The sequence below is a fragment of the Trachypithecus francoisi genome, unplaced genomic scaffold (assembly GCF_009764315.1).
Source record: "Trachypithecus francoisi isolate TF-2019V2 unplaced genomic scaffold, Tfra_2.0 Lachesis_group1, whole genome shotgun sequence".
NCBI lineage: Eukaryota > Metazoa > Chordata > Mammalia > Primates > Cercopithecidae > Trachypithecus > Trachypithecus francoisi.
In genome coordinates, this window is record NW_022681454.1 from 16627451 (window position 1) to 16745515 (window position 118065).

At 44.4% G+C, this 118065-nt stretch overlaps 3 protein-coding genes, 1 non-coding gene and 1 pseudogene across 4 annotated transcripts; 4 read left to right on the forward strand and 1 right to left on the reverse strand.

Annotated features, from left to right (window-relative positions):
* The first annotated feature begins 2341 nt into the window (after positions 1-2341).
* CLRN2 (clarin 2) lies at positions 2342-15785 on the forward strand. Its single transcript, XM_033213841.1, has 3 exons — positions 2342-2717; positions 10604-10783; positions 14585-15785. The coding sequence occupies exons 1-3, from the start codon at positions 2465-2467 to the stop codon at positions 14848-14850; spliced, it is 699 nt and encodes a 232-aa protein (XP_033069732.1). The 5' UTR covers positions 2342-2464; the 3' UTR covers positions 14851-15785.
* Positions 15786-16650: 865 nt separating this feature from the next.
* Positions 16651-16754, forward strand: LOC117086538. Its single transcript, XR_004438433.1, has one exon. It is a non-coding gene; the product is annotated as a small nucleolar RNA U13 (small nucleolar RNA).
* A 22792-nt stretch (positions 16755-39546) lies between these two features.
* On the reverse strand, positions 39547-40181 carry LOC117086298 (annotated as a pseudogene).
* A 16089-nt stretch (positions 40182-56270) lies between these two features.
* LAP3 (leucine aminopeptidase 3) lies at positions 56271-88072 on the forward strand. Its single transcript, XM_033213842.1, has 13 exons — positions 56271-56621; positions 58889-59004; positions 60796-60850; positions 61325-61430; positions 62838-62997; positions 64321-64485; positions 68272-68430; positions 75660-75784; positions 77293-77381; positions 78702-78804; positions 84684-84763; positions 86919-87028; positions 87501-88072. The coding sequence occupies exons 1-13, from the start codon at positions 56520-56522 to the stop codon at positions 87688-87690; spliced, it is 1560 nt and encodes a 519-aa protein (XP_033069733.1). The 5' UTR covers positions 56271-56519; the 3' UTR covers positions 87691-88072.
* Positions 88073-94781: 6709 nt separating this feature from the next.
* On the forward strand, positions 94782-106125 carry MED28 (mediator complex subunit 28). The gene is made up of 4 exons (XM_033213843.1): positions 94782-94976; positions 100346-100412; positions 102037-102149; positions 104041-106125. Exons 1-4 carry the CDS (start codon positions 94818-94820, stop codon positions 104236-104238), a joined length of 537 nt encoding a protein of 178 aa, XP_033069734.1. The 5' UTR covers positions 94782-94817; the 3' UTR covers positions 104239-106125.
* The last annotated feature ends 11940 nt before the right edge of the window (positions 106126-118065 follow it).

Genomic DNA, 118065 nt, shown 5'->3' on the forward strand with positions numbered 1-118065 from the left:
GATATTTACAGCATCCCTGGCCTGCATACACTAGAAGTCAATAGCTAGCCCCTACCCCTCACTCATGACAATCAAAAATATCTCCACATTTTACCAGTTGCCTCCTAGGGGCAAATTCATCACTGATAGAGAACCAGAGCTCTAACACTCTCATAACCTTCTTGATAGCAGAACCCTGTATTATATACATCTTTGTGCCGCTTCCCACACACAGAGCCTTGTACACAGCAGACACAGATGTTTGTTCAGTAAACTTGTGCCAGGTAAAGCACACAGAAATATGTCACTAGAGAAGAGGATGCAGCCAGCAGCACATTTTGTTGTCAGAAGCTTCATTATCAGAAATAGAACTGCTAGGAGGCTGGGTGGAGAGGAGAGCACCATCGATTTAGTGCCCGTTATATCCAAGGCACTGTGCTAAGTGATCTGCCTGTGCTATTTCATTTTACTCCACACGATAATCCTATGCAGATGAGAAAGCTGAGGCATGACAGTCTCAGACACTTGTCCAGAAGAGTGGGAATTTGAACCCAGGTCTTCAATGGCTAGAGTTCCACTTAACCGCACCTTTGTTCAGCAAGGCAAAGGCTTGTTGGGAATCAAGTATTTCCCTTAGAGTTTTTCTGAAAACAGTTGCTTAACCCTCAAAACACCAAAAGTTGGCACAGGTCCATCACTGACGGCAGAAATATGACTCAATATTTACGGATGACTTGTCAAAGTATGCTTAATGTTAAAATAAGAACGTGAACTAACATTATTGATCACTTATTAATGTGCCAAGCAGTCTTCTGAGCCTTTTATATGTATTCTGTTATTTTTTACCGGAAAAACATTTGCTGTTTCAAAGTCACTGGGATGAAGTTGAGCTGTAGTAATTCAAAGACCTGAATTTCAGCCCCAGCACCGACATCCAGTTTTCCGTGAGAAAAATGGCTGAAATCGTACATCTCCTGTTTACCATTAAGGGTTGCTGAAGCATCAGAGGTGAGCAAGCATACGGTCAAAGCATTTTGTACATGGTAAAGTGCCACTCATCTTTCTATAGAGAGATAGAGAGACAGGATCTCGCTCTGTTACTCAGAGTGGCATGATCATAGCTCACTACAGCCTTGAGCTCCTGGGCTCAAGCAATCCTCCAGCCTCAGCCTCCCGTAGCTGGGACTACAGATACACGCCATCAGGCCCAACTAATATTTTTTTATTTTTTGTAGAGATAAGGTCTCACTACATTGCCCAGGCTCAGAAATTCTCATCTTTATTTTCATTGTGGAGAGGCCACTGAAGTGAGCCCCAATATGAGGAAGGAAACTGACATGTCCATTAATATGTCCCTCTGCTTCCTTGACACTCTCCAAGTGAGATTCCTGGGACCCCATTGGTTAACAGTGCAACTTCCTGAACCCCCCCTTCAGGCTTCTGTGACCAAGTAAAAAATTTTACTGCTCCACTTCTGCCCAACTTTGCTCCCCAGAGATATGGATAGAGTGGCTGTTGCCAGTCTCACATGATGTTAAGTTGATATTCAGGAATAAGGTAAAAGTCAAAATGTCAAAATCCACAGTATAAGATAGAGAGGAAAGAATATTTCATTCCTAGTGTCTACAGATTAAAAGGAAAACCTAGATCTTCCACTATTAGAAGAGATCAATACTCCAGCAGTGTGGCTACTATTTGCTAATACACTAGGAAAACACTTTTCTGTCCCATTTTAGATAACGTAGAAGGAAGGGCAAGGGAGAGGAATGTTAAGTGTTGGATTCCAGGCTGTCCCAACAGCCACAAATTAATTCTAGTCACAATTTACCCCCAGCAGATTCACACAGTGAGAAATTCATAAGACCCTATTTACATATTTTAGTATTAAAGCCCCAAGAACCAGGGTCATTTGATGGTATTAATAACAGTCCTAAAGATTCTGACAGCAGTGACATTTCAGAGAAAGAAATGCCAGGACACCCACGCATCAGAGAGATGGACATTTGACACTGCACATTGTTGGCGATATTCAAGTGCTAATCATTCCATTTTTGTTTTCCTTCTACCATATGCATTTTTTGAGATTGGTTTGCATCTCTTTATCAGAGCTACTTGGTTTTGCTTATTACTAACTCCTTTATCATTATGAGGTCCACACCAGGACTAGTTAAATACTTGAAAGAGGAACAATTAAACCCTCTGCTGAAACATTAGTCTAGGAGGAGATATAAGGTTACTTCCTTCAGTAACACACTCCGCTGCATAGTCAGGTGAAGATTGTCTCTGTAGAGGCTTCTGGATGTGGTTATAGTAAACACGGACTGTGCAAGCTTGCGCTGAAGGAGGACGAGAGGATGGACTTAAAATCTTGAAATAGAGTGTTTGGAAGAGCTGACCTTGGAGCAGAGCATTGCTGAGTATCTGAAAGATGTCAACGACCCTCGCTGCTGCTCGGAGACCTTGGGGATGACCTGCACCCACTAGCATGCCTGGATGGTTCAAAAAGGCGTGGTATGGGCTGGCGTCTTTACTCAGCTTCTCCTCCTTCATCCTGATCATCGTTGCCCTGGTAGTGCCCCACTGGCTGAGTGGGAAAATCCTTTGTCAGACTGGAGTGGATCTGGTCAACGCCACAGACAGAGAGCTGGTCAAATTCATTGGGGACATTTACTACGGGCTCTTCCGAGGGTGTAAGGTGCGGCAGTGTGGGCTTGGGAGCCGCCAGTCCCAATTCACGAGTAAGTAAATTGGGGGTATGAAAGCTGTTTCTAGGTACTTATTTTTGTTACTGTGTGAGAGTGCTTTTGTCTCATTGTGGAATTTGGCTGCTGCCTCAATCTCAGGCATGATGTCAAAGTCCACAGTGAACCAAGGGTTCTGGACCCACATCAAAAAGATCTTTCCTTCCTTCCTTCTTTTCTTTTTCTGTAGAGGTGTATAGAAACATTAGATAGAAATAAGGATTTGGGCATTTTTGCAGTTTACCTCTATTAATAATGACTATTGAAACATGAGAGGTTTACATGTGTCAGACATTCTACTAAGCACCTCACACCACTTGTCTCCTTAAAGACATACAACAAACTTATATAGAAGGAATTGTTACTGTTCCCATTTTCCAGAGGAGTACACTGAGGCTTGGAGAGGTTACATAACTTACCTGAGGTCACCCAGCCAGGAAACAGTAGAGCCGGACTCCAGACCAATGCCACGTGACCACAACAAGTAGATGGAGGCTGCCTGCAGAACTGAACCTTTGGGAAGCATGATGAACACTTCCACGTCTACTTTTGTAAAAACTGCATAGTCTGAGAAAATACAAAGGGGCACTGTGCTTGGGTTCTGGAATCAGACTACCCCGGCTGGAACCCCTACTGGAAAGTTTCCCAGCGGGGAGACCTCAAGCAAGGCCCTTGCCTGCTCTCTGTGAACGTGAGCAGGCATGGACTTTGGCTGGTGTTCAGTGTGGCATCAGAGCTGCCCAGGATGTAAGCAGAGCAGTCTGCACAAACAGGAATCCAAGCTAGGCTTAGGAATGGGCTTCTGGGAAGGAAAAAACAAAACAGGCAATATTCTGCAAGCCTTTTGAATCGATGAGATCGCTGGTGAAAACAGTGTCCACACAAAACCGTAATTAATCAATACCATGCCAATGCAAGGTGATACAGAATTGTATTCATTCCTTGATTTCTATATTTCAGAATTGTAGTAGTTTATAGATATCTGGCCAAGGTAAATGTCATATTAAATTTATAAGGACAAAAAGCTGGAACCGTTGGCAAATATAATACAAATTGTCATCATTTAAATACACAAAAAATTTGTATTTGTTATGTATATTCAAGAACAATATCTCTGGGCATATTTATATTTACCTAGCAATTAGATTAAACCCTGGATATTGAAAAAATAGCTCCATCAAAATTATAACATAAAACTTGAAAATACACACCCATAAAGAAATAAAAAAAAGAAATGCTAAAAGCTAACCATGACAACTATAGGGACTACTTGATTCTGAACTAGATACTATTGCTATAAAGGATGTCATCAGGACTGTAGGGGCCAAGGGAAAACTTCTCGTTTGCGCTCTGAAGCTTCTCTTAACCAATCTACTGACAAAAGGCAGATTAATAGGGAAAATGGCATACACATTTATTAGCATGCATGGGGAAAATCACAGAGTGATTGTCCACTATCTCAATGGGGTACAGATGGTTATATCCTCTTCATCTTAGGGGAAAGGGAGATGGGGAAGTGTGGATGATTTTAGGGGACTAGTAAATTGTTTTTAGGGAAATTCAATGGGCTTGCAGAACATACAATGAGCTGGAACAAAGTCTGTTGGGCCCACAGGGCAGACATTGGCTTGTGACAAAAGTCTGTCCAGCTGTGTTAACAGACTTCAGTCTTTCTTCCTGTGATATGGGTACAATTAATGAACACTCAGGAAAGGGACCAGAGGTGTTTTTCTTTGGGGGGTCTGGACGTAGGCAGGTAAGGGAACGTCAGAGAACTACCTCATCCTGTGCTTTAGACAGACAAAGAATGGAGAGACAGGAGGGAGAGGGGAGGCCAGAGAGACCTTGAGGTTTCTTCACAAAGCTTCATATTTTGGGGGTATTGGATTCTGAACCCCAACAGGACAATTGTTGAAACTTGAATAGGGTGAGAAGATTAAACAGCAGTCACATGCCAGCATTAACCTAATGACTAGACACCTGCCATTCCCAGCTCACAGAAATGTAAACTGCTTTGAGTGGGAAGCTGCAAACAAATATGTATTTTGTTTGAGCCTTGGAAGAATTCAGTAAGTACTTCTTGCCTTCCTCCTCCTTCCTTCTTAGGACATCCATGGGAAACGTTTTCGGTTCGTCTAACATGTTCTGGTCTGGAAAGCATCAGAACCCTGTGAGAAGCATAAAGGACATTTTATTCTTGTCCCTGAGTAGGAGAGTATTTGAGAAGGTTTTGTTTTCTGCTGCCCTGGGGTTGTCTCAGAGGAGGGTCTATAAACATCCATTCACAGTACCTTGGATGTGATTCTCTTTCAAAGCATTCACGAGGAGCCTGGGGCTGGGTTCCTCCTGTGCTTGGCTGGCTTTACCCCGATACAGCTCGGGGACACAGATATTATAAGGTTCTCTAGTGCCAGTCTAGTCTCCTTTAGATTTACAGCTTTTAATTCTAGCACAATGTAACCTCGAGGCAGCTACGGGGTATATCAGAGCCTCCCACAACCTGGAGTCTGTTTCTCCTGGAGTCTCTTTCTGCCATTCACTATCCATCTGTAGGAAAAAAAAAAAAAATTCCCTGAAGTTGCAGACCAGTGTAGATGGGGACAAAAGTGAAAGTGCTTTGTAAACTGTGGGGTGGGGAGGTTTTACTGGGTCTCGTTCACAAACAGCCACTGCTCCCATCACAGAGGTCTCCCCAAAAAATCACCCAGGGGAATCAATTCCCACACCAATCATGGAGAAACCAAAGACCTATTCATCACAAAGATTTAGGCCCTTTTTTAATACCCAGGCCCTATGAAATAAAAACAAGTCAACATGGCTGTTTGGGTGGCTAGAGAAAGAGACAAACATTACTTTAGCACTGTCCACACATTCCGTTGTACTATGGAGTATTTACAGACCAGACTCTTAGGAAAACAGGGATGAACAAAACAAACAAGTATCTGCCCTAGAAAAGTTTACCATCTGGTCAGGTACAGTGACTCACTCCTGTAATCCCAGCACTTTGGGAGGCCAAGGCAGCTGGACCACCTGAAGTCAGGAGTTTGAGACCAGCCTGGCTGACATGGTGAAACCACGTCTCTACTAAAAATACAAAAATTAGCTAGGAGTGGTGGCAGGTGCCTGTAATCCCAGCTACTCAGGAGGCTGAGGCAGGAGAATCACTTGAACCCAGGAGGTGGAGGTTGCAGTGAGCAAAGATTGTGCCATTGCACTCCGGCCTGGGTGAAAAGCGTGAAAATCCATCTCAAAAAAAAAAAAAGAAAGAAAGAAAAAAGAAAAATTTACCACCTGATAAAGGAGAGGCAGATAAATATGTACTAGGCACAGAACACAGTATCTGAAGCCACTGCGTTATAGTTCATTTCCTTCCATTTTTACTATGCTAGAGAAGAGATTTGATTACGCCCATTTTACTGATGAGGAAATTAAAGATCAGAGAAATCAATACATAAAATAATTTCTTTAAAAGCACCTAATGTAATAGATTGCTTTGCAGCTTTTAGTTCTGTGGTTCCTCTCTACTTCCTACCCCACAGGTATTCCACTAGTGGCCAGGACCTGGGTTTGATTTCAGATGTCCTGCCTTTCTTATTTGCCCTGCTGGGGCAAAAAGGGCTGCCAGACCTCTCTGGGATTCGGAGCAAACAAATTATCTAATAGTCTTAGATGCTGATAGAATGATTAATCAATTCTGGTATTCAAGTGAGTTACCTCTAATGCGTAGGAAACAACTCTATCTATTCAAATTCAAAATAAGATTCAGAATTTAAGACTCTATATTTAGAATTTTAATCCTCTAATTATCTGTGCTTTCTGATTTTTCTGCTCTAGCCCTGTAATAGAGTAGTTAAGCTGACACTTTCTTGCTATGGGAGCGAGGCTAAGCTATTTCACTTCTCCGAGCCTCAGTTTCCTCATTTGTAAGTGTGAGAGAGGGTGTCCATGAGCAACAAAACAAAGAATATGTATAAAGCCACCGGCACATAGTCTGCACCCCATATAGGTGGCTGTTGTCATTTATCACCATGAATCATGTGTTGTCACTTATCACCATGAATAGTGTGTAGGGTCATGGATTTCAAGCAGGAAACTTAAATGTAATTCCTAGTGGGAGACACCTAAAACTCTTGGAGTCTGGGTTTCAAATATGAAAGGCAAGTGAACAACAGCTTTCCTAGGGCAGCACTGAGTGTCAGGCTAAGGCAGAGTCACCCCTCAGAAAGAAAGTAGAAAGAACTGGTGCATTAACACTCCTGAGACATGATTCGAATTTCTATTTTTTTTCTTCTTTTTTTAAAATAATTTAAGTTAGAGACCGAATCTTGCTATGTTGGCCGAGACTTATCTCCAACCCCTGGCCTCAAGTAATCCCCCCATCTCGGCCCCTAGAAGTGCTGGGATTACAGGCATGAGCCACTGCCCCAGCCTCAAATTTCTAAATAATGACATATATTAAAAAATAATAAAATCTCAATTAACTATGAGGTCTCAGCCCTGAGTTATGGCACAAGAATGTGGGGGTTGAGTGAGATTTGCCCTTTGCCAATAAGCATTTTTAAAATATAGTTAATGCACTTCCTACTATGAAGACCGAGGACTGGGCACTCTTTACCACCCTCTCCACGTCACTCCATATGCCCCAAATTCCCTCTCCCCCATCATCCTAATATGGTTATTACTCAGTTTTTAAAAATCAAATCTGGATAGGGGTTCAATCATTATGCGGATATGATTCTTTCTTTTTAAAGGGTGAATTGTGTACATGATGGACATTATGGATACCTTAATTTATTTATTTTTATTTTTTATTTTTTATTTTTTTTAGGCAGAGTCTCGCTCTGTCACCCAGGTTGGAGTGCAGTGGCACGATCTCGGCTCACTGCAAGCTCCGCCTCCCGGGTTCACGCCATTCTCCTGCCTCAGCCTCCCGAGTAGCTGGGACTACAGGCGCCCGCTACCACGCCCGGCTAATTTTGTGTATTTTTAGTAGAGACGGGGTTTCACCATGTTAGCCAGGATGGTCTTGATCTCCTGACCTTGTGATCCGCCCGTCTCGGCCTCCCAAAGTGCTGGGATTACAGGCGTGAGCCACCGCGCCCGGCCACCTTCATTTATTAAATGGATCTATTCACATACTGTTTTTTCTCCAATCTTTCGCTATTGTAATGAATATCCAATATTTGATCCACGCTTTGAGCACATGTAAGAGTGCTTCTGAAAAATAAATTCCTAGAAGTGAATTTGCTTTAGTAGATGTTGCCACATTGCCCTCTAACAAGGTTACATGAATTAGTATTTCTACGAGACTTGAGAGTGCCTCTTCCTTACACCATTGTCAACACAGTGTGTTAGCAAACATTTTGATCTTTGCCATTCACATAGGTGACTGTTTTCTTTTTTTTTTTTTTTTTTTTTTTTGAGACGGAGTCTGGCTCTGTCGCCCAGGCTGGAGTGCGGTGGCCGGATCTCAGCTCACTGCAAGCTCCGCCTCCCAGGTTTACGCCATTCTCCTGCCTCCGCCTCCCAAGTAGCTGGGACTACAGGCGCCCGCCTCGTCGCCCGGCTAGTTTTTTTTTTTTTTGTATTCTTTAGTAGAGATGGGGTTTCACCGTATTAGCCAGGATGGTCTCGATCTCCTGACCTTTTGATCCGCCCGTCTCGGGTGAGCATTACTGTTAGTCATGTGTCCTAAGGATTGCCTGGTCAGGAAAGGGGATAATGAAACAATTTAAAAATCAGGCACAAGCGGCCGGGTCTAGTGGCTCATGCCTGTAATCCCAGCACTTTGGGAGGCCAACGCGGGCAGATCACATGAGGCTAGGAGTTCGAGACCAGCCTGGCCAACATGGTGAAACCCCCCCCCCCCCCCCACTGAAAATGCAAAAATTAGCCAGGCATGGTGGTGGGTGCCTGTAATCCCAGCTATTGGAAAGGCTGAGGCACGAGAATTGCTTGAATCATGAATCAGAGAGGAGGAGGTTGCACCAAGCTGAGATGGTGCCACTGCACTCTAGCCTGGGCAACAGAATGAGATTCTGTCTCAAAAATAAAAATAAATAAAAATCAGGCACAAGCTACTGTGTCTGAAACAAAAAGGGGCTGAGAGTTTGAAAAGAGAAAAAAAAATCTAAGGGACATTAAGATGGGATAGAGGCACAGGGAAGAAAGATGCTTTACAAAGACAAACTCACTGGAAAGGAGCTCATCTTCCAGGGTAAAGTTTCCAATGCCAATTAGATAACCATAGGGAGATAACAATAAATGGAAATTCAGAACTGGAAAGAAACATCAGAACTTACAGTGTAAAAGTGGAGTGCCTGAAAACATGTGAGTGGAAAGGACACCTAATGGGAAAAATAAAAACTCTACTTCTCAGGATTGGGAGACGCCAACCTTCAGTGACTGAGAGATGCAGGTGAACCAGCAAAGGAACTAGTTCCATCAGGGTGGGTATTCAGCAGGAACCTTGGAGCAATTGCAGAGGAATGAGTATGCTCAGAAGTTCTGTAGCTTTCATAATGTTCAATTCTTCATTTATAACTACTAAAGATCATGACTTGACACTGTTAAAACACACAGTTGTGAACAACAGTTCTCAGAAAAGGAATTTTGAGGAAAGACTTTATTCCAGTTAACAGTTTGCAAACCAGGGAAACACAGCCTCTGGTGTAAAAGGAAGGCGTATTCCGGAGAAGAAAGGGAAGGCTCAGGTTTTACAGCAAACGTTCCCACCCAGGTTTCCAATCAGGTCTTTTTATGTAAATAAAGGATTCACTTAGTTCTGATTGGTCGATACAGCTGAACCCTGATTAGCTGATACGGCTGAGCCCTGATTGGTCATTACAGCTGAGCCCTGATTGGCTGAGGCAGATCTCAAAGATAAAAAGGTGTGGGTTTTCAAGGAACTCAGAGGATGTGTGTGACCCCCTAGTCAGTAAATGGCCGCTTGGCCCTATTTTAAATTTAGACCCAGTTAACCACTCAGGACCCATCTTGAAGGACTGGCTCTTTCAGGGTCACATTTGTTCTCATAGTATATTGAATTATAAATCTTATATAGAGTATAGAGTTGCCTTGACCAAACACAAGCAATTTAATGTCTCCAAGCCTGTGGGTAAAGGGAGCTTATAAAATCTACCTCATGTCTTTGTCGTGTGCATTGAACAAGATGACCATGTAAAATGTTTGGCCCATGACTGCACTTAGTAAATGTTGATTATCCTCAATTCATCTGCACGGATTACTATCCCCATTGTACTGATGAAGAAACTGAGGCTTGAGAAGTCACACGACTTTCCCAAGACCGTCAAAATGTAACAGCAATAACCACAGCTGCCATTTTTGAGAACTGACTTAACCAGGCAATATTTGAGCTACTCTATTACGCTACACCATTTCATCTTCACAGCTGGTACTGGTGGCAAACATAGAGAAAACAAATATAAATTAAGATTTCACTAACTTATTTTGCCATATTCATAACGCAAAGTAATATTTTAATAAAGTGTTGTGCAATGTGAGAATTATGTGTCCTTCATACATGGCGGTAAGCAAGGGTCTACCTTGCTGAGTCACTGGGGCCTGTGGGCATCAGTTCACATCAGACCCCAGAGCTTCAAGCTCAGTGCAGCTTAAACTGACAGCCAGGACACATTTTGATTTTGTGTCCACTCCAAGGAAGAGAGGCTTGTTGATCAACTGACAAGCATGAATCTGGGGGCCATGAGTTCATCTCAGAAAATCTGCCGCTGTTTGAAAACCCCACGCTTGCTGTCTTGCCTTCACCCCTGTCTGTTGAAGCCTTCATGGTAAGCAAGCTTGGGCTTTATGAAAATGACTAACTCTGGTATTGAAATAGCGGCTGTGTCTTGTCTCCCTAGTCTTCCCACACCTGGTGAAGGAGCTCAACGCAGGCCTTCATGTGATGATTCTGCTGCTCCTCTTCCTGGCCTTGGCCCTGGCTCTGGTCAGCATGGGCTTTGCCATTCTCAACATGATCCAGGTCCCATACCGGGCAGTCAACGGTCCTGGGGGTATCTGCCTATGGAATGTCCTGGCAGGTAAGAAGTCCCTTAGAGAGAGAAAATTGTGTCCACACCATCACAGGGCTGGGGTCCAAGTAGTTGGGCAGAAGGTGTGAAGGAACTAAAATGCCCCACTGGAGCTTTGACTTTCCTGGGTCTAAGACCTTCTTGATGGGCATGGAATGAATGTCCTCTTTTTCTTTTTCTTTTTTGAGACAGGGTCTCACTTGGTCACCCACACTGGAGTGCAGTGGTGCGATCTCAGTTCACTGCAGCCTTGACCTCCTGGGCTCAAGTGATCTTCCCACCTCAGGCCCCCAAGTAGCTGGGAGTACAGGCATGCACCACCATGCCCAGCTAATTTTTTGTAGTTTTTGTAGAGACGGGGTTTTACCATGTTGCCCAGGCTAGTCTCAATCTTCTGAGCTCAAGGGATCTGCCTTCCTTGGCCTCCCAAAGTGCTCATGAATTTCCTCTTTAAGTTACAGAGTCTGTCACAATAAAGAACCATCTTATTAGAGTACCTGAATGGCTGAGGACTTAGAGCAGTGAAGAGAGATCGAGGTGAAAGGAGAAGCCAGAAAACAGAGCTGAAAGTAGGGAGAGGTGGGGGCCCTGGGACGGGGAAAGAGATGGAGCTGGTGCTACAGTTGAGGCTGGGAGGAACTCCACAAACGACAGAAGAGAAGTGTATTGTGAGCAAGAGGCCATTTGTGAAAGGCTCCTCCATTCAGGCTCTGGGTTAAGAAGGTGAAGTGAGTGCCATCTAGCTGCCAAGGTCTTTAGTGTTCCCCCCACACACGCCTGGGCATATTAATGCAGACAGCACTCACTGGCTGTCTCAACTCTCCCTCCTCTCACCTCCCCAGCACCTTCACTGCACCATGCCCTTAAACTAGATGCAACTTACTGAGCAGCCACTAAGGGTTAGGCATGGACCTGGGGATTCTGCATGCATTACTTTGTTTACATCTCACCACATCTCTATAGGAGGTATTATTAGACCCACGTTTACAGATGAAGAGCCTGAGGCTCAGAGAAGTTAAACAGTCACACAGCAATGAGTGGCAGAGGTGGTGTTCCAATCTAGGCATAACTGATTCTAAGCTCTTTATTTTTCCACAGATCCATGCTCTCGTTTATGACCATCATGACCTATTTTCTAAGCCAAAAACTAAAAGATATGTGTGTGTGTGTGTGCGCGCACGTGCATGCATGCATGTTGATTTAGGAGTATATTGATGCACAGAAATTAATTCACATTTAATTATGCACTTAACACGTCATCTGTAATGAAAATAAGAGAATCTTGTGAAATGAGGGCTGTCTCTGAAAACTCAGGTCAAATATTCAAGGTACCATTCGGACAATAACCCCTCACTATGATCACCTTATACAAGAATATCATAAAATATAAAAACAGGTAATGTTATTTTATTATGTATTATAATGTATATCAAGAAATCAATTATTATGTGTTTGCCTTTGTTTGCAGATGGTAGCCACCCTGTAGAATTGTTTAGATACATGGCTCACCCTCATCAAGACTACAGGTGTCTTTCTTATCTGCATGCATCCTCACAGAGGCTGGCATGTAAAAAGTGCTCAATCCTGCTTTAAATAAATGCTTATTTCTGTCCATTTCTTTCCTCAGAGAGATAGCACTCTCCAACTCTACTGATGAGAGATTAGCAACAGGCAAAATAGCCTGGGCAACATAGCAAGATCCCATTTCTACAAAAATAAAAATTAAAAAAATTAGCTGTGCGTGGTGTCAGGCGCCTGTAGTCTCAGCTACTTGGGAACTGTAATCCCAACACTTAGGGAGGCTGAGGTGGGAGAATTGCTTGAGCCTGTGAGGTCCAGGCTGCGGCGAACCGTGATCATGCCACTGCACTCCAGCCTCAGCCAACAGAGCAAAACCTTGTTTCAAAAAAAAAAAATTAAAAACAGATAAAACTTTATGTCTTTTGACAAAACTTTATTTCTTGCCACTGAGCTTTAAAAAAAAACAAAAACACTGCAGTGTCAAAAGGCAGAAAAACGTGAATAGCCTTTGCATATCTTTGGACTAAACAATTCCATGTTTGGATTTATGCTAAGGAAATACTCGACAAGAGAACAAGGATGTACATAAAATGGTATTTGCTGTAGCACTTTATGATATCAAAAAATTAGAAGTAATATAGACACCCAGAAATAAAGTCATACTTACATAAATTATAGTGTGTGACCGTGTATCTATAATTTAGTAGAGACTGTTTAGTCTCTACTAAAAATACTCACATAAATTATAGTGTGTAGTGCATAAAATACTATGCACTCATTTACAGTCATGCTGTAAGCCTGGCATGGTGATGGATGCCTGTAATCCCAGCACTTGGGGATGCTGAGGCTGGAGGGGTGCTTGACCCCAGGAGTTCAAGACCAGCCTGGGCAACATAGTGAGACCCCATCTCCACAAACAAACAAAAACCAAAAATTAGCCAAGCATGGTGGCACGCACCCATGATCCCAGCTACTCAGGAGACTGAGGCGAAAGGATTGCTTGAACCCAGGAGGTCGAGGCTGCAATGAGCCATGATCACGCCACTGCTCTCGAGCCTGGATGACAGGGCAAGACCCTGTCTCAAAAACAAAAATAAAAACAAACAATAAAGTCATGCTGTAACAGAATATTTAACAACACGTAAAAATGTCCAAGTGAGGGGAAAAAATCAAATTTAAAATCCAAGTAAGAACACCATAATACTAATTTTGTTAAAGAGAAAGAAACATAAAGAAAAACACTCAAATGTTGAAAGTGTTCATGCTGGCTTTTAGGATAAAAGTAAACTTGTTTATGATTTTCTCTAGTGTCCAAATTTTTCTTCGATGAAGATAATAATCTTTTAAGAAGCATCATAAATGTGTTATTAAAAATACTAATTAAAATTGAAACCAGAGGAAGAGGGGAGAGAGAGAGAGAGAGAGAGAGAGAGAAAGAAAGAGAGAGATTCCTCCTAGAAGGTCAACGTTTCAAGCAAAACATAGGGAAGTAGTTTGGAATTCTTCCAGTTTTTGCCTCCCTCCTTTCCTCCTTCTATGAATGGTCACCCTTGTCCTTAAGCATGGAAGGAGGATAATTAAAGAGGAGAGCAACAGTTTTTCTTACATCTTGCCACATAGCCTTCATGGTCTTCACAGAAATCCTGAGATATTTCAGATAATTAACTTCTCCAAATGTGGATCCCTGGGAAGCATGGTACTGGGTAAGGGGAAAATTGGAAGAGTGGGCCGGGCGCAGTGGCTCAAACGCCTGTAATTCCAGCACTTTGGGATGCCAAGGCGAATGGATCACTTGAGGTCAGGAGTTCGAGACCAGCCTGGGCAACATGATGAAACCCTGTCTCTACTAAAAATACAAAAATTAGCCAGGTGTGGTGACAGGCACCTGTAGTCCCAGCTACTCGGGAGGCTGAGGCAGGAAAATCACTTGAACCCGGGTGGTGGAGGTTGCAGCCAGCCGAGATGGTGCCACTGCACTCCAGCCTGGGCAATAGAGCAAGACTCCATCTCAAAAAATAAATAAATAAATAAATAAAAATTGGAGGGGTGGAAATTCAAAGTTGATCTGATATAAAGCAGTTTCTCTCTTTCCCTGCACAATCCTGCCTTTCTCCTTCATACTGTGTGGGTTAGCTCCTACTTTTAAAAGCAAATTAGAACTTATGTCTTCTTCATAACTTTTCTAACCCAAAGCAAGTTTGTCACACGTGGCACAGAAATGCCACCTCTCATAGAGTTGTCATAATCGCAAAGCAGAGCTGTGAGTGAAGGTGACTTTTTGGGTTTCAGGTGGAGTCGTGGCGTTAGCCATAGCCAGCTTCATGGCTGCGGTGAAATTTCATGACCTGACAGAACGAATCGCCAACTTTCAGGAGAAGCTCTTCCAGTTTGTGGTGCTGGAAGAACAGTACGAAGAGTCGTTTTGGATCTGCGTGGCCAGCGCGTCGGCCCACGCTGCAAACTTGGTCGTGGTGGCGATCAGTCATATTCCTCTGCCTGAGATTAAGACCAAGATCGAAGAGGCCACTGTCACGGCTGAGGATATCTTGTATTAATAGCCTTCCCCTGTTCACACCCTGGCCTAAGTCAGTTCTGTGTGTGAATGGAGTCCTTGTGTTTTTGCAGCCTTCCCACTCTGTCATGGCCGTGTTCTCAGCAGTAAGAAAAAGGATGCGAAGGACCAAGGCTGTTTCCTGGGCCAGAAAAGAAAAACTTGCCCGGGATCCCCAGCGTTCTTGCATTCCTCTCTCATGATGTTGGAGTTCCAGTTGCAGCTGGAGACTCTGCCACTTGCCAGCTTAAGCATAGGAACAACTTTGCAAGGCTGTTGTGAAGTTTCAATGGGTGATGATATTGCCAGATTCTGCATTCTGTGGAGCACTTGGCAAATATAAGATACTACAGACTCCAGTAAGTGTCTGTAGATCCCTGGTCGATTCCATACAATATTGGGCTGGTGAGTGGGGAAGAATTCTCAGAGGAATATGATACTGTTCCTGTTCCTGCCCTCCAGAAACACCTAATCTTTCCACATGACATAGCACTTAGCAACAGTAACACTAAGAATGAAAAATAACTGCCATTTTTTGAGTGGTTACTATGTGCGAGACACTGTTCTCACTCATTTATTAACTCATCAGGTCCTAATGGCAAAAACAGCAATTACTTTTGCACCAACCTGATAATACAACAGCCATAAGGGACCGAGGAGGGAATTAAATCTTGGGGATGGGATGTGGTATTAAAGAAAGTATCACAGTGTGAACATTTGATCTGAGCTTTGAAAGATGAGTAGATTTTTCCAGTGGTGAAGGAAGCAAGGTTGGAAAAGGGCATTCCAGGATGCATCAGTAAGGAGGCTGGGCATAGGGTGTGAAATTACAAGGAGGGGCTGGGCACAGTGGCTCACGCCTGTAATCCCAGCACTTTGGGAGGCGGAGGCAGGCAGATCGTGAGGTCAGGAGTTCAAGACCAGCCTGGCCAATATGGTGAAACCCCATCTCTACTAAAAATACAAAAATTAGCCAGTCGTGGCGATGCGCACCTGTAGTCCCAGCTACTCAAGAGGCTGAGGCAGAAGAATTGCTTGAACCTGGGAGGCAGAGGTTGCAGTGAGCCAAGATCATGCCACTGCACTCCAGCCTGGGCGACAGAGTGAGACTCCATCTCAAAAAAAAAAAAAAACGGAAAAAGAAAAAGAAATTTCAACGAGGGCTTAGAAGTGTGTGAGTACTCAATGGGACTAGAATGTTGCTTTAATCACCTGTTGGAGATATTCAGCTGTTTTGTGTTGAGTTTTCCTAAGTGCCACTGAAATGGTTAATTTTATGTGTCACCTTGGCTGGAGCACAGTAACCAGATATTTGGTCAAACACTTCTAGATGTTTTTTCAAAGGTATTTTTTGAGGAGATTAACATTTAAATTTGTGTATTTTGAGTAAAACAGATTACCATCTGTAATTGGATGGCAAGTCCCTCATCCAATCAGTTGAAGGCCCTAATAGAAAAAAGGCCTAGCTCCCCCGAGGGAGAGAGAAGTCTGCCAGTAGACTTCTTGGACTCAAACTGCAGCTGTCACTGGATCTCCAGCCTGCCCACCTACCCTCAAGATTCTGGAATTGCTGGCCTCCTGAGTCATGTGAGACAATTCCTTAAAATACCCCCCTCTTTCTCTCTATCACTACACACACACACACACACACACACACACACACACACAGCCTGTTGGCTCTGTTCCTCTGGAGAACCCTAACAGAGGTACACAACTATATGAGCTAATTTTCCCATAATGCTAGCTGGGATGAATCCTTTCCCAGGTCTCCTATCTTCATGTCATGCAAATGTTATCTAATGTGATCCTTTTGTAGTTCATGAGGAGGATGATTGAGTTTTCATGCACATGTGTGAGATATGCCACCCTGGAACCTTGTTATGACATCCGCACATTACCCATCTGACCCGAAGGGGAAAAAAAGGAAAATGAATTTTTTTTTTTTTAAACAGAGCTTTGTTCTTGTTGTCCAGGCCGGAGTGCAATGGCACAATCTCGGCTCACTGCAGCCTCCGCCTCTCGGGTTCAAGCAATTATCCTGCTACAGCCTCCCAAGGAGCTGAGATTATAGGTGTGTGCTACCACTCCCAGCTAATTTTGTATTTTTAGTAGAGATGGGTTTTCACCATGTTGGTCGGGCTGGTCTCAAACTTCTGACCTCAAGTGATCCACCCACCTCGGCCTCCCAAAGTGCTGGGATTACAGGCATGAGCCACCGTGCCCAACCTGGGACTTTTTTTTTTAAGTTATCTAATCCCCCAAATTAGCTCCATCTAAAATGACACCTGATTTGCTGACTTCATGAAGTGCTCATGTCATCTCTTCTTTATAATTCCTTGCTGGGCTCACCTGCCCCTTTCAGCCCTTTTTCCACATCCCAGGCATAGTTTCAGCACTGTTTAGTGGACTCATGTCACTCACCAAAGATGCAGATGGCATATGGCTAGAAGAGACAGTTATGTTATAGGAGACAGATTCAAAAGACACAGTTAATGTGATAGGAGATGGATCCAAAAGATAGTGAGAGACTGCCAAGCTGTCTTGAAAACAAGAGGAAATGTCAATATCATATCAAGTTTGAACACAAAGTCCTGCTGATGGGTTTTTTAAAAATCAACATAAATACAGAAAATCTGACAACAGTTTATATTACAAGTGTCTGAGGATCTTGGTACATTTATTCACTCAACAGTATTGATATTGATGTAGTGCTGGGACTAAAGCAGTGAGCTGACAAAAATCCCTGCCCTCCAGACATTTCATTCTCCCAGCAGCTGAGGATGAAACATACTGAGCAGGCTTGTGATGGAGCTATTTGAAAAGTTAGCACGGTGGCCAGGCGTGGTGGCTCATGCCTGTAATCACAGCACTTTGGGAAGCCAAGGAGGGAGGACTGCTTGAGTCTAGGAGTTCAGCCTGAACAACATAGTGAGACCCTCTCTATTTCCAAAAATAAAAATAGAAAGTCATCAGGGCCATAGCCTTTGAACTGATCACTGCCTTCAGTCATATGCAGACCATCATGCCAAGAAGGGGGCAGAGTGTGCCGAGCTCAGTGGCTGATGCCTGTAATCCCAGTATTTTGGGAGGCTAAAGTGGGTGGATCACCTGAGGTCAGGAGTTCAAGACCAGCCTAGCCAATGTGGTGAAACCCCGTCTCTACTAAAACCACAAAAATTAGCTGGGCATGGTGGTGAGTGCCTGTAATCCCAGCTACTCAGGAGGCTGAGGCAGGAGAATTGCTTGAACCCAGGCGAAGGTTGCAGTGAGCCGAGATCACGCCTTTGAACCCTAGCCTGGATGCGAAGAGTGAAATTCTGTTTAAAAAAAAAAAAAGAAGAAGAAGAAGGGGCAGGGTGAATTCAGTTTTGCTTCTAAGTGTAGATTAGGATTGACTTTAATCAAGACAGATGTGTTTCTTCTTTTTTTTTTTTTTTGAGACAGAGTCTTGCTCTGTCACCCAGGCTGGAATGCAATGGCGGGATCTTGGCTTACTACAACCTCCACCTCCTGGGTTCAAGCGATTCTCCAGCCTCAGCCTCCCGAGTAGCTGGGATTACAGGTGCCCGCCACCACGCCCAGCTAATTTTTTGTATTTTTAGTAGAGATGGGGTTTCACTATGTTGGCCAGGCTGGTCTCGAACTCAGGCAGTCCACCCACCTCAGTCTCCCAAAGTGCTGGGATTACAGGCACGAGCCACTGCGCCCAGCCAGATGTGTTTCAAGAAGTCAAAGTGCAGGCTTTTGTACGCATCTGCATTTTTTCTGTGACAGAGTCCATAGCTTTTGAAAGTGTTTCAGAAGTATCTATAATGTCTTTAAACCATGATCTATCAGGTGGCAACCATAATGTTACTGACAATAATCAGGCTTAGTCTGAAAGACCATCTCTCAGGAATACTGTAAATGAGATTCCTATATGGAATTTAGCAGGTTGAGAGTGGGGGTGGGAAGAAGGGAGATTAAGTATCTGGGTCACAAAATTCACTTGCATTATTTTCAAATGCACAGAGGAAAATATAGCTCCTTTATCTTGACTATAATTAATGTGGTCATTTTATGAGTAAATAAATAGTAGCTTCAGGAAGGGGGCTGGTCACAGGAAAAGACCAAGGCAGAATTAGTGGGTTGGGACTTCCAGCCCCACCCACACCCATGACTTCTGGGAGGAAAGAGGGGCTGAAGGTTAAGTTAATCACCAATGGCCAATGCTTAATCAATCATGCCTACATAATGAAGCCTCGGTAGAAACCCAAAAGAACTGGGTTTGGAGAGCTCCCAGATGGCTGAGTATGTGGAGGTTCCTGGAGGGAGGTGCACCCAGGGACAGCATGCAAGCTCCGTGCTCCTTCTCCCATGCCTTGCTCCATGCATCTCTTCATCTGTATCTTTTGTGATATCCTTTGTAATAAACCAGTAAATAGAAGTGTTTCCCTGTGAGCTGCCCCAGCAAATTAACCAAACCCAAAGTTGTGGGTTTGGCTAATTTGAGGCCAATCAGTCAGAAGTTCCAGAAACCCGGACTTGCGACTAGTGTCTGAGGGCGGAGGGACAGCTTTGGGGACTGAGCTCTCAGCCTATGGGACCTGATGCTATCACCAGGTGGATAGTGTCAGAACTGACTTAGAGCATACCCAGCCGGTGTCTGCTGCAGAGCTGACTGCTTATTGGTTGATGGAGGGAAATTCCCCACATTTGGTCATCGAAGTCTGCTGTATTAATTGTTGTTGAGAGTAGTTTGAGAGCTGAGAAAAACACTGAGTTCTTTCCTCTCAGAGGTCATTCATTATCTTATGTGGGCCAGGCACTGTACACTTTCTCCTTAATTCTGACAACAATTATTCAAGATAAATATTAGTATCTTTTTTTTAACAGATGGGTAACTTTAGGTTTGGAAAATTTAAGGAACTTGCTCAGCCCCATTGCTAATAAGTAAAGGAGAAAGACTTCAGCCCTGATTTATATGATGTCAAGGCCACCACTTTTCCAATACAGCAAGATTATTGCCTTGAATCACCCTTGAGGCTCCTTCTCAGGGTTTCTGCAAGTGGCTGTGCAGGTCGCACCCTGCCCAAGGGAGGTGCAAGTATAGGGGCGAGGGACTAGCCCAAGTGTCCCTGGCTTCTCCTGGCCTCATCCACAAGGGTGCTTTCTCCTAAAGGGGGCGCCTTTTCCCAAGGCTCACAAAGGTGTCCAATGGCCTGCAGTGCACTATCCCTTCCAGCCCACCAGTCCATGCAAAGTCAAAATGTTGGTCATAACATTATTGTATGACATTGATTAGAGTGTGATGATGATTGATTTTCATATGCCCTTTAAAAATAATTATCATATGCATACATTTGTATGATTGCTAATGATATGATATTACTAATACTAACTACAGGGATCAAAGCCAATAAAATTTAGCTGCAATTAAGAAAAGTAATTTGTTATTGGTGAAAAGAAGTTCTACTCTATGTTCACAGCATAAAAAATGAGTAATTGCCAGGGCCAGTGGCTCAAGCCTGTAATCCCAGCACTTTGGGAGGCTGAGTTGGGTGGATCACCTGAGGTCAGGAGTTCAAGACTAGCCTGGCCAACATGGTGAAACCCTGCCTCTACTAAAACTACAGAAAATATTCAGGCATGGTGGTGTGTGCCTGTAGTTGCAGCTACTGGAGAGGCTGAGTCAGCAGAATCGCTTGAACCTGGGAGGCAGAGGTTGCAGTGAGCCCAAATCATGCCATGGCGCTTCAGCCTGGGCAACGAGAGCAAAGCTCCATCCAAAAAAAAAAATGAGTGATACATGGTTTTCACTAATGAAAATATAACTAATAACATATACAATTAATCAAGACTTTTGGATAGCAAGGATCTTTCCATGTCAAATCAGAGCAGAGTTATACGTTACAAATATACTTCTCTCTCTTTCAAGAAAAATGTGAAACTATGAAGAGCAAATTAAACAACTCCTCACACTTCCAAAAGCATATAATAAAAATGCTAACTCCTGCTAAGTATTAATTATTAATTATTACTAATAGATTAGCATCACAATTTAGAAAATACTTGCTGGGGTCGGGCGCAGTGGCTCATGCCTGTAATCCCAGCACTTTGGGAGGCCGAGGCAGGTGCATCATGAGGACAAGAGATCGAGACCATCCTGGCCAACATAGTGAAACTCCGTCTCTACTAAAAATACAAAAATTAACTTGGCATGGTGGCGCATACCTGTAGTCCCAGCTACTTGGGAGGTTGAGACAGGAGAATTGCTTGAACCCAGGAGGCAGAGGTTGCAGTGAGCTGAGATTGCGCCACTGCACTCCAGCCTGGCAACAGAGCAAGATTCTGTCAAAAAAAAAAAAAAAAAAAAAAAAACAAGAAAAAAGAAAATACTTGCTGGGAATGGGGTGCTAACCTACTTAAAATACTTAAATATTAAGCCAGGTTCATCACTGGAAGTCATAGAGGGGAAGGAGGCTATGCAGGGCACAGGGAATCTCAAAGGTGAAATGTGAAATATGATTTCAGGATGTGATACTAGAAAGGGACACAGCAACTCAGAGAAGTTCCTGAACCCATTTTATTTATTTATTTACTTATTTATTTATTTTATTTTTTCTTTTTGAGATGGAGTCTCACTCTGTCACCCAGGCTGGTGTGCAGTGGCATAATCTTGGTTCACTGCAACCTCCATCTCCCGGGTTCAAGCAATTCTCTTGCCTCAGCCTCCCAAGTAGCTGAGACTACAGGCATAAACCACCATGCCCAGCTAATTTTTTTTTCTGTATTTTTTTTGTAGAGATGGGGTTTCACCATGTTGGCCAGGCTGGTCTTGAACTCCTGACCTCAAATGATCCGCCCGCCTCAGCCTCCCAAATTGCTGGGATTACAGGCGTAAGCTACCATGCCCGATTTCCTGAGCTGATTTTAGATGAATTTCTACAGGTGAAATATTTCTCCTTTTCATTTCCTCATGATCCTTTGTTTCCTTTTAGTTTTGGTAGTTTGGGTTGTGAAACCAAGAGTAGAGCTTCTTAACCAATCTATGCAACTAGGACACATGTGAAAGCCTTGCCAAATAAATTAGGTTGTATGCTCTCTGTTTCTTACTTTCTTTTCTACGGCAATGTCAACTATGAGTCAGCAATAGTCACAGCTTGACAAAAATAAGGCCAATGAATAACAGAGCGTTTGCCATATGCTAGGCTTTCTGCTAAGTACTCCACATGCATTGTTTCATTTTCATTCTCATAAAAATTCTGAGACGTAGTTGCTCTTATTACCAGTTTTTGGGTTTTTGAACAAAAGTTCTCTGAAACGAAATGTGGAGGAAAGATACTTTATTCCAATGAGCAGTTTGAAAACCAGAGAGATGCAGCCTCCTTCTACCCCTCTGTGATTTTCGAGGATGTACCCAGCTTAATATATATGTATTTGAAGTAGGTGCACACCCCATTCCTGGTCTTGCAAACCAAGGAGACACAGTTTGCAAACTGAGGAGACGCAGCCTTCAGTTTGTGCACAAAAGTTCTCTGAAAAGGAATTTGGAGGAAAGAAACTTTATTCCAGTGAACAGTTTGCAAACTGGGGAAGTAGCTTCAGTGTAAAACAAAAGTGCATTCCAGAGAACAAAGAAAGGGTTCAGATTTTATAGCAAAACATCCCCCTCAACAGTTTCCCAGTCAGGTCTGTTTATGAAAATAAAGGATGCAAACGTTCTTAGCGCTGATTGACCAACATAGCTGAGTTCTCATTGTTTGGTAGAGCTGCACCCTGATTAGTTTATATAGCTGAGTCCTGATTGGCCAAGGCAGGTGAGCTCTGATTGGTTGCTTCAGATGAGACCTGAAAGTCTCAAAAAAGCGTGGGTTTTGGAGGAATGCAGAGTATATGTTTCACCTCTAATAAGCAAGTGGCTCCTTGGCTCTATTCAAAACTTTCCCAGTTCGCCACTCAGGATCCATGTTGAAGGATTGACTCTTTCAGATTAACATTTATTCATTACATTTATTCACAAGTTAAAGAATTAGAAACACAACTTTCTCATTTGTAATATAACCAAGTTGCGTAAGATAATCTCTAATTTTCTTTCCTTCTCTAAAATGTTATGACTTTTAATGCTATATAATATATCCAGATTTATAGTGAATAGAGCACCTAACTATATGCCGGGCAATTAAGCTAGGCATTTTCATGAATGCTTTTTGGTAATAGTTGACTACCAGTGTGATTGGAGATGCTGTTACATATACTGACAATTCAGTATTGTGAGGATTTCAACCACCAAGTCAACTATATTCTGAATATACTGCATATGCATTTCTCTGATGTTCACGGCTGAGTTCTTGGTTAAATAAAACAAATGTAAAAACATGGCATGTAATTGTTTGCTTTATTGCTTTTTGTTTTGGAAAAAATAATAAGCAACACTAACAAATGACTTTGGAACCACAGTGATTTTTCTTTTGTCATTGACCTCTTGCGGAACAATAAATTGGATGTAATACGTTTTTTTCTTCTAATGTAGCAATTCTTTCAACCTTACAGATTTCAATGGAGTAGGAGGCAGGAGGTGGTGAATAGGGCAAAAAGAATTCTTTCTATTGAAAAGGCGATGTGGCCAGGCTCACACACCTATAATCCTAGCACTTTGGGAGGCTGAGGCTCAGGAGTTCGAGACCAGCCTAGCCAACATGGTGAAAGCCCGTCTCTACTAAAAATAAAAAAATTAGCTGGGCGTGGTAGTTCGTGCCTGTAATCTCAGCTACCCGGAAGGCTGAGGCAAGAGAATCACTGGAACCTGGGAGGCAGAGGTTTCAGTGAGTCGAGATCGCGCCACTGCACTCCAGCCTGGGCAACAGAGTGAGACTATAGAAAAAAAAAAAGAGAGAGAGATGTTTGTAAGAGGCCAACAGAAGTTCTCAGCACCAGACCAGGTGTGGTGGCTTACGCCACCTTGGGGTAGGAGGCAGGAGGGAGTGAATAGGACAAAAGAATTCTTTCAATTGAAAAGGAGATGTTTGTCTATTAATATAATCCCAGCACTTTGGGAGGCTGAGGCAGGAGGATCAGTTAAGCCCAGGAGTTCGGGACCAGCCTGGGCAACATAGGGAGACTCCATCTCTATAAAAATATATTTGAAAAAAGAAAAGAAAGAAAAAAAGAAGTTCTCAGCACGGTTGAAGAGAGGAATGAGCCATCCTCTAGTCATCCTGTCTACTTTTGTTGAAGCTTCCCCGGGTGCCACAGCTCGAGTGGCCCACCTGAGAAGCAGCTCCTGATATACCTGCTGTTTATTAACTATGTCATTAAGGGTGATTTCTGTCTCCAAAACAAATTTCTCAAAGTTTTACTTTAGTTTTGAAAAGTAGTGTTCCTATGGTGAGTAGTCAACTGAACCATTTTTAAAGCCCACCTTTCAGCCGGGCGCGGTGGCTCAAGCCTGTAATCCCAGCACTTTGGGAGGCCGAGGCGGGTGGATCACGAGGTCAGGAGATCGAGACCCTCCTGGCTAACACGGTGAAACCCCGTCTCTACTAAAAAAATACAAAAAACTAGCCGGGCGACGTGGCGGGCGCCTGTAGTCCCAGCTACTCGGAGGCTGAGGCGGGAGAATGGCGGGAACCCGGGAGGCGGAGCTTGCAGTGAGCCGAGATCGCGCCACTGCACTCCAGCCTGGGCGACACAGCGAGACTCCGTCTCAAAAAAAAATAAAAAATAAAAAATAAATAAATAAATAAATAAATAAAGCCCACCTTTCATGGTTTCGTTGTAGTAGGTTATTCCTTGTAATGAAAAAAAAATTTCTTGAAAATTAATGAATCATTATTTTTTAAATTTTGGTTTGTAAGTATGCCTTTGTTTCTTTAAAGCTCTCATCATGAAGGCCTCATCTCTTTTCTCAGTCATCACTATGGCAAACTTTAACAAGTTAGTTAGAATTTACAAAACTGTGGCAAAACCACTGTTATGTACTTCAGAAAGTAAATAGTGGGAATGTATGATTTTTTCAAGTTCCATTCACATAGCAGGTTGTATGCCTTTCAGCAAAAATGAAAATAATAATAATAATACATTGAAATAGGTAATATTCCATTTATTAAAGTTATACATTCACAAAATTTATACCTCCTTAAATTGAAGTTCAGCTTATAAATCTTACTGTTCTGTTTTTAAGGTTAGCAAATTTTAATGATCTCTTTTTAAAAGCTTTGGTTTACTATTTGGTCCCCTTTATGAATGTACTAAATAAACATCTCCAAACAGCCTATATAACTTAATTTATTTTCCATGCACTTCAATTAACTGGCAAAATTTGATAATTCTTCTAAGTCTAATGAATTAAAGTTAAAATGCTGTGAACCTTAAGTTATCTTAAAAATTCTGGCCAGGTGCAGTAGCTCACGCCTGTAATCCCAGCACTTCGGGAGGCCGAGGAGGGCGGATCACGAGGTCAGGAGTTTGAGACCAGTGTAGCCAACATGGTGAAACTCCATCTCTTCTAAAAATACAAACAAAAAACTGAGTGTGGTGGCAGGCACCTGTAATTCCAGCTACTCAGGAGGCTGAGGCAGGAGAATTGTTTGAACCTGGGAGGTGGAGGTTGCAGTGAACAGAGATCACGCCATTGCACTCTAGCATGGGGGACAGGGCGAGACTCTGTCTCAAAAAAAAAAAAAAAAAAATTCCAACCCTGTATATAAGCAAAACATGATTCCAAATCATTGCAGATGCAAGGCTGTCCTGTTTTGCCAGCAGACCAGCTTCTCTTTCATCACCAATACATAAAATAATAAGGAAGGACAAATTTTAAAATCAAAAATATCAATACCTTGATTTTGCTTCTTTTAAATATTTTTGTACTTAATTCTAAGCTTTGTCAGGGCAAAAAGAGGCTTACTCACCAAGTAAATGATTACGTCATCTCTCACAACTTCAGGAATTGCCTTCCCATCTATTTTGGGAATTGACTTCTCAGGAGGTTTGAGATTGCATTGTGACCTTGAGTCTTGCCTCAAATGTCATCTCCTGAATGACGACCCAGTTTAATACTGAAGCCTGCCTTATACCTTATCACTATTGTTCATCTTTACTACCCTGTTCGACAGTCGACGTTTTCTTTTTCTTGTCTTTAACATGCTAAATAATTGATATTTGTGTTATACTTATTGATTATTGCCTGTCTTTCTCCATGAGAATTTCATCTCTATGAGGACAGGATTTTTTTTTTTTTAAGATAGAGTTTCACTTTTTTTTTTTTTTTTTTTTTTGAGACGGAGTCTCGCTCTGTCGCCCAGGCTGGAGTGCAGTGGCGCGATCTCGGCTCACTGTAAGCTCCGCCTCCCGGGTTCAGGCCATTCTCCTGCCTCAGCCTCCCGAGTAGCTGGGACTACCAAGCGCCCGCCACCGCGCCTGGCTAATTTTTTGTATTTTTAGTAGAGACGGGGTTTCACCGTGGTCTCGATCTCCTGACCTTGTGTCCGCCCACCTCGGCCTCCCAAAGTGCTGGGATTACAGGCGTGAGCCACTGCGCCCGGCCAGAGTTTCACTCTTGTTGCCCAGGCTGTAGTGCAATGGCACGATCTCCCCTCACTGCAACCTCCACCACCTGGGTTCAAGCGATTCTCCTGCTTCAGCCTCCTGAGTAGCTGGGATTACAGGCATGTGCCACCATAGCCTGGCTAATTTTGTATTTTTAGTAGTGACAGGGTTTCTCTATGTTTGTCAGGCTGGTCTTGAACTCCCAACCTCAGGTGCTCCACCCGCCTCAGCCTCCCAAAGTGCTGGGATTACAGGTGTGAGCCACCATGCCCAGACAGGACAGGAATCTTTCTAGGGCTTTTGCTCTTTGACAGATGTTAAGCACCCAGAATTGTTCCTAAATTATTTAGAAAATAGGCCAGGTGTGGTGGTTCACGCCTGTAATATGCCAGTTGGAATCACGCAATATATACACATATGTAGGTACAGTATGTATGTATATACATATATATGTATACATTATGTAGCCTTTTCAGGCTGGCTTCCTTCATTTAGTAATATGTATTTACATTTCTTCCATGTCTTAGTGCCTTGATAGCTCATTTCTTTTTAGCACTGAATAATATTCCATTGTGTGTACCAAAGTTTATTTATCTATTTATCTACTGAAGAACATATCGGTGGCCTCTAAGCTTTAGTAATTATGAATAAAGCTGCTATAAATATCCTTGTGCAGCTTTTTTTGTGGTCATAAGTTTTCAACTTCTTTGGGTAAATGCCAAGAAATGTGATTGCTTAGGCAGGACGAGGTGGCTCACACCTGTAATCCCAGCACTTTGGGAGGCTGAGGTGGGTGGATCACTTGAGGTCAGGAGTTTGAGAACAGCCTGGCCAACATGGTGAAACCCTGTCTCTACTAAAAATACAATAAGCTGGGCATGGTGGCACATGCCTGTAATCCCAGCTACTCGGGAGGCTGAAGCAGGAGAATCGCTTGAACCTGGGAGGCAGAGGTTGCAGTGAGCTGAAATCATGCCACTGCACTCCAGGCTGGGTGACACAGACTCCACCTCAAAAAAAACAAACAAACAAAAAAAAAACAGTGTGATTGCTAGATGATATGGTAAAAGGATCTTAGTTTTATAAGAAACTGCCGGCCGGGCGCGGTGGCTCAAGCCTGTAATCCCAGCACTTTGGGAGGCCGAGACGGGCGGATCACGAGGTCAGGAGATCGAAACCATCCTGGCTAACACGGTGAAACCCCGTCTCCACTAAAAAAATACAAAAAACTAGCCGGGCGAGGTGGTGGGCGCCTGTAGTCCCAGCTACTCTGGAGGCTGAGGCAAGAGAATGGCGGGAACCCAGGAGGCGGAGCTTACAGTGAGCTGAGATCCGGCCACTGCACTCCAGCCCGGGTAACAGAGCCAGACTCCGTCTCAAAAAAAAAAAAAAGAAACTGCCAAACTGTCTTTCAAAGTGGCTATATCATTTGGCATTCCAACCAGCATTGAATGAGAGTTCCTGTTGCTCCACATCCTCACCAGCATTTGGTGTCATCCATGCTCTGGATTTCGGCCATTCTAATGGGTGTGTATGGTATTTCACCATTTTCTTCTTAAAAGAAAAAAAATCACCTATGACAGATAATAAGCCAATGCTAACTTTTTAGATCAGTAATTGGATTTACAGAAGTTCAGCAAAGAAAGACGTGGGTAGAGGGAGAAGTGAATAAAGTTTCTTGGGAAAGGAACCAGAGCTCAACTAAAAATGTTTCATGCTGGCCAGGAGGGTTACAGGGTGCACGCAGGCAAAGGCAGAAACGCAGGCAAGCACAGTGTGGAAGAAGAGACGAAATCCGTGTGTTCTTCAGACCAGCAGTCCCCAGCCTTTTTGGCACCAGGGACCGGTTTCGTGGAAGACAATTTTTCAACGATTGGAAAAATTGTGTGTTGGGGGGCGGGGGATAGATGGTTTCAGGATGAAACTGTTCCACTTCAGATCAGGCATTACTTAGATTCTCAAAAAGAGTGTGCAACCTAGGTCCCTCGCATGCGCAATTCACAATAGGGTTGGCGCTCCTGCGAGAATCTAACGTCACCGCTGATCTGACAGGAGGTGGAGTTCAGGCAGAAATGTTCACTGGCCCACAGCTCAGCTCCTGTGGTGCAGTCCAGTTGGTTCCTAACAGGCCATGGAGCAGTACCGGTCTGTGTGGCCAGGGGTTTGGGGGCGCCTGCTATTGACAATGTACAGATGTACTGAAAACAGTAGAAGGTTGTATATTGGTATTTTGTAGATAAATTTTGTAGTACCAGCTATCTTGCAGAAAGTGTTTCCCATGTGCCAGCTACTGTGCTAAACACTTTATCTGCTTTACCTGTGTATTATCACGTTTAATTCCCACGGCAATTTTTTAACTTTTTACTTTTACATAGCTTTAGATTTAGAGGAAGTTGCAAAAAAAGTACAAAAACTTCCTATATATCCTTCAGCTAGATTCTCCAAATGTTAAAATTATATCACGTTTGGGCCAGGTTCAGTGACTCATGCCTGTAATCCCAGCACTTTGGGAGGCTGAGGCGGGAGGATCACTTGAGTCCAGGAGTTCGAGACCAGCCTGGGCAACAAAGTGAGACCCTGTCTCCACAAAAAAATGGAGAATTTTAAACTTTTTTAGTTGAAATTTTTATCACATATGCTTTATCATAGTCTCCCTCCTTTTTCTTTCTCTATGTGTGCATGTGCAAACATCTGTGTGCACAAATTTTTGCTGAACCACTTGACAGTAAGTAGCCAAGGACATCTTACCACTTTACCCCTAAATATGTCCATGTATATTTTCTAAAACTCAACGTACAGCAACCATTATTAGAGTGATGAAAACCGAGAAATCAACACCGGCATAGTTCTGTTATCTAATCTACAGATTTTACTCCAGTTTTGTCAGCGGCTCCTTATGTCCTTTATAGTTCTTGTTGTTTTCGTATTTTCTACTGGTGCAAGGTCCAGGTTGCACTTGGTCTTTATTTCTGTTTGGCCTCCTCTAAATCAGTACAATCGCTCAGTGCTTGTCATTTATGACATTGACATTTTTGAATGACACCGGACATTCTTTTATGGATGTCCCTTAATTTGAGTTTGCCTGATGCTTCTTTATGATTAGATTCAGGCATGTGCTTTCTTGGCAAGAATACCTGCAAGATGACACTGTGCCCGTCTCAGCGCATCTCAACAGAAAGCATGTGTATCTTTCTCTCCCATTGATGATGGTGTTGACTTTAATCATCTAAGAAGTAGTATTGAGAGATTTCTCCACTGTAGTTTCTACTTTTCCCATTTTAATTAGTGTCTTGCTGAAAGATATTTTGAGTTTGTAAATATCTTATTTCTCATCAAATTCTCACCATTCAAACCATGCTTTTAGCATCCATTGGTGATTTTCTGCCTGAATCAGTTGTTACTGTGGTGATTGCCAAATGGTTCCTTTTCTAATCCCATTATTTCTTCTAAGTGTTTATTGGTTGGCATTCTACTATAGGGAAGAGCTTTCCTTTCTCTCCCACTGATTCATACATTTATATCACTATAGACTCATGAATTCCTATTTTGTTCTATGGTTTACTCTCCATTTCCATCATTATTTATTTTGATACTCAAGTTGTCCCAGATTTGGCTGGTGAGAGTTCTTTCCAGCTAGCTCCTGTTCCTTTTGACATGCCCACATCATTATCTGAGCACTTCCTCACCTACGGCATGGAAAGATTCTAGGTTAATTTAATACTTTCCCCCATCCCAGCCTTGGAATCAACATGGTAGAGCTGTTGTTTTGTTGTTGTTGTTGTTGTTTTTTAACATGGTAGAATTTTAAGGTAGGTACTGTCACCATTCCTATTTTATAAATGAAAAAGAGAAGCTCAGGAAATTGGATATGTGGTTAGAGATAACAGAAGAATGAAAGCAACTCAATAATATTTTGCTACCATGCCACACAAAACCATGAAGAAAACACCGTTAAAATAAAAATTGGGCCGTTGTAGTGATTTGGGAAGACCAAGGTAACTCCCATTTGGGATTAGGGACCACTGCTCCCTCACCCTGGAGCACTGGCTAGCATGCGAACTCTTGCCACCTTCATCCTTGACAAAGAAACAGAGAAAAAAGAGAAGAGGTCATCAGCAGCTGCTGCAGTACCTGCTGGAAAACCAACTGCACTCCACGCAGGTGTTTGTCAAACACGCAGTGGAAACTTGATTGCACTGAATTTTGAACATCTTCAATTTTAAGATTTATTAGAAACACACTGTCCGGGTTTTCAAAAATAAATATTTATTATTATTAATGTGATGTATCCTTGCTGGATTTTTACTATGTGACAATACATTTTGTATTGTTTATTGAAAACGTAATAAATTACACCATGATGCAGTAAGACAATTTTTTTTTTTTTGAGATGGAGTCTTGCTCTGTTGCCCAGACCAGAGTGCAGTGGCACAATCTCAGCTCACTGCAAGCTCCGCCTCCTGGGTTCACGCCATTCTCCTGCCTCAGCCTCCTGAGTAGCTGGGACCACAGGCGCCCGCCACCACGCCCTGCTAATTTTTTGTATTTCTGGTAGAGACGGGATTTCACCATGTTACCAGGATGGTCTCGATCTCCTGACCTCGTGATCCACCTGCCTCGGCCTCCCAAAGTGCTAGGATTACAGGCGTGAGCCACCGCGCCCGGCAGTAAGACAATTTTTAAAAAAGAATCCTCTTATCCCAATACCCCAGCATTTTTGACAGGTTTATTGAGCTAGAATTTTTACAGCATAATTTCAGCCATTTAAAATGTACAACTCAAGTGGTTTTCGGTATTTTTACAGAATTGTGCAACATCACCACATTTTTAGAACATTTTTAGAACATTTTTTTTACCCAAAAAAGAAACCTTATGCCCATTGGTAGTCATTCTTCATTCTCTTCCCCATGCAGCCCTAGGCAACCACTAATCTACTTTTGTCTCTATGAATTTGCCTGTGCTAGACATTTCATATAAATGAAATTATACCATATATGGTTATTGTATAACCAATGACTGGTTTCTTTCACTTAGCCTAGTGTTTTCAAGGTTCATCCATGTTGTGGCATAATATCTCAACATTTTAACTTTTTTATGCCGTCATAATGTCATAATGTCCCTCTTCCCATGCAGTACACAACGGACTTATTTTCATTCTGCTTTCTTCAAATAAATATGTTAAGCATGTTTTTGTTTCTACAAAATTTTCTTCTTTCTAAGTTTTAATGGCTGTACCAGTACTGAATCCCATGACAGTGGAAATTTCCAGGCTTGTCATTTCAGACAATGCCATTGTTCCAGTAATCCCTACTCATGCCATCATTCAAGATGAATCTGTTTACAAAATCTGAGCCAAAGGATGACCGGTCACAATAATCACTTTACTACTCAACTGTTCCCTCTTGCAGCTAAATGAAGGTTTTGTCCTCGGGAGACTGTGACATCACCTCAAGGACTGACAGGCCACAGCAACTGACCTCCTCATCTGGGCTTCTCCCTGGACGAGGTGGAAGTCATTGTCATTGTTCCTCACAAAGGACCACTGTGCCGGAATGAAAAGTAAACAAGCAGAAATGACAGCCTGCTTCATTATAGTACTAGCACTTCTTTCTCACACTGGTTTCTTAGTAAACAGACATGGGTTTGTTTTGGCTTTTTACTTTTTATTGGAGAATATGTATTTAATATGCCTAATTTATATATATATATATATATATATGCATAAAAACTACAGTATTGCAGTTCTAGGTACCTATTATCCAGCTTCAATAAGTATCAGCCCATGGCTAATTTTGTTTCACCTGGACATTTACCTCCACTCTCCACCTCCATTAACAAAAGCTTCTTACTGAAAATTATTCCAAATAGTTACTTCATTGTCCCTGCCGTCATCCCATAGATCCAATTATTTTCATTTTATTTTCAACAGATTATTTTGGGAACATTACTATGGGTTTGGCACAATGCCAGGTCCCGGGGATACAAAGATGAAGATGACATTGTTTGGGCAGTTTGCAGACCAGGAACTGGAAACACAAACATTGCATTTTACGATAACATGAGGCTGGAGGATGGACAGAGCTGATCCTGACACAGCCTGGGTCAGGAAGCGGTGGGGTTTACAAATAAAACTATTAATAGTAATTACATGGCCGGGCGCGGTGGCTCATGCCTGTGATCCCAGCACTTTGGGAGGCCAAGGTGGGTGGATAACTTGAGGTGAGGAATTCGAGATCAGCCTGACCAACATGGAGAAACCCTGTTCCTACTAAAAATACAAAATTAGCCAGGCATGGTGGCGCATATCTATAATCCTGGCTACTCAGCAGGCTGAGGCAGGAGAATAGCTTGAACCTGGGAGGAGGAGGTTGTGGTGAGCCAAGATCATGCCATTGCACTCCAGCCTAGGCAACAAGAGCAAAACTCCATCTCAAAAAAAAAAACAATAGTAATTACATGCCGGGGTGAGGGTAAGTTTACAGTAAAGTTGCTAGTAGGGAAGTGCTTATGTGCTATCATTTTAAAGTTTAGCCAGGGTTAAAGTAGCTACAACAATGAGGTTGGAGTTGGCTAACCTGTGAAAGCAAGTTCAATGGAACCGTGGGTCCACTGTACTGGGCATGAATCACAATCTAGAAAACCCAGAGTACTTACTGCAAAGCCACAGTGATAGCTCTTCTGTTTTCCACGTGACCACAAGTTTCCCCTAAGGTGAGGCCTGCAACTAGCTTGAATGGGGAAAGTCAGGGCATAGGTATAAATTACTATCTTTGTAAATTAATATCAGCCTCACAGGTATGAATCTAAGTTAAATGTATACAGACATATAAAATATATATGTATCTATATATAGCCAGCCAAAAATGGGAAGAAATTGAATTGTCTGTATATTAAGAGACATAATAAAACCAGGAAGAAGCTTTGCCTGCCTGATAGGAAGGAGGTGGCTCCTATAGGCCACCTGGTCTAGACAGGTGAAACCCCCGGGGTACAGGGACAGTTCTTTGGTGCAGTGATCAGCATGTCCTTAACAGACTGTTCCCCAGGTAATGCCTACTGCCATCTGCCCATCTGCGATCTGTCCACAGCCATCCGCCTACCCTGAGATCTGTACATGCACGCAGGTCTCTCTGGTCCGGAAGCCAGAGCTGGGATGGAATTGAAGGGACCACGAAAGTCTCCCTCTCACTATCAATTCTGAAGAATGAAGAAGAGATAGGCAGGCAAAGACAAAAGCCTCAGGGTGAGGGCATAGATACAAGCAGAGATATTGAGGCAGGAAACAGCACAGCTAGTTCACAGCAGTTCAGCACCCACGGGGGCAAGTGCTAGACAAGAAGTATGGAAGGAACACAGGCAGGCCAGAAAGTTAGGGCCAGGTTCGAGAGGGATTCCTGTGTCCTGTGAAGGAACTGGGCTTCACTGAAGGCTGAGAAGCAGGATAGGTGGCGCATTAGAAGGAGCCCACGAGCAGCATGTGGACAGTACATGGGAGCAGAGGATCCGGGCAGGAAGGTGGTGCAGCGTCAAGGGCAGAGGGAGGCAGCCTTCAACCAGTTCAGAAATGAACCAGGGCTGTCATGGGCAGGGTTATGCCCTGTGCTGCCCCCCCAACTCATGTTGAAGTCTTGACCCCCAGTACCTCACAATGTGACATATTTGGAGACAGGGCTTTTGTTTATTTTATGAGGCGGAGTCTCGCTCTGTTGCCCAGGCTGGAGCACAGTGGCATGATCTCAGCTCACTGCAACCTCTGCCTCCTGGGTTCAAGAGATTCTCATGCCTCAGCCTCCCCAGCAGCTGGGATTACAGGCTCACTACCACAGGGCAGATCCCTCATGGGAGTAGACCCCTCAAGAATATCTTGGGCCATCCCCGTGTTAACAAGTGAATTATTGCTCTATCAGTTCACGGGAGAGCTGGTTGTTTAAAAGAGCCCGGCAGCTCCTCCTCCCTCCTTGCTCTCTCTCTCACCATTTGACAGGCCTGTTTCCACTTTGCCTTCCACCGTAAGTAAAAACTTCCAGGCCGGGCACGGTGGCTCAAGCCTGTAATCCCAGCACTTTGGGAGGCCGAGGTGGGCGGATCACGAGATCAGGAGATCGAGACCATTTTAGCTAACATGGTGAAACCCTGTCTCTACTAAAATACAAAAAATTAGCCAGGTGTAGTAACGTGTGTCTGTAATCCCAGCTACTTGGGAGGCTGAGGCAAGGGAACCACTCGAACTCGGGAGGCGGAGGTTGCAGTGAGCTGAGATCATGCCACTGTACTCCAGCCTGGCAAAAGAGCAAGACTGTGTCTCCAAACAAACAAACAAACAAACAAAACTTCCTGAGGCCTCACCTGAAGCAGAGGCTAGCACTATGCTTTTTTGAGATGGAGTCTCACTCTGTTGCCCAGGCGGGAATGCAGTGGCACAATCTCAGGTAACTGCAGCCTCCACCTCCAAGGTTCAAGCAATTCTCCTGCCTCAGCCTCCTGAGTAGCTGGGATCACAAGTGTGTGCCACCACACTCAGCTAATTTTTGTATTTTTGGTAGAGATGAAGTTTCCCCACATTGCCCAGGCTGGTTTCGAACTCTGGACCTCAAGCGATCCACCCATCTTGGCCTCCCAAAGTGCTGGGATTACAGGCATGAGCCACTGTGCCCTGGTCTACTATGCTTCTTACACAGAAGCATAGTATAAGATTCTGCAGCATTCTGTCTGCAGAATTGCGAGCTAAAATAAACCTCTTTTCTTTATAAATTACCCAACCTCAGGTATTCTTTTATAGCAACGTAAAATAGACTACCACAACAGCCATCTATAAGCCAAGAAGAGAGTCCTCAGAAGAAACCAACCTTTCTGACATCTTGATCTTGGACTTCTTCAAGAATTGTGACGAAATAAATTTCTGTTGTTGAAGCCACCCAGTCTGTGGCAGACCTAGCACACTAATACAAGGGTACAATAGGAAGTGGAGGAGGGTCAGGAAAATCAGCAAGACATCAGTTGCACGAGAGGATAGAGGAGAAAGGATCAGGGAGACCTCCCAGAGTTCTTGTTTGATGATTGAGTAGAAGGCAGTGTCACTCCCTATAACAGGATCCAGGGATGAGTTGGAGCTCAGAGCCTGTGGATGAGACATCCCAGTAAAAATGCATAGCAGACAGTTGGATGTAAAAGTCTGAAGCATTTCAAGAAGAGTGAAACAGCTATGATTTTTGTCCCGTTTCTGGGACCCTATTGCTGTGTGATATCTCTGAGCCTCAGTTTCTTCAACCATAAAAAAGGTATATATACTGGCCGGGCATGGTGGCTCACGCTTGTAATACCAACACTTTGGGAGGCTGAGATGGGCAGATTACTTGAGGGCAGGAGTTTGAGGCCAGCCTGGTTAACATGGCGAAACCCTGTCTCCACTAAAAATAAAAAATTAGCCAGGGGTGGTGGTGCATGTCTGTAATCCCAGCTACTGGGGAAGCTGAGGCAGGAGAGTCGTGTGAACCCAGGACGCAGAGGTTGCAGTGAGCCAAGATTGTGCGACAGCACTCCATCTCAACAAAAAGAAAAAAAAAGTACACTAATACCTTTCCTGTTTACCAAGGAGAGTAGCTGAAGGGGCAAATGATAATAATACCGTGTATGTAAAAATTCCCTGAAAACTGAATAGGGGAGCATTTTTAAAAAAATAAATTATAATTATATATAAGCTTCTCTGGGACACCAAAAGATGATTTTAAAGCTTTGCTGAGTTCAGTTGAGGTTTTAAGAACAATTTGCCTCAAAATGAGAGACTTCGTTCTGGGCTTGATCATTTTATCAAATCCTGGATCTGGTAGTTAAAAGGGCCAGTTGTTTTCTTTTTTGTTTTGTTCTGTTTGTTACCAAAGGCTATAACTATTTGGTGGCAATTTGCCATTTCTGGAATCTTAATCATACAGGCTTATAATGCTGTCTGCTCTGAAAAGAGCTTATTTATAACTACACAATTACATTCATTTCTTTAAGACTTAGGAGGAATATTATAAATCAGGGATAAATTGTTTCATAAGTAAATCAGAAAGAAATTAGAGAAGTAATGAGCTTTGACCGCCTTAGGTATTGTTGCTGTGATTGTTAAATGCATTAGCTAATAGTTTTACCATGGATACTATATAACAGTATCACACGGTATATGTTTTAATAATCATATCAAAGCAAACCATGGTGCAAAATAATTTCTAAACCGTGATTCTAAGGTTAAACACGTCTAAAAATGGAAGTGGCATGACCACCTTTTGCCACTAGGGGGAAGCAATCTATTGACCATAAACTCATATCCTAGCGGGTGTGGGGCTGCTGATCGGGTCAAGGAATCTTGAATGATTCTTTCAGCTCAGAGTCACTCTGTGATTCCACTATGCTTGCAGTTTCAAGTTCCAATTGAATAAGGAAATACCTTTCAATATCTTAGATAACGTTGCTAAGTATAACGAGGGCTATTTCTCATGGGGGTGTTGCAGGACCCTAGGAAACAGAAACTGTTAGAACTTTAGACGTCTTGACCGGGTGCGGTGGCTCACGCCTATAATCCCAGCACTTTGGGAGGCCAAGGCGGGCGGATCACGAGTTCAGAAGATCGAGACCATCCTGGCTAACACAGTGAAACCTCGTCTCTACCAAATATACAAAAAATTAGCCGGGCGTGGTGGCGGGCACCTGCAGTCCCAGCTACTCAGGAGGCTGAGGCAGGAGAATGGCATGAACCCAGGAGGTGGAGCTTGCAGTGAGCCGAGATCGCGCCACTGCACTCCAGCCTGGGCGACAGAGCGAGACTCCATCAAAACAAACAAACAAACAAACAAACAAACTTTAGAGATCTTACATCCTACCAGTAACCTATAAGGTCAGAGCCATAAAGGTTTTCTCTCTGGTCCTCTGTGGCAACGCAGGGTTGTAAAAATCAAATTACCATATTTGATTAATAACTCATGAAGTATAAAATAGTATAATACACAGGCCCAGCAACTCTGACAAGTGACTGGACTTATTTATTCATTTATTTTTGAGGCAGGGTCTCACTTCTCACCCCAGGTGGAATGCGGTGGAGTGCAGTGGCACGATCTCAGTTCACTGCAACCTCCACTTCCGGGGCTCGAGCAATCCTACCACCTCAGTCTCTCGAGTCGCTGGGACCACAGGCATGCACCACTACACCTGACTGATTTTTGTATTTTTTGTAGAGATGGGGTTTTGCCACGTTGGCCAGGCTGATCTTGAGCTCCTGAGCTAAAATGATCCGCCTGCTTTGGCCTCTCAGAGTGCTGGGATTAGAAGCGGAAGCCACCACACCCTGCCCAAACTCAATTTTATATTTATAAAGTTTCACACTTTTTAAAAATTATCGTTGTAATAATATATTTTAAAAACTTGGAAAAAATACAGAATTATGAGAAAGAAGATAAAGATTAAACCCACTGTTGATATTTTATTTTCTTAAATGGTTTCCCAAATTACTGTATTTAATTAAGTCAACACCTTAAATCTCTTCTGGAATAAGGAAAGCAGGATGGGTAGATAAGACAGACACAGATATGAAGAATTATCTCAATAGTTTCCAAACCTGGCTGATGATCAGAATTACCTGGTGAGCTTTTTAAAAGTGAATCAGAATCTCTTGGGGGAGGAAGGAGAGGAAGGAAGGAAGGTAGACTCCAGAAAGAGAGAGAAAGAGAGAGCGAGAGAGGAGTGTGTGTGTGTGCTATGTGTGTTTGGAGTTCCCCAGTTGATGGTTTAGAGTTGGCATTTGCGAGCAGCCGAGGTAGATAAGTTTGAGGGTGTTGCCACAGAAAATATACAGAGCTTCCTTGGTGTTCATGGGGATGAAAAAAAAAGAAAGAGAGAGAGAGAGAAAGAAAGAAAGAAAGAACGAAAGAAAGAAAGAAAGAGAAAGGAAGGAAGGAAGGAAGAAAATATACGGCACCAGAATGGTTAAGAACTTAACTGTAACCCCAATAGTGAGGACCAAATTAGAATTAAATAATTTTACCAAAAAAGAAAAATCACTTTGTCATAAGAAAAATCATGGCAAGCATACATTTGACATACTGGTAACTGTAATGATACATTTGGGTTTTTTTTTTCTCGGTCAGTGATCTTTTATTGGAGAAAGGAGTTTATTCTAATCCTCAATACTGAGAACAGTTTGTCTCTGAAAGTATATATCGATGAGCAAACTGCTAAATAAGAAAACAAGAGTTCCCATTTACAAAGGATCTTGGCAGTTAAAAAAAAAAAAGGCACCAGCATTTCTCAGGACAGTCACTTACGTCACTTACATTTCAGGGACAGCAGATTATTCTTTTTGAGACAAAATCTCGTTCTGTCACCCAGGCTGGAGTACAGTGGTGCCATCGCCGCTCACCTTAACTATGGGCTTGCGCCACCACACTTAGCTAATTTTTGTATTTTTTGTGTAGACAGGAGTCTCACTATGTTGTCCAGGCTGGTCTCCAAGTCCTGGGCTCAAGTGATACTACTGCCTCTGGTTCCCAAAATGCTGGGATTACAGGCGTGAGCCACTGCTCTTGGCCCAGGGTAGTATTAAAGGAAGATCCCAGACCTGATAGAGGTGAGAATAAGAGAAAAGATTATTAGTCTCCTTTATTCTGGAAGCAGAAGAATACCAAGAAATTCTTCTTTTTTTTTTGAGTAGGAATCTCACTCTGTCGCCCAGGCTGGAGTGCAGTGGCGCGATCTTGGCTCACTGCAAGCTCCGCCTCCCAGGTTCATGCCATTCTCCTGCCTCAGTCTCCTGAGTAGCTGGGACTACAGGCCCCCGCCACCACGCCCGGCTAATTTTTTGTATCTTTAGTAGAGACGGGGTTTCACTGTGTTACCCAGGATAGTCTCGATCTCCTGACCTCGTGATCTGCCCGCTCCGACCTCCCAAAGTGCTGGGATTACAGGCGTGAGCCACCGCACCCGGCCAATGAAATTCTTTAAAAAGCAAGTGGTTAGCCATTAATAATCGCCTGGGCTGGGAGTGCAGTGATTGTGGGACTTTGCATAATTTGAATGTTTATTTTATTCTAATATTTTTCCAACAAGAAGCCGTAATTTTACTTAGGATAGAAACAGGTACAAATTTCAAACCAAGTTGCAGTTATTCTCTTGAAACACAGAAAAAAAAGTCATTTTCAGGCGATCACATTGTTAATTCCATAATAGCTGTTACAATATCATTACTGTTGTTCTTCAGGGCTCCCACTGCCTTTGCTCTCAACACATTTGCTTGTGACATGACCAATACTACGTCCTTAACTTCCACACCTGTGTCATCAACCTGTTCCTCTCCAGTCTCCTCTTGTACAGTTGGAGTCTATGTGTTTTCTTGAATGTTTGAGACAGCTCACGCTGTGTCTCGGCAGGTGCTAACCATGCTTGTTAAGATAAATCCTTGATCTTGGTTTCCCCCAAAACTACGTAGGTATCTGAAGCAGGGTTCTTGTAGACATCTGGTTTTGTGATGACAAAGAAGATATTCTTAGATTTCCAGTAGTGACTGGAGTAACCCCTGTAATCTATGGAAGACCGAGTTTGGACATAGCCTTACATGCCTTCTTTTCACTGTAACTCTGTTTTGCTTTACTGATTGACACTCATTGATTTCAGCTACTGCTGCCAGTTGGGCTGTTTGTGTGGTATCTCTGTGGAATCCCATTCCTCGAGCTCTGGTACTGATTTATCACTGTCAGGTTCTGTTCCAGACCTGGTCTCCACCTGGGGCTGTGGCAACTCCTGCTCTGTAGTAGGAATGGTTTCTGTGGCTTCACCAGGCATTTAGTGCAGGGAACATGAGACCAGGATGGTGGCAGAAAGACAGCCAGCAAGAAGGCAACAGTTTATTTTTCAAAAACTAAATGGGGCTGGGTGCGGTGGCTCACACCAGTAATCTCAGCACCTTGGGAGGCCCAGGCGGGCAGATCACTTCAGGCCAGAAGTTCAAGACCAGCCTGGCCAACATGGTGAAATTCCGTGTCTCCTAAAAATATAAAAACTAGCCCGGAGTGGTGGCATGCACCTGTAATCCCAGTTACTCAGGAGGCTGAGGCAGGATAATTGCTTGAGGCTAGGAGGCGGATGTTGCAGTAAGCCGAGATTGAGCTACTACACTCCAGCCCGGGCGACAGAGCAAGACTCTATCTCGAAAGAAGGAAAGAAAGAAAAGGAAGGAAGGAAGGAAGGAAGGAACTAAATGTACAAATATACATCATATGACCCAGCATTTATACTCCTGGGCATTTATCCCAGAAAAATGAAAACTTATTTCCACATGAAAGCTTGTACACAAATGTTCATAGCAGCTTTATTGGGAATTACCAAAAACTGGAAGCAACCAAAATGTCCTTCAATAAGTGAATGACAGAAAAATAAAACAAAACAAAACTGTGATACATCCATTCAATGGAATAATACTCTGCAATAAAAAGGAATGAACTACTGGTATACATGACAGCTTGAATGGATCTCAAGAGCAAATGCTGGGTGAAAAAGTCAACCTCAAAAGTTCACTACATCCCAGCTACTTGGGAGGCTGAGGCAGGAGAATCAATTGAACCTGGGAGACGGAGGTTGCAGTGAGTAGAGATCACACCACTGCACTCCAGCCTGGGCAATAGTGCAAGATTCAAACAAGTTCACATACGTTATGATTCCACTTATATAGCATTCTAGAGATAATACAATTATAGAGCTAGAGAACAAATTCGAGGTTGCCAAGGGTTAGGGATGTGAGGCAGTAAGTGTGACTACAAAGGGGTGGTTCAAGAAGGATCTTTGTGGTAATGGAATAGGTTGGTATCTTGACGCCAGTGGTGATTACAAAAATCTACACAAATGATAAAAGAACATTTAACTGTATGAACACCTTAGACCAGTGCACCTTCCCTAGTTTTGGTATTACACTAATTAGCTAGATGTAGAAGTAACCACTGGGGAAAACCAGTGAAGAGTAAGTGGAATCTCTCTGTACTTTCTTTCCAATCTTCTGTAAATCAGTAGTTTTTTTTTTTTTTGAGACGGAGTCTTGCTCTGTTGCCCAGGCTGGAATGCAGTGGCGTGATCTTGGCTCACTGCAACCTCCACCTCCCTGCAACCTCTGCCTCCTGGGTTCAAGAGATTCTCCTGCCTCAGCCTCCTGAGTAGCTGAGCAGGCGCACACCACCACACCCGGCTAAGTTTTGTATTTTTAGTAGAGACGGGGTTTCGCCATGTTGGTTAGGCTGGTCTTGAACTACTGACCTCGTGATCCTCCCACCGCACCCAGCCACCAATAATTTTTTGGAAATTAAAAAAAAAAGTTTTAAAAAGTAAGCATATCGCTGTGCACCAAACAAAAATGCATCACCTGGTCGGGCACAGAGGCTCATGCCTGTAATCCCAGCACTTTGGGAAGTCGAGACGAGTGGATTATTTGAGGTCAGGAGTTCGAGGCCAGCTGGGCCAACGTGGTGAAACCTTGTCTCTACTGAAAAAAAAAAATTAGCTGGGTATGGTGGCACATGCCTGTAATCCCAGCTACTCAGGAGCCTGAGGAGAATTGCTTGAACCCAGGAGACAGAGGTTGCTGTGAGCTGAGGTCGTGCAACTGCATTGCCGCCTGGGCAATAGAGTGAGACCCTGTCTCAAAACAAAAACCAAAGCAAAACAGTAACAAAACACATCACCTTCCCTAGACTTCACATTCTACTCTAGCTTTATGCTAATGCTTCCAAAATTGGCATCACTAGCCAGCATGACTCGCCTGCTCTCCAGACCCATATACCCAGTTGCCTATTGCATCTTTTCACTTGGATATCCCTGGGTTCCTCAAACTCAATTTGTGTAAAATGGAGCTGTTTTCCTTGCTGCCTCCTTCATTACCCTCACTACAGTTGCTTCTCCTCCTGGGTCTTCAATCTCAGTTGAAAGCAGGATATCCACCTTGTTGCTTAAACTAGAAGTTTAGGAGTCATCTCTAAATTTCCCCTTTCCCTCACTTCAGATCCAGTCCATCACGAAGTCATTTTGATCCTACCCTCCAAGCAGCATGGCAATTTTCCACCTCTCTCTCTGCTTCAGCCCCATATAGGACAAGCCACCATCAGCTCTATCCTGTGGCCCACAAAAGCATTCAACCACTGGACCCTGCTTACCTGTCCACCTCCATCTTCCCTTCACTATCTGTACTGCAGCCACAGCCACCTTCTTCCAGTTCCGTGAAAGACCGGCCACATTCTTCTGCCTTTCCTCAAGCCCTTCACTCACCTTCTCTCCTCACCTGTATCAGTCTTGCTTGTCGTTCAGGTCGCAGCTTTAGTGTTAATTTTTATGGGAGAACTTTCCTGACTCATTAGGTAAGAAGCCTTCTGCTCTGTGCTCTTAGAGCCCCGCGAACTCCTGTCTCACAAGCTGTGCTCAGGTCACGCTGCTGAATTGTCTTTCTTCCTTGCTGCACGATGTGCTGAGTAAAGGCGGAGATTGTGAGATTGTGTCCCTTGTTTATCTTATACCCCTATGTGCCTATTTCATTACCTGCCATATAGTAGGTCCTCAATGTATTTACTGTGAAGGAGTGAAGCAAATAGATCAATGCTGAGGCTCATGAGTAAGTGAAGGAATTAAGCAAATAGATAAAATGCTGGACTCAGGAGTAAGTGAAGGAATGAAGTGAATAGATCAATGCTGGGGCCCTTGTACCTCAGGACACTCTTGCTCGTCTTGCTCACCTGCGGTATCCCCAAGTGTCTAGAGCACTGCCTGAAACAAAGCAGGCATTCAATAAATATTTGCTGAATAAATGAACGGACACACATGCCGAAATTCCATCCCAGTAATCTGAGGAGGAATACATTATGCAGTCCGTGATACAGTTACACTGAGAACATCCTCTTAATTCTTAATTGACAAAGCAATCCTGAGACCAGGTTACACAGGAAGGAAGAAAATATAAACAGAAACACGAAATAATATCTCAGGCCTTTACCCATGTTTTATTTACCTTCCCCCAGGTAAATGCATTTTTTCACAACTTATTAGAAGACTAGATTTTCTTTCTAAAGGGGTTGAATCAGAGATACTCCAGATTTGGGGGTCCCAGACCCAGGTCAGGGAGGGGGAGACACCTACCAGAAAATAGGGAAATTAAGTGAAAAGCTACAGACTGGATTATATGACCCCAAATATATTTCTCCTAATTTGCTCCCAAAAAACTAGCAGTCAGGCTATGAAGACAGACGGGCAATGGAAGGATCCCCTTTAGGGGAAAGTGGAAGCCCAAGAGAAAAGGCGGGTAGAGTTTGACATTTGGTGATGTCCCAGTGAAATGATGGAGTCCCACCTAATCACGCCAAGGTAATACCTAAAGAAACCCCAGTTATCAGGTCCTTCCCATGAGCACGAAGAGGTTTCATTTGGCCTTTTAGTCCTCACTTTTTGTTTGCGTTTTTTGTTGTTGTTTTTTGATACTTTCAATTTTTATTTTAGATTTGGGGACACAGGCGCAGGTTTTTACCTGGGTATATTGAATGACGCTGAGGTTTGGGGTACAATTGATCCCATCACCTGGAAAGCTATTAAGTGAACATAGTACTAACATAGTTACTTTTTCAACCCTTTCCCCCTCCCCACCCCCAGTCCCCCACTTATTCAACAACCAAGATCACCAGGCATTGGAAGAAATCCTGCTAACATCAAAGTGAGAGACCAAAACAAACAAAGAAGAAATCAGAAGTCAGAACAAACAGGGCCAATTCAGAGAGCAGTAAAAAAAAACTTCAGATAAAGTGTAATTAATATCCACGGAAAGACAATAGCAAGTATTGCATCGATGAGAAAAGAAAGCTCTGGGGAATTAAAATATCTGGTACCAGAAATAAGAAATTCATAAACAAAAAGACAAAGAGATGAGAAATAGATCAATATTTTTGAAAAAACATATCTTAAACAGATGTTCACGGCTCACACCTGTAATCCCAGCACTTTAGGAGACCGAGGCAGGTGGATCAATTAAGGTCAGGAGTTCTAGACCAGCCTGACCAACATGGTGAAACACCGTTTCTACTAAAATACAAAATTTAGCTGGGCATGGTGGTGGGTGCCTGTAATCTCAGCTACTCAGGGGGCTGAGGCAGGAGAATCACTTGAACCCAGGAGGTAGAGGTTGCAGTGAGCCGAGATGATGCCACTACACTCCAGCCTGGGCAACAGAGCGAGACTCCCTCTTAAAAAAAATAATAAATGGATACAAATAACAACAACAACAAAAGATGTTCAGCCTTTATTTGTGCTTAGTAGATGCCTAATATATAATAGTAGCTGTTATCATCTCACTCAGGAGATAAATTTGCCAATGATCTTTGCACATGAGATTCCTTCCTTTTTCTTTTCTTTTCTTTCTTTTTCTTTTTTCTTTTGAGAGACAGGGTCTCACTCTGTCACCCAAGCTGGAGTGCAGTAGTATGGTCATGGCTCAGTGTAGCCTAGATCTCCTGGGCTCAACGGATCCTCCCATCTCAACCTCCTGAGTAGCCGGATCTATAGGCACACACCACCATATCTGGATAATTTTTTTGTTTTTATTTTTGTAGAGACGGGGGCCTCACGATGTTGCCCAGGCTGGTCTCAAACTCCTAGATTCAAGCAACCCTCCTTCCTGGGCCTCCCAACGTGCTGGAATTACAGGTGTGAGCCACCACACTCGGCCAGAGATTCCTTCTAATTGAAATACATCTACGAGGACTGTTTTATTAAAACAAATTTCAAAGTTTCACATATATTATTTTAAAACATTAAACTTCGATGTGTACATAACCATGAGTTTATTCAGCATTTGTAATATACAGTGCAATTGTATTGACTTAAACAACATTAACAAATGCTGGTATTTGTTACTGGCAACAAATTAGACTAGGAAGTGGCATTAAAACAAGGATGAGGGGAAAATATGCAATAGATGCTCCTTGGCCAGTGATGATGAGGGGATGTTCAACAGGTTAGCCTCCGATGCTTGTAAGTAAGAAGGTTGACTACTAAAATTCAAAATACACATTGACTCAGCATTGGCTCAGATTTCAACCCCTACTGAAAAGTCTTAAAGGGGTATTAAGATAAGCTAGTGTAAAAAAGAACACATGGGTACTAGAAGGCCAAAAACACACTGGGGCCTACTTGAGGATGAAGGATGGGAGGAGGGAGAGGATCAGAAAAAATACATATGCTTATTCCCCAGGTGACAAAAATTACCTGTACACCAAACCCATGTCTCACACAGTTTACCTATGTAACAAACCTGCACATGTACCCCGAACCTGAAAGTTTAAAAAAAAAAAAAAGCTAGTTTTAACATCTAAATATTGTACCAGGTACAGGTCATATTTAGGAGTTAAGTTTCTAAAAAGTCCAGAATATTTCTTTCCAGCTCTATACTTATCTAAAAACACCAAATACACTAAACCAAAGATGAAACTCAATTTTTTTAAAAAACTGATTTTCCTCATATGGAATAGGAACAATTGCAAAGTTAAATAATTATTGAGTTTCTTTTCACTTACAAGTCCATTCTACTGATAGTAAAATAATAAAATTAATCCTCACATTTCACTTAAAAAATTCACAAAACTGAATTCATCAAACAGGAAATCAGGCACCTGTGCTTCACAGATAGTTTAACTGTCCAGGAATTGAAGTGTCCTCTACTTCCTCCACAGATAGTTCTATTACCTGATCACTGCTCTGCTGGAGAACAAATCAGTTGCCTTCATAGCCCCCCAAATTGATCCAAATTCTAACACTCAACTTGCTTTGGATAGAGTTTAGAATTTCTCCCCCTGGGGAAAAGAACTAATATTCTAGTGCAAGACTGAAATTCAAAATATAGGCAGTTATTAGAAAACAAACATGATTAGGTCATTGCATTTGCTTATGTTGCTTTTCCATTGACTAATGGGATAGAGCTAAAGAAACCCTCCATCTGTTTCAGTGAAATCTACCATTCACTGATTAAACACACACTGAAGCAGACACTGTGCTTGGCTCTACAATGGATCTTAGCTAAAAGGCCGAGAAGCAATTGTATTTGGCTCTAATAATAACATGATGAAAAGAGAGTAAGACCATCAAGTAGTTGACGGTCAAGCCACTTTAATGTAGACATAGGCAGAGCCTCATGTTGTTCAATAGCTTCATTTAAATAAAAAAGATAAAAAAGAATGTGAACAATAGTTCTTTCTCAGCCTTGCTATAAAGCGGTGTGGAAAAGTCCAGTGAGTAATCCTACTACTCATGAGAAGTGCAAAGTTCTATTTGCTGCTTTAATGTCAACACAATTTTTTCCGAGATTTCTGGAAGTTCTGTAACTTAAGGGTTAAAGGTACAGACCCTAGGGCTCAACAGGCCAAGGTCCAAATCCCTGCTCTGAGAACCGTAGCTTGGCCTTGGGGAAGATACTTTGTACCTCTGAACCTCACTGATTTATAAAGGTTAGAGTTGGCAACATGTGAGAGCCAGCCCAAATCAACAGTGACTGAAATGCACCATGACTTACACATTCGCATTAAAGAAGCGTGGGCTTGCTGTCCAGGACTTGTATAGAATGTCCATGAAGACACTATGGACCCAGGCTCCCTCCCCGGTCTACTCCACCATCCCTAGGGTGTGGCTTTGTCTTCACAGGGAAAGATAGCTCCGGAAGCTCCATTCACAGCATCTATATTCTACTACATCTGCATTCTACAGGTGGCAGGATGATGGAAAGGCCTGAAACATTGGTTTCTGACCCCTTCCTTATAGTAAAATGCCAGGTACTAAATGCAAACCCTTTCAGTCATTCATTCAACAAATATTTGTTGAGCACCTACTATGTGCCAGTGGCAATAGCAGGCACTAGAAATACAACAGTGAATAAGATAGACAGGGTTCCTGTCCTCATGGGCCACAGGGTATTGGAAGAGCCATAAGAATGATTTAATTGGCATGGCAATAAGCCCTGTGAAAGAAAAAAGAGTGTGAGAGGTTAAAAATCATAGACACAGAGGACCTGATCTAGGTGCAGGCATCAAGAAAATGTTTCTTTGGGGAACTAAATCTGTGCTTGGACCTGTGAGATGACTAGTAATTACTACATGGGCAGAAATTGCTTGTTGCCTAGACAATATCCACATATACTCTCTCTCTCTCTCTCCTCCCACCACTCTCCCCGACATCCCAAAGTCTTACTCTTGCTGCCCATGCTGGAGTGCAGTGGTACAATCATAGCTCACTGCATCCTTGAACTCCTGGGCTCAAGCGATCCTCCCACCTCGGCCTCCCAATGTGCTGGGATTACAGGCATGAGCCACTGCACCTAGCTGAGACTTTCTTTCTTTTCTAGTTTTAGAACCCAGATTTTATTCAGGATAGCAGCCCTCCTTCCAGACAGGGATGGCCAGTGGAGTGTGGGCGGAAGTTGTTGAAAAGTGTTCTCGAAAGGACGTGACTCAACTAGGTGGGTGCCATTGGCCTTTCCCTTCCTCCTGCCTAGCTGACACTGCAGCAACCACAGACCTTGAGGATGGAAACTATGTACCGAACGTTGGGAAAGGCAGCCTCATTCACACAGCCCTTTGACCCCCTCCTTAGCCACATAAAAACGAGCCCGGGACCAGCAGAGTGGCTCACGCCTGTAATCCTAGCACTGTGGGAAGTCGAGGCGGGCAGATCACCTGCGGTCAGGGGTTTGGGACCAGCTTGGCCAACATGGCAAAGTCCCATCTCTACTAAAAATATAAAAATTAGCCAAGTATGGTGGCGCATGCCTGTAATCGCAGCTACTCAGGAGGCTGAGGCCGGAGAATGACTTGAACTTAGGAGGTGGAGGTTTCAGTGAGCCAAGATTGTGCCACTGTGCTCCCGTCTGGGTGACAGAGTGAGACTCCATGTCTCAAAAAAAAAGTTCCTGGAACATTTCCTAAGAGATAAAAGAGAAGACAAAGAGCCTGGCCCGCACGGTGGCTCATGCCTGTAATCCCAGCACTTTGGGAGGCCAAGGCAGGCGTATCATCTGAGGTCAGCCATCCAAGACCAGCCTGCCCAACATGGAGAAACGCCATCTCTACTAAAAATACAAAATAAGCCAGGTGTGGTGGTGCATGCCTGTAATCACAGGAACTTGGGAGGCTGCGGCAGGAGAATTGCTGGAACCTGGGAGGTGGAGGTTGCCGTGAGCCAAGATCGCGCCATTTCACTCCAGCCTGTGCAAGAAGAGCAAAACTCATCTCAACAAAAAAAGAGATAAAGAGCCCACACAGCCTGGGTCCAGCTTATCACCTTGCGTGGGAATGTCTTTCCCTGTTTCAGGCCCAATGTGTGCTCCTTTGTCCTGTTTAAGCAGGTGTGTTAATGGCCCTCAGGTATGCCTCTGGCTATCAGTATTTTAGACCCCACAGGGGCAGGGAGGAGACAGGGTCCTTCTGCTGCTGCATGAAACAGGTGCAGGGGGGTTGTGTCTGCTGCAAGGGGACTCACTGGTCATGGGGGACCAGCATCCACTACTGAAGCTAATTTTGCTGTGTCTTCTCTGTGTGAGCAAAACACTGTTCCATTCAGGGTTCAACTGTGTTGTATTTCCGTTGGTGACTCAGACACCAGAATGCAGTGGGCAGAAGGGCTAGGTCTTCTGTTCCTGATAATAGGCAACAGATGCTACTTGCTTGACAGTTTGGCTCAGTGAGCAAGTCTCTATGAGACGCATCATGATGGGGTAGAAATGCAAGGGCTTGTCAGCCACATTGCCCCAGGGTGTTGCAGACTCTCTAGGGTGTACAGGGGCAGGGGAGGCTGGCCTCCCTCTGATCACAGGGTGATATTCCCATGGTGTCCCAGGGGCCACAGACAATGTTAGAGGGAAATGGGAGGAGCCCCTAGTGCAGAGAGTTTTACCTATCCCAGTCACTTGCTGGCCTCAAATAAGATCTGTTTGCACTCAACACAGAAACACCAATGGCATTGCTGAAAACAGAACTGTGGAAATGAGGTCCTTCTCTGAGAATGAAACACAAAAATGGAAGGACAAATATGGACGAATGCCAGGGAAGTCTCACGCAGCCTGGCTGGCACATCTGTTCGATAAAGGGACAATATAGATGCAAATGTCTCAGGCCAAATGGCACAGTTAAGGATAAGGCCAGTTGAAACAGGGTCCTTTGCAGCAGTAGCCTTGGACGTTGTTTAATAAACCATGGACCAGACACTGCCTTTGCAGCCTTTGGAGCCTCCTGGCCCCATAGAACTGCTGGTGACCCCAAAATCCACACATGCCAATTGGAGTCTGTGGCAGCAGGAAACTGCCACTAGAGGACACCAGCCTCTCCAATCTTGGACACATAAATTGCCTGAGGCAGCCACCAGATACACCCCTTTCAAACAGCAGCTTCTTGCTTGCTATTGGGCACTGGTGGAGACTGAGCATCTTATAGCCAGAGTGCTGCGTATGATGTTATGACCTAAACTGCCCATTCTCACTCTCGTGTTTATGAATCCTATCAATAAAATTGGATAGGTTCAATAGAGCTTAATCAGCAAACGGAAACGGAACATCCAGTATCAGGCCCAGCCAGGACCACACGAACTAAAATCCTCCATAAACAAACAGCCAGCTTAGCAAAAGGCATGAAGAGACCCACTGTTAATGCTTTGCCCCTCCAGTGGTGACCTGGGATCCAAGATTCAAAGATGTACCTGCCAATGGTATGACATGGTTTACTGATGAGTCTTCGAAACAAAGCAAATGGGGTGCCCTGGCTTGTGGCTACCATCTGGCCAGCAGATGGTCATCCTTTGACTTGACTGGATGTGAATGTTCTCCCCAATGGGCCAAACTGTGTGCAGTGGTGATGACCACGCAGGCCACACCTACCACTATACCTTGCTACTTTTCACTGACTCACGGGCTGTTGCCAAGAGTCTAATCATGTGATTGCGGAATGGCACCTGAATGACTGGACTATTGAGAGATCCCCCATGTGGGGACAAGAACTATGGGAGCAGCTTGCTGACTGGGAAGGATGAATATATGTCACTCATGTGGATGCTCACAGAAAACGGCCTTTTGAGATGGATCATGAATGAAACTCTCGCCGATCAAGCTTATGCCCTATGAGTGACAACCGCCTGCTTGATACATCAACCCACTAGACATGGAAGTCCACCACAGATACAAGAAGGGGCCATGATCCTGAAAGATGAGACTAAGGATGCAGTACAATCTTGTGATTCTTGCCAATGGGCCTAAATTGTTTCAAGAGGAAAATTAGGGCACATAAACTGAGGACTAGGACACACCTAAGTCTGGTAGGTTGACCTCACTGGACCCTTGACCCCTAGCCATGGGCCCCATTGGTGCCTCACTGCCACTGACACCTCCTCAGGCTATGGTGTTGCCATTCCAGTCTGTCCTATGGATGCCATAGCTACCATAGGGGCCCTTGAAAAGAACTTATGTTTTTGGATACCCCAAGAGACTTCACTCTGACCAAGGAACCTCTTTCATTGTCCAAGCAATACAACAATGGGTGGATTCTTCTTTTTTTTTTTTTTTTTTTTGAAACAGAGTTTCGCTCTTGTTGCCCAGGCTGGAGTGCAACAGCACTATATTGGCTCACTACAACCTCCACCTCCTGGGTTAAAGCAATTCTCCTGCCTCAGCCTTCCAAGTAGCTGGGATTACAGGCACGCACCACTGACTTCCATGGAATATGATGGACTTTCCATGCACCCTGTCATCCACAGGGACATGGAGCCATTGAACAATGGAACATCTCACTCACACAGTCACTGATGAAAGGACACATGGCCTGCGAATGATGTGGCACCCCTGTCTCACCAGGGCAATGTAGACCGTGAACACTCCATTTTAGCACAACAGAAACATGACACTGCAGCACGTACTGGAAAATACTGAGCTTGGCGGGAATTGAGGTGGACCAGGGAGCTGCCTGTTTAGGCTGTGCCTGTGATATCCCGATCTCAGCATATCCAACAGTTTGTTTGTTTGTTTAGAGCACACATCTTGGGGGTGGTTTGCAGTTTGGGCCACCATAGTACTCACACAGGGCTCCTGACTCTACTCTGGAGCTGATGCTTCCCTGGGTGCCTTCCTTTTATGGGAATCCCACAGAAGTACAGGATGAGACTAAGCAGTACACATAGGCATTAGTGCCACTTGCTAAACACTAAATACGGTAGAGCGAAAGAAGCCTGAGCCTCTGATAACTCTGTGGAGCCACAGTATTAGCTTTGGCTGTGTCTTCCAGCCAATATGCATAAGCCTCTGTTTAAGAATTTCTTCTTCTTTTCTTTTCTTTCTTTCTTTTTTTTTTTTAAGAGACTCCCTGTCACCCAGGTTGGAATGCAGTGGCATGATCTCGGCTCACTGCAACCTCTACCTCCTGGGTTCAAGTGATTCTCCTACTTTAGCTTACTGAGTAGCTGCGATTACGGGCACCTGCCACTATGCCTGGCTAATTTTTTGCATTTTTAGTAGAGACGGGGTTTCACCATGTTGGCCAGGCTGGTCTCGAACTCCTGACCTCAGGTGATCCACCCAACTTGGCTTCCCAACATGTTGGGATTACATGCTTGAGCCACCTCGCCTGGCCTTGTTTAAGAAATTCTTAAACAGTGTGCAAAAAGCTATACAACAGTAAAAAATTAATGCATTGGACCATAAGAACTTCTAGCTGGGCATGGTGGCTCATGCCTGCAATCTCAGCACTTTGGGAGGCTGAGGTGGGTGAACTGCTCGAACTCAGGAGTCCCAAGATCACACTGGGCAACATGCTGAGACACCCTCTCTCAAAAAAAAAAAAAAAAAATACAAAAATTAGCCAGGTGTGCTGGTGCACGCTTGCAGTCCCAGCTACTCGGGAGGCTGAGGTGGGAAGATTGCTTGAGTCTGGGAGGTCAATGCTGCAGTAGAGCCATGATCATGCCAGTGCACTCCAGCCTAAGTGACTGCGCATTGAGTAACTGGGATTACAGGGGCATACCACCACACCCAGCTAATTTTTTGTATTTTTAGTAGAGACGGGGTTTCTCCATGTTGGTCAGGCTGGCCTCGAATTCCTGACCTCAGGTGATCCAACCACATCAGCCTCCCAAAGTGCTGGGATCACAGGTGTGTGCGACCACACCTGGCCCCAATCTCCTGACTGTTGAACTCTCCCAGTGAATGTTGGTATCTTCATCTCAAGCTCCTGCTGGACTTTTTTTTTTCATCTGCTTGTCCCCTGTTACTTCCAAGTCAACATTTATCATTAAACTCCCCATCTTCCCCCAAATAGCTTGCCTTCACAGTTTCTCTCTTCCTAAGCAGGAAGGGAGCATTTAGGGCCCCAAACAAGGCACTGGTTTATGTTCTCTCATACTCATAAGCCTGTATCCAGCTGATTCTGCATTTCACTTCCCAAATGGGGTCATCTAGCAAGTTCCATCAGAAATTCATGCCTTCAGCTAGCTTATCTGCTGTTCAAAGATAAGTTTCAAAAAAAAGGTAAAACCATGACTCTCAAAGAGATATAAAAATGGGTCCAGGCATGGTGGCTCACACCTGAAATCCCAGCACTTTGCCAGGCCACGGCGGGAGGATCACTTGAGCCCAGGAGTTCAAGACCAGCCTGGCCAACATGGTGAAACACCGTCTCTACTGAAAATACAAAAATTAGCCAGGCATGGTGGCAGGCACCTGTAATTCCAGCTACTCAGGCAGCTAAGGCAGGAGAACCACTTGAACCCAGGAGGTGAACTTTGCAGTGAGCCGATATCACGCCACTGCACTCCAGCCTGGGTGACAGAGTGAGATTCTATCTAAAAAAAAAAAAAAAAAAAAGAAGGAGCGATATAAATATGAACACATATTAAAGATTTTATGTAACTCATGAAGAAACCAGATAATTGTCATATCCGGCTCAAAACAGAATTTTAAGATTGGATATGTGTGCTGGGTGTGGTGGCTCAAGCCTGTAATCCCAACACTTTGGGAGGCAGAGGTAGGAAGTTTGCTTGAGCTCAGGAATTTGAGACCAGCCTGGGCAATATGGTTGATATGACTCTGATGACTAGACGGACACCAGGGTTCTTGGTCTCGCGCGTATAGGATTAACAACACAGACACACGTGGAGTGGTTTTAAGGAGCGAAAAGGCAAGAAAGAGGGAAGGAAGAAGAAAACAGCTCCCCCGAACAGAGACAGAGGGAGGGGGTATTCAAAGAGAAAACCCCGTGTGCTGCGGAGAAGTTGCTGCTTTTATTGGGATGCTGGAGGAGGCAGTGTCTGGTTTAAATAGGGCCCAGGAGATTGGTTTGACCAGGTGTGTCATCACATAGTTGGCAGAAAAACTGGCCCTCCCATCCTAGCCTTCTAATATGCAAATATGGCACGCCATGATGTTCTACACACGGGAATATGTGGGGGCGGCCATGTTGTCAGGCACATGTGCGCACAAGGGCAAGAAAAAGATGGCGGGATTCGCCAAGTTTGGGTGGACCCAGTTTCTAATGGCCTTCCTTTGCATATCAAAGCTTGCCAGCTGGCTGTAAGAACCAGGGCTTTCCTGCTAGAAAAGAAATATTTCTGGAGCTGCTTTAAAAGAAACAAAAACTTCCCAAGGACCCCTTTTCCTCTTTATCTGCAGAAAATAATTTCTTAATAACTCCTATAACATGGTGGAATCCCATTTCTACAAAAACATACAGAAATTAGCTGGGCACAGCAGCATGTGCCTGTAGTCCTAGCTACTCAGGAGGCTGAGGTGAGACGATTGCTTGACCTGGGGAGGTCAAGGATGCAGTGAGCTGAGATCATGCCACTGCACTCCAGCCTGGGCAAAGGGCAAGATCCCGTCTCAAAAAAAAAAAAAAAGTATATATTTATAGATCAGGAATATTGAAATGAATGTGCAAATGGAGATAAAACTGGTTTTTTTACATGGGAAGATGGGCTGTCAACTGAATGCATATCAACTGGACAGGAGAGCACTTACATATCTATAGACAAGAGTTGACTGCATCTCATAACTGTTTGCAATTTACAGAGTTGTGAAAAAGCTTCCATAGAATCTGAGTAAGATAACCCAAAGGAATTTCCTCAACTGTTTCTCTGGGCCGGGCATGGTGGCGTGCACTTGTAATCCCAGTGCTTTGGAAGGCTGTTGTGGGAGGATCACTTCAGCCCAGGAGTTCGAGACCAGCCTGAGCAACAGCGAGACCCTATCTCTACTAAAAGCTACCAACCAACCAAACAAAAGCCAGGCCTAGTGGCACAAGCCTGTAGTCTCAGCTACTCGGGAGGCTCAGGTGCGAGGATCACTTGAGCCCAAGACTTCAAGTTTACAGTGAGCTACGATCGTGCCACTGCACTCCAGCCTGGGCGATAGAGCCAGACCCTGTCTCTAAGAAAAGGGTTTCACTGGATGATGCATTGGTTATCACTAAGGCACCACTCTTCCCAGCACTGTTCAGTCTTTCTCCACCCTTGACTCCAGTGTCTATCAATCATAAATAGCTTTCACCACCCCACCAGCTTCTACAAAGACTGTCTATTGACTCCCACATCCACAATAAACGTCTCTTCCTGCCTTTCAAGATTTCCTTTAATCCAGCATCACTCTCTTTGTATAACCACCTCTTACTCCAGGCAGGCCTGATCTCTCCACCCCCAAGCCAAGGGAGCACCCTCCCACACATTCTCCTGACCCAGATCTTCACCTCAGTCATCTATAGCATTCTCATTCTGCTGGCTCCTTTCAAGCTTTCTCTTTGTTTTTGCTTCTATTTTCTGAAAGCCACACAGCACCCATCCTGTTCTTTAATTATAGATGCTACCTGCACTAGACCTTGATCATGAATTCATTCAAACACATTATGAGCACCCTGTATTGGTTCCAGGGACAGTCTAAATGCTAGATCTAGGCACTCGCTATGCAGAGATGAAAAAGGCATGGCTCCCTAGATGACTGGGGGGAAACAGACAATGAGAATGAAACCACCTTTGCAAATATTATAACTAAGAATATTATGACAGCAGGCCGGGAGCGGTGGCTCACGCCTATAATCCCAGCACTTTGGGAGGCCAAGGCAAGCGGATCACGAGGTCAGATTTCGAGATCAGCCTGGCCAACATGGTGAAACCTCGCCTCTACTAAAAACACAAAAATTTGCCGGGCACAGTGGCTCACGTCTGTAATCCCAGCACTCTGGGAGGCTGAGGCGGATGGATCACCGGATGTCAAGAGTTCAAGATCAGCCTGGCCAAGATGGCCAAACACTGTCTCTACTAAAATACAGAAATTAGCCGGGCGTGGTGTTGGGCACCTGTAGTCCCAGCTACTCGGGAGGCTGAGGCAGGAGAATCTCTTGAACCCGGGAGGCGGAGGTTGCAGTGAGTCAAGATCGCGCCATTGCACTCCAGCCAGGGATACAGGAGGGAGACTCCGCCTCAAAAAAAAAAAAAAAAAAGATTAGCTGGGCGTGGTGGCAGGCGCCGGTAATCCCAGCTACTCCGGAGGATGAGGCAGGAGAATCGTTTGAACTAGGGAGGCGGAGGCTGCGGTGAGCCGAGATCGCTCCATTGCACTCCAACCTGGGCGACAGAGTGAGACTCCGACTCAAAAAAACAAAACAAACAAACGAAAACTCAGTGGGAGTGTCTCACTATTCAGCAACTTTGAGAACAAGGTCTGGCACTCAGTTCCCATTTCCCGGGAGTTGCCCAGCGCTCCTCCCACGCCCGCTCGCAGAGCTCGCCTCGCCTCCGTCCCACCCATCGTGTGACGTCACCCTCTCGGTCCCGCCCCTCTACTGCGCGTTCGTCCCGGGACCATAAACCGCGTCCGGAAGCCCCGCCTTTTCGCCACCGCCCGCATGCGCACGCGCACAGGAATGCGGGCACACCCTTGAGTCCCCTCAACAGCCGCGGGTTGGTCCCAACAGTCCAGTAGGCCGGTGCTGCCCATCCACCCCCGGCCCAGACGCAAGTCCTCTCGCCCGGCGCCCGAGCCTGTCCGCGCGCGCGCCGTCTGCACCCCGAAAGCCCCGCCCCGAGGCGCGCGCCCGCCCACCGCTCTCCACGTGCTCGCTGGAGGGCGGCGCGAGGGGCCGAGCCGACAAGATGTTCTTGCTGCCTCTTCCGGCTGCGGGGCGAGTTGTCGTCCGACGTCTGGCGGTGAGACGTTTCGGGAGCCGGGATCTCTCCGCCGCAGACATGACGAAGGTGAGAGGCGGCGGCTCGCTCTCGGTGCGGTGCTGGGGCCATGTCCGTGGGCGACTGGGCTGCGGGGCGGGTCGAAGCTGCGGTGTCCGGGGCGTCCACGCCAAGTTGCAAAAATCAGCTTAAAAGAAAAATTCTCTCCTTGCGGGGATCGGTCTAGGCCGTTGAGGACCCCAGCGGTCGTATTGAGGGCGCGCTTCCCCTGTTTGGGGCGAGGGGGTGATGGCTGTAGCCGCCCTTTACCCGGCTCCGCTGGGCCGCGCACTTGCTCCAGTTGTCACCCGCGGTCCTCGCAGTAACCCGGGGAAGGACGCAGCCGTGGGGCCCCCACCCGAGCTTGGAGGAGTTTGCCAAGGTGAAAGGGTTTCTGAGGTCCCGGAGTCACAGGGCTCTTTCCCCCGCGGAAGTGAAAGGTCAGGGAGTTAAGTGGTTTGGAAGGGTTTCTAGAGGAAATGCATGTCTCTCTAGAGAAAAGGGCTTTGCAGAGAGACCCACATTTCCCAGAATTAAGAGCACCTTCCAGAAGAAAAGTGAACTCCAAAAAATTACGAAGGTCTCTCTTCAGATGTGAAGGATCTGGAAAGGGAATGACTCTCGGAACCAGTACAAGCTTGGGAGTCACAGCTGAGCACCAGAAAGAGATGACTGTCCCTGCAGAAGAACGTTCTAGGTGGAGCTTGAGCTCCAGTCTCCTGCAGGTATCTCAGTGGCTAAGGGACCAGTCGCCTGACCAGTGCTGTCTCCAGCACTGTGCCACGGCCTGCCCAGATAACAGTTGCCCAGTTAGCTCAATTGATTCCCGGGGAGTGAACAATCTTCTGAAAGTTAGAACCTGGCAGAGTTAATAATGCCAAGGAAGGCTGTTGTCTTTGGTGGAAAAGACCGAGAGGTCACTATTCTAAGTGTCTGTGTGGTTTTGTGGAAAGACCAACTGCTGGGTGGGAAGACATCTGGATTCTCACTCAGTCCTACCAGACAGGAGCTCCTTTGTCAAATTAGGTTTCAGTTTCCTTATCGGTCAAGGGGGAATGAGACTACTTGTTCTTTCCACCTCGCAGGATTGCCGTCAGGCAGACGAAACATTTTTAAAGTCATAAATTGCCGTGCAAAAGTAAATACTAAGTATTACTAGGTTTACTTTCTCATTTCTGGTATTTGAGACCTGGGACTTGCAAAGGAGAAGAAGGGAGTGAGCTGCTAAGTGCTTAGCAGAATGCTTCTACCGTCTCTAGGAAGTTGGTACTTCTCTTACAGCCTCTGTGTTGACCGCAGTCCTTACGTGGCAACAGCCCTTATGATGGGAGGCACAGCCATTGACTTGATTGGAACGGCATCCTAGGATATCTGGGATTTGCACTTGAGGATTGTAGGAGAGGAATCCTATCCTACAATTCTATCCTCTTAGGTTCTGTGGCTGGGCCTAAGAAAACTGGCGTAAGATATATTAAGAGAAAAGAATACAGATTTTATTTACTATTTTTACGTGTACACGGGAGCCTGCAAGAGGAAAATGAAGACCTGAAGAAGCGCTGGGCTCAAAAGCTTGTATACCTTTTTGAACAAAGGACAATGCATTGTGGGGATGTGACAAGACAAAGAGGCTTGGGTTAGTAAACTGTGGAATAATCACTAGGAATTCACATGGGGGGAACTAACAGAAGATAAGGTAAGTTCAGTAGGTTTATTTGGACAGGTCCATTTTGGTGTTGACTTCCAGTTTCTGGTGATAAGAATGTTCTCCTTTTCCTGGTACAGGGAGATCACCTTTCTCATGGGGATTTGTATGACCTGCTTTTAGGGAGAAAGGGAGGTCAGAGAGCCCTTCTGCACCTGCTGTTTCTCAAGCGCTTTTAGCTCAAAATAACCAGTGTGCCAAAGCGGCACATTTTGGAGTGGCATGTTCTGATTCCTTTCAGGGTCTAACTTGGATTTTTCTTAACAAATCCATTTTTCTAAATGGATTTTTCTTAAACAAAACATCTTTCTGCTCCATTTGAAAGTGAAGCTGTCTCCCGGGAGTGAGCACAAAAACCCAGGGCAATGTCCAGGACGGGTAGTGATGGGTCTTGCTTTGGCAGGAATCAGAAATACTTGGGCAGGTGCACGCGTAGCTGACCCCAGCTCCTGCTGCCTTTTTGGCTTTCTTCTGTCCTTGGGGAGGACAAGGTTTGTGTGGAATTATTTGTTCCTTCTGGAATGTGGGGACTCCCAAGCCCCTCTAAGGGATCTACTGTAATTCTATTTTATTTATGTTTTTTGCTTATTCCCAGGGCCTTGTTTTAGGAATCTATTCCAAAGAAAAAGAAGATGATGTGCCTCAGTTCACAAGTGCAGGAGAGAATTTTGATAAATTGATAGCTGGAAAGCTGAGAGAGACTTTGAACATGTAAGTGTTGCTTGTGGGCTCTAGTTCTTAAAGTGCCACCAAATCAAAACAGTATGTTTTCTTTTCTTTTTTTGAAACAGAGTCTTACTCTGTTGCCCAGGCTGGAGTGCAGTGGCACGATCTTGACTCACTGCAACCTCTGCTTCCTGGGTTCAAGTGGTTCTCATGCCTCAGACGCCCAAGTATCTGGGATCACAGGCATGCCCCACCGCTCCCGGCTAATTTTTATATATATGTATTATTTTTTTTTCTTTTTTTTTTTTTTTTAGTAGAGATGGGTTTCAGCGTTGTTGGCCAGGTTGGTGTTGAACCCCTGGCCTCAAGTGATCTGCCTGCCTCCGCCTCTCAAAGTGCTGGGATTACAGGTGTGAGCCGCTGTGCCAGGGCAAGAATATTTTTCTGTGCCTTTTTGTCAGAAGAGACAATTCTGGGAAGTGCTGTGGCCAGAAGCAGAAGTGAAAGCCTGTGTGTTTGGAGTGCACTTTGGTACTTTGCTTCGGTATGAATGGGTGTGCAGTTCTGGGAAGTCAGGCCATTTCCAGCCCCATCACAAATCTATTGGGAAGGAGGGATCCAGAATAATCTGGAAAGTACCAGATTTCCTCAGCCCACCCTCCTGGCTCAAATTCACTTTCCCCACCCTCTTCCTCCCAGCTGCCTTCCCACCAGCCTCTCTACTTCTTTTAACTCCCCTTTTCTTGTGAGACACAGCAGGATCCCTAACATAGTTAATAGCAGCCTAAGGGTTTTGCTCTTTTATTGCATGCCTGGAGTTGCAAGGGTCTGTGAATCACCTGGGGATATAGTTAAAATACAAAAAGTCTCCTTGGGGCTGGAGATCCTGACAGCAGGGAAACATTGTAACTGCGCGCTGTATTTGGCAGACATAGAAGTATCCACGTAAAACACTGCAACTATGGTGTTAATTAGAATCTAATAGATGCAGTCTAATTATAGTAACTAATCGTCAGTTAAGAGAATTTGTATCTCTTCTCAATTTCTTACCAGTTCTTGCAGTACACAGAGCATTCTCAAGTACACTGATTAATTCATTAATCCGAAAGCTAACCTGTGAGTACAGAACACCCTGCCTTACTAATGGATGGCTGTCAGCTGCATTCCAGAGCATCCGTGCTACGGGCCTTTTGTAGTCATGGATCTGTTTTGTTTGGAAATTGCCCAGGATAGTCAGTATCCGGTTTGGGTGTCTGGTCTGTAGAGAAACCACATAGATATACAACCTCCAAGCCAAACACTGCTTAGATTACTGCAGTGTTTTTGGTGTCTTGTGTCTTTTATTGAAAACGTTTGAGATTCATTGGGTTCAGCGTCAATCAGTGCTCAGACGCCTTGTGCAGCTGTGGCATTGCTTTCCATTGTTTTCAAATATGTTTGTGTTAGATCTAATCTGAAAGTTTGTTAAATAGTTTTTGAGCTAGAATTAGAAAGGCTACACCTAAGAAATCTGGGCTGGGCACGGTAGATCAGCAGTGTAATCTCTATTACACCTGTAATCCCAGCACCTTGGGAGGCTGAGGTGGGAGGATTGCTTGAGCCCAGGAGTTTGAGACCAGCCTAGGCAACATAATGAGACCCTGTCTCGATCAAAAAAAAAGAAAGAAAGAAAGAAAGAAATCCGGCTTGAGAGCATTCTGTATTTGGATAAAAACATTAGTGAAAAAGACCATGGAAGCAGCAGAATAGTGTGATAATGGTGAGTATGTAAGTGTGCCTTCCCAAGTGAGCAGAGCAAACTACCTGTTTTAAAACGAATGTTTCCTCTTGTTTTAGATCTGGACCACCTCTGAAGGCAGGCAAAACTCGAACCTTTTATGGTCTGCATCAGGTATGAGAAGAACATGATCATTTGGTAAACCCTCAATGAGCACCTAATGTATACCAAGTATTGTGACTGTCTAGTCATACTAAACATTTTGTGTTGGATTGTATGATTTTATTCTGGTATTAAGCAGAAACATTTAAGATTAAGAGGCAAATTACTGTCAAAAAGTACTGCCTATCTTATATTCCTCAATCTGAAGGCTTTCTTTATCTGGTTGTGGCTCTGGCTTACATAGAATTATTTGCAAAAGTATCCTCACTCACTCTGTCTCTCAAACATAGAAGTTATAAAATTTTGCCAGGACACACAGGTTTAAAGAAAAAAAAACCACAACCAAATTTCACCATGAGTTTAGCCCTGTTGCTACAGTTAAAGTAATTGTGTGGGAGGTCAGTGAGTTTCCACATGTAAAATTCCCTGCTGGAAATGAACGCATGAAAGAAATAAAGTGGTTGATTTGGTGTATCTGTGGGACAGGACTTCCCCAGCGTGGTGCTAGTTGGCCTCGGCAAAAAGGCAGCTGGAATCGACGAACAGGAAAACTGGCATGAAGGCAAAGAAAACATCAGAGCTGCTGTTGCAGGTTATTTCACTTTTTAAGTTTAAAGAATCCTAAGGATCCACTCTTTATGATGACCTCTCTTTCCCCCTTTTTGTCCTTTTACCAATCGCTACCCCTTCCCACGTTCACACAGACATAATTCAGTTCATCTTAACAAAAATTCAGTTCCTCTTGCTGAATATGCTTGGCTTTATGATAAATACAGAAGGTTAGCTAATGGAATTTTATTTTTAATATATCTATATCTTGTTTGGGTGTTTTACTATCATTTGTTCGCTCTTGTCATGTTAGAGCTGTGTCTTACCAAAACCTGTAGTGTGCAGATTTTTTGTAATGCCACCCTGATGCTTCCTGACTTTTAAATAACACAGAGTCATCAGATTTTACAAATAAGGAGAGTAAGGAAGCAAAGCGTGGCGTGCTTGTTTATCACTAGCCAAAGGTGTGTGCCTGTCCCAGTGTGTCCCAGCAGAAGTCATTGAGTCACTTAGCGTTAAGCAGCAGGACGGGCCTAATACCGTCGAGAGCCGTGATTAAAGATGCTTTGGAAAACATTTCTGAAACAGTGATAATTGGCTTGGTTACTCTTCAGGCCTGTGTATATTGTAAATGCTCATTAACTTCAGATATTACAGAAGTGGTTATTTAATAACTTTTATTTGAGAGTTTTTGCTGACCTGATCTTAATAAAATGCAGTGTTAATAATGGACTTTGCTCAGTTCCTTGGATATAATTTCGGCATCATCATTTCCCTGCCATTTTTTTTTTTTTTTGACACGGAGTCTGGCTTTGTCGCCCAGGCTGGAGTGCAGTGGCCAGATCTCAGCTCACTGCAAGCTCCGCCTCCCGGGTTTAGGCCATTCTCCTGCCTCAGCCTCCCGAGTAGCTGGGACTACAGGCGCCCGCCACCTCACCTGGCTAGTTTTTTGTATTTTTTAGTAGAGACGGGGTTTCACCGTGTTAGCCAGGATGGTCTCGATCTCCTGACCTCGTGATCCGCCCATCTCGGCCTCCCAAAGTGCTGGGATTACAGGCTTGAGCCACCGCGCCCGGCCATTCCCTGCCATTTTTAATCAGAGAAGTTCTTGGCAATTGGGAAGCTTCCTCGGGAAATCATAGTGTTTCAGAAATAATCCTAGGAGTAATTGCCACTTCCTGAGAGCCTGTACTGCTCTCCCGGGGAAGCTGTTCATTCTTTCCATCAGCCTGTCCTCACCACCACCACCTGGGAGTGAGGTACTTTCTGTGAAATGCACTCACATCTTCATTTTTCAGAAGAGGAAATGAGGCTCAGAACATTCAGGTATCAGGGCTGGGATTTGAACCCCAGGGCTGTTTGCCCAGCACACCACACCATGCCTCTGCTGTGTGCTATTTGAATTGTCTTGGACTGACTTCCAGTTTTCTGATTCCTCTGTCCTTTCAAGCGGGGTGCAGGCAGGTTCAAGACCTGGAGCTCTCTTCTGTGGAGGTGGATCCCTGTGGAGACGCTCAGGCTGCTGCGGAGGGAGCGGTGCTTGGTCTCTATGAATACGATGACCTGAAGCAAAAAAAGAAGATGGCTGTGTCGGCGAAGCTCTATGGAAGGTGATAGAAGCAAATTAGGAGGAGGGTGGTGCTCCCTGGCATTCTGACAGCCTGGCTTTTGGGATATGAGCTGCCTGCTTTTCAGCGCCACCCACAGCTGCATGGCTTGGCTGTGATCTCCTCACTGCCTCAGCCATTTTAATAATGTGGTTACAATTAAGCCCAAGCTCTGCTCCTGGCCCTCAGCATGTGTCTCTTTCCCCCATGACTCCCGGATCCCTGCCTGCTCTGAGTACAAGGAAGCTGTAAACAGGTAGCTCTTACCTGAGAGGGAGGAATGACATGACAGACATATCCCACAGGTTTCAACCCAGATGATGTTCATTTAGCTGGCACCTGCTGGCCTTTTGCTCAACGCAAGCACTACACAGATGAAGAGATCCTCTGGATGCTTGGTCCTTGCCCTTGTGGGCTAGTGGGGTCCCTGCTATCAGGAATAAATAAGATGAGACCTTCAGCAGATGGTGCCAAGCACAGTGGGGGCCCTGGCACTGCCCAAGGGTTGGCAGCTGTGGGGAGTGGGGGAGAGTACGGGCTCTGCAGCCAGTCAGCATGGGCTTAAGTCCTGGCTCCACCACTTACTCGTTGGGGGACCTTGCTGGTTACGTGACTGAAATCTCTGTGCTTCATTTTCTACTTTTGTTAGTAGAGTCGTAATACTGATTTCATGGGGTTTGTGTCATCATCCAAAAGGGCACATCAAGTGGGGGGCACGTGGTAGGCCTTCCAGGCCATCTGCTGTTACTCACCCACCTCTGTGTTGCCACAGGAAGAGCCAGGGTTGTAAAACACGTGCCTGTATCCTTTCTCTTCTAAAGCTGATCCTGCTTACAGAAGGGCTGGAATTTGGAGCCCCAACTTAGGTAAAAGAAGGCAAAAAGGCCTTCAGTGCCACATTAGACCCATTGCCGTACGCTTGCTTTGCAGTTAGCACTTGGGGCTCCATCATTCCTGATACAGTGAAGGAGAACAAAATGCGCCTTTCTGTGGAAGCCTCTTCTCTTCATTTATGTGGTAGATTTAGAGCTTCAAAGACCCCACAGCACAGGCCCTTTTTTATGCAGCTGAGGATTCTGAAGGGAAGTGCCTGACCGGATACCCTCTGGTTCTGCTGCACGTGGCCATGTTTTCTAACTCTTTGCACCATACCATCTGCTGCCCTGGGTCAGATCACGAAAAATGAATCCAGGTCCTATGTGCCAATCGTTTTTGATTTGTAGTCTTCCTCTTTTGTTTTCTGTAAGGTAAGAGTGTCTCCTAGTTGGCAGGCAGTCGGCATTCTTGAGAGGTTATTTGACAGTCACTTTATCTTTCTTCTGCCAGTGGGGATCAGGAGGCCTGGCAGAAAGGAGTCCTGTTTGCTTCTGGGCAGAACTTGGCACGCCAATTGATGGAGACGCCAGCCAATGAGATGACGCCAACCAGATTTGCCGAAATTATTGAGAAGAATCTCAAAAGCGCTAGTAGTAAAACCGAGGTCCATATCAGGTAATTCAGGATTGTGTCACAGACTTGGGATGTTAACAGCCAGAAGGAGCCCTGGAGATCCTAAAATCCAGCTCCCTCACTGTTTAGAGGAATAACTTGAGACGAGAGATTTGAGATGACCCACGGAGGGCCACACAGGAGCTGGAATAGAGCTGAGTTTGAGGTTCTATCTATCTTTCCTTGCCTTTGAGAGAGTGCCGTGATACACTATGTACATGTATGTTTCATAACCGTGTTATTCAGACACGATTAACATACCATACAATTCACCAATGCAAAGTGTGCAATTCAATGATTTTTTTTGTTTTTGTTTTTGAGACAAGGTTTTTCTCTGTTGCCCAGGCTGGAGGGCAGAGGCATGAACATGGGCTCAAACTCCTGGGCTCCGGCCTTCTACCCTAGCCCCCTGAATAGCTGGGTTTACAGGTGTGTGCCACCATGCCCAGCTAATTTCTTAATTTTTTGTAGAGATGGGTCCCGCCATGTTGCCCAGGCTGGTCTTGAACTCCTGGGCTGAAGCAATCTCACCTTTTCCTCCTAAAGTGCTGAAATTACAGCCATGAGACCCCACGCCTGCCCTGATATTTAGAATATTCACAGAGTTGTGCTACTGTGACCACAATCAATTTTAGAACATTTTCATAACCCCCAAAAGAAACCCTATACCCATTAGCAGTTACTCCCTGTTTCCCATCCCCTAAAACCATCAGGGGATGGACACCGGTTGTTTTTTACCTTTTTTCTTTTTGGTTGAATAGGAGTTGAATTGCTGAATCAAATGGTAGCTCTGTTTAATTTTTTGAGGAACTTAACATGGTTTTTTTTTTTTTTTTTTTGAGACGGAGTCTGGCTCTGTCGCCCAGGCTGGAGTGCAGTGGCTGGATCTCAGCTCACTGCAAGCTCAGCCTCCCGGGTTTACGCCATTCTCCTGCCTCAGCCTCCCGAGTAGCTGGGACTACAGGCGCCCGCCACGTCGCCCGGCTAGTTTTTTGTATATTTTTTTTAGTAGAGACGGGGTTTCACCGTGTTAGCCAGGATGGTCTCGATCTCCTGACCTCGTGATCCGCCCATCTCGGCCTCCCAAAGTGCTGGGATTACAGGCTTGAGCCACCGCGCCCGGCCAACATGGTTTGTTTTGGTGAATTCTTCCTGTCTTCACTTTTGGACACAAATGAAGAGCACAGCATGCCTCACTAGACATGGGATGAGAATTTCTGCCGCATAGATTCCCTTAGCCTAGACTCCAGCATCGGTGCTCCCAGGCAGCCCTGAGTGCCGTGTCAGTGGGAGGCTGTTGGAGCTGAAAGGCTGCTCGTCCAGTTCCGTTGCTCTCTTGGGATCTCCAGCCCTTTAAGCAAACCAACTCTGAGCATTTGGGAATTTATGATTAAAACAAATCAACAGGTGTTTGTTTGACCTAAAGAATTCTTTATTGTCAAAGCTGTTTCCCAAGGGTACTTCCATTTTAAAGAATTCTTTAGTACTTAATTGTGATTAGAGTTCACTTTTTTTCAGGAAAGCACCTATGGTTTAGACAGAGTGAAGAAAAATTTATAGTCTATAGAAAGCACAGTACTTAGAGCTTAATAAAATTTCTGGAATGGTTAGTGTTTCAGTTTGGGGACTGCCAAAGAATATGGAGCTGCTGGTGCGATTGCCCATGCCTCTGTTTGCAGCTACTCAGGGGGCAGGTAGGAGGGTCGATCAAGTCCAGAAGTTCAAGGCCAGCCTAGGGAACATAGCAAGACCCATCTCTAAAATAAAAATTTTAAAAAGAATATGGAGTCTAGGCCAGGGGTAGTGGCTCATACCTGTAGTCCTAGCACTTTGGGAGGCTGAGGCAGGTGGATCACATAAGGTCAGGAGTTCGAGACCAGCCTGGCCAACATGGCGAAACCCCATCTCTACCAGAAGTACAAAACTTAGCTGGGAGTGGTGGTGCATGCCTGTGTTCCCAGCTACTCAAGAAGCTGAGGCACAAGAATCACTTGAACCTGAGAGACAGAGGTTGCAGTGAGCTGAGATCACACCACTGCACTCCAACCTGAGTGGCAGAGTGACACTGTGTCTCAAAAAAGAAAAAAAGACTATGGAGCCTACGCAGAGTCTTGCAGGTTGTTTAGAAATTAACAGTACAAGAGAGTGAGGCAGGGCAGGTCAGGTGAGGAAGTTGCAAGACTTGTAGCCACGCAAAGGGAAAAGAGTTCAGCAGAGACCAGGCAGGACGCATGGGTGGGGTGTGACTCGTTAAACTGAGACATAGCTGCACTGAGCCCTCTCCGTTGTAGGTTGGTATATATCAAAGACACACAGGCAGTTCTTCCACAAGGGCAGGACTGTAATCAGACGTCAAGCACTGAGTTAATGATTTAAAATGCCCACATTGCACAGCCTTGTTTTTTTTTTTTTCAAGTGACTTTTAAAACTGTTTTATCTTCCAATTTTAAATTTTTTGCCTTCGAAGTGTGCTGATCATCCTACCATGATGCAGTCCTAGTTTAATCATTTTAACAAGTGGCTGGCAAGTGCTGGAGGAACATTCCTGGGCTGTGGTTGTTGCTGGTCTGCGAGAGGATAGGATTTCTTTCTTGGCCTAGTTACTGTGGCCAGAAATCAATACAAAGCCCTTTTGTGCTCCTAGCCTAGAAAGAAGAGCAATATGGCATCAGTTTTCCAGTTTGAACTAAGGACTGTTTCCATTCTCTTACCCCCCAATCCCATGTTTATCGAGTAAGAAGTAATTAGTTTTCTCACTGAAATCAAAGATGCCTCAAGCTACAGTTGAAACTGTGAGAAACAGTATGTGACAACATTAAAAAGATAGAATTCAGCAGTTCTTCAAAAGCAAATAAATAGGCTGTTTTTTTTCCAGTCATTGGAATATAGCTTTGGTTTGCTGTTTGTTGGTTGTTTTTTTTTTTTTTTTCATTTTTAGAAATAAAGCAATGGATCCCTTACCTATCTTTAAGCACTCTTTGTGGTCTCAGAGCCTATTCCTAATTTTATTTTTTTAAGAGACAGGGTGTTGCTATGTTGCCCAGGTTAAGTGCTGTGGCGAGATCGTGGCTCACTGCAGCCTTGACCTCTAGGTCTCAAGCGAGCCTCCTGTCTTAGCCTCTGCAGTAGCTAGGACAACAGGCATGCACCAACATGCCTGGCTAATTTTGTCTTTTTTTTTTTTCTGCAGAGACCGAGTCTCAACTTGTTGCCTCGGCTGGTCTCAAATTTCTGTGCTCAAATAATCCTCCTGCATTGGCCTCTAATTTCATCTTTATTATATCTTACCTTATTTGTTTTAGAGACAGTTTCACTTTTTTGCCCAGGCTGGTTTCAAACTCCTGAGCTGAAGCGGTTCTCTCACCTCAGCCTCCCAAAGTGCTGGGATTACAGGCATGAGCCACCGTACCCGGCCTTCTAACTTCATCTTTAAATTAAAATTGTAGAAATACCTGAGTAGATTGGAGGGAGGAAATTAATTATATAGACTGTAGACTATTCGTTGACATTGTATTAGGTACCTTACATGACTTCTCTTAGTAACTCGATCATCTTGTGATGAAAGAGTTACAGACCTCATTTTATAGATGCGGAAATAGGCTTAGAATCAAGTGACTTGCCCAAGAATATACAGAAAGCAAATAATGGGACCTGATAATTGAAACCTTAATGTGTGTATACTTTAAGAGCTTGTATATTATACTCTTCCACACACTGTGATGAGCTTTTTCTGTTATTTTGAAATAAAGGTAACAGTATATTTACTTTTTCCCTCTTTTGGCCCTATAGACCCAAGTCTTGGATTGAAGAACAGGCAATGGGATCATTCCTCAGTGTGGCCAAAGGATCTGATGAGCCCCCAGTCTTCTTGGAAATTCACTACAAAGGCAGCCCCAATGCAAATGAACCACCCCTGGTGTTTGTTGGGAAAGGAATTACCTTTGACAGGTATTTTTTATGGTGTCTGTGCTTTGTATTTTGGTGAATTATTTGTATGCAGTTAAATTACTTGGTGATAGGGGTTTTTTTTGTTTGACTTTTGTTGTTGTTGTTGTTTTGTTTTTTTTGAGGCAGAGTCTTACTCTGTCGCCCAGGCTAGAGTACAGTGGCATGATCTCGGCTCACTGCAGCCTCCGCCTCCCAGGCTCAAGCAGTCCTTGCGCCTCAGCCTCCCAAGTAGCTGGGATTACAGGCGTGCACCACCACAGCCAGCTAACTTTTGCATTTTTAGTGGAGATGGGGTTTCGCCATTTGGCTGGGCTGGTCTTGAACTCCTGGCCTCAAGTGATCTGCCCACCTCAGCCTCCCAAAATGCTGAGATTACAGGCGTGAGCCACTGCGCCTGGCTGGTTGATAGTTTGATTCAAAAACATGGTGTTTGGTTGAAGGTATACATTACTTTAAATTTATTATGCTACCACTTCTAAAATGCTTAGAATATGTCAGAGACTGTAAGGTATTTTGCATGTGTTAGCCCTAACCATACCCCTGTGGGCTAGGTATTGTAGACATTCTACAGGTAAAGAAACCATGACTCAGAATTTAAATAATTTGTTCAAAGTTCCATAACTAGAAGTGGAGTCAGAAGTCAAACTCAGGTGTGTCCTTTTTTTAAAAAAAAATATAGAGATGAGTTCTTACTATGTTGCCCATACTGGTCTTAAACTCCTGTCTCAAGCAGTCCTCCCACCTCAGCCTCCCAAAGTGCTGGGGTTGTAGGTATGAGCCACTGTGCTCTGCCTAAAGTGTCTTCAGATTTTTCTGCCATGCACTTTGCTTGTCCTCTGTGGCTGTTAGAGATTCTCCACGAGGTTCGTGATGATGCCCCTGTTTGGACTGTGCTGTCTTCCCTCTGCTTACTTCAGATGATTACTTCTTTTAGCTGACCAGTCTAGCTCCCATGAATCTGGTTCAACCATAAGTATTTCTTAGAGTTGGAAACTATATCTGGTTATGTCAACCAAGGAGAGGCTGAACTGAGAAAGACGGTGGACTTTGGTATTTCCCATGGGAAGCATTTGCCACCAAACACAAGTTTCAGGGATGCCAGCGAGTATGAGGCATAAAAAGGGCTACTTAGCAAAAAAACTAGGTTAGAGAAACACATGAGGGGTTTCATTTTCGTTTTATGTGGTTAACTACAGGACTTCTCAGGGTACAGAATATAGCATTTTCTGTATTTCGTTGTGAAAGAACCCTGATTTCTGGGAATCACGTTACCTGGAAACTACTTTGGAAAATGCTGCTAGAGAACCATGAGATGTTGATGTCCCCTCGTACATTTTTGTGCCCTTTCTGGAACTCTTCTAGATGTAGGAAGCCTCTGTCATTAGCATGGCTTGCTGCCAGTGTGGTCTCCTTGTGTTAGCAGGTCAAAGTGCCTCTTGTGTCTCCCACCCCCTAGTTCACATTTTCTCCTTTAAAGCATTGATCTCCAAATGGTTTTCCTGGTATAGCCCATTGGTAAAAGATCTTGAGCACATCCCTTTCAAAATATGCATGCTTGTTTCTAAGTTACATGCATTATACTATTGTACTAAAATGTATATCATAAAAACAATACAGCAAATACAATTTAGAAAGTTAAACTTGTTTTTTGGGTTTTTTTTGTTTTTTTTTTAGTAGAGATGAGGTCTCACTATGTTGCCCTGGCTGGTTTTGAACTCCTGAGCTCAAGCAATCTGCCTGCCTTGGCCTCCCAAAGTGGTGGGATTACAGGTGTGAGCCACCACACCCAGCCTAAACTTTTTTTTTTTTTGAGACGGAATCTCGCTCCGTTGTCCAGGCTAGAGTGCATTGGCATGGTCTCAGCTCACTGCAACCTCTACTTCCCTGGTTCAAGCGATTCTCCTGCCTGGGCCACCCGAGTAGCTGGGATTACAGGGGCCTGCTACCATGCCCGGCTAAGTTTTTTGTATTTTTAGTCCTGAGTAACTGAGATTACAGGTGTCTGCCACCACGCCTGGCTAATTTTTTTATATTTTTAGTAGAGACGGGGTTTTACCATGTTGGCCAGGCTGGTCTTGAACTCCTGACCTCATGATCCACCCACACACCTTGGCCTCCCAAAGTGCTGGGATTACAGGTGTGAGCCACCACGCCTGGCCCTAAACTGTTTTTAAATGTCTTGCCAATTGTGACACAAATATTTTTATGCTAAGGGTGAAATTTATTGTTAATTTAAATCCACATTTGCTGAGAATAAAAACAAAGAAGCCTAAACCCAAAAGCCTAAACCCAAAGCCGCCTTTGGGTTTAGAGAAGGCTTCCTTGCAGCAGTGTCAGTTTTAGTTGAAGATGTGAAGGATCAGGGGGAATTAGCTCAGCAGAGTCTAGGGACAGGCATTCTAGTACAGGGAAACATGGTGAAGGCTGCAAGGTGGGAAGGAGCAGGGTAAATTCCTGGTATGGCAAGAGCACCGGTGTGCCTGCACACAAGAGCGTGATGGACAGAAGGGGCAAGATATGGCCAGAGAGGTACAGAGAAGCTTGGTCGCTGCAGGCCTGTTTAGATTTTGGACTCTGCTCTAAGAACAATTCAAAGTAAAGGGTTTCCAGCAAACAGAATGACATGAGATTTATACATATAGTGAAATTCCCCCTCTAAGTGAGCAGCTCAGTGAGTTTTAACAAATGCGTTCACCCGGGTGGGTGCAGTGGCATACACCTGTGATCTCAGCTACTTGGGAAGCTGAGGCAGGAGGATTACGTGAGCCCAGGAGTTTAAGAGCAGCCTGTGCAACATAGTAAAACACCATCTTTTTTTTTTTTTTTTTTTTTTTGAGATGGAGTCTCACTCTGTCGCCCAGGCTGGAGTGCAGTGGCCAGATCTCAGCTCACTGCAAGCTCCGCCTCCCGGGTTTACGCCATTCTCCTGCCTCAGCCTCCCGAGTAGCTGGGACTACAGGCGCCCACCACCTCGCCCGGCTAGTTTTTTGTATTTTTTAGTAGAGACGGGGTTTCACCGTGTTAGCCAGGATGGTCTCGATCTCCTGACCTCGTGATCCGCCCGTCTCGGCCTCCCAAAGTGCCGGGATTACAGGCTTGAGCCACTGCGCCCGGCCAGTAAAACACCATCTTTAAATAAATAAGTAGATTGATTGATTTTAAAAACCAAAAAAACAAATGTATGTTCCTCTGCACTATTCACCACTGTCAGGAAAATACAACATTTTTCTCGTCCTCCAGAAGTTTCCTTCTGCCTTTTTGTAGTCATTCTCCCACTGGCTCTGCTCCAGACAGCCAGTCATCTTTTTTTTTTTCTGAGACGGAGTCTTGCTCTGCCGCCCAGGCTGGAGTGCAGTGGCCGGATCTCAGCTCACTGCAAGCTCCGCCTCCCGGGTTTTACGCCATTCTCCTGCCTCAGCCTCCCGAGTAGCTGGGACTACAGGTGCCCGCCTCCACGCCCGGCTAGTTTTTTGTGTTTTTTAGTAGAGACGGGGTTTCACCGTATTAGCCAGGATGGTCTCAATCTCCTGACCTTGTGATCCGCCCGTCTCGGCCTCCCAAAGTGCTGGGATTACAGGCTTGAGCCACCGCGCCCGGCCAGCCAGTCATCTTTCTATTACTGCAGACTAGTTTTGCCTATTCCGGAAATTCATATAAATGCAGTCTTTCATGCCTGGCTTCTTTCTTTCAGCATAGTATCTGGGGTTTATGTTGCTGGTCATGTCAGTCATTCTTCCTTTTCATTGCTGAGTAGTGTTCCATTGTATGGAAACGCCAAATGTGTTTACCCATTCATCTGTGGGTGGAAATTTGTGTTGTTTCCAGTTTTAGGCTATTAGGAAGAAAGTTAAGAGCATCTGTAAGCCTTTGTGTGGACGTGTTTTCCTTACTCTTGCATAAGGAGGAGTACCTAGGAAAACAGCCACTGTGTTGTATAATTGCGTGTTTAACTTTTAAGAAACTACCAGACTTTTCCAAATTGTTTACATTTTCACTTCTACCATCAATGTACAAAGATTTCTAATTGTTCTACACTTTCCTCAGTATTTGACATTGTCAGTCCTTATAATTCTAGCTGTACCAGTGAGTATACAGTCATCTCTCTTTGTGGTTTAATTTGCATTTCTCTAGTGACTAATGAAGTTGGTCATTTTTTATTTTTTTTTTATTTTGTTTTTTGAGATGGAGTCTCGCTCTGTCACCCAGGCTGTGGAGTGCACCTTGGCTCACTGCACCTCCATCTCCTGGGTTCAAATGATTCTCCTGCCTCAGCCTCCCGAGTAGCCGGGACTATAGGCATGCACCACCATGCCTGGCTAATTTTTGTATGTTTAGTAGAGATGGTTTTCACCATGTTGGCCAGGCAGGTCTCAAACTCGTGACCTCAAGTGATCCGCCTGCCCCAGCCTCCCAAAGTGCTGGGATACAGGCGTGAGCCACCACACCCAGCCAACTGGACATTTTTTAATGTGCTTATTGGACATTGGTATATCTTCTGTTGTAAGGTATTCAAATCTTTTGTCCCTTTTTGTAGGAGTGTTTGCTTTACAGAGTTTTAAGGTTTTTAAAATATATTTCGTTTTAAGTGAGTTTTAGCTTTTGAGGCTATGATTCACTTTGAATCTTTGTATATGGTGTGAAAAGACGTTTGTTTTTTGTGTTGTTTTTCTCTATGTGGATGTTCATTTATTTCAACACTGTTTGTTGAAAAAACTGTCCTTTCCCTACTGGACTATCTTGGCACCTTGGGTGGAAATCAGTTGTCCATATAATTGTAGGTCTGCCTCTGGACTCTGTATCCTTTCACCAGTGCCTGAAGACCAAGTATCTTGATTACTATAGCTTTGAGTAGGCTTGAAATCTAGTTACATGAGTCCTCCAGCTTTGCTCTTCTTTTTCAGAATGACTTTGGTTACATCCTTTGCATTTTCATATACATTTTAGAATCTGCTTGGGTTTTTTGTTTGTTTTGTTTTGTTTTGTTTTGTTTTTTTGAGACAGGGTCTCGCTCTGTCGCCCAAGTTGGAGTGCAGTGGTGCAATGTCGGCCTGCTGCAGCCTCAACCTCCCTGGGCTCAGGTGATCTCTCACCTCAACCTCCCGAGTACCTGTGACTACAGATGTGCACCACTATGCCCAGCTAGTTTTTGTATTTTTTATAGAGATGGGGTTTCGCCATGTTGCCCAAGCTGGTCTCGAACTCCTGGGCTCAAGTGATCTGCCTGCCTCAGCCTCCCTAAGTGCTGGGATTACAGGCGTGAGCCACCACACTTGATATATCTGCTTGTTTTTTCACACAACAAAACCTACTGAGAGTTTGATTGAGATAGATTTTGTGTGTGTGTAAAAATGTGCTGTCTTTGTGGTTAATGAAATGACAGTGGTGAGACTGATACAGAAAGACCCTTTAAGGAGACCTAAATGACAGAGGGTGGTAGCATCAACGAGGGCAGCTGAGTAGAAAATAAGTGGGTGGATTTGAGAGAGATTGAAAAAGTGAGCAAAGCTGATTGCTGATCTTTAACTGGTGGCTACCTTAGAACCATAATCATAGGAATTAGAGAGCTGAACTTCCAGAACAGGCCTGCAGATAAATGTGGCAGGTGGACAGAAGAAAAACTTCAAATGCAAAAGCATGTCGCCTTTGTCCATGGGGTTTTCCCATGTATTTTTCTTGTTTGAGCCAGGGGATCATCTTTAATTCTTGGTAAACATGCCCACCATCTAAGTAACAAGTGCTTCTGAGGTAAGTGAGAATTAGGACTTAATTTTGAAGGAAAGCAGACTTCAGAGCAGCAGGCAGACCTCTCTCCAGTGAGCCACCAGGGCACGTGAGCAGCAGATCTCAATTAGAACTCCGAGTCGAAGCCCCTGGCTCTGTGCTTGGCCTGTGAAGCATGTTGCTTCTGGACTCCTACGGACTGGAAGCGGAAAAGCCACTAACTAGTTAGAGGCCTCTTGGGGTCAGGTAGTTTGGTTTCTTGCTAATTGCAGCCTTATTCAGTTCTCATGTTGAAGTACTGTCTCTGAGCCATTGGGCCTGTGCCTCATTCAGGTTGTATTTTGCCATCAGCAGGACATAGCACGCCTTGTGCAGTGTTGGAAGAAAATGTTAGCCCTCTGTCCTTCTGTGGGTTTGAGAAATGCTCCCAGTCGTCTATGAGCTCATCAGCTTTTCTTCACAGCGCATGACCTTCACGTTCCATAAGTTGATCAATTCATAAAATTTGCTGAAAAGACTATGTGGGTGTCAGGAGTTAATGAGATAATAAAGAGATGGAATTTGCACAGTGTTGATTTTATGATATAGTAATGTTTCCAGTGGCACTGTTTAAATTTCATTCAAGTAGAAATAAAATGAACTAAAGACCAGGCAAGGTGGCTCATGCCTGTAATCCCAGCACTTTGGGAGGCCTAGGTGGGCGGATCGTGAGGTCAGGAGATTGAGACCATCCTGGCTAACACGGTGAAACCCCATCTCTATTAAAATACAAAACATTAGCTGGGTGTGGTGGTGGGCGCCTGTAGTCCCAGCTACTCGGGAGGCTGAGGGAGGAGAATGGCATGAACCTGGGAGGCGGAGCTTGCAGTGAGCCAAGATCGTGCCACTGTACTCCAGCCTGGGCAACAGATCGAGACTCCATCTCAAAAAAAAAAAAAAAGAGCTAAGACACTCATCTATATTTCTGGAATTATTTTGTGTCTTTTATAAAGACTGTACTATCATCATTGGAAATGTTGAAATCAGATTCTAAATTTATTATCATTGAAAATGTTGAAATCAGATTCTAAATTTAGGAAATTGACTTTTCTTTGGCATATATGGTGCTTTTATGTGGTGGTTAACTCTCAGTTTACATCTTTTTTTTTTTTTTCCTTGAGACAGAGTCTCGCTCTGTTGCCCAGGCTGGAGTGCAGTGGTGCGATCTCGGCTCACTGCAACCTCCGCCTCCCAGGTTCAAGCGATTCTCCTTCCTCAGCCTCCCGAGTAGCTGGGACTACAGGCACGTGCCACCACACCTGGCTAATTTTTTGTAATTTTAACAGAGACGGGGTTTCACCATGTTAGCCAGGCTGGTCTCGATTTCCTGACCTCGTGATCTGCCCGCCTCGGCCTCCCAGTGCTAGGATTACTGGCGTGAGCCACCGTGCCTGGCTGTACTTTTTAAATAAAGTAATTTTGGCCATCTTGTTTGCTATTAATATTGCACACTGTCTGTTTCCCCATAGTGGTGGTATCTCTATCAAGGCTTCTGCAAATATGGACCTCATGAGGGCTGACATGGGAGGAGCTGCAACTATATGCTCAGCCATCGTGTCTGCTGCAAAGCTCAATTTGCCCATTAATATCATAGGTAAGTGGGGCAAGGGATTACATCTCAGAGAGCTTCTGGATTCCAGCCAGGTGGAGAACAGAAGCAACAGATATGATTTCCCCTAATCTGAAAAGATAAGAAATGATTTTTAAATAGTCATCAAGCAGAAGCTATGTAGCTCAGATAAGTGTTTTACTGTCTGAGCTGATTGAGCGGAATGTATCTTGCAGCCCGTGGGCTGTAACTGGAATTGATTTGTTTTACTTCTGCAAAAGGTGGTTAGCGGTCAGGAGCACATAATGTCAGCTTTGTAGTTGACATTATGAAATGTGCTTGTTGGTAGCTGGGGTGGCAGGACATTGCTGGCCCGTGGCCTCGTAGGATTGTGGCCGGTGAAATGGCACAACACACAGAAAGTGCCTAGGACAGAAAAAGTGCTCATTATGTGGCAGTTCTTAGTAGTGGAAGATCCAAACTCCCAGGCACAGTGCTGGGAGTTTGTGTAATAGCATTGCTCATACTCATTTCAGAGCAGACGGGGAAGGAGGAGAGAGTCTTAGGTTAAATACTAATGCCCAGAGTCATGTCCATTGCACAAGGAAGGTAGAATTGGAGTCCAGGTCTGTCAGACATGCCCCCCTGCTTCACTGGCATAGCCCTTTCATTTCCTGAACTACTTAAAAGTCAGTTGCGGACATCATGACATGGCCTCTAAGAAAAAGGACGTTCTGTGTAATGACAAAACCATTATCTTTTCCAAGGATTAACACAGTAACCTAATTCAAGTTTCCAGTTGTGTAAAAAACGTCCATTTTATTTATTTATACTTAGGGTTTTTTTGTTTTTGTTTTTTGGGGTTTTTTTGAGACAGAGTTTTGCTCTTGTTGCCCAGGCTGGAGTACAATGGCACAATCTCGGCTAATCGTAACCTCCGCCTCCCGGGTTCAAGCGATTCTTCTGCCTCAGCCTCTTGAGTAGCTGGAACTACAGGCATGTACCACCATGCCCAGCTAATTTTGTATTTTTAGTAGAGACCGGGTTTCTCCATGTTGGTCAGGCTGGTCTCGAACTCCTGACCTCAGGTGATCTGCCCGCCTTGGCCTCTCAAAATACTGGGATTACAGGCATGAGCCACCATGCCCGGCCTATATTTAGCTTTTGAATCCAGAAACTAATCAAGGACCACACGTTGCCATTGGTGCCATGTCCCTCTAGATTTCTTGAGTCTAGATCGTATTCCTATTTTCTTCCATGGCATTAGCAGTTTTGAAGGGTCTAGGCTTGTTTTGTGATATTCTGCAATTTGTATTTATCTGAACTTCTTGATTAGAATCAAGTTAGACTTCTTTGGGAAGAATGCTACATGGCTGATGTGTACATCTTGTTGCTGACACATCATGTCAGTTGTGTCATTGGTGATGTTTGATCAGTGCGTTAAGGTGGACTTTGTGTCTTGCTGCTCATGGCTCGCAGGTGGCCTCTTGTCCCATGGGTGGCATGTTTGGACCCAGCATGTACTGTGTGCTTTCATATATTCTTTCCAATAGGTCTGGCCCCTCTTTGTGAAAATATGCCCAGCGGCAAGGCCAACAAGCCGGGGGATGTTGTTAGAGCCAGGAACGGGAAGACCATCCAGGTTTGTAAATGCACGACACAGCACTCCCCATCTGGCATTCCTCAGGAATCCCATGGTAGCCGCATAACCACAGCTTGGATGGGTACAGAGACCCAGCACCCTATTAGGGGAGGGTACTGTCATTAGTGCTGAGTAGCCTTTCTTACTTTTTCCTTTTCCTTTCCTGAAATGGGGTCTCGCTGTGTCACCCAGGCTGTAGTGCAGTGGCGTGATCATGGCTCTCTGCAGCCTTGACCTCCCCAGGCTCAGGTGATCCTCACACCTTAGCGTTCTGAGTAGCTGGGACCACAGGTGCATGCCACCATGCCTGGCTAATTTTTTGTAGAGACAGGGTTTTGCCATGTTGCCCAGGCTGGTCCCGAACTCCTAGACTCAAGTGATCTGCCCACCTTGGCCTCCCAAAGTGCAAGGATTACAGGTGTGAGCCACCTTTCCCAGCCCCTGAGTAGCTTTTCTTGCAAAGGCAGAAGTATCTCTTTTTGAAATTTTGAAGAATGTTTTTCCAGACGGATTGTTCCTACCACTTCCTGTATGCTGTACACACACGTTTCGGTGAATTTGCCGCCAGCCCTGCAGAGTGTGGCAAAGCAGTAAAATTATGGGCTATCTTGTGGATCTACCTGTGCTATGAGTGACTTTTTTCCGTTTTAGCTGTTGAGGTGGAAAACGCTGTCCTACATCATGGGCCCTGCACTCAAGGGGATGTGGCAGCAGGTCCTCCATGTGGCACATGCATGCACGTGTGTACAAGCCACCCATAATGACTGGACCTCTATGTAAAAGAAGGGAATAGAGTTAGGAAGCGTTACTGAAGCTGCAAGAGTTTCATTTCTAGGACTGAGACTGCCATGTAGGTGTAGCTTTTTAAGCTCTTTAACCGCGTTTGCAGAAATCTTTCCATTTTTCCCCTTCTTACGAAGTTACGGGTAAAGTGGGCTAGACATTTTTCTATTTATTTTGGCTTCCAAAGTCATCAGCCTTAGTCATCAGCTCTGGTACAGAGATTATTATATTATAATTATTAGTATTATTTTATTTTTAATTAGAGATGGGGTTTCACCATCTTGCCCAGGCTGGTGTCAAACTCCTGAGCTCAAGCTATTTGCCCACCTCTGCCTCCCAGGGTGCTGGGGGATTATTAAATAATATTTGCTCTCCCGATCAGATGTGTTCCTATTCTCATTGAAGTATATGAATGGTTTTGATAATGACACACGTCACAGTAGCTTTTTCCAGCTTTTCTGTCGAACACTGTTGCAAGTGTCTAGTTTTTATATTCGTTACTCGTGCTGTACCCTTTCTGTTTTTGACCCTCTGCAGGTTGATAACACTGATGCTGAGGGGAGGCTCATACTGGCTGATGCGCTCTGTTACGCACACACGTTTAACCCGAAGGTCATCCTCAATGCTGCCACCTTAACAGGTCAGACCACGCACTTTCCTTGATTTTGTTTGAAGGAAGTCTTGTTTGTTGCATGGATTTCACACACTATACTTGGGCATTATTTTGCTAAAATTTGGCTTGGTCCATTGGCATTCAAAGAGCTTTCACCAGAGGAATTGTTCTGCAGTTGTAAAATGTTTTGAATATTAGGTTTGTTGTTTTAAAACATTCCAGGCTGTACCTTTTTTGTTCGTTTGTTTTTTGAGACAGAGTCTTACTCTGTCGTCCAGGCTAGAGTGCAGTGGCGCGATCTTGGCTCACTGCAATCTCTGCCTCCCGAGTTCAAGTGATTTTCCTGCCTCAGCCTCCCAAGTAGCTGGGGTTACAGGTACATGCCAACATACCCAGTGAATTTTTGTATTTTTAGTAGATACAGGGTTTTTGCCATGTGAGCCAGGCTGGTCTAGAAGTCCTGACCTCAGGTGATCTGCCTGCCTTGGCCTCCCAAAGTGCTGGGGTTACAGGCAGGAGCCACTGCACCTGGCCTAATTTTTATATTTTAGTAGAGATGGAGGTTTTGCCACATTAGCCAGGCTGGTCTTGAACTCCTGACCTCAGGTGATCTGCCCGCCTTGGCCTCCCAAAGTGTTGGGATTACAGGCGTGAGCCACGGTGCCCAGCCTGGGCTGTACCTTTAAACAAAGAAATAACAAGTGGGCCAGATGAGCTCATCTAGAGTAACATCTAAAAATGATGTTAAGAGCTGGGAGCAGTAGCTCACTCCTGTAATGTGAACACTTTGGGAGGCCGAGGTAGGCAGATCATGAGGTCAGGAGATCAAGACCATCCGGGCCAACATGGTAAAACCTTGTCTCTACTAAAAATACAAAAATTAGCTGGGTGTGGTGGCGCGTGCCTGTAATCCCGGCTACTCGAGAGACTGAGGCAGGAGAATCGCTTGAACCCAGGAGGCAGAGGTTGCAGTGAGCCAAGATTACACCACTGCACTCCAGCTTGGTGACAGAGCAAGACTCCCTCTCAAAAAAATTAAATTAAATTTTAAAAAATGATGTTAAGAGATGGTTTCTGTTACAATTATCATTTGATACAGATCTGAAAAGATTAATGATAAATCCCCAAGTCAATAGCTTTCTTTTACTTTTTATAACTAATTGTAATGTATCTGATATTCTCTGAGCTTTCAGAGCTTTATTTTTTCCCACCCCCCCCCACCCCCGGAACTTTTTATACTTGACGTTATAAGGAAATAAAAACATTTTGCAGGGTAGCAGGATCCACAAGTGACACAGTGTGAAGCCTGTGCTTTAAGGCCAGGCTCAGGTGGAACTCCCAGCCGTGCCACCTGCTAGTCAGCCAGGCAAGTTCTTTATCCCTTTTGAGCATTGGTAGCTGGGGACAATTCCATTTGCCTGGAAGAGTTGTAAAGGCTGGAGGGAATTTTTGGAAAGCCTCTTTAATACAGGCTGTGACACCACCAGCCCTGGAGGGCCGGGAATAGATTCCTAAAGGGATGACTAATTTCTGTATCTTAAAGTCAGACTCTGCCACTTTTAAGATGAAAATTTAGATCATTTTTTATCCTTTGGTTTTATTCTTGCCCTGGTCATGTTGAGCCTTTACTTTGGCAGAAATCGTGTTCCCTTTTATATGTAGGTCTAAAATAGTCCATAAGTCTATTGTTAAGAGTTCTTTTTCAAAGCTGGTATTATAGTGTTTCCATGGTTTTTGGGCTACCTATTCAGTTTAGCAAACACTTTAAGCTGAAAAGCAGAGCTTCTAGGGTGGGGGTTGGGGGAGGCAGTGGCAGTGAAGCAGGTACCCCCTTACTGTAAATGAGGAATCACAGAGGATAGATACATCAGATACATCAAGTTCTACAACTTAAACATAACTTTCATAATTAACACTTGGGAAATACTTTTCCTAGATGCTTAATAGCAGCATTCTACCCCACTTTTTTCTCAGTCTGAGGGGTTGAGAAGGTGGGAAAGGCCCTAAGTTAACCAAGGGTGACCTTCTGGGTGTGCTTTCAGCCCACACCGGGTGATGGTTCCCCAAATACTGTAGAGCCCCTTGTGAGTTCCAGAAGCTAGGATTCCAAGAGGAGAATAAGAACCAGTTTCTAAGCTTAGGCTCTTGATAGGAGGAAGTACACAGTCTTCAGAAATAGAAGACCTGATTTTAAAACTTGTTCTCACTTGTAATAACACATGACTTTGGACTAGGCTTTAGTTGTCTCATCCATAAAAGGGGTATAACACCACCTCGTTCACAGGAAGGATGCCTGCCAAGATTAAAGGAGACGATACAGGTTGATGTGCATGGATGGCCCAGTACATCATAGACACTGAACAGATGTTAGTGTGCTTTGAAAGGCAGGCCATACCCCAGATTGTAGGAACAGTGACATATTCGGGGAGGGCCATCCAATCACGGTGCTTCTCTTCATTTTCTTAATGCATGGGCATAATTTAGTATGGAATGACTGTGGTGCTAGCCTCACTTTCCTTGGGGCTTTGCTGTTTCTTCCAGACTATGAGCAGTTCTGGTAACGTCCATCAGTGAGCATCACAACACAGGGCTCCAAGTATGCCTTGTGAAGGAAAATGGGAAGTATGCCTCTGCTACTGGTAGTTCTGAAATGGGTGGTGGTAATAATTCTGGAATTAGAGAAAATAAACTATTTAAATATATAATGAAATCATCTTTACAGCTGTGTCCCAACTGGACCACCTTAAATATTTATGCCTGCCATTTTCTATTACTTTAAGAGAAGATGGCATGTTCTTTTTTGAGGGGATTGTTCATCTTTTCTGTGACAAATTTTAAAACTGATAGATGACTCTTAGGGGGTTGATTGAAATATTTTGAGGACAAGTGAATAATTATGTAAAAAACCACTAACTTGAAAAGTATTGATGGGTATGTGTATATTGTCCCTCAGTATGCATGGGGGATTGGTTCTAGGATCCCCCCTCAGATGCCAAACCCACGATGCTCACATCCCTTATGTAAAATGGCATAGTATTTAAATATAACCTATGTACATCCTCCAGTATACTTAAGTCATCTCTAGATTACTTATACTGCCTAATACAATATAAAGCTATGTAAATATTCATTACACTGTATTGTTTAGGGAATAATGACAAGAAAAAAGAGTCTGTGTGTGTTCAGTACCGATGCAGCCATCTCCCCCGCTTCAAAATATTTCCTGTCTGCATTTGGTGGACTCCATAGATGCAGAACACACGGATAACGGAGGGCTGACTAGTTAGTAGTATCTTCAAGTTTCAGTTTTCCTTGGGAGAGATGCTCATGAGCAGTTTCGTGTAAAGACATGGTTAAGAATTTAAGGAGCAACTTGGACATACTTTGCATTACAGGGAGCAAATGCCATCTTGTGAAGACTGTATGTAGATTTTCCCCAGTTTCAGTGCTGTCTCCTCTGACATTCCATGTGCGTGTCCTGGTACTGATGGTGGTGGGTTCAGTGCTTGTCCTGGTACTGAAGGATAGTAAGGTTGGCTTTTCCTTTCAATAAATACTTAACTCCTTTATGCCAGGCAGTGTGCTTTCTGGACCCTAAGGATATGCATAGGAAGCAGACGTGTTCCTTGACTCAGTGCTTACAGATGGGCCAGGCAAGTAACAAATGAGACTGCCGAGAGCTAATACCACAACTAAAGGAGGCAGCACTAATGGCTGTACCTGATTGTCTTTTCTCAAGATGATCTGCAAATCTGGATTTTTAAGTTGATTTTTAAAAAATATGCTAATTAGAAAAAAACTAAAGATGAAACAAGTAAATATGAATCAGTGATAATAGATATCAAAGACTTATAGCAGTACTTAGATGTGATTAAAATTGCTGAAAAATTAGATTCCTCAATGCCAGTAGTATGTAAGTTATGATACCTCCATCCAGTGGACTATTTTTAAATCATTAAAAAGACTTTCAAACATTTGTTTATAAAAAGGGAATAATTATTTCTTTTTTTTTTTTTTGAGACGGAGTCTCGTTCTGTTGCCGAGGCTGGAGTGCAGTGGCATGATCTCAGCTCACTGCAACCTCTGCCTCCCAAGTTCAAGCTATTCTCCTGCCTCAGCCGCCTGAGTAACTGGGATTACAGGCATGCGCCACCACACCCGGATTTTTGTATATTTAGTAGAGATGGAGTTTCACCATGTTGGTCAGGCTGGTCTGAAACTCCTGACCTCAAGTGATCCACCCGTCTTGGCCTCCCAAAATGCTGGGATTACAGGTGTGAGCCACTGCGCCCAGCCAAAGAGGAATAGAAGAAATTTTTAAAGCATAAAAGGAAGAACACGGCGGGCGTGATGGCTCACACCTGTAATCCCAGCTCTTTCGGAAGCCAAGGCGGGCGGATCATGAGGATCTTGATCAGGAGATCAAGACCATCCTGGCTAACACGGTGAAATCCCCTCTCTACTAAAAATACCAAAAAAATTAGCCAGGCGTGGTGGCACGTGCCTGTAGTCCCAGCTACTCGGGAGGCTGAGGCAGGAGAATGGCATGAACCCGGGAGGCGGAGGTTGCAGTGAGCCGAGATCACGCCACTGCACTCCAGCCTGGGCGACAGAGCAAGACTCCGTCTCAAAAAAGGAGGAACACACGCTTGAACATGTACAGGATGATCTTAAGTGTTTCTTATGAAAGTTTAGAAGTTGGGCTGGGCATGATGGTTCACACCTGTAATCCTAGTGCCTTGGGAGGCTGACATGCGAGGGTTGCTTGAGCCCAGGAGTTCAAGACCAGCCTGAGCAACATGAGACCCCATCTATACAACAAGAAATAGTTGTTTTTTGTTTGTTTGTTTGTTTGTTTTGAGATGGAGTTTCGCTCTTGTTGCTCAAGAGGCTGGAGTGCTCATCTCTGCTCACTACAACCTCTGCCTCCCGGCTTCAAGCAGTTCAAACGATCGTCCTGCCTCAGCCTCCTGAGTAGCTGGGGTTACAGGCATGCGCCCCATGCCCGGCTAATTTTGTATTTTTTGTAGAGACAGCGTTTCTCATGTTGGTCAGGCTGGTCTCAGACTCCCAACCTCAGGTGACCTGCCCGCCTCAGCCTCCCGAAGTGCTGGGATTACAGGCGTGAGGCATTGCGCCTGGCCTTTTGTTTTTCTTTTTTTTTTCTTTTTGAGACAGAGTCTCACTCTGTCGCCCAGGCTAGAGTGCAATGGTGTGATCTCGACTCACTGCAACTTCCACCTCCTGGGTTCAAGTGATTCTCCTGTCTCAGCGTCGCGAGTAGCTGGGATTACAGGTGCCCACTACCACGCCTGGCTAATTTTTGTATTTTTAGTAGAGACGAGGTTTCTCCATGTTGACCAGACTGGTCGTGAACACCTGACCTCAGGTGAGCCGCCCATGATGGGATTACAGGTGTGAACCACCGTACCCTGCCCAAAAAGAAATTTTTAATTAGCTGGGCATGGCGGCATGTACCTGTAATTCCAGCTACTCAGGAGGCTGAGGAAGAAGGATCACTTGAGCCCAGGAGTCTGAGGCTGCATGCAGTGAGCTCTGATCACACCACTACACTGCAGCCTGGGTGACAGTGAGACCTTTCTCAAAAAAAAGGTTTAGAGGTCTGGAAGGAAATGTCAAAAATAGGTAACAGTTATTCCTACAATGAAATTATTGGTCAAATTTAGTAGGTTCCTTTTGTGCATTTCCTAATAATTTAAGTGAATTCTGACTTGAAAAACATAACAATATGGTAAGTATTTACAGGAAAGATTTTCTAAGCTTATCTATTTTTGAAAATGAGGAAGCCATTAAATAGGTTATGTGCTAAGGTTTCCGTCTGCAGGGCATAGGAGCCCATTTTGCCTGGAGAGACTGCACTTGACCTGAGGGCTTGTGTTTTACAGGTGCCATGGATGTAGCTTTGGGGTCCGGTGCCACTGGGGTCTTTACCAATTCATCCTGGCTCTGGAACAAACTCTTCGAGGTAGGAATAATATTTGTATATCTAAATTGTAGAGATGGTGAATAAATTATTCTAGCCTTAGAAGGGTAGACTTCTTCAACCCTGTGTTAAAGAGATTTTTATGCTGCAGGTTTGCCTTTGAATTGAAAATGAACTGCAGCAATACATTGAGTTCAGTGGCATTGGGTTTTCCACAAATGCTCCTAAAGGAGGGGATGATACCCCCTGCTCCCCTCCGGTGACCTCAAGAGTCCTGTGAAAATGTCTCACAAACACCGTGGTCATAGTTTAGAATCCCTGAGGTAGAAACGGCTTTGAAGACGGCTTTGTGGAGCAGCATTTGTGACTGCGTGTTGTGAGTCATGTAAGGGAGTTCACCCTGCAGCAATGAGGGTGTCTTCAGACTGCCTGCTCTGTGCCTCCCTCCATGACCCTTCACAGCCAGCCTCTTCCCAACAATCACCCCCATTTCCATACACACACACACACACACCACACACACACACACACACACCCTCACTTACTGCCATTGGTTTTCAACTGCCCACGCCACTGTTAGCCTAACTCAGCCTGTCTCTGTGACAGGCCAAGTGACTCTGGCCTCTTAATACCTGGTTCATGTGATAATCCTCTTCTGTGATAATCCTCTCTTCGGGTGCCTTCTCCTGTGATTCTCCTATCCATCTCTTCATCTATTCCCTTTGGCTGGTGTTCAGTTCAAGGACATAGGCTCTTTCTACTCTACACAGTCCTCACAGGGAAGCTCCAGCCAACACATGTGCCTGATGGCTCCCGTCTCTCTCCTGAGCCCCCAGCCTCTGTGTACCCATGTGGTTGCTAGACAGCTCCAGCCGGCTGCTTACTCATTCAGCTAGTAATTAATGGGAGCTTACTTGGTGCTAGTGGGGGCAAATATAAAATGTCCCCAAATATAATCTTGAGGGTGGTTTAAGGTCTAAACTTATTTTCACCCTAAACTGCTTCTCCTTCATATATGTCATCATTCGTGAAGCCCAGCTTTCCCAGCTCTGCAATACTCACCCCCATCATCTCCTTCCAGGCTGGGCCAGGAACCTCTCCTCTGGCCTCCCACATAACTGTTATCCCTCTCTTTCATGCCACCCACAACATTGTTGTTTTGACTTTTAAAAATCATTTAAGCTTTAAAAAAAAAATCTCCGTTATATGTGCATAAATCAATAATCAGCAGCCCACAGTCTGTTTTCCAGAAGGCAGCCACTTTCAACCCTTGACTGATTCATCTAGTATTTACTTATGTCTTAAAATAACAGCTTATATTGCTGCTTCTTGATTTTTCTCTTTTAGGTCTTTGACTTTTTACCAGTGAGTTAAATAATCTGTTTATGTATCTGTTTCTCCTACCAGCCTGTAGGCCCTTGGGTGACTCAGATAGTAGTATTTCAGCACACCTGATGGTGCTCAGTAGTTCAGTAAACGATGAATGAGTGAGTGGGTAAATGATGAATGAATGAATGTGATCACCTTGTCTCAGGGTTTCAGCGATACAGGTCCAGTCATGTGTTTCTGTCACGTTGAAGTGACCTGCCACGTAAGAATTCTTTCACCCTAATCAACCCACAAAGCCTGTAATTGTAGTTTGATGATGTTAGCAAAATGCCCTACAGATTTGTGAAATTGCTTCACAGCTTTCCTGCTTTCTTTTTATTATTTATTTATTTATTTATTTTTGAGACGGAGTCTTGCTCTGTCGCCAGGTCATGATGCAATCTTGGCTCACTGCAACCTCTGCCTCCTGGGTTCAAGCAATTCTCCTGCCTCAGCCTCAGAAGTAGCTGGGACTGCAGGTGCGCGCCACCATGCTCAGCTAATTTTTTGTATTTTTAGTAGAGACCGCGTTTCACCATGTTGGCCAAGATGGTCTCGATCTCTTGACCTCATGATCCACCTGCCACAGCCTCCCAAAGTGCTGGGATTACAGGTGTGAGCCACCGTGCCTGGCCTCCTGGTTTCTTTTATAGTTCTAAAATAAATCTTTTAATGAGTGGACACAATTCTGAATCCTATTTTACAGTTTCATGTTTTAGAGTAACAGGTTAGAACAACTCTTCCTTCATGCATTAAGCATGTTAATGCCATGAATTTCCTAGAACCTCCTCATCCACTCTTCCACCTGTCATACCTGTTTCTTCTCTAGGCCAGCATTGAAACAGGGGACCGTGTCTGGAGGATGCCTCTCTTTGAACATTATACAAGACAGGTTGTAGATTGCCAGCTTGCTGATGTTAACAACATTGGAAAATATAGGTATGTAAGATAAGCTAAATGTACAATTATACAATCATCCTTGATTGCCAAAATAGCTATTTTCAATTTTATCCCCTTATAAAAGGTTTAACTATTTAATATCCTTTCGGTGTAGTGCTTGTAAGCTTTTTAAAAAGCTTTTTAAAGCTTTTTAATTTTCAAGTATATCTTCAACCAGGTCTCAAAATTTGCAGGTTTCTAATCTAACAGTAATTTTAAGTAAATGGTAAGGGAAAGAGATGGAAAATACGAGAATTCATTACCATAGCAAAAAGGAATATGGAATGTATCCTTTACTGCTTAAAGCAATATCTGAAAGTAAATATTCTGAAAGTGATATGTGGGTTAGCATCTTAATAGGTCCTATAAGCTTGACTCTTGTTCTCTGGTTATAGAATGTACTTAACAAGAATGTGGGATCTCAGTGCACAGTTACATGGGGTTGTAAAGTGCTTTTTGTCTTTCTCTTCAGATCTGCGGGAGCATGTACAGCTGCAGCATTCCTGAAAGAATTCGTGACTCATCCTAAGTGGGCACATTTAGACATAGCAGGCGTGATGACCAACAAAGATGAGGTTCCCTATCTCCGGAAAGGCATGACCGGGAGGCCCACAAGGACTCTCATCGAGTTCTTACTTCGTTTCAGTCAAGACAATGCTTAGTTCAGATACTCAAAAATGTCTTCACTCTGTCTTAAATTGGACAGTTGAACTTAAAAGGTTTTTGAATAAATGGATGAAAATCTTTTAACGGAGACAAAGGATGGTATTTAAAAATGTAGAACACAATGAAATTTGTATGCCTTGAGTTTTTTTTCATTTTACACAAAGATTTATAAAGGTAAAGTTAATATCTTACTTGACAAGGATTTTTAAGATACTCTATAAATGATTAAAATTTTTAGAACTTCCTAATCACTTTTCAGAGTATATGTTTTTAATTGATAAGCAAAATTGTACCTCAGATTTGTGATGCTAGGAACATGAGCAAACTGAAAATTACTATGCACTTGTCGGAAATAATAAATCCAACTTTTGTGCCCTCTGGTGTGGCTCTGATATTTACTTACATATTGCTACAAACTCACTAACTTATTACTGGAATATCATTCGTCTTTGTAGCCATGTTATAGGAACTATGTAATTAAATTGGCACACAGTGGTCTATGTATTTTCTCAATGTTCCTCATCACTTAAAACTACTCAGTGATTGAGCTCATCAGTTTGGGTAATAGTGGCTTGGCACATGATTTCCAAAATGAATCAGTCAGAATGATATTAACTAATCATTATTGACTTACCATCTGCCAGACATTGTCCTCAGTGTTTTCAGGTATTAAATTATTGAGTCTTACCCAATGAGACAGGTACTATTATTATCCTCATATGACAGATGAGGGAAACGAGGCACAAGAGAGGTTTAGTAACATGCCACTGATGTCACAGAGCAAGTAACTGGTAGCTCAAAGTTCAAGCCAGGTGGTCTGCCTACTGCACTGGTATACCGCAATGCTCTTTTTCAGTTCAGTGACTTGAATGGATGTAGAATTTATTTGAAGTACTGAAGTAAGAAACATGACCACAGGCCAAGCACAATGGCTAATGCCTGTATTCCCAGCATTCCGAGAGGCCAAGGCAGTAGGATTGCTTGAGGCCAGGAGTTTGAGACCAGCTTGGGCAACATAGTTAGACCCTTGTCTCTATTTTATGAAATTTTAAAAAGAAACAAGCCAGCCAACAGCATATTGATAAAAGAAATGATCATAAAAGGGACTGTCAGCTGAGCCCAGCTACTCTGGAGGCTGAGGTGGGAAGATCGCTTGAGCCTGGAGGTCAAGGCTGCAGTGAGCCCTGATCATGCCACTGCACTCCACCCTGGGTGAAAGAGCAATAACCTGTCTTGGGCCAGGCGCGGTGGTTCACACCTGTAATCCCAGCACTTTGGGAGGCCGAGGCAGGCGGATCACAAGGTCAGGAGTTCAAGACCAGCCTGGCCAATATGGTGAAACCCCATCTCTACTAAAAATACAAAAGAAATTAGCCAGGCGTGGTAGCACATGCTTGTAATCCCAGCTACTAGGGAGACTGAGGCAGGAGAATTGCTTGAACCTGGGAGGTGGATGTTGCAGTAAGCCAATATCACACCACTGCACTCCAGCTTGGGCGACAGAGCCAGACTTCATCTCAAACAAAAAACAAAAAAACCTGTTTCAAAAAGCAGATGGGGAGGCAGGCGGATGCCGTGGCTCACACCTGTAATCTCAGCACTTTGGGAGGCCATGGCGGGAGGATAACTTGGAGCCCAGGAGTTTGAGACTACCCTGGGCAACAGTGAGACCCTATCTCTATAAAAAAAAATTTTGAAGGCTGGGTGCGGTGGCTCACACCTGTAATCCCAGCACTTAGGGAGGCCGAGGCGGGTGGATCACAAGGTCAGGAGACTGAGACCATCCTGGCCAACATGGTGAAACCCCGTCTCTACTAAAAACACAAAAATTAGCTGGGTGTGGTGGCACATGCCTGTAATCCCAGCTACTTGGGAGGCTGAGGCAAGAGAATCGCTGGAGGCAGAGGTTGCAGTGAGCCAAGATTGTGCCACAGCACTCTAGCCTGGCGACAGCGAGACTCCATCTCTAAATAAATAAATAAATAAGCTGGGTGTTGTGGTGGTGCACTGGTTGTCCCAGCTACCCAGAAGGCTGGGGCAGGAGGATTGCGTGAGCCCAGGAGTTTGAGGCTGCAGTGAGCTATAAGTGAGTTATGAGCCACTGTACTCTAGCTGGGGCAACAGACCAAGACCCCATCTCTTAAAAAAAAAAAAAAAAAGACTGTCTATGGGTAAAACTGTTTGCTTACCTCCTGAGACTATAACCAATCAACATAATTCCACTGGTGCAGACTTAGAACAAAGCTCTCCTCTTTTTTTACTTTTGTATCCGATGAATCAAATTAATCCACCAATGGGATGTGTGCCCTTTTTATAACTTCGAAAATGTTTGACAGGAAAAGCTCTTTGTTACTGTTAATTTTAACATTTAAAGAAATTTGACGTGCAAAAATACTGTATATCTAAACTGGTTTACAGAGGGAATGGAAATGGGCATGCATGTTTGTGGTATTTATTAGAATTAAAACCCAGTAAGTAGTGAGCAAACACAGTTTTCCCTGGTTATCCATGTTCAGAAGTCACTTCATCAGGAAAGATGGAATCAGAGGGTTGGAATTACAGGCTTATGAAGGAAACTGAAAACAAATTTATTCTGGGTGATACAGAGCCTCAGTCGGGCTTTGATAGAAGGCTTTCTGTCAAAGGCTTTTTATGGATAAAGGAACAATGGAACTCTTGTGTTTACTAGTGTGTGGGATACAAAAAGCATAGCACAGGCCCTGGTTTCATGTGGCTTACCTAATCTGGTTGAGATGAATTTTTTTTTTTTTTTTTGAAGACAGTCTCATTCTGTCACCCAGGCTGGAGTGCAGTAGCGCAATCTCAACTGACTGCCTCCCGGGTTCAAGCGATTCTCATGCCTCAGCCTCCCAGGTAGCTGGGACTACAGGTGCACACCACCACATCCAGCTAGTTTCTGCATTTTTAGTAGAGACGGGTTTTGCCATGTTGCCCGGGCTGGTCTCCAACTCCTGGCCTCAAGTGATCGACCTGTATAGGCCTCCGAAAGTGCTGGGATTACAGATGTGAGCTGCCACCGTGCCTGACTGAGATGAAATTTAATAGTTGTCACTGAACGTGCATCTAGCTGCCAGGAACTTAACGAACTCTGTCTCTCCTGAAAATACAAAAACTAGCTGGGAGTGGTGGCATGTGTCTGTAGTCCCAGCTACTTGGGAGGCTGAGGCAGGAGAAATCACTTGAACCAGGAGGCAGAGGTTATAGTGAGCCAAGATTGCACCACTGCACTCCAACACCAACCTGGGTGATAGGGCATGACTCCCTCTCAAAACAAAAAAAGTTACATTCAAATCACACTAACATTCCATTCCCAACCAGTTGGTTGTTAAACAAGTCATGGTTTATTTGACCCAAGTCTCACCACCACTGTCTCAGCTGCCCTGGTACAAGTCACCATCCTCTCTGCACGCCTAGATAACTCTCACTTGTCTCCCTGCCTTCTCCACTTGTTCTCCTGTTATCTGTATGACTAGAAAGATTATTTTAAAACGTAAATCAGGCCAGGCCCAATGGCTCATGCCTGTAATCTCAGAATTTTGGGAGGCCAAAGTGGGAGGATCACTTGAGGCCAGGAGCTCAAGATTAGCCTGGACAACATAGTGAGACCTTATCTCTAAAAATTAATGGCCGGGCGCGGTGGCTCAAGCCTGTAATCCCAGCACTTTGGGAGGCCGAGGCGGGCGGATCACGAGGTCAGGAGATCGAGACCGTCCTGGCTAACATGGTGAAACCCCGTCTCTACTAAAAAATACAAAAAACTAGCTGGGCGAGGTGGCGGGCGCCTGTAGTCCCTGCTACTCGGGAGGCTGAGGCAGGAGAATGGCGTAAACCCAGGAGGTGGAGCTTGCAGTGAGCTGAGATCCGGCCACTGCACTCCAGCCTGGGCAACAGAGCAAGACTCCGCCTCAAAAAAAAAAAAAAAAAAAATTTAAAAAAGGGAGTTACATCGTGTCACTCCTTAACAACTCAGTCTACACGAGGCACTGTATTAAACTTCTACATACATTATCTTGTTCTTGGTAATTTTTCTAAAGCAGTGTTCTCTCATCTTATAAATGAAGTGATGGGTTTTCAGCAAAATCCAAAAAATGTTAATGCTTTTCTGTGCAGTACTCCAGGGGGACTGCAAGAGAAATACCACTGACCATGCTCTCAGGAAATTTACATTGAGGTTAGGTAAACTGGATATTAATGAGACTTGAAAGGCTGGGCACAGTGGCTCACTCCTTTAATTCCAGCACTTTGGGAGGCCAAGGTAGGTGGATTGCTTGAGCCCAGGACTTCGAGACCAGCTTGGGCAACATGGCAAGACCCCATCTCTACAAAAAATTAGCCAGGTGTGGTGGTGCAGGCCTATAGTCCCAGCTACTTGGGAGGCTGGCTGGGAGAATTGCTGGAGCCTGGGACGCGGAAGTTACGGTGAGCTGTAATTGTGAAACTGTACTGCAGCCTGGGTGACAGAGTAAGACACTGTCTAAAAAAATATATATATATATATATTATATATATATATAGACTTGCAAAAAAGTAAAATGCCATTATATTTACTAATTTATTCCTTATTTTAAAAAATAGAGTATTAGTTTTAATAGATTATTTCTGTTAATATGTAATGAATTTATTATTTTTTAACGAATTGATTTTTAAAAGTCTCAGTTTTAACTTATCAGATAAATATTAGCAGACTTAACTCACATAAACAAAAACTTTGGGATCCTCAATAATTTTTAGGAGTGTAAAGGGGCCTTGAGACCAAAACTGTCCGAAAACTGCTGGAGTAGACTTGTTTCCTCCTGGCAGTCTCTTCTGGTTCTTTCAGTCATCACATATTTATTATGTCTATCTATGCCAGGCACCCTTCTAGATTCTGGGGATACAGGTGAATAAGATGGGCAGGCTCTGATGTATGTATAGAACTTATTTTCTAGTTGGCATGTGTATGATAGAGAAGGAGGAGGAGGGTAGGTGATTTAGTTATGAAGAAATGAACAAGATAACTTCAGATTACATAAATGCTGTGAAGAAAATTAAACAGCATCAAGCACTAGGAGTGGGGATCTAAGTGAAACTGAGGATGGGAAGGTGACTTGATCTGAGACTGAACGGCAAAGGGAAGCTCCTTTCTTTTCTCTGAACATTTCTGCCCTGCTCACTCCTCTGGCACTGAGCTTCCTGTGGTTCCTTAAACACCCCAGGCAGTATTCTTCTTCAGGGATCCCTCGGTGTAGAAAGCACTCCTAGTTAAATTTTCACACCAGTCACTACAGACCAGACGTCCTTGGAGAGGCCTTCTCCAATCATCTATCTCAAAGAACACCCCTCCATCACTAGCCATCCCCTTACTGGGTTTCATTTTCCTTCCCAGCTCTTCTCTCTACACAATATTGCTATGTATTTATGTGCTTGTCTCTCTCCTTCCAGAGATTTGGGGTGATTGCTATAACCCCCAGATCATTAAATAGTGCCTGGGAAATGGAGGGCTCAGTAAGTATGCTGGGTGATAACTGTAAAATCAGACATAATGAAAAAAAGTTATTTGGTTTCTAAAGAGATAAATAAGAAGGCTGGGCACGGTGGCTCACGCCTGTAATCCTAGCACTTTGGGAGACCGAGGCGGGCGGATTATCTGAGTTCAGGAGTTCGAGACCAGCCTGGGCAACAAAGTGAAATCCCAGAGCTACTAAACTAGAAAAAAACTAGTCGGGAGTGGTGGCAGGGCGTTTGCAGTCCCAGCTACTCGGTAGGCAGAGGCAGGAGAATTGCTTGAACCCGGGAGGCGGAGGTTGCAGTGAGCCGAGATCACGCCACTGCATTCCAGCCTGGGCGACATGTCGAGCAGGACTCCGTCACCAAAAAAAAAAAAAAAAAAAAGATAAATAGGCAAATGTTAAAAGGTTATTAAAAGGTTAGCAGCCTGGTGCCAGACGCGGTGGCTCACGCCTGTAATCCCAGTACTTTGGGAGGCCGAGGCGGGTGGATCACGGAGTCAGGAGATCGAGACCATCCTAGCTAACACGGTGAAACCCCGTCTCTACTAAATATACAAAAAATTAGCCGGGTGTGGTGGAGGGCGCCGGTAGTTCCAGCTACTCAGGAGGCTGAGGCAGGAGAATGGCTGGGAGGCGGAGCTTGCAGTGAGCCAAGATCGCGCCACTACACTCCAGCCTGGGCGACAGAGCAAGGCTCCGTCTCAAAAAAAAAAAAAAAAAAAATTAGCAGCCGTATATGAGCCCTGGCTCATGCCTGTATTCCCAACACTTTGGGAGGCCGTGGCGGGAGAATCACTTGAGCTCAGGAATTGGAGACCAACCTGGACAACATGGTAAAACCTCTGACTCAACTGGAAAAAAAAAAAAAAAAAAAGCCTGGCGCGACGGCACGCACCTGTGGTCCTACCTACTTGGGTGGCTGAAGTGGGGGGACTGCTTGAGCCCGGGAGGTCAAGTCCTGATCATGACCCTGCACTCTAGCCTGGGCGACAGAGCGAGACCCTGAGAAAAAAGAAAGAAAAAAAAGATTAGCACAGTGACTTTCTCTTTGATGTAACCATAAATATCTAAAGAGAACAGTGCCGGCCACACTGGGAACCTCAACAAAGTTGTTTCCATTATCCATCACCAACCAGAATTCAGGAAGAACTTTGCCTGTCTTGTTCTCGCTATAACCAATGACTCAACAAATGTTTGTGGAGAGAGTGGGTGACCCTCTCCTTTTACCAACAGTAAACAGCCCGCGGAAAGAAAAAGTGACTTAGCCAAAGTCTCTCCAGGCATTTGGGGCAGAGTCGGGACTAGCATAGTAGTATCCCGACTCTAGCGGGAGGGCTCGCTCCACTGTCGTTATGCATTCTCCTTTCCATACAACCAGGTCTAATCCGGTCAAAGTCTTCAATTCTTAAGCTAAGAAAAAAGGAAAATACATGTAAACTCTGTTTTGCGATAGACAAGAAGACAGAAGAATCAAAAATCCTCCCTCCGGAGGCGCAACAGAATCCTTCCACAGCGCGGTCCTGTCACGTGACCACGCGTGGCACACCAGACACCTGACCTGCTGAGGCGGCTTCCGCGCAGGCGCAGTGGACGGCTCTTGCGCCATTCCAGACATGGCGGCTCCGCTAGGGGGTATGTTTTCTGGGCAGCCACCCGGGCCCCCTCAGGCCCCGCCGGGCCTTCCGGGCCAAGCTTCGCTTCTTCAGGCAGCTCCAGGCGCTCCTAGACCTTCCAACAGTACTTTGGTGGACGAGTTGGAGTCATCTTTCGAGGTAATGTAAGACATGGGCGTCTCTGTCCCCAGCCTTCCCTTTTTTCTGAAACGTGAACTGAGCGTACGGGTATCTACTCCAGGGATCCGAGCAACTAATTTACAAATAGGGAAACTGAGGCTTAAAGAACGTAAGTCATTGCTTTAGGCTTCCCCGTGGCCCGTATTCAATTCAGGTCTGCTGGTGGGCGCGCGTAAACTCGATATTTCTGGAAATGTGGACCCGAATTTTGCCTAAACCCCAAACTTGGAACCCTTCCAGATTCCCAGCCGGCCGTTGCTATCCCAACCGCTCGTCGGTCACATCCCTGAGCACCGTTTCTTGCATCCCTGCATGTTTATTAAGCCTTTTCGGAGTTCAAAGTTTCATTACTGTGTCCTGTATCCTTTCCGCTGGTCTTCACCGTTAAAAGATCCTAAAGAGACTCTTATGAGGGGAAATTGACTTCCTTAAATTACCAGGCGCAGCTTGGTACTAGGGGCCGAGGAAAGAGGAATGCTGGAGGTTAGGGAGGGAGGGAGCGCAGATGACCCAATCTCAGTTCTTCCCAAGGAGTTTACCTTGTAGCAAGAAAGGTGAACTGTGTATTGAAGGAAGATAGAGAGGTGAAAATAAGTGCTCTGGTGATTTCCAGTGGTCTTTAAAATGGAAGATGAGCTATTCCTGTCTAGTAATAAAGTAATATAACTTCAAATTGGAGTTAACTTTTCCACATTTAAATCCCAATTTTGCCAGGCGTGGTGGCTCACGCCTGTAATCCCAGCACTTTGGCAGGCCAAGGTGGGCAGATCACAAGGTCAGGAGTTCGAGACCAGCCTGACCAACATGGTGAAACCCCGACTCTACTAAAAATACAAAAAGTAGCTAGGCATGGTGGCATGCGCCCGTGATCCCAGCTGCTCAAGAGAGTGAGGCAGGAGAATCGCTTGAACTCGGCAGACGGAGGTTGCAGTGAGCCGAGATCACCCCATTGCACTCCAGCCTGGGTGACAGAGCTAGACTCCGTCTCAAAAAAATAAAATAAAAATAAATAAAAATCCCAATTTTGTGACTTATATTGTATCTAATAGCACAGTGGTACATTTATAATTATAAATATATAATTTGTAAGGGATTATATTATTCAGACTGCATGGACAAAATGCTTTTACCACATGGATGTACAAAGATTTAGAAATAAATGATTTGAGATGGAGTCTCACTCTCTCGCCCAGGCTGGAGTGCAGTGGGGCAGTTTTGGCTCACCGCAACCTCCGTCTCCTGGGTTCAAGCGATTCTCCTGCCTCAGCCGAGTTGCTGGGATTACAGGCGCCCGCTACCATGCCCGGCTAATTTTTTTTATTTTTGGTAGAGGCGGGGTTTCACCATCTTGGCCAGGCTGGCCTCGAACTCCTGACCTCATGATCCACCCTCCTCCGCCTCCTGAAGTGCTGGGATTACAGGCATGAGCCACCGTGCCTAGCCAGAAATAAATGATTTAAAGGACAGAGACCGTTTAGGAGGCGGGAGAGGAGGAGGAGGAGACACCTTTGAGGTGGTGCTAAGTGGTAAAGGAAGGGGCTGGTGAGCTTTAGAGCAGCATCTAGCATTGTGCTTGAGGGGAGCTGGCTTTCTGTCCTGGGCACTTGTTGAAAGACTGGCCCTGTACAAATCTTAGCCAAAGTTGACTCCCAGCACCCTGCTGCTTAAAAACTTATAGTAGCTGCTTGTTGCTCTTGGGATAAGATCAAGATGTTTAGTGTGGTCTCCCAGGCTTTGCATGTTGAGTTCTTTCCTTCAGACTCATTTTCTTACTCCAGCCACATAAGACTTTCCCAAGTGTACCATTTGTTTTCTCTTTGGGCTTCCAGGCCCCTCCTCAGCTCATTGCGTCACTTCCTCAGTGGACCCTTCCCTGGCATTTTTATTACTTACCATTAAACCAGGCTGCATGAAGTCAGAGACTACCTATTTTGTACCCCCACCCCTCACATTGTGTATCCTGTAGTGCTAATACAGTGGTAGTAGATAGCAAGTGCTAGATGAACATTTGTCAGACATGGAAGGAGCCTGTAGTGTAGTTGCCTGTGCACAGAACTCCTTGCCTGATTCACAGATGTGTCTGTAGGTGCCCTTGAGAGAGAACTCCCTCTGGGACTTGATTATCCATACAGAGAATACAGAGAAAACCAGTCCCTACCTTCAGGAAGCTTGTGATAAACGGCAGGCAGTTGCCTTGCTGTAGGATCGATCACTGCTCTGATAGAAGAAATCTAGGGTACTGTGGGAGCACATATAGGTGTGTACATCGAGGAAGGCTTCCTAGAGAACGTGAAAGTCAAAGAAGCATTTTGATTTAGCCAGGCGAAGGAGAGTGGGAGAGGTGCGAGCTGGATCCTGTCTCTGCTGCTGGGTGATCATGATCGGTCTCGTCTTGTCTCAAGATTCAATTCAAAGGTCACGTTTTCTTTGGAACTTTTCCTGTTTCCTCCCTTGTGTTCTGTGTGGACCTCAATTTTCACAGCCTCCAGTGGCACATGGCAGCGCTTGCTTACCTGCTTCTCATTCCTATTGGGATGCCACTCCTTGAGGTTTCTGTCTGCTCATTCTAGCTGCTCAGTACATGCTCTTTGATGGAAGGAGTTTATTGAGCTCATGCACTCTTGATTTTGGAGGGAACGTTGGAGACCATCTAGTTCTATTTCCTCCATTCGTGGATAGAGAAACTGAGGCTCAGTGAGGACAAGTTACTTGCTCAAAGCCAGCTATTGGGTTTGTGGAAATGAGGACTAGCACTTACTTTCCAGGCAAAGGCTCTGTTTTAGCCATGCTTTTAAAAAGCTATTCTCTTTCTAGGTAGATGCAGTGACTCACGCCTGTAATCCTAGCACTTTGGGAGGCCAAGGTGACTGATCTCTTGAGGTCAGGAGTTTGAGACCATCCTAGGCAACATGGCGAAACCCCATCTCTAACTAAAAATACAAAAATTAGTGGTCTTTGGTGGCATACGCCTTAATCCCAGCTACTTGGGAGGCTGAGGCAGGAGAATCACTGAAACCCAGGAAGCAGAGGTTGCAGTGAGCCAAGATTGTGCCACTGCACTCTAGCCTGGGCAACAGAGCGAGACTCCGCCTCAAAAAAAAAAAAAAAAAAGGCTGTTCTCTTCTTAATACAGCTGTCCAACTGTCTATAAAGGCCCGTGTATCTGTTTTTTTTCTTTTTTTTTCTTTGAGACAGAGGTTCACTCTGTCACCCAGGCCAGAGTGCAGTGGCACGATCTTGGGTCACTGCAGCCTCCACTTCCTGGGCTCAAGTGGTCCTCTTGCTTCAGCTTTCCAAGTGGCTGGAACTTCAGGTGCACACCACTACGCCTGGCTAATTTTTGTTTTTGTAGAGGGTGTCACCACATTGCCCATGCTGGTCTTGAACTCCTAGGCTAAAGCCATCCACCCATCTTGGCTTCCAAAAGTGTTGGGATTACAGGCGTGAGCCACCACGTCTGACCCCAAATTTTTTTCTTAAGTGGGTGGAGGGCAGTAAAATTCTTGAGATCAGATTTCCTGCCACCCTGTCTGGTAGGCCTCCTGTCTCTGGGGAGCTGGCCCAGCTTTTTTGACCAGTTTGTGACTGGTTGGCCTCTTGATGCAACATTTTCCAGTAGCCATAGGTCTCACAAAGGAGGTACATCCTACCCACATCCCAAACCCAACAGGAGTCAACTTTCGTTTTGGTTTTTTTTTTTTTTTTTTGAGACGGAGTCTCTCTCTGTTGCCCAGGCTGGAGTGCAGTGGTGCGATCTCGGCTCACTGCAGACTCCACCTCCCAGGTTCTCACCATTCTCCAGCTTCAGCCTCCGGAGTAGCTGGGATTACAGGTGCCTGCCACCACACCTGGCTAATTTTTTGTATTTTTAGTAGAGACAGGGTTTCACTGTGTTAACCAGGATGGTCTCGGTCTCCTGACCTTGTGATCCTCCTGCGTCAGCCTTCCAAAGTGCTGGGATTACAGGCATGAGCCACCACGCCCAGCCCTTTTTATTTATTTATTTTTTTTGAGACAGATTCTCACCCTGTCACCCAGGCTGGAGTGCAGTGGTGCGATCTTGGCTCACTGCAACCTCCGCCTCCTAGGTTCGAGCGATTCTCCTGCCTCAGCCTCCCGAGTAGGTAGGACTACAGGCACGTGCCACCATGCCCAGCTAATTTTTTGTATTTTTATTAGAGAAGGAGTTTCACCGTGTTAGCTAGGATGGTCTTGATCTCCTGACCTCGTGATCCGCCCATATCGGCCTCCCAAAGTGTTGGGATTACAGGCGTGAGCCACCGTGCCCGGCCAGGAGTCAACTTTCAAAGTAATCCCCAGAATGGGCAATCTGTGTTTCTGATTTATTTTCTCTGTAAATCAGGTGCGGGAGCTGCAGGCAGGCAGAAGTTTTGCTTCTCAAAGGGCCCTCACATGTAGATAATGTTCTAAATTTGAGCTCAGATCTATCTGCCTCACAGCAAGTGTAGTTTGCTGATTGCTGACAGAACTTTGCTTTCCTGTGTTTGAGGCCTCCTTTCTAACTCCTGCTCTTCCAGCTGCCATGCTGTTCTCTTTCTGTGCCTCCCCAGTCTCCCTGCCCACTTCCTGCAGTGGGCCTGCTTTGGTACATTTCCTTAGAGTTGCTTGTGCACAGAACTCCTTGGCTGATTCACATTTGCATCTGTATAGGTGCCCTTTATAGATGACTTGATTATCCATGTGACACCAACCTTGTCCTTTTAGGCCATCCAGTCAGTCAGTAATATGTGTTATTAAACATTTTTCTTGTGCCAAGGCATTGTTCTAGGCACTAGGAGGACAGTGGTGAATAAGACAGACAAAATTCTCACCTACTAGTAGGGGACAGATAATAATGGATGAAAATAATGGATATGATGTCACTTAATTATGTGAAAAACTGTAAAACTGTGCTTGGGTGTGGAGCGTGAGCAGGAGGGGCACAGTTTAGAAAGGGTAGACCAGCTGGTCTCTCTGAGGGGGAGAAGATTGGCCTGAGTCCTGAATGGGTGGTGATGTGAGTTGTGTAAGCACCAGCAAGAGGCCACAGTGGGGCTGGAAGAGTGTCTGGGCCTGGTGTGGAATAAGATACGGGGGAGGGGCATGTGGTAGGACAGAGACCAGATGTGGTGCCGGCTCATTTGCCTGGCACTTCCTCCATGGGCCTAATTAATTGGTAAACTCAGTTTACCAAATGTTTCCATTGGCGTGATGTCTTGCCATCTCATGTGCAAACACAGATGCTGCCACTTCATCACATGATTTCAGAAGAAGTTATTTCTTCCTCTGGAGTAAGATTTTTGATGTGTGAATGACATTTTTTTCTTTCCTACGTTTTGATTACACAGGCTTGCTTTGCGTCTCTGGTGAGTCAGGACTATGTCAATGGCACTGATCAGGAAGAAATTCGAACCGGTAAGCATTCCCTCTGTGTACACAATGTTCTTGGCTTCAGCAGGATTTCCTAGTTGCTAATTTTATACTTCATGTGTTTCAGTCCTGCTTTTATTCTAAGAGAATATTTCAGGGACTGAAATGTATGCACATAATCCCTATGAGTTGCTGACTCTTGGTTCAGTTTATTAATTGACATCTTATATCACCCATAGTGAATCATTTATAATGAACTTTTCATATTGGTACTAGGTAAAGAAGACCAATGGTGTGTACAGCTTTTTAAAAAATTTTTATTATTTTTGGAATAGGTCTTACAGAGAAAAGTCTCCTGTGCTTCTTTTTATTCCCCAAGTTCTGTCCCTAAAGGTAACCAGAGCCTCTGATTTCTTCGTACCATATTTTACATGTTTCTTTTTTTTTTTTTTCCGAGATGGAGTTTCACTCTTGTTGCCCAGGCTAGAGTGCTCATTGCAACCACCACCTCACGGGTTCAGGCAGTTCTCCTGTCTCAGCCTCCCAAGTAGCTGGGACTACAGGCATGCACCACCATACTCAGCTAATTTTGTATTTTTATTAGAGACGGGGTTCTCACCATGTTGGCCAGGCTGGTCTCGAACTCCTGACCTCTGGTGATCCACCCGCCTCAGCCTCCCAAAGTGTTGGGATTACAGGCGTGAGACACTGCGCCCAGCCTTATATGTGCCATTTTAACTGGAAATTATGATGCTAATTGCTGGGTCTCTGCATTGTCTCTCTCTCTTTTTTTTTTTGGAGACAGAAGTCTTGCTCTCTCACCCTTTTAAGAAAGGAGTGCAGTGGCATGATCTCTGCTCACTGCAACATCTGCCTCCTGGGTTGAAGCAATCCTCCCATTTCAGCCCCCCTAGTAGCTGAGACCACAGTGTGAGCTACCACATTTGGCTAATTTTTGTTTTTTTATTTTTTTTGTGGAGATGGGATCTTGCTGTTTATTGCCCAGGCTGGTCTCAAACTCCTAGGCTCAAGCAGTCTTCCTGCCTTAGCCTCCCAAAGTGTTGGGATTACAGGATGAGCCACCACGCTCGGCCTCTGCATTGTCTTCTTTTTTGAGACGGAGTCTCGCTCTGTTACCAGTCTGGAGTGCAGTGGCACGATCTCAGTTCACTGCAACCTCTGACTCCCTGGTTCAAGGGATTCTACTGCCTCAACCTCTTCAGTAGCTGGGATTACAGGCATGTGCCTCCACGCCCAGCTAATTTTTGTATTTTTAGTAGAGATAGGGTTTCACCATGTTGGCCAGGATGGACTCGATCTCCTGACCTCATGATCCGCCCACCTTGGCCTCCCAGAGTGCTGGGATTACAGGCTTGAGCCACCATGCCCAGCTACATTGTCTTTTTAAAGATCTCATGGCTTTTATGCTATATTAAGGTCTCTCTCTTTTTTTTTTTTTTAACCTGAGAAAAGCACAAATTATCTGCTGTTTAATGTTGGTTAACACATGAGAAGTTGGGGGTTATTACTACCGCTCTGGCCAAGATTAAAATCCCTGAGTTGTCTATGAGAAAGCTCTGTTTTTACGTTCTGATTATTCATTTATGAGGGAGATAAATGACTCTTGTTTTTCCTGTTTTAATAATTTTGGTCCTTTTTTTTTTTTAAGGTGTTGATCAGTGTATCCAGAAGTTTCTGGATATTGCAAGACAGACGGAGTGTTTTTTCTTACAAAAAAGATTGCAGTTATCTGTCCAGAAACCAGAGCAAGTTATCAAAGAGGTATGGACTCAGTTTTCTCCTTAGCTCTGTAGGAATAACTAAGTGGTGCCAGGAATCCTTTTACGCTTTAAATGAGATGTACCCATTTCCCGTGAGTTTCATTCAGGCTTTATAGGTCAGTGTGAAATGTGGCTAGTCATTCATGTTTGGGACAACCTGAACAAGAAGTAGAGCCAAGGAGTGGGGTCCAAAAGCAGAGTGTCAGACAGAACAGCTCTCATGTGACTTGTGTCATACATTAGCCTTCAGGAAAGATTTTTCTTAAAAGATGCTGCCATGTGAAAAAAGGATAAAAAGCCATTAACATATATAGGCTTGTTTTGGACAAAAACTGAGATCTGTGTCCCCAGTTGCCTTACCCAGTGCCTTGCACACAGGAATCCAAGGAATCAAAAAGTAGTGTTCGACCCGGGCTCCTGGAAACTCAGGATTTCGTTGATCTCAGTTGTTCTAAGCTACAGCATTTGGAAGTGTGTTGGGGTTGCCACGATGACTTGGGAAGCTTTAATGGCATTGAATGGGTTGGGCCAGGACCTGCCCCATGCGATGTGGAAGAGTGAAGAAGCGTCCTGTCCAGAAAGCCAGCGATGCCCTCAGTGAGAAACACTGAATTGAGATTATTGGTTGGGGGCAATTTTTGAAGTAACTAGTCCCAATTAATCAAAAAGTCTCTTTTCATTCATGATACCAGCTGTTGGGGATAGATATTCTTACAGTTATCATGTCAGATCATTTCCTGGTGTAAATACTTGAATAACAATGCAGGTATGTCTAAGACTGGGTCTTTAGTAAAGGATGTAATGCTGTTGTTCATAAAAAGCTCCTCAAAATGTAATTGTAACAGTTCATAATCTGAAGTGATAGAACAGTGGTGTGGAGTTTTTTGTAAACAGTTGTTAACAAATGTTTCAGATTTTCAGTGTTTTAGGTTCTCAGCAGTAACCTTTGGAGAGAGGTACTGGGTGGCTGGGGACCAGGATGGGATAGAGTCTGCGTATTAGTCTGTTTTCACACTGCTGATAAAGACGTACCTGAGACTGGGCAATTCACAAAAGAAGAAGGTTTAATGGACTTACAGTTCCACGTGGCTGGGGAGGCCACACAATCATGGCAGAAGGTGAAAGACACTAGATGAGAGAACTTCTGCAGGGAAACTCCCAGTTGTAAAACCATCAGATCTCGTGAGATTTATTCGCTACCAGGAGAACAGCATGGGAAAGACCTGCCCCCATGATTCAGTTACCTCCCACCAGGTTCCTCCCACAACACTAGGGAACTGTAGGAGTTACAATTCAAGATGAGATTGCGTAGGGACACAGCCAAACCATATCAATCTGATTTCTTTTTGGCTGCCCTTTTCAATTTTGTAACTTGCATATTTCGATAAGAAAAATAAACATAGGCTGGGTGTGGTAGCTCACGCCTGTAATCCCAGCACTTTGGGAGGCTGAGGCAGGTGGATTACTTGAGGTCAGGAGTTCGAGATTAGCCTGGCCAACATGGCAAAACCCCATCTCTACTAAAAATACAAAATTTAGCCAGTTGTGGTGGCTGTGTGTGCCTGTGATCCCAGCTACTCAGGAGGTTGAGGCAGGAGAATCACTTGAACCCGGGAGGTGGAGGCTGCAGTGAGCCGAGATTGCACCACTGCACTCTAGCCTGGGTGACAGAGCAAGACTTTGTCTCAAAAAAAAAAAAAAAGGAAAACCCATATAAACTTATGTTAGAATCTATCATTTGGGTTGATCAAATAGTGGAGCCAAGCAAAGTAATGGGCTTAATATGGTTTAATGGATTCTCTTTCTTTTGAGTTGTTAGCTTCTTAATTAACCAGAACCGTATGTGTTTTTCTTGAGTTTGCTCTGACTTTCTCCATCGCTTTCATCTGCAGGATGTGTCGGAACTAAGGAATGAATTGCAGCGGAAAGATGCGCTAGTCCAGAAGCACTTGACAAAGCTGAGGCATTGGCAGCAGGTGCTGGAGGAAATCAACGTGCAGCACAAAAAGCCCGCTGACATCCCTCAGGGCTCCTTGGCCTACCTGGAGCAGGCATCTGCCAACATCCCTGCACCTCTGAAGCCAACGTGAGCAAAGGGCAGAGGCAGTCGGCCTGGGAATGGGCTGGTGCGTGAGGTTGGCCACACATCCCTTCCTGGGGACTTGACATTTTGGAAGAACTCTGCCAGATAATGAGTTCATTTTCGTTTTATGCTCCCATTGAAAATTTTTCCACTATTTTTATAAGCTGTTAATTTTTTGAGTACTTTATAACATGTCTGTAGCTGGGATAAACCAAGTAAATATTTTTTTTTTTTTTTGTCTTTAGCAGAGTTTAGGCTATGAGTGTGATGACACAGATTCTTTTCTATGGTAGCTTTGTTTTTAATTTTTTGTATGACTTTTCATCTTTGTATATGTGTTTCCTGTAGTTTGATCTGAAGGAGAAGAGTATAGTAGCCTGAGAATCAGGAGATGGTGATTTTAGTTTTAGGTCTTATGATAATTACCCCTCAGTGGTGTGTAGAAAAGTATGTAAATTTGCTCTGTTTTAAGACTTTGAACTACCTCAAGAAGAGGAATCTAATACAATATTTGTAATGTTTCCAGAGCTCTCAGAATGAGGATATTTTTCTAAATAGGTGGGAAGAGGATGGAATTTTCCTGGGTTAGTGTAGTAATCTTACAGTAGGCTCCTTAGGTTGATGCTGACTTCTATTTGTGGTATGTTTATATTTTACGTGGTGTTTGTTTACCTTTTTTTTTGACAGAGAAGGGTATAGCAGGAGCAGTGATATGCTAACATTCATTACATTCTACAGTAATGAATCTGTTCAGTGGGGCAGACACTGTTTTCAGTAGCATGACAGTGGGGGCATAGGTGAGCTATGAGGGGCTAAAGCTTGCTCTGATTGTCGCTTTCTGTTTTGAGTTTTGTTTGCATGTTTCAGTTTTGTTTTACGTTTTGGGAGGGGAAACATTTTCCTTAAGGAAACAACCTTAAGGAAGGTTGTTGCCAGTGGATTTGACTCCAAGGGACTAGAGTGACTAGAGTGTCGCAGTGGGGGTGGGGAGGGGCTGCAGGGTGATCATTGGCTACTGAGCCTCCACAAGGAGCATGTGTGCCCTGCCTTTGGGAGGATATTTTGCTCTTGTTAGTTTTGTAGGCAGCTTCAGATTCCCTGTAGCGTTGCTGTTAAGAAATGGAGATTTCTGGCTCTCATTGGGTAAGGTTTTCTCAGTTTTATAGTCTCTTATTATTATTAGATCACATCCTTTTACCCAGTACAAATGCTTCACTGTCTTCTGACTGGCAATACTCCTGTGGCTCTGTGCCTTGGCTCATTTGTTTTCTTCAGCCTTGAAGGCGTCTTCCCACATACACTGACATCCGTTTATGTGCCTGGTCCCTGCAGCCTCCCAGCACGCCTTCAGTTGCATCCCCAGGGCACAGGATTTTGATCTCTTCTGCTGCCCTCACTAGGTTCTCCCTCGTGGGTTAGTGCTTTGTATCTGTCTCTCTGCCCCTCACTAGTTGTACACCCATGAGAATTAGATATTATTCTCCTTAAATATATAAGGACCATATGGTCTATATCTTTTTGTTGTATGTGTATATGGTATCTGGCACATGGATCTCTGATTACCAGCCTGACATCAACAGATCCCCTCAGTTACGATGTATAGGTTAAGCAAAGCTTTTAAAAGCTCATATGGTATGACCTCAAGGTTGTTAACCTGGTCATCTCATGGTAATTAGAAACTCTGTTTGGCAGCTTTGTATTTCTTGATTAAAAACTTAAATGAACTGATTAGGTTTTAGGTGTTCTTTCAAAGAGGTTTTTGATGAGAAGATTGAGAACTATCCTGTTTGGTGCTTAGGGAAAAGAGTTTGAATTACTGTACGTACCAGATATTACCATTTCTTTATTAAATTCAGAATTTTTTTTGGCAAATAAATAACAATTTTCAATCTTGTCTGTTTGTAAACATCTTGCTGGGTGATGAATAACCCTCTAAGAAACCTCTGAGCTGCTAACTCTTTCAGGGAGAAAATCACAAGCCATCCTCTGAAGTTCCCCTAGAAACCTGTGGAATGCCCTTGGCCGAGCACTGCCCTGGTACCGGGGAGTGGAGGAGTATTACGTCTTGGAAGAGACTCCTGCTCTGATTGTCCAGGGGTGGGTTCTGGCCTGGCTTGGTGCTTGACCTAAGGTCCGCCCATAGGCTTCAGGCTTTCGACTTTCTTTTTGTTGTTGTTATTATTATTATTATTATACTTTAAGTTCTAGGGTACATGTGCATAACATGCAGGTTTGTTACATATGTATACTTGTGCCATGTTGGTGTGCTGCACCCATCAACTCGTCAGCACCCATCAGCTCGTCATTTACATCAGGTATAACTCCCAATGCAATCCCTCCCCCCTCCCCATGATAGGCCCCGGTGTGTGATGTTCCCCTTCCTGAGTCCAAGTGATCTCATTGTTTAGTTCCCACCTATGAGTGAGAACATGCGGTGTTTGGTTTTCTGTTCTTGTGATAGTTTGCTAAGAATGATGGTTTCCAGCTGCATCCATGTCCCTAAAAAGGACACAAACTCATCCTTTTTTATGGCTGCATAGTATTCCATGGTGTATATGTGCCACATTTTCTTTTTCTTTTTTTTTTTTTTGAGACGGAGTCTGGCTCTGTCGCCCAGGCTGGAGTGCAGTGGCCGGATCTCAGCTCACTGCAAGCTCCGCCTCCCGGGTTTACGCCATTCTCCTGCCCTAGCCTCCGGAGTAGCTGGGACTACAGGCGCCTGCCACCTCGCCCGGCTAGTTTTTTGTATTTTTTAGTAGAGACGGGGTTTCACCGTGTTAGCCAAGATGGTCTCGATCTCCGGACCTCGTGATGTGCCACATTTTCTTAATCCAGTCTGTCACTGATGGACATTTGGGTTGATTCCAAGTCTTTGCTATTGTGAATAGTGCCGCAATAAACATACGTGTGCATGTGTCTTTATAGCAGCATGATTTATGATCCTTTGGGTATATACCCAGTAATGGGATGGCTGGGTCATATGGTACATCTAGTTCTAGATCCTTGAGGAATCGCCATACTGTTTTCCATAATGGTTGAACTAGTTTACAGTCCCACCAACAGTGTAAAAGTGTTCCTATTTCTCCACATCCTCTCCAGCACCTGTTGTTTCCTGACTTTTTAATGATTGCCATTCTAACTGGTGTGAGATGGTATCTCATTGTGGTTTTGATTTGCATTTCTCTGATGGCCAGTGATGATGAGCATTTTTTCATGTGTCTGTTGGCTGTATGAATGTCTTCTTTTGAGAAATGTCTGTTCATATCATTTGCCCACTTTTTGATGGGGTTGTTTGTTTTTTTCTTGTAAATTGTTTGAGTTCTTTGTAGGTTCTGGATATCAGCCCTTTGTCAGATGAGTAGCTTGCAAAAATTTTCTCCCATTCTGTAGGTTGCCTGTTCACTCTGATGGTAGTTTCTTTTGCTGTGCAGAAGCTCTTTAGTTTAATGAGATCCCATTTGTCAATTTTGGCTTTTGTTGCCATTGCTTTTGGTGTTTTAGACATGAAGTCCTTGCCCATGCCTATGTCCTGAATGGTACTACCTAGATTTTCTTCTAGGGTTTTTATGGTATTAGGTCTAACATTTAAGTCTCTAATCCATCTTGAATTAATTTTCGTATAAGGAGTAAGGAAAGGATCCAGTTTCAGCTTTCTACTTATGGCTAGCCAATTTTCCCAGCACCATTTATTAAATAGGGAATCCTTTCCCCATTTCTTGTTTCTCTCAGGTTTGTCAAAGATCAGATGACTGTAGATGTGTGGTATTATTTCTGAGGACTCTGTTCTGTTCCATTGGTCTATATCTCTGTTTTGGTACCAGTACCATGCTGTTTTGGTTACTGTAGCCTTGTAGTATAGTTTGAAGTCAGGTAGCGTGATGCCTCCAGCTTTGTTCTTTTGACTTAGGATTTTCTTGGCAATGCAGGCTCTTTTTTGGTTCCATATGAACTTTAAAGCAGTTTTTTCCAATTCTGTGAAGAAACTCATTGGTAGCTTGATGGGGGTGGCATTGAATCTATAAATAACCTTGGGCAGTATGGCCGTTTTCACGATATTGATTCTTCCTATCCGTGAGCATGGTATGTTCTTCCATTTGTTTGTGTCCTCTTTGATTTCACTGAGCAGTGGTTTGTAGTTCTCCTTGAAGAGGTCGTTGACATCCCTTGTAAGTTGGATTCCTAGGTATTTTATTCTCTTTGAAGCAATTGTGAATGGAAGTTCATTCCTGATTTGGCTCTCTGTTTGTCTGTTACTGGTGTATAAGAATGCTTGTGATTTTTGCACATTAATTTTGTATCCTGAGACTTTGCTGAAGTTGCTTATCAGCTTAAGGAGATTTTGGGCTGAGACAATGGGGTTTTCTAAATATACAATCATGTCATCTGCAAACAGGGACAATTTGACTTCTTCTTTTCCTAACTGAATACCCTTGATTTCTTTCTCTTGCCTGATTGCCCTAGCCAGAACTTCCAAACACTATGTTGAATAGAAGTGGTGAGAGAGGGCATCCCTGTCTTGTGCCAGTTTTCAAAGGGAATTTTTCCAGTTTTTGCCCATTCAGTATGATACTGGCTGTGGATTTGTCATAAATAGCTCTTATTATTTTGAGGTACGTTCCATCAATACCGAATTTATTGAGGGTCTTTAGCATGAAGGGCTGTTGAATTTTGTCAAAAGCCTTTTCTGCATCTATTGAGATAATCATGTGGTTCTTGTCTTTGGTTCTGTTTATATGCTGGATTACGTTTATTGATTTGCAAATGTTGAACCAGCCTTGCATCCCAGGGATGAAGCCCACTTGATCATGGTGGATAAGCTTTTTGATGTGCTCCTGGATCCGGTTTGCCAGTATTTTATTGAGGATTTTTGCATCGATGTTCATCAGGGATATTGGTCTAAAATTCTCTTTTTTTGTTGTGTCTCTGCCAGGCTTTGGTATCAGGATGATGTTGGCCTCATAAAATGAGTTAGGGAGGATTCCCTCTTTTTCTATTGATTGGAATAGTTTCAGAAGGAATGGTACCAGCTCCTCCTTGTACCTCTGGTAGAATTCAGCTGTGTATCCATCTGGTCCTGGACTTTTTTTGGTGGGTAGGCTATTAATTATTGCCTCAATTTCAGAGCCTGCTATTGGTCTATTCAGGGATTCAACTTCTTCCTGGTTTAGTCTTGGGAGAGTGTAAGTGTCCAGGAAATTATCCATTTCTTCTAGATTTTCTAGTTGATTTGCGTAGAGGTGTTTATAGTATTCTCTGATGCTAGTTTGTATTTCTGTGGGGTCGGTGGTGGTATTCCCTTTATCATTTTTTATTGTGTCTATTTGATTCTTCTCTCTTTTCTTCTTTATTAGTCTTGCAAGCGGTCTGTCAGTTTTGTTGATCTTTTCAAAAAACCAACTCCTGGATTCATTGATTTTTTTGGAGGGTTTTTTGTGTCTCTATCTTCTTCAGTTCTGCTCTGATCTTAGTTATTTCTTGCCTTCTGCTAGCTTTTGAATGTGTTTGCTCTTGCTTCTCTAGTTCTTTTAATTGTGGTGTTCGAGTGTCCATTTTAGATCTTTCCTGCTTCTCTTGTGGGCATTTAGTGCTATAAATTTCCTCTACACACTGCTTTAATGTGTCCCAGAGATTCTGGTATGTTGTATCTTTGTTCTCATTGGTTTCAAAGAACATCTTTATTTCTGCCTTCATTTCGTTATGTACCCAGTAGTCATTCAGGAGCAGGTTGTTCAGTTTCCATGTAGTTGAGCAGTTTTGATTGAGTTTCTTAGTCCTGAGTTCTAGTTTGATTGCACTGTGGTGTGAGAGACAGTTTGTTATAATTTCTGTTCTTGCACATTTGCTGAGTAGTGCTTTACTTCCAATTATGTGGTCAATTTTGGAATAAGTGTGATGTGGTGCTGAGAAGAATGTATATTCTGTTGATTTGGGGTGGAGAGTTCTATAGATGTCTATTGGGTCTGCTTGCTGCAGAGATGAGTTCAATTCCTGGATATCCTTGTTAACTTTCTGTCTCGTTGATCTGTCTAATGTTGACAGTGGGGTGTTGAAGTCTCCCATTATTATTGTGTGGGAGTCTAAGTCTCTTTGTAAGTCTCTAAGGACTTGCTTTATAAATCTGGGTGCTCCTGTATTGGGTGCATATATATTTAGGATAGTTAGCTCTTCCTGTTGAATTGATCCCTTTACCATTATATAATGGCCTTCTTTGTCTCTTTTGATCTTTGATGGTTTAAAGTCTGTTTTATCAGAGACTAGGATTGCAACCCCTGCTTTTTTTTTGTTCTCCATTTGCTTGGTAGATCTTCCTCCATCCCTTTATTTTGAGCCTATGTATGTCTCTGCATGTGAGATGGGTCTCCTGAACACAGCAGACTGATGGGTCTTGACTCTTTATCCAGTTTGCCAGTCTGTGTCTTTTAATTGGAGCATTTAGTCCATTTACATTTAAGGTTAATATTGTTATGTGTGAACTTGATCCTGCCATTATGATATTAACTGGTTATTTTGCTCATTAGTTGATGCAGTTTCTTCCTAGCCTCGATGGTCTTTACATTTTGGCATGTTTTTGCAATGGCTGGTACCGGTTGTTCCTTTCCATGTTTAGGGCTTCCTTCAGGGTCTCTTGTAAGGCAGGCCTGGTGGTGACAAAATCTCTAAGCATTTGCTTATCTGTAAAGGATTTTATTTCTCCTTCACTTATGAAACTTCGTTTGGCTGGATATGAAATTCTGGGTTGAAAATTCTTTTCTTTAAGAATGTTGAATATTTCCCCCCGCTCTCTTCTGGCTTGTAGAGTTTCTGCCGAGAGATCTGCTGTTAGTCTGATGGGCTTCCCTTTGTGGGTAACCCGACCTTTCTCTCTGGCTGCCCTTAAGATTTTTTCCTTCATTTCAACTTTGGTGAATCTGGCAATTATGTGTCTTGGAGTTGCTCTTCTGGAGGAGTATCTTTGTGGCGTTCTCCGTATTTCCTGAATTTGAATGTTGGCCTGCCCTACTAGGTTGAGGAAGTTCTCCTGGATGATATCCTGAAGAGTGTTTTCCAACTTGGTTCCATTTTCCCCCTCACTTTCAGGCACCCAATCAGACGTAGATTTGGTCTTTTTACATAATCCCATACTTCTTGCAGGCTTCGTTCATTTCTTTTTCTTCTTTTTTCTTTTGGTTTCTCTTCTCGCTTCATTTCATTCATTTGATCCTCAATCGCTGATACTCTTTCTTCCAGTTGATTGAGTCGGTTACTGAAGCTTGTGCATTTGTCACGTATTTCTCGTGTCATGGTTTTCATCTCTGTCATTTCGTTTATGACCTTCTCTGCATTAATTACTCTAGCTATCAATTCTTCCACTCTTTTTTCAAGATTTTTAGTTTCTTTGGCTGGGTACGTAATTCCTCCTTTAGCTCTGAGAAGTTTGATGGACTGAAGCCTTCTTCTCTCACCTCGTCAAAGTCATTCTCCGTCCAGCTTTGATCCGTTGCTGGCGATGAGTTGTGCTCCTTTGCAGGGGAGATGAGCTCTTATTTTTTGAATTTCCAGCTTTTCTGCCCTGCTTTTCCCCATCTTTGTGGTTTTATCTGCCTCTGGTCTTTGATGATGGTGACGTACTGATGGGGTTTTGGTGTGGTGTCCTTCCTCTTTGATAGTTTTCCTTCCAACAGTCAGGACCCTCAGCTGTAGGTCTATTGGAGATTGCTTGAGGTCCACTCCAGACCCTGTTTGCCTGGGTATCAGCAGCAGAGGCTGCAGAAGATAGAATACTGCTGAACAGCAGGTGTACCTGTCTGATTCTTACTTTGGAAGCTTCCTCTCAGGGGTGTACTCCACCCTGTGAGGTGTGGGGTGTCAGACTGCCCCTAGTGGGGGATGTCTCCCAGTTAGGTTACTCAGGGGTCAGGGACCCACTTGAGCAGGCAGTCTGTCCCTTCTCAGATCTCAGCCTCCGTGTTGGGAGATCCAGTGCTCTCTTCAAAGCTGTCAGACAGAGTTGTTTGCATCTTCAGAGGTTTCTGCTGCTTTTGTTGTTGTTGTTGTTGTTGTTGTTTATCTGTGCCCTGTCCCCAGAGGTGGAGTCTACAGAGACAGGCAGGCTTCCTTGAGCTGCTGTGAGCTCCACCCAGTTCGAGCTTCCCAGCGGCTTTGTTTACCTACTTAAGCCTCAGCAATGGCAGGTGCCCCTCCCCCAGCCTCGCTGCTGCCTTGCTGTTAGATCCCAGACTGCTGTGCTAGCAATGAGGGAGGCTCCGTGGGCGTGGGACCCTCCCGGCCAGGTGTGGGATATAATCTCCTGGTGTGCCCGTTTGCTTAAAGCGCAGTATTGGGGTGGGAGTTACCCGATTTTCCAGGTGTTGTGTGTCTGAGTTCCCCTGGCTAGGAAAAGGGATTCCCTTCCCCCTTGCACTTCCCAGGTGAGGCGATGCCTTGCCCTGCTTCAGCTCTCGCTGGTCGGGCTGCAGCAGCTGACCAGCACCGATTCTCCGGCACTCCCTAGTGAGATGACCCCAGTACCTCAGTTGAAAATGCAGAAATCACCGGTCTTCTGTGTCGCTCGCGCTGGGAGTTGGAGACTAGAGCTGTTCTTATTCGGCCATCTTACTCCGCCCCCCCAGGCTTTCGACTTTCAAACAAACATCTGTGCCACACATATTCTGTAAATGATCCCATTCAGTCTTCTAGAAGGCTTATAACAGAATCAATATTGTTGTTCCCATTTTCACAGATGGATAAAAAAAATCTGTAAAATAGGGATAAGACTAGGACTTATCCTCCAGGATTATTTTTGCAGATTAAAGGAGATGTTGAGGCCGGGTGCGGTGGCTCACGCCTGTAATCCCTGCACTTTGGGAGGCTGAGGCAGGAGAATCGCTTGAACCCGGGAGGCAGAGGTTGTGGTGAGCTGAGATCGTGCCATTGCACTCCATCCTGGGCTACAAGAGTGAAACTCCGTCTCAAAAAAGAAAAAGGAGATGTTGAATGGGAAGTCAGTAGCAAGGGTGCTAGAATATAGCAAGTATTCTTCAGGTGTTAGTGATTTCTGTTGTTCTGGGAGGAGGAGGGTTATGGAGGAAGAGTATGGGATTTAGGAGGGTTAAGTGATTTGCCCAAAGTCAAGAGATTAGTCTTTAACCCTTGGCAGAAGCAGGATTTGAAGTGCGTTTTCACACCTCTCTTCCCTGGTCAGTGTGTTGATAATAGCCCACCCACATGTGGTTCCAGGGTGTTCTTAAGAAGCCAAGGTTGTCTTGGATGTGGTAGCTCTTTGAAAGGTAGAAAGTTCCACCAAGAAGGCCTTTTTTGTTGAATATTACTTAGCTTCCAGCTTCCTTGTCAGGCTCCAAGATGCAGATTGCCTGTGGGCTGTCACTCTCCACAGATAAACCTACCTACATCTTCAGGACAGCCTTTTTTTTGAGACAGAGTCTTGCTCTGTCGCCCAGGCTGTAGTGCAGTGGCACAAGGGGGTCCCACAGGCAAGTGCTGGGGAAAGGCCAACCCAACCATCAGGTAGCCTGTGTGTTCTACAAACAGCAACTGGCAGCACTGCCTCCTGCAGGACATTCCTGCCACCCGACATCAAAGCTGGTGGGTGACCTTTTCAGCCATTTGACATTCCCCCCAGAAGAACCGCTGCCTCTCAGAGGTTTAAGCAGTTCTCCTGTCTCCCAAGTAGATGGGCTAATTTTTTTTTTTTTTGAGATGGAGTGTCGCTCTCTCCAGGCTGGAGTGCAGTGGTGTGATCTCAGCTCACTGCAACCTCGGCCTCCCGGGTTCAAGCAATTCTCCCACCTCAGCCTCCCAAGTAGCTGTCAGGCATGCACCACCCCACCCAGATAATTTTGTATTTTTAGTAGAGATGGGGTTTCACCATGTTGGTCAGGATGGTCTCAATCTGACCTCGTGATCCGCTCGCCTCTGCCTCCCAAAGGGCTGGGATTACAAGCGTGAGCTACTGTGCCTGGCCTTAATTTTTGTATTTTTAATGGAGACGGGGTTTTGCCACGTTGGCCAGGCTGGTCTTGAACTCCTGACCTCAAGTGATCTGCCCGCCTCGGCCTCCCAAAGTGCTGGGATTACAGGCGTGAGCCACTGCGCCCAGCCCATCTTCATATTCTTTACTTAAACTTAATTCTTCATTCATCTTCCCTTTCCTCTTTTCTCCTCTACTCAAATGTCTTAACTGTTGACATTCCCAAGTGTTTGGTCCTTGGCCTCTAGAGGTTGTGAAGGAGCACTGCTCAGTCCTTCCTTCAAGAAAGCGGCTTCAAGGAGTTCAGTTACAAAAGCTCCATTGGGGATCTGCCGCCATGTTCCTGCCCAGGCTATGCTGGTCCTGGCTGTCACCAAGCACAGTGGAGGTCCAGGTGCTAGGCCATTTCTGCTCGACACAGGATTCCTCTAATGAGCAGTCTGAGGCCGGGCGCGGGAGGCTGAGGCAGGAGAATCTCTTGAACCCAGGAGGTGGATGTTGCAGTGAGCCGAGATCGAGCCACTGCACTCCAGCCTGGGTGACAGAGCAAGACTCTGTGTCAAATAAATAAAAATTAAAAGAAATAGTGAGAAGTCTGCTTGGGCGCTTCCATCAGCCTGGCCACAACATCTTCGGAGCTTTCCTGCCTTCTTTTGCCCCAGTGTTCCTTGGCCCACCTGTCAGACCTACATCATAGGCTCTTCCTGTCTTCTGTTTCCTCTCCCCTTTCTCTAAATAGGTGTTTCTCCTGAGAAAGAGAGAAAAAAAAACACCTGTCCCTGACTTTCAGAAGCTGACAACACTGTTCGGTCATGTCATTCTCCTGTTGGATATAAACAGTCTCTGAATACCAACTCTAAAGTTGCTCTCAGGCCATGATAAAATAAACCACTTCATAATTTTGTCTAAGCACATACAAAGAAAATTCAAGGTCAGTTTACCACTCACAAAATACTAAACACCTTCTCCTGGTTAAAATGAGTGACAGCTGCTATATATGTATGTATATATATGCAATTATACCTTTATTCCTATGCTAGTCCACCTTCCTATAAATAAGATGTATTGAGATGCTCAGTCCTACAGTCACCCCCACTCTGACAGCATCCAGTCGAGTGAATCCTCACTTCCTTGAAATCACCCAACCAGGGCCAGAATCCTAAAAGAGGTTCTTTGTGACATTCTTTGTCTGAGAAGCCCTATGGTTCTCTGTGATGAATAGACCCAACTTGTTCAAATACAGGCGTTTCTGGTGGGCTTTGGCTGAAGGCATTCACGCCCCCCAGTGAATGTCTTGCACTTCTCATTGTGTCTAGGGGCATGCCTGGTGGAGGTCCTGACTGAGACAATTGTGACTGGATGTGGTCTGAGAGCAGGCAGTAGGATGGGGTGTGGGGACCGGCTCACTCACTGCCCAACTGACAGCAAAACCCATCTGGAGCAGCGTGTGAGGTATGGACAGTCACCTCATGAGGGGGTGGCCCAGTTGCTGAGGATTCCACTAGTGGTGCCCTGGGAAAATATCCCTGTGGAGGGGAATGTGAGGAGTCAAACCTGTGGGAGGTAAGAGGAGTACTGCAACAAGGACAGTAGAGTGTCAGTTCTCTGCAGAGGGATAGTGAGAAACTGATGAGGTGACTGTGAATGCCTGGCGCCTCTGTCATTATCTTGGAGGCGCTGGTAGAAATAATCAAAACCAATACTGAGGCCAGACAGGGTACTCACGCCTGTAATCCCGGCACTTTGGGAGGCTAAGGCGGGCAGATCACTTCGAGGTTAGGAGTTCGTGACCAGCCTGGCCAACATGGTGAAACCCCATCTCTACTAAAAGTACAATAATTAGTGTGGTGGTGGGTGCCTGTAGTCCCAGCTACTTAGGAGGCTGAGGCAGAAGAATCACTTGAACCCAGGAGGCGGAGGTTGCAGTGAGCTGAGATCGCACCACTGCACCCCAGCTTGGGTGACAGAGCAAGATTCCATCTCAAAAACAAACACACAAACAATACTGCATCCTGCGGGTGGAGGTGAAGTGACAGTCAAGATCAGTGCTACCCTTGGAAATCTGACAGATGCAGTAAGACGGTCCCTATCATAGTTCCATTTAATTTGCCAGCCTCGTCTGCAGAATCCAGATGGATCCTGGAGAAAAATTAACCAAGTAGTCTCAATCACAATTGCTGGGTTGGATATTACATCAATGTTAGAGCAGTTAAGGGCTCAGGTATGTGGTGTGCAAGCCATTGACTAGGTGAATCCCTTCTTACCTACCCCAATTACAAAACAGTTTGCATTCATGTGGAACAGGTAGTATTCCTTTCAGTTTTGCTCCAGGAACATGTTACCTCTTTCATCCGTCATAATACAGCCTGAAGAGATTTACCATCATATCCCATTTTTTCTCTCCTAACTTAATCCTGAATTGGATAATTTCTCTTCATCTCCACTGTCTGTCACTTCTACGCCATCACTGTCATCGCTAGACCACTCTGCTCTTGGGAGATTGATGGAATCATTATGCAAACTAAAACAGAAAGAATGTTTTATCTATCAAATTGTATTTCTTTGTCAATAGTGTTGGGCACAGCAGGTTCATTTACTGCTGGTAAGGGTGTAAATTGCTAGAAACTTGCCGAATGGCAGTTTGGTAATATCAAACAGAAAGCTTAAGTTTGTGTCCTTAAATGCCTTACTTCAATACTCAAGGCATAGGGCCTCAAGAAAAAATTATGGAAGCATGCAAAGATTTTGTTAACAAAGATATAATCATTGCAGGGTAGAATTTAGAAATTTAAGATCCTTCAGGCGTCTGCAACAAGAAAGAAGTCAAAACAGATGTACAGTCTCAATTAGTAAAATTCTCTCCCTGCCCAGGGATCACACCTCTAGGACTGTGAGTGACACGTTTCCATTGTTTATAAATTATCCAGTATAAGTAAGATATTTTGTTAGAGCAGCCTGAATGAACTAAGACACTCTAAGCAGGAAACTCACAAAAAATATTTGAGAAAAACAATATGGCGTGTTAATGTATGATGACAAGTGTTTGTATTTAAAAATGCATTGGGGCCTCTTTTTGATTAGGCAGTAAATTTACCTTTAATATGTAAGTTTGTTTGACAGTTACAATGTGTAATCAGCTTTTTTTAAAGATGATGTGATTGAGGTTAATGTGAGGTGAACTTTCTATTTACAAGCTGTCTTCATCTAATTTTACCTTTCTGTGGAAAATCAATACAAGTCAACTATTTTTATTGCCCAGTTGTTCAAAGTTTTATTTAAAGAGCAAAGATTTGACAATGCATAGAATTAACATTGGTTTGTGGGCCACCTCCTGGGCCAGCACCAAAGACTGAAAAAATATTTTGCCCCCTAAAAGTTGTATTGAGTCTTGTCAAATCACCTTGCTCCATCAGAAGGTAAGACAAATCAGTGTGGACTGAGAGCAAGGTCAGCACCGTGAACAGCCATTCCGGTTCCTTTAATCCACTGGGAATTCATGCAATGAAGAAGCAACACACCATGAGGCAAATGGCTCAAACCCAAAGACCAGAGGTCCAGGATATAAATATTTTTTTATCTGTAGAGATGGGGTCTCACTCACTATCTTGCCCAGGCTGCTCTCAAACTCTTGGGCTCATGCTATCCTCCTACCTCAGCCTCCCAAGTAGCTGGGACTACAGGCACCCACCACTGTGCCTGGCTAATTATTATTATTTTTATTTATTATTTTTATTTTTTTGTTTTCTTTGGGCTAATTATTTTTTGTAGAGATGGAGGTCTCACTGTGTTGCCCAGGCTGGTCTCAAATTCCTGGCCTGAAGCTCTCCTCCCATCTCAGCCTCCCAAAGTGTTGAGATTACAGCATGA

What these genes read in the sequence shown, in the direction of transcription:
- MED28 (XM_033213843.1), top strand. Translation starts at nt 94,818, where the DNA reads ATGGCGGCTCCGCTAGGGGGTATGTTTTCTGGGCAGCCACCCGGGCCC. An exon ending in TCAGGAAGAAATTCGAACCG is followed by an intron (nt 100,413 to 102,036) that starts GTAAGCATTCCC and finishes TTTTTTTTTAAG; the next exon opens with GTGTTGATCAGTGTATCCAG. An exon ending in CAGAGCAAGTTATCAAAGAG is followed by an intron (nt 102,150 to 104,040) that starts GTATGGACTCAG and finishes TTTCATCTGCAG; the next exon opens with GATGTGTCGGAACTAAGGAA.
- CLRN2 (XM_033213841.1), top strand. Translation starts at nt 2,465, where the DNA reads ATGCCTGGATGGTTCAAAAAGGCGTGGTATGGGCTGGCGTCTTTACTC. An exon ending in CCGCCAGTCCCAATTCACGA is followed by an intron (nt 2,718 to 10,603) that starts GTAAGTAAATTG and finishes TTGTCTCCCTAG; the next exon opens with TCTTCCCACACCTGGTGAAG. An exon ending in CCTATGGAATGTCCTGGCAG is followed by an intron (nt 10,784 to 14,584) that starts GTAAGAAGTCCC and finishes TTTGGGTTTCAG; the next exon opens with GTGGAGTCGTGGCGTTAGCC.
- LAP3 (XM_033213842.1), top strand. Translation starts at nt 56,520, where the DNA reads ATGTTCTTGCTGCCTCTTCCGGCTGCGGGGCGAGTTGTCGTCCGACGT. An exon ending in CCTTTTATGGTCTGCATCAG is followed by an intron (nt 60,851 to 61,324) that starts GTATGAGAAGAA and finishes TCTGTGGGACAG; the next exon opens with GACTTCCCCAGCGTGGTGCT. An exon ending in TCTGGAACAAACTCTTCGAG is followed by an intron (nt 84,764 to 86,918) that starts GTAGGAATAATA and finishes TTTCTTCTCTAG; the next exon opens with GCCAGCATTGAAACAGGGGA.